Source organism: Podarcis raffonei, chromosome Z (genome assembly GCF_027172205.1).
Source record: "Podarcis raffonei isolate rPodRaf1 chromosome Z, rPodRaf1.pri, whole genome shotgun sequence".
Taxonomy (NCBI): Eukaryota; Metazoa; Chordata; class Lepidosauria; order Squamata; family Lacertidae; genus Podarcis; species Podarcis raffonei.
Window position 1 is genome coordinate 10,943,320 of NC_070621.1, and position 126,912 is coordinate 11,070,231.

The window sequence follows — 126,912 nt, forward strand, 5'->3', positions numbered from 1 at the left end:
AGCGTGACAAAGCTGCATCTGCCGAGCCAGTGCAGCACACAGAACGCCGTTTACCTTCCCGCTAGAAAGCGGTCCCTATTTATCTACTTGCACCCGGGGGTGCTTTCGAACTGCTAGGTTGGCAGGCACTGGGACCGAGCAACGGGAGCGCACCCCGCCGCGGGGATTCGAACCGCTGACCTTTCGATCGGCAAGCCCTAGGCGCTGAGGCTTTTACCCACAGCGCCACCCGTGTCCCCTTAAGGCAGAATAGAGTGGGACTATTAATTCCCTTGATCTGGACACGAGATCCGCACCCTTCTACTTGCTGAGTTCTACAAGAGCGACACTAAGATTGAATAGGAAGAAGAGGGAGGTGGTAGTCAGGGCCAACCTCTGTACATACTGGTGGTAAGTAAGAAGGGAAGGAGGTGGGGGCTGGCTGAGGACAGGCTGAGATTAGTGGGATAGTGCCCCATTGGTTCTAATGGAAGCCTTGGGTTAGGTCTATTAATTTAAATAAACCTACTCTGAGTCAAACTTACTTGGATGAAACACAGAATGTTTACGATATGATAATTGACACGATACGATAATCTTTATTGTCATTGTCCCATACAGAACAACGAAATTGAAAATCTACACCAGACATTCGGAAACAAGCAAGCCTGCTATCCCAGCTATCCCAGCCTGGTTAGCCCCCGAAAAACTCTGATACCCCATAATTAAATACAATATATTTCCATAGATGGGACATGGGTGGCGCTGTGGTCTAAACCACAGAGCCTAGGGCTTGCCGATCAGAAGGCCGTGGTTCGAATCCCCGCGACGGGGTGAGCTCCCGTTGCTTGGTCCCTGCTCCTGCCAACCTAGCAGTTTGAAAGCACAAAGTGCAAGTAGATAAATAGGTAAACGGTGTTTCCGTGCACTGCTCTGGTTCGCCAGAAGCGGCTTAGTCATGCTGGCCACATGACCCGGAAGCTGTACACTGGCTCCCTCGGCCAGTAAAGCGAGATGAGCGCCACAACCCCAGAGTCGTCCACGACTGGACCTACCAGTCGGAGGTACCTTTACCTTTATACTCCCATAGAAACTACCTTACACTGTGTTTAAAACCAAAATCGCATTTGAATAGAAACTGTTACTCAGGCAACTAGTCCTAGTCTTTATAACCCTGTACAGTGGTACCTCGGGTTACATACGCTTCAGGTTACATATGCTTCAGGTTACATACTTCGCTAACCCAGAAATAGTGCTTCAGGTTAAGAACTTTGCTTCAGGATGAGAACAGAAATTGTGCTCCGGCGGCATGGCGGCAGCAGGAGGCCCCATTAGCTAAAGTGATGCTTCAGGTTAAGAACGGTTTCAGGTTAAGTACAGACCTCCGGAACGAATTAAGTACTTAACCCGAGGTACACTGTACCTTCTTCCAGAAGGCAGAAGCTGAAAGAGATCATTTCTGGGCTGCGCACTATCCTGCACTAACTCTGCAGCTTTCTTATAGCACCTGAAAGCATAGATTTGACCCAAGGTGGGAAGAATGCTCCCAGTTATTCTCTCTGCAGTCTTTACAACCCTGGACAACATTGTTTTTTCCCTGACCGTGCAGCTCCTAAACCTGATGGTTTAATCACACAATAGATCTGGGGGTCCTTATTAAAGCACAGCTGCAGCTCAAAACTATTTTTAGCAACATTCTCTTTCTGGATAGGTAATCATGACAGGAAAGGAAGCTGCACGTTTTTTCTCCATGTGTTTGTATTTATATACTTAATGTACAGCAGAACATAATAAGGGCCTGGCTGCTGACCCATCTAAGTCCAGCATCCTGTTCTCACAGTGCCCATATAGATGCCCTGAAGGGCCTGAGTGTGACAGAGCTCTCCACAATTACAATTCCTAGCTACAGGTATTCAGAAGCATATCGCTGGGGCAGCACATCCCATTTCATCACTCGAGATAGGAAATGCTGTTTTGCCCTGCCATTTGGGAAGCTGCCCCCCCAATCAAGTAAAAAAATAAAAAATACTTAACTGAAAGTAGAAATTGTAGATAGATTCTGACAACTTTTTCTGAGCACTTGGGTACAAAAGAAAGTAATAAAAAACAACTGTTGTCGAGACATTTCATTCTGAATTTGCTAGACAGAGCTAGACAGAAGATGAGGACAGGTCGGTGCCTGCCCCCAACATCAATCCTGGCTACGCCCATGTGCCCTGTCACTGCTCCCATCACAATCTACCTGCTCCTGCTGCCACCTGCTCTGTCACTGCTGTGAGCCCTGAGCCATATTCTGCTGGCAAAGAAGTGCTACTGCCACCAGCATCGATTTTGGGCAAGATCGGTGCTTTTTTTCCTGGGGGAATGCAGAGGTACACATACCCCTAAACGTTTTGTGAATCTAAGTTTGGCCTCATTGAGGGGTAGTAATTCAATATGAGTAGGAAAATGAGAGTACCCCTAAACATATTTTTTTAAGGGGGGGAAGCACTGGGCAAGAGATCTTGCCCAAAATCACGTGAGATTTTGCGCGCTCTGCAAAATCTTGTGTGGCTTCAGGCAAAATTGGTGCTGTCGGCAGTGGCATTTCTCTGCTTCTGGCAGAGACAGCAGGCAGGTGGGGCACCCGTGGGCGTGCAACGTGGGAGGCTTCTGCTGCCTGAAGCAGTGACCTCATTCTGCCTAACGTCTGGGCTGGCTCTGCATACTGCCTCTAACAGTGGCAGTAAAACGTAATACGTGGATCAGACCAATGGCTCATCTAGTCTAGCATCGTTTTCTCATGCTGGCCAACCAGATGCGCATTAGAAGACAGAAGGCATGACCTGAGTACAATTGTCTGTGGGGAACACAGGCATCATCCCCACACCCCAAATGTCTAATTTCCAGAAACACAGAGGAAGAGCCTGGCAGCTCACAAGAGCAGTACAAATGGAACATTTTTTCCACAAGACAAAAAAGCGAAAGTATTGCTTTTTTGTTGTCTTTTTTTTACAGGGACACGTAACACAAACTCTGGCTCGTCGAGAGGGCCAGTTGGAGTGTTTGATAAGTTCCACACCATGCTCTGCTACCCACACAACCCTTTCCGTGATAAAAATAAAAAGGTTCTGCAAATATCCATCTGAGAGATTTGACGTATATTTGCCTGAGCACTCTCGCAGATAAGTTTGAAGATAAGTTTGCAATATGCTTTCTCTCCCAGTGAAATCTGTCAAGGTCAAAGATTTGCTTTAGAGATGCATTTTCAATTCCTCTTTTTGAGAGGTCACGAGTGTTGGAAAATGAGCAAGAAAAAAATTGTTACAGTCACCATCACCTTGAGCTTTGTCTTTTGCACAGGGAATGTGCACATTTGATTCCCTACAATGGTTTTCCGCGGCCACAACCCTCACTTCTATGGTGGATCTGTTTCTTCTTTTAGTCCTATTGGACGACGGCCAGCTCCCAGATTTTAAAAAAGGGGTGGCAGCTTAAAACCCTGGGCCTAATTTAATGTGGTCATCAACCTCATTTCAAAGGGCCCTCTCCAAGTGATCTGTACCTTGCTGCAGTCCACTAAGTAGGGAAGAAGGGGGAGAGATAGAGGAGGGAGTGCCTGAGGGAAAGTGGTTGCCTGAAAAAGAGAGAAAGAGTTATCTGAAAAAGAGAAAAAAGTGTCTGAAAGAGAGAGAAAGAAATGGGGTGAGAGGGTGAGAGAAAGGGGGAAGGGGAAGGGGTGTCTGAAAGACAGAAAGGAGTGCTTGAAAGAGAAAGAGAGTGTGTGAATGAGAGAGAGAGAGAGAAAGACAGAGAGAGAGAGAGAGAGAGAGAGAGAGAGAGAGAGAGAGAGAGAATGGGGTGGCAGAAAGAGAAAAGCTTTAGCTCTAATTCCATCTGCCACTTGCCCTGGCCCTGTGCACTGCTGTTATGTGGCTCACAAAAGATGACCCCTAAAGAAATGGGGTGTTTGTGTGTGACTGAGTTTTTCCACCCCTGCTCTAAACTCGATAGCTGTCAACTTTCCCCTTTTCTTGCAAGGAATCCTATTCGGAATAAGGGAATTTCCCTTAAAAAAAGGGAAACGTTGACAGCTATGCTGTCTAAACACAGAGAGAGTTCAATCATTTTTAATAGACTTTCAACACTTGACCATAAAACTACATTCCCTAAATGTAATCAACAGGCAGGCAAATACAGAGATTAAAAATGTGTGCTTGGGGCTGTGTGTATCGTGTGTGTGTGTGTGTGTGTGTAACCATCTTGCCTGACCTCGACTTGGCTCTTGTAAGGCTCTTGTAAGTCTCACTCACCAGAACATTCTGTATTGAGATTTAATGATTGTAGGGGGAAAGAACGTGCAGAACTCACAATGCAGTGGAAAGGTAAGAAATCCCCAAGCTAGTGCCTGGGCTATATCTCTCAAGAGTTGGGGATGAGATAATAACAGCAAAAAGTGATGTGATGACTTAGGCTGATCAAAGGCCAGTGGAGGCTGCCCAGTTAGACCAAATGGAGCACCACACTATGGACTTCAGTTTGTTCTTGGCCAGCTCCCACCTGCCAGCCTGTCAGCTTCCTCCCCCTTAGTCTTTATGTTGCCTTGCAGAACTAATGGGGAAGAGGTTGTAGACAACAGTAGCTCTGTCTCTCATTGCTTCCAGTTCTGCCTGCCCATAGGCTCAGGTTCCGCCTACTCTTGGCCTCCCTGCTTTCCACTCTGCTGCTCAGTTGGTAGAGCATGAGACTCTTAATTTCAGGGTTGTGGGTTCAAGCCCCATGTTGGGTGAAATATTCCTGCATTGCAGGGGGTTGGACTAGATGACCCTTACGGTCCCTTCCAACTCTGTGGTTCTAACCAACACATGTGGTGGGAATGTCCACAAATGGAACATAGCAGATAGTTCCAATGGGTACCACCCATCCTAGTCAAAGTCCCGGATATAGCAGAAGTATCCTCTGAAGGATGGTGGCCATTTATGTTAAGTGTGGAGAAAGGCCACCATTGCTGCAACCCATGGGAAAACGGGTTTCCTTTTGGCTTTGTTAAAATGGTTCAGAAACTGATGCTACTGCAGATTGCTGTTGCTGTAATACACCAGTGTATTAATGAGCACTTCAGAACGATGGTGTGTAATAATTGTCCTGAGATATCTGGACTGACTGGCTATATGTTGCTTGGCTCCATTTGCTGTGCTGACATTAACACTAAGGTTGCCAAGCCTTTTTTTGTTTGTTTTTTAATAGTAAATTTTATTAGCATTTTCCACACAACAACAACAACAAAATGAAAAATAACAATACACAAAACACAAAAACAAGCATATAAAAAACAAATCCAAATCTTACAAATTAATAATATAAACACTAAAAAGGAAAACAAACATTGAATCCCACAGCACCTCCTTTACCTCTCATTGTATCTTCCTGTTTTCCTTATCATCTCTAACCTAGCATCTAGATATAAATCTTCTTTCTTATCCTTTCACTTCACAAGGTTATTCCAGACTCTGCCAGATTTCTGTCCTCGAACCTTGGCTTTTAAGGTATTCATTTAGGCACTCCCATTCCTTTTTCACTTCACTTTTTGGTTTTTGTCTTATTATATCTGTCAATTTGGCTAATTCAAAACATTCTGAAACCTTACATAACCATTCTCCCCTGGTGGGTAACTGATTCCCTTTCCAATACTTAGCCAACAGGATTCTTGCTGCAGACGTCGCGTACAGTGGTACCTCGGGTTACATATGCTTCAGGTGACATGCGCTTCAGGTTACACACTCCGCTAACCCAGAAATAGTGCTTCAGGTTAAGAACTTTGCTACAGGATAAGAACAGAAATCGGGCTCTGGCGGCGCAGCAGCAGCAGGAGGCCCCATTAGCTAAAGTGGTGCTTCAGGTTAAGAACAGTTTCAGGTTAAGAATGGACCTCCGGAACGAATTAAGTACTTAACCTGAGGTACCACTGTACTTTCAAGGGAGCAAAAGTTAATCATCCTTGCCACCTCACGACCAGTGGAGCAGTGAGAAGTATGGGCTTTGAGGCTCAGGGGTGCTTGGACATAATTTGGAATCCCCAGACCAGCCAGCCTGAGTGCAGAGGTCAGCAAAGGGGCCCTGGCTGGTCAGAAGAGAAGCATTACTTGATGTGCACAGACCTGGAAGGGAGCCTTCCTGGTGCTGGTGGTGGTGGCACCCCCTAGTTGTGGGACTTCACCCCGCTGGAAGCCTAGATGGAATTTTGCCACATGGTGAATACCTATTTGATTTCTCAAGCCTCTGGAGGTTATTTATAAATGACAATGATGATGATGGTGGTGGTGCTGGTGGTTTTGCCTGAATCTCCATTTTGTGTTTGTTCTTTTGCTACTGTTTCATTAGGGATGCTCAAATTGCATTTTACGAATCTATATTGTTATGGCTTATGTTTAACGATTGTGGAAATGGCTTTGAGATTGCTCGTGCACAAAGTGGTATTCTACAGCTCCTGATAAAATAAAAATAAATAAACATCCTTAGTCTGAATCCAACTCCTGGAAATCAATAGCACTGTAAATTTTAATTTATACTGAACATTCTCTCATAATATTTTTTTTAATGCTAGTCTTGTTACCAATTAACTCCTGACCTAATTTACAGACTGCCTGCTACCTTCCCCATCAGCTTGTCAGGGAAATTACCTTCTGAGCACCCACTGTGAATTCTGCAGCTCCCTTCTGAGGGTGAATGCTCCATTCTCCCTCCCTTCCTGATCCTTAAAGGAGCACAACCATCCTTACTTTTTGACCAAGTGGTAGCATGCGAACGTGAAAGACTTTCTTGGTATGATCTGCTGTAGGTAGAAATGGGAGAAAAATTGGATCCAGTATGCATTTAAAGCCAAATCTATTGTATGTGGCCCTTTCTGAAACAATACGGGGAAAACAGCCATCCTAAAAGTCAGATCTAGTAAAAAGATCGATCCTTGAAGATTCGCACTTATCCATATTTTGCAGTGCAGTTCTCTAACCAAGCAATTTGTACAAAAATGCAGATGCTGGAGGAAAGTGTGCATAAAAATGCATATATTCATAAAAATACCAACAAATAACATTATAAAATAAAAGTGTACATTAGTCAAAACTGCATATGAAAACACTCACTTTCATGGAGTCATCTAGTCCAACCCCCTGCAAGGCAGGAATCTCAGTTAAAGCATCCATGACAGATGGCCACCCAGCCTCTGCGTAAAAACCTCCAATGAAGCAGAGTTGCTTGTCGTGGACCCCCAAGACACCCCCAAATAAAAACACGGTTCATACATCATTGTTTTGGTTTTTGGCATAATTTTGGCCACAACTTTGTTGAATTACAGTATGTGAGTGGTTGCTTAGGCATTGGTTAGCGACTGTCTGTTCCCACTTGGAGGTAGGAGCAGAACTGACAACTGCACCCCTGCAGAAGTCAGTAAGGGTAAACAATTTTGGGGAGAGAATAAAGCTGGGTGCCAGGCTCTCACCTCTCCCCAAATGCTCCCAGGGGCTCTTGCGTGGCCCTGGCCCTTTGCCAGGGATTCGGACAAAAGCATGGTGAGCCCCTGGATTCCTTTAATGGAATACCCTTGCAGCAGCAGCATTGGAGGGGCAGGCACAGCCAACCACATCCTCTCCACCAACCAAAAATTAACCAATGCCTGACCGCAACCTTACAATTTGTGACAATTTGCTACGAAGTAGGCAAAACCCAAATGGCACCAGCCAATCAGCCAAATGGTAAAATTCCTACCAGGCCCCTGCCCCAAAGCAGACGACCCCATGGCAGGCATAGCAAGGTCAGCGAGAACGAACCCTAAATAAAGGGAGGGTGGGCGGGTAATCCGATGTGCTCAGCAAAAAAAGGAAACTCAACGCTACGCACAGGGAACATATATAGCACCCCCATCAATCAAATAAAATTGCAACAATAAATTTTCCCTTGCAACAATTGAAGGTGTCCAATCAAATTATTGGCCATCCAAACTAACCCGCCCAGTAACAGGGGATGTCATGGTTGCTCCCACCGCAACACGTGCTCTCCATGAAGGGGAACCCGCTTTGTTGAACAGCTCTTACTGTCAGAAAGTTCTTCCTGATATTTAGCTGGAACCTCCTTTCTTGTAATTTGAAACCATTATATCAAGTCCTACCCTCCAGAGCAGGAGAAAACAAGCTTGCTCCATCTCCCATGTGACAGTTCTTGAGATATTTAAAGATGGCTATCATATCTCCTCTCAGTCTCTCAGTTTCATTTAACAGAAGACATTTAGAAGGTCACCTGCACATTTTGTTCCATAACTTTCTTTCTACGAGGAGGAGATACTTGCTTCAAAAAATAAGAAAGAAAGAAAGCTCAGAGTCTGGGGCACCTGCCCAGGGGCACCAGTGAAAGTCTTTGCAGGTCCTACGGCTTCTGTGTTGACCTCTGTTGTAAGCAGAGCAAATGCTCGCTGTCATCAAAGCGCCATGTAAACAAATCAGAACAGCACCTTGTTCTCACACTGGCCAAACAGATGCCCATGCAAAGCCTGCAAGCAGAACCTCAGCACAACAGTGCTTTCCCCACCTATATTCACAGCAGCTGGTAACTAGCAGCACTTTAATCCACTTTAATATTTCTGGTATGCATTTGAATCCCTCCTGCAAAGTGCAATCTAGAGGCAACCTAAGACCCAGCCAACCAGGCCAGGGGCCTGGGTAAGCTTCACTACATCTGTGGCCCCCAGGGAGCCTGGCATCTTCTCAGGAATGCCAAGTGCAGACACCAGGCCTGTCTCTACAGAGTGGGGAGCAGGGAGAGAAAATCCAAACTGTAAACAGCAGGACCAAAATACCATGAAATGGAAGAGGCAGCTGTTAGTCTGTGACATTTCTAAGCAGAGACAAAATGTATACAAATCCAAACACTTCATGAAATGTAGTTCAGTGGCTGAGCGCATGCTTTGCATGCAGAAGTTCCCCTCCCTGGTTGAATCCCTGACATCTCCTGAGTCTGAAAACTTCTGTCTGAAGTCCAAGACAGCCATCACCAGGCAGTTTGTAGAGTCTACATTGTGTAACAGGGCTCATCAGCCTTCATGTGCAGCAACCAGCAATGCTGGATGCAGCGGAGTATTTCTTTCAAACTTAATTTTGGCAGAGACCCTGTGGAAGGCACCTGTGGGGACGTCTGTGCCCATGGGCACCAAGCTGGCAAGACCTGCTGTAGAAAATAAGAGATCTAGCTGGACCGACCAATGGTCTGATTGGGTTTAAAGCAGCTTATCAGAAGAGTCCCGCTTGATCAGGCCAAAAGCCCATCTAGTCCAGCGTCTTGTTCTGACACAGTACAGTGGTAGCTCGGGTTACATACGCTTCAAGGTTACAGGCTCCACTAACCCAGAAATATTACCTCGGGTTAAGAACTTTGCTTCAGGATGAGAACAGAAATCGTGTGGTGGCAGCGCAGTGGGAGGCCCCATTAGCTAAAGTGGTGCTTCAGGTTAAGAACAGTTTCAGGTTAAGAACAGTTTCAGTTTAAGAACAGACCTCCAGAACGAATTCAGTTCTTAATCCGAGGTACCACTGTAATGATAATAATTCCTCCCTATGAAACGTCCTCCCTTCAAATGTCAAAGAGATAAAGAATTACATAACTTTTAGAAGACATCTGAAATCGGGAAGTTTTTAATGTTTGATATTTTACTATGTTTTAAATATGCTGTAAGCCACCCAGAGTGGTTGGGGAAACCCAGCCAGATGGGTAGGATTTGTATAATAAAATTGTTGTTGTTGTTAGTGGCCAACCAGATTTCCTAGTGGGAAGCCCAGTAGTAGACCTTGAGTGTAAAAATGTTCTCCCCATTTGTGATTCCCAGCAATTGATATTGAGGCATCCAGCCTCCCGCAGTGAAGGGAGAACAGAGCCATGAGGGCTTCCAGTCACAGACAGAATTACCCTCCATCAATTGCTCTAATCCATGGGTAGGCAAACTAAGGCCCGGGGGCCGGATCCGGCCCAATCGCCTTCTAAATCCGACCTGTGGATGGGCCAGGAATCAGCGTGTTTTTACATGAGTAGAATGTGTGCTTTTATTTAAAATGCATCTCTGGGTTATTTGTGGGGAATAGGAATTGGTTCTTAAAAAAAAACAAAGTTTGCCCCCCCACAAGGTCTGAGGGACAGTGGATCGGCCCCCTGCTGAAAAAGTTTGCTGGCCCTGCTCTAATCCTCTGTTAAAGGTCAACCAAGTTACCAAATTCCTGCCACAGTTCATACTTTTAATTATAACAAGTTAATTCTCACACACAACATCTTGCCTGACATACTTTAGACACAGGCCCTAAAGCCACGATTTAAAAGCACAGTGCGTCTGGACATATGCAGAGCGCCTGTCCTTCCCCCCGCACCCCTTCGCTTCCGAAGGACCTGAGATGGGGAAGAGCTTGCAGGCGCTCCCGAAATGAAAGACTGGATTTGCGCCAGGTGAGGCATCGGCGCCGAGGGCGGCGTAGTTTTTCGGCCGTTCTCCTCTGCCTCCCCCTCCTCCACTTCTTCCGTGCGCCCCTCGCCAAAACTGGGCGGACCCAGCCGCTCGCAGGGAGGAGAAAGGGAAAGAAAGAGAAAGCGGGGAGACCGGCCAGCTCTCTCCGGTTGCTCCAGCAGCCAGGACCAACGCAGGATCCAGGGGCTTTCGAGGCGGGGCGGTATGGACGATGGCGTTGGAAGCGGCTCCGTTGACTAAGCTGAGGAGCCGGCGTGCCGCGTTGCTGCGGAAAGGAGTCAGCTTTGAATGCGAGAGCGACGGCGACAAGTAAGCGAGCAATGTTGCTATTATGGGGTGTTCGCTTTGGGAACATCGGGCTGGATCTCTTGGCGGGAGGGGGTGTCTCTCAGTAAGCCATCTGGGAGGGACGGTCCATCCGCTCCCCATCCCCACACACCTGCATTGAGTGGTTGTTGCCGTAGCTTTGCCACGTTGGGATCTAGGAGTCACAGCGCCTGCTGCAGTAGAAGATCTTAAAAAGGGGTCCGGTGGGTTGGGGTGTTGTCTCCCCCCGCCGCCGAGTCCACCCCAGCTCTCTCCTCTTCACAGAACCCAACCAGGCCCAGGAGGTAGACAGCATTAAGGAGACACCCCACCCCCCAGAAAAACCTACCCACCTGGCTTTCTTGATCCCGGATTCAGTTCCCTTCAAAGCTCTGCTTATGTTGTGTTGCATTCCAACTAAGTTCTACTCCAAGTAGACCCGTTGAAACGAACGAACCTAAGTTAGGCACGCACGTTGATTTGAATGATTCTGTTCTGAGTAGGACTAACATTGGCTTTTTGTCTGTTGTGCTGCCCATTTGAAGCTGCTGTTATGTACTGTAGTTAATTATACGGTGCAAAGTATATCTATATCGTTTGTGCATATTGGAAACAGCAGGGTCTGAGTTTGGAGAGGATCTGCCTAGAAGGAAAAAGGGACTGAGGCCAGTGTTGCGAAAGAAGTGCCTCAGTTTTGAGTCTGGGAGAGAAGGGGATCTCAGAAAGTGTGCTTCTGAGTTCATGCAGAGTGCACTTTTCTTTCCTGACTGGTGCTTGTTGGGACTGGTGGGGCAGAAGGCAAAGAGACCAACAGGAGGTGGAACCAGAGCCAGTGATGGGCAGATACAGACCCCATAACAGGTGGAATCACAGCCAGTGAAAAGCAGAGACAACTAATTCTGGTTGTGCCCTAATTCTCCTCCTTGCTGAGCCCTACAAGAGCAACACTGAGAGTGAGGAGGAGGAGATTGACAGCCAGGGCCACCCTTGGATTGAATATAACAAGGCAGGGGTGGTGTTTCCTCCCCACCCTCCAAGATGTTGTGGGACCACAATTCCCATCATCCTGAACCATTGACTATGCTGGTAAGGCAGTGTGTTTTCTCCCCTAACTTATTTGCCTGCACCACAAGAATGCTGTAAGGGCACCTTGTAAGCATGGGTGTATCCAGGATTTATGTTAGGGGGCAGGCTTATGTGGGGGAGGGGGCAGAACCGAGCTATCTTTGACGAGATTGGTTAGTTAAGTATTTTTATTTATTTACTTGATGGGGGGGGGAGGCAGTTGCCCCCCTGTCCTCCCTGGCTACACCCATGCATGTACCGTATTTTTCGCTCTATAAGACGCACCAGACCACAAGACGCACCTAGTTTTTGGAGGAGGAAAACAAGAAAAAAAATATTCTGAATCTCAGAAGCCAGAACAGCAAGAGGGATCGCTGCGCAGTGAAAGCAGCAATCCCTCTTGCTGTTCTGGCTTCTGGGATAGCTGTGCAGTCTGCATTCGCTCCATAAGACGCACACACATTTCCCCTTACTTTTTAGGAGGGAAAAAGTGAGTCTTATAGAGCAAAAAATACGGTAAGTAAGCTCACTAGAACTACTGGCCCTTCTCATTTCTGTGCTAGGCAAGGAGGAGGAAACTTCCACCCTCTGGCCGCCCACATGGTTTCTGTAGCAGTTGTGGAGCAGGGATCGTCAAGATCTGGTCCAATACCAGATCTGTAAGGCTGGCCAGGGGTTGCAGGATCACAGAGAGCACTGAGTGAGCAACTTGCTCCAGATGGGGACCTTTAAAACCTTTAACTGCAGAGTCCCTCTTCAGGCTCGTCCCCCTTGTAGAGAACTTCAGAGTTTTAAAGGGCCAACCTTCTGCCCTGGAGATGGGCACTCGTCCTCCATCCCATAACCTCTTGCTTGGTATGTGCCATGTGTTGTTGGACAGGTGAGGTACAGTGGGAGGCATTGCATTTTGCTCGGGCTTAGGAGATGGCATCTGTGAGGGTCTTGCCTCTGACCCAACAGGCCCTGTGTGGTATGGGACGTCCTCCCAAGGGGTGGTCTTCCGATCTACAGCAGCCAGCTCAGAGCCCTGAGCTTGGTCCAGCTCCCTAGTTGGTGCCTCTGAGTCTAGATTGCTGCTAGGTTCTGGGACCATAGCAGTGATGGAGCCCTACATTTATTCCTCTAGTCCATTCACTTGGCTGCTCGCAGTTCCTCCTTCTCTGTGTCTACCAGACTAGTAAGAGAAGTAGCTGCTCTTATACCTACTCAGATTATTGGTCCAGGTCCGTCTATCTCAGTGTTGTCTACACTAACCGGCAACAGCTCTCCGGGGTATAGAGGCAGGGGCTTCTCCCAGTCCTATCTGAAGATGCCAGGGAGTGAACTTGAGACCTTCTGCATGCAAAGTATGTGCTCTGCCGCTGAACTATGACTCTTCTCATAAACATACAATAAGATTCTAGTCCTCATGGTTCTGAATAAAGTGTTAATCTGCGCAGCAGTCTGCCTTACACTGAGTCAGACCATAAGGCATCTTGATTCCTATGAGATGTGCACCTTAGAACATGCTCCAGAATCCTGTAACTCAGAACAGCTCCATGGCAGAGGTTTTGATTTGTTGTTTTTGGAGGCTTGCCAATACAGAAAGTGTTCCCTGAGGGTAGAATGTTTTAATCCATTGAGAGATTAACTCCCTGCCCTAAATAAATATTAAACCTCCTCCCAATGATATGTGGTAAAATCATGCCCAGGGTGCACTTTTCATTAGAGAATTTACACATGAGTAGACCTACAACCTAGGGACACAGGTGGCGCTGTGGTCTAAACTACTGAGCCTAGGGCTTGCTGATCAGAAGGTCGGCGGTTCGAATCCCTGCTATGGGGTGAGCTCCCGTTGCTCGGTCCCTGCTCCTGCCAACCTAGCAGTTCGAAAGCACAAAGTGCAAGTAGATAAATAGGTACTGCGCTAGCGGGAAGGTAAACGGAGTTTCCGTGCGCTGCTCTGGTTCGCCAGAAGCGGCTTAGTCATGCTGGCCACATGACCTGGAAGCTGTACACCGGCTCCCTCGGCCTATAGAGCGAGATGAGCGCCACAACCCCAGAGTCATCCACGACTGGACCTAACGGTCAGGGCTACCTTTACCTTTTGAGACCTACAACCTAGATATTCTACATCAAGCATCTGAGGCTTTACCATATGTTGTGGGACTCCAATTCCCATCAGCCCCAGCCACCATGGTCTTTAATCAAGGATGATGATAGATGTAGTCCAATAACATCTAGATGACCACAGGGTCCCCATCTCTCTTATAGGAAATCACAATAGGTGATAGCAAACATTAGTAATCCTCGCAGGAGATCCAATGAAGTCAATGGACTTGAGTAAGTTATGTCCATTCATTTTAATGGGTCTACTCTTGCATATGATGGTTGGCTCTTCTTCAGTGTAATGTGTTTGAGGTGGTGGTGGGGGAAATGTTCCCATAAAATTGGATCCAGAAGAAAAGACTTGAGTCCCTTTCCTCTAACATCACACTTAATTGTTTTATTCTAGGACATTCTACTACCCCCAAAAAGACATTTGAATATGACTTGGGGGCCTAAAAATGTCCCTCCCAAATTATTTGTCTATTGTAGTTTAATTGGCTTTAACCCAAGCCAATTGTTCCAGAAGGATGTCTTAAAACTGGGCTTGGAGAAACCTGGTAAATTAAGTTGAAATTAAGGAAGCACTTCTCCAGGTGACCTGCATTCATCCTGATTTGCTTGCACAAAGCTTGTGTGGTGGTTAGAGTTTGTCTGATCTTTATCACACACTTGTTCTGTTCCGTTTACGGAGTGGTTCTTCTGCTTTGAGCATTAATCCTGCATCTTTCCTGATTTGCTTGCAGGGTGTGTACGCATCTTCCTGTTTGTCATTTGTTCACCCTACAATGGGGGGGGCACTCCAAGTGTTGGGGTTCAAAGTGATGCACTCTGGGGCAGAATGGCCCTTATTTGACATATCTTCCTAAATACAGTGGTACCTCGAGTTACAAACACTTCAGGTTACAAACTCCACTAACCTGGAAGAGTTACCTCGAGTTGAGAACTTTGCCCCAGGATGAGAACAGAAATCGTGTGCCGGTGGCACAGCAGCAGCAAGAGGCCCCATTAGCGAAAGTGTGCCTCTGGTTAAGAACAGTTTCAGGTTAAGAACGGACCTCCGGAATGAATTAAGTTTGTAACTAGAGGTACCACCGTACATAAAAATGTAATGCTGTCGTCATATTGGAATTTGTGTTGTGACCAATAGGGGGCCACCCCAACTCCAGCATGATAAATGGCGGGCAAGTGAGCCAGCGAGCAACTATGGTGGCAGGTGGCCCATGCGAGCAGTTTAATGGAGAGGAGGAAATCAATCCACAGAGAGGGTTAGCAAGCCACTCTGTGAAGCACCCCCTCCTTTAAATGTGGCAGCAGCAGCAGCAGCAGCAGCAGGGTTTACAGAGCGGGGAGAGGTGCTTCACCAAGTGATTTAGCAAGCCACTCTGTGAAATGTCTCATCCTTTAAAATGGGTTGGGATGAGCTGTGGGGGTGAGCTGTATGGGGAGCGGTGAAAGGGTGGGTGAAGTGTAAAGGAAGGGGGGTTTGTCTGGTGTGTGGGAAACACAGTTGACGAATGGGCTGGTGGGGTGACAGGGTTGGCAAGCCGAGAAAGCAGGGGTGCATCCCCTAGTAAATTGGTATAAATATAAATCGAAAGGATGCAAACTGGTGGGGGCTAAACAATAAAGTGTTTTTTGGGTTGCGGCAGTTAGCTCAATGAAGCTGTCAATTCAGCATTCAGTGTTGGTGAAAAAAGCAAATCTCATGCTGGGGATTATTGGAACTGGGGATGAATATAAGACAGTTCAGTGTCTGTCATGCCGTTATATAAATCCAGAATGCAGCTGCACTCGGAATACTGTATACAACAGCTAGTTCTCTCTCTCTCTCTCTCTCTCTCTCTCTCTCTCTCTTCAGAAAAATAAGAATAACATAGTTTTTAAACCAAAGTACAAAATAGAAGATTTGAGATGCATTTTAGACTAATAGGGAATGGTAAATATGGCCTCACACATCATCAACTTTCTCATTCCAGTAAGAAATTAAAAAACACCCACCTATCAACAGATTTGTTGCATTTGGGACTGCTTTATATAGCAAAAAAGAAGAATGCAACTTTATAGAATTCTGCACAGCGTGGAGAATGTTTGCACAGCTGTATCTGTATCTATCAATCTATAGCCATACATATATCAAATCTCTATCAGAGTCATGCAATGAAATTGATCGGTTGGCAGTGGGCTGAAGCCAGACAAATGAAAGTATTTCTTCATACTATACATAATTAATGTATGAATTCGCTGCCACAAGATGCTGTGAAGGCCACTCTGTTAGATGGCTTTAAAAAGGGAATTAGATGAATTCCTGGAGGAGGAGGAGGAAGAGAGGCTATCAATGGCTATTAGCTGTGTTGGCTGAATGGAACATCCACCATGAGGCTCTAAACCCCTGAATATCTAGTTGCTGGAGAATATGAATGTCTGCTTGCATTCACTGTGAGCTTCCTAAGCGCATCTGATTGGCCACTGTAAGATATGGAACACTGGATCAAGATGGACCATTTGATCTGATCAAGGAGAGCTCTTCTTACAATATTTAGCCTATCTATGTTTCTCTTAAATTCTCCAAGACAGGAGGTTGATGCAGCAGCCTTGTTACAGTTTAGGAGAGTTTGCAATCTAGCCCTCCCACCTGTCATTAAAAACCATTACTAAGCTCCCTCCACCCACCCACCAGGAGTTGTATGCAATGTTAGACCTAATCAGAGCAGGCCCATTGAAAGTAATGACCCTAAGAGAGCTATTCATTTCAATGGGTCTACCCTGAATAGGACTATTAGTGGCTACACCCCCTGGGTATTAAAGCACAGATCACTTATCAGCCCAGTATGCACATAGTGGCAAACCATAGCTTATTTGGGTTTACTGTGAACGAACACAGAACATTCCCTACTCCCTTCTCTTCCCTGGCAGGGACAAAACAAATCAGATGGGTTGACTTAGCATTATGTGAGAACAGACATTCTTGGAGGGTGCAGTGAACAAACCTTGGTTTCCCCACTTCATCTGATCTCTATAGTCAAACAAATTGGGATGGATACTCAATAAACAAGCTTTCTGGAAGCAACCTGTGAAAAGTGAGAGATAGACCACAGTCTATCAGGAGGTCTATAGAAAATTCCCTGTGGAGCCTTGCATTATTGAATTAGTCCCCCCCCCACTCCAAACTGTTCTTTCATATGGTTTGGCACACAGTTTGGGTGTTGTTGCTCAAACTGTTATACCGTACATCTGTGCCTATTTGTTATTCCTTTCCAGGTGCCTCCCCTTTTCCTCCCCCCATTTCTTGAAGGTCTTTAACAGAAAGAAATTCAGCAAGGGCACCTTTGTCCAGCATGGAGATGAGAAAGCTTTCACCTGTTGGGTTTCTGTCTGCTTGGCAACTAATAAAGATTCAAGGATCGTGTCAAGAGATGGAGGATAGCAGGCTTATCTATTCTATTTAACATGGTATTTATGTTCAGTACTACAGCCTAATGTAATTGTGATGTTTCTTTGGCTAGATTTCCCCCTCTTCCCTTGATTCTTCTAGGATTTGTTTTTCATAGGACTAGACAGAAATACCCTTCCTTTTTGGTTCCTCGTGGTTTTGGCATGTGCCTGTATGAATTTCTTGGAAATTACAGCCTTAGCCGTGACGGTGACAATGTTGGATTCCTTTGCTGCAATATTGCTTTGAGGTCTTAAAAGCTGGCGACTGATGAGAGTGGATTTTAACATTTCCCCCAGCGCTGTGAACAGAGTGCGCCAGGTCTCTTGATGGCTTTGCTATTATCATCCTTGCCCCATTAAAAAATAAATAAATAAATGTTGTGACAACTCTTTCAATTGATTTCTAGGCCACATTTTTATCTGAATTGGTTTGCATATGTAAATATTTGATTTCCGTCAATGTGATGCGAGGCAGGTTGGAGGAAACATCACAGTAGCAATTCATCCTCGATCCCTTTAATTAAAATTGGATGCCTACTGTTACTCTTTTTCTCCTGAAAAGGTTTCACTTTTTGAACACATAGGAGCAAGAATTGCCCTCAAAGGAGGCCTCTGTTTCTGCATGAAATACTATTTCCTGATTAGAAAGGGGCCTAGCCGAGAAAGGAGAGATTGTCTCTCACTGGCAGAGGACACGTTTTTGCATGCAGAAGGTTCCTATGTTAATTGGACTTCATAAATGGGCTCCCTGCCTTTCTAAGTGGCAAAGTACAGGGTCACTTGCCTCAAAACGTGCTGCATTTGGGGGCCTCTTCTTGCTGAGTAGAGCCCTGGACCTCTGCCCTAAACTCCAGCTCTGACAGCACTGCTGAGCAGAGGATGGGGGGAATCTCTGCCTGAGATTCTGGAGAACTTCTGCCAGTCAGAGTAGACAATGCTGGACTGAATAGAGTCAGGCCGGTGTCTCCAGCGGCGATGACGCGGTGGGCTGGAGGGTGGGGGAGCGCGTGCCCATACGAGTGCGCACACGCTATTTCCAGCACACTTCCGGGCAAGAGAAGCAGAGGAAATAGCTAGTGCGCATGTGCACGGGCCTCCTCCTCCGACCCGGACGTGCACCGGAATTAATGCCTGTGCATGCACAAATAACGGGACGCTGGTGGCACTGTGGGTTAAACTACAGAGCCTAGGACTTGCTGATCAGAAGGTTGACGGTTCAAATCCCCGCGACGGGTGAGCTCCAGTTGCTCACTCCCAGCTCCTGCCAACCTAGCAGTTTGAAAGCACGTCAAAGTGCAAGTAGATAAATAGGTACCACTCCAGCAGGAAGGTAAATGGCGTTTCTGTGCGCTGCTCTGGTTCACCAGAAGCGGCTTAGTCATGCTGGCCACATGACCCGGAAGCTGTACGCCAGCTTCCTCGGCCAGTAAAGCGAGATGAGCGCCACAACCCCAGAGTCGGTCACGACTGGACCTAATGGTCAGGGGTCCCTTTACCTTCACCTTTATGCACAAATAACACTTGCACATGCGCACAAGCTATTTCCGGTGCTCCTCCGACCCGGAAGCGGGCAGCCGTGCAGCGCAGCGCCGGTAAGAGCGGGTGGTAGGGGTCGCCGTGGGCTGGATAAACGAGTCCCTTGGACCTTATCCAGCCCACGGGCCTTAGTTTGGGGACCCCTGAAATAGACCAATAGTTTGAGTCCACCGAAGTAGCTTCCTGTGTTCCTGAACATCAGGCAGAGATGCAACTGCAAGCTGCTCTGGGGATTGGCAATTTGACTGTATCTTTGCACTGGAATGACTGCATGATCCTCTCACAGCTGCTGCACAGATGTAGCAGAATCAGTGGAGACTGAGAAGTGTTCTGTTCAGAGGAGTTTGTCATGTAGAAATCACCACCCGTGACTTAACTTTAAAGTCCACTATCAGATGCATGATTTGTTATCCCAAGATGGGTGTGAGTGAGTGTGTGTGTGTGTGTACACATGTGTATGTGTGTGTTGATATCTGTCTCTGTCTATCTAATGTTAGCAGTGAGGTTAGAAAGAGATGCAATGCAATAAATGCAAACTGTGTGATTACTGCATTAGAGCTTTATTGTATAGTGGTACCTCGGGTTAAGTACTCAATTCGTTCCGGAGGTCCGTTCTTAACCTGAAACTGTTCTTAACCTGAAGCACCACTTTAGCTAATGGGGCCTCCTGCTGCTGCTGCTGCCACGCCGCCGGAGCATGATTTCTGTTCTCATCCTGAAGCAAAGTTCTTAACCCGAGGTACTACCCGAGGAAGCGTATGTAACCCGAGGTACCACTGTATATAAAAATAATTACATGACATTTTGCAAAGCAGTTAAACATGGCAGTTGTAACCTGCTTAACAACTGTAGTGGAATTAAAAGCCCACTTGGTTGTATCCAGTACTAGGCCTACTCAGTGTAGAACCATTGAAAATAATAGACATTACTAATTCAGGACTTTTAATTTCAATGGTCTGCTCTTAACCCGTTATTTATATTTGGGCCACAGGGTGGAACTGAGCTACTTGACAAGAAATTAGACAGGATGAGATCTGGGCATTATCAAAGGTTCCTCAGTCAGAAGGTCAGGAATGCAGAAGCAGACCAACTTCCCCCAAAGACTGCATCATCTGCTTCCACCCTTCTGTGGAGACAGCAACCCATGGCTGCACTTTTGGTTCAGTGTGGGAGGCATTGACAGGCTTAGATGATGCTCCACATGAACTGAGGGTGCACCCTAGAACATTTCCCCTGAATCCTCTTGTGACACACACACAAAATAGCCTACTAAACAGTGGTAAAATTCACATCCCTTGCTGCGGTCATTTTTGCTTCTGGCCCTTCCCATCCCTGGAATGCGGCCCTTGTGCTGAAAAAGATCTACCACCCTTGCTGTGAGTTAATGCTTAGAAATCGCCCTGATGGAGTTTTCAAATATAGAGCTCAAGGTGGACAGGTTATAGAGCTGGAGTACAAACAACTGGGATGGTATCCCCCATAAAGCCCCCTTAGAGTGAACAGGAATAGCAAGAGATTTATTTTAATTAGAAAGTCCCTGATTAATGTTGCTCTTTGGCTCCTGTCTCAGTTTTCACCCCTTTTTCTCACATCCAGGAAGGGAACACCCATTTCTGAGATGACTCTGGTGATCATTTTACTAGAGGGCTCAATTATATTTTGAATTGCAGAGCCACTTGCAAAATTCCTAAATGTAGCCATTTCATAATCCACAATCTGTGGTTGCTTTTTGAATTCTCCCCACCCTGTTTTTTTAATGAACTTCAGTATTTTATAAACAAATTTTATTCTTTTTTGTGCTTAACAGCTTGCCTGGTACAAGTAGGTGATCAGGAATTTCCTGCAGGCAAGTGTCCAAGCCCCATCCCTCTTCCACCAACCTTCTTGGTTTCTGTGCCAGCAAAAAGGAAGGAAATCCTTTTGCTCTACTAACAGCCTGGAAATGCAACAGGCAGACAGAGAAGAGATAGATCAATGTCTTCCTCTTCCACCAGTCCATTTGGCCTTTTTGTTTTACTAGCTTTCTAAGAGGCTAGTACCCTATGGGCTCCTCCAGATGACATTTTTATTGAGCATCCATCATGATTTTCTTACACAAAGCTTCCACAGTGGTTAGATTATATCCAATCTTCATTGAGCATTCATTCCGATTTGCTTGTTTGGTGCTTAATAAATCTTCTCTTTAATTATTTTTTCATCCCACACATTTCAGTGCATTTTCCTGTCACTTTCCTAACTGCAAACAGTCTGGTTTATTTTTTAAAAAAAGTTGGATTTGTGCTAGCAACAGAAGGTTTTAATCCACCTTAATTGTGCAAGTCTAAATTTTCCTTGGGGGCTTGAATCCCTCTTGCAAAATATTGACAGTCTAGAGTTTACCAATGTATGCTCATTGGCAAGATGGTTACCACCACCACCCCATTCAGGCTCGTAACTTTGTAGGCTTATCTGCAAGGTTGATTAAAAACAAATTATGCATATTTCTTCAAAACTCCTTTTTGTATCCTGGTGCCACAGTAATTGGCTAAAAACCGTATGAGCTTACTAGGATGAAGTGAGGGGCCTCATTTATTTGCTTCTTATTTTTCTAACCTTAAATTCAGTTCTCCATATTTCCACATCAGTTTTCAGTTATTATTGTTGTCATTTTTAAAGGTCCTCATGAAAAATTCATCAGCATTTTAGTGCACATGTCTTGCAATATGCCCATTTGTACACAATTTGCCTGAGATACATGCTTTTGCAAAGCAAATTTCCTGTGGTGTGATGCATTTTTGTATGCTATTTTCACAAAGTGTGCCCTTTTATGCACACATTATGCATATTTGCACATATTACTTGGCTGGAGACCCTTACTGCAACATTTAGGAGAAGCGCGGAATTTGAAAGCTGTTTGTGTTTCAGTTCTTGGATAGTTTCAGAAAGTGTGAATTAGACAGGTTCGCCTTTAAATGCAAACTGAACTGAATTTTTCTCTCTCCCCCCCCCCCGCCTTCTTTACCAGTGTGTTCTTGGTGTGCAGCCAGGATTTTCAGAGCCGGGCTATGCTTCTGAGCTTTGCTACCATTCCTTTGAGATGTGGTTTTCTTCACGGCTGCATTGTGGATTGCCCTGACTTGGGCTAAGGAGAAGGCAGGGAGAACTCTCTCTGGTTCTTGGAAAAATTGGGACCTCAGATTTTTAAACTTGGTAGCATCTAAGCTGAAGAATGTGCGTCATTCAGGCTTAACTCTTCCCCATTTCTTATAGCCTTCCTTCTCATTTTTGAAAAATTAGCCTCTCTCTCCCCTGCCCACCCTCTTGTTCATGCTAAATGGGCAAGAAATGCTGACAGCATGAGGTAAGGAAGGAAGCCTTTAGCAAGATATCCCCCCCCCCAAAAAAAAACAACCATATTGCATTTCAGGCTGTGATTTTCTTTCTTTCTTTCTTTTTTTTTTGCTTCTTCTGCAGTCTTGCCAAGGGTGACTTCCTTGATAGATGAATGTTTTTGGTGCTCCTTTCCCCCCTTCTAATAACACAGGGGTTGATAGTGTATTGTTTTTGAGCTTGCAATGTGCTGCAAGCCAAGCTCCAAAGATGAGACCCTTTTCCTAGAACCCCTTTCCAAGGGACTTCCACTATTTCTGGGAAGTGCGGGGGGGTAGGGAATTTTGGTACAAGCTTCTATTGATGCTGCACATGTATGGTATTGGCATATATTTAAAACCCATAGCTTGGGGAAGAACCCTATCAACTGCTAGTCAAGGCTTTGGGTGTGCCAGAGTCTGCATTTCCATTGCGGGGCCACAAGAGGGCACTACAGAGTGGTTGATCTTACTTGGCTATAAGAGTTTTGTGTTTATTTTTTTATTCCTGGTTGTGGAGGGGAGGGGGAAGAAGACAACAAAGACACAGAAGATGAGGAGGAAGAAATAATTTTGCTGTGGCTGGAAATAGAAACTTCCTGAGACAGAGAGTGAGATTTATGAGCTGCGGTTTGCTTCGTTTCTTTAAAAGCATGTGCGCCCCCTCACTTTTTTTCTGGGAAATGAGCAACAATGGTTGAAATCTCTCTCTCTCTCTCTCTCTCTCTCTCTCTCTCTCTCTCTCCCTCTCTCTCCCTCTCCCTCTCCCTCTCCCTCTCTCTTTATTTTGGTGGTAATAGATGTGTCAATGGAGCTAAATATTTGGAGTTAAGCAAAGCTGTAGTCCCAGAACAGCAGGCTGAATTCTGTGACTAATTGGCAGATTGAACTGGCAAAGTCCCTGGCCGTTATTCAGAATGTTGTTCAGACCACATTTTCAAGAAAGCCAACCTAATCCACAGTTCCAATACTTGCGTTCAAACCAGAGCTCAATTATCCATCGGAATACTGTATATACTTCTCTGAATTCTGTTTTGGTTCAAAAGATGCTCTCGGAAAGGTATATTTTGCAGCGAAATTGTTTTCAGAGATGCATATCTTAGGGGGAAATTCATATAAAACTAGTAAAAAAACATTATTTGTGGGCGTGGATGCATATACAATGTGTGTTTTTAGTGAAATGGACATGCAGAAAGTGTGTATAGTTGAAATGTGGATTTTTAGTGTGCTTTAAAAACCCCACATAAAACAGGAGGAAAAGGACTGACTTGAAACAGAAATAGGCTGATCTACCTGTCCCTAGTTTGTAGCAGGGGTGCAGCGCACCTCTGCACAGAGACGCATTGTGTCCCCTGTCAAAATACTCGTCAGCAAAGGACTTGGCACCAAAAGTCAAATGAGCCAATTCAGAACTTGCCACAGCAATATGGCTGACTGCTCATTCTTCCAAATAAGTGAGCCGTTCCTATGCATAATATCTAGTGGGGCTGGCCTTTCCATTAGGCCACGTGCGGGGAATGCTTGGCGCCCCAGCTCCCATTATCTTTGGCCATGGGCCATGCTGGCTGAGGCTGATGGGAATAGCATTTCAGCAGCAACTGGAGGGCCAAATATCCCCCATACCTGCATTATGACAGAATGAGGGGGTCCCCTCAGTGCTGGGATATATATTGGGGGAGAGTGAATGGGCCCAAGTTAATCATGTCTGTTACTCTCAATGGGGCTGTGTGTTGTGGCCTGTGGAGAGGGGGCAGCGCCAGATTTAGGATGCTGCAGGCAGTTCCCCTGCACGATCTGGGGGCTGGGGTGGGGCAGAACTGATAAGATCCATAAATGAGAAGATTCATTGAGGAGCGCCAAATTTTGGGCTTGCTCAGGGCGTTGTTGTTGTTGTTTAGTTGTCTAGTCGTGTCCGAATCTTTGTGACCCCATGGACCAGAGCACGCCAGGCACTCCTGTTTTCCACTGCCTCCCACAGTTTGGTCAAACTCATGCTGGTAGCTTCGAGAACACTATCCAGCCATATTGTCCTCTGCTGTCCCCTTCTCCTTGTGCCCTCCATCTTTCCCAACATCAGGGTCTTTTCCAGGGAGTCTTCTCTTCTCATCAGGTGGCCAAAGTACTGGAGCCTCAGCTTTAGGATCTGTCCTTCCAGTGAGCACTCAGGGCTGATTTCCTTAAGGATGGATAGGTTTGATCTTCTTGCAGTCCATGGGACTCTCAAGAGTCTCCTCCAGCACCATAATTCAAAAGCATCAATTCTTCGTCGATCAGCCTTGTTTATGGTCCAGCTCTCACTTCCATTAATCACTACTGGGAAAACCATAGCTTTAACTATACGGACCTTTGTTGGCAAGGTGATGTCTCTGCTTTTTACAATGCTGTCTAGGCTTGTCATTGCTTTCCTCCCATGAAGCAGGCGTCTTTTAATTTTGTGACTGCTGTCACCATCTGCAGTGATCATGGATCAGGGCATCGTACAAACAAAAATTACTAAAGTCTGTCCCTGGAGGGAGTGTGGCTGAGGTGGGGAAGTAGCCTAGAGCAGTGTTTCCCAACTGAGGGCCATATGGCCCCCTGGGAGCCCCAGGATATTCCGGGGGGGGGGTCACAGATGAAAATTGCATAAATGGGAGGCCATAGCACAAGGATAGGGGGCCACAGAGGGAAGTGATAAGGGAAGGGGGGGATCCTGATTGGCTGACTATCCGCTTGGCCAATCACAAGTGGGTAAGGGGGCAGCTCACCAGGGCCTACTGCTCCTTTTTCGCCACGTGCATTTTCTTGGAGCAGTCCTGGTTTGCTTCTGGAGGGATAGGGCGATCATTGAGGCTCCCATTTTGAACAGTAGAGCCTGCGAGCCAGAACCCCCAGGTCAGCTAAGTGCAGTGGTGGGGTGGCAATGGGTAGGGCTGGGTGAGCTGGCGCTGTTTGTTGCTGCTGCCAGTGCTGGGCGCGGTGGCAGTCTGGGCCTGACTCTGCAAGGTGCAGGGTGCAATCACGGCCTTTGGATGTTGCTGAGGGGTGCAGAGCCTGTCAGCAGCGTCGCCCGGCTCTGCAAGTTGCAAGGTGAAATGCACCCCAGTGCCTAGCCAAGCTCACTTGCATCTAGTAAATAACTGTCTACTCAGAAGAAGGCTGCACTGAGTTCAGTGGGCCTTACTCCCAGGTAAGGGTATGGGGGGCTATAGTATTTTATCTAGGCAGCCAGGGCTCCTCCCGGATGACAAGATCTTTTTGCGCCAAGTCAGTGAGGACCAATTGCTTTTTAAAATTCTCCCATATGTACAGAACTGCCTGTGCGCCTTTTGAACTGCGTCTGTAGGTTTCCCCCTCTGTGTCAAATAACTGGGGTCAAATAAGTGTTGTTTGCTTTTTATAATACATGGAAGATGGATCTCTCTCGGGAGGTTCTGGACTCTCCTTCCTTGTAGGTTTTTAAGCAGAGGTTGGATGGTCACTTGCCATGGATGCTTTAGCTGAGATTCCTACATTGCAGGGGGTTGGACTAGATGACCCTTGGGGTCCCTTCCAGCTCTATAATTCTGTGTTTTTTTCTGCTTCAACAATATTTCATCATGTTCCTATGATTTTGTATAACTGTATTTTGTATAAATTATAAATAAAACATGTACTATTTATAAACAAAGCATTTACATATCTACCTTTCTACTGGTAGGACAGCAGGGCATGGGTGTATCCAGGATTTTTGTTGGCATTGATTTTTTCTTATTGGGGGGCAACTGCCCCCGTCTCCCCCTTGGCTAAGTCCATGGGGGGCACATGAAGGAAACAAGGTCAGAAGGGGAGCACAGTAAGAAAAAGGTTGAGAAACACTGGTCTAGAAAGCATTTCAACAGCTATATTGAAATGCCAGTGGGCCACATCTGGGACTGAGGCTATCCATCCCTGAGATACTTGGTTCCACATCCAGTCCACCATTTGTCGAAGGGAAATATTTGTTGCTCGAAACCATAGGAGGGTATGGTGCTTCTGTGTTTGGGTACTGCTTTGGGGCTTCCCACAGGCACCTGATGGGCTGTTGTTAAGCCCTCTGTGGGTGGCCCACCTGTGGGTGGCCCCCTTCTAGGGTCTCCTACACTGGCATCCTAATCATGCTTAAGATCCCAGTCATATATCTGCACCATGAAATAATCATTTTACCACTTTAACAGTCATGGCGTCCCACAAAGAATCCTGGGAACTGCAGTTTGTTCAGGGTGTTGTGAGTTGTTAGTTGTTGTTTAGTCGTTTAGTCGTGTCCGACTCTTCGTGACCCCATGGACCAGAGCACACCAGGCACTCCTGTCTTTCACTGCCTCCCACAGTTTGGTCAAACTCATGTTGGTAGCTTCGAGAGCACTGTCCAACCATCTCGTCCTCTGTTGTCCCCTTCTCCTTGTGCCCTCCATCTTTCCCAGCATCAGGGTCTTTTCCAGGGAGTCTTCTCTTCTCATCAGGTGGCCAAAGTACTGGAGCCTCAGCTTCAGTCTTTCCCGTGAGCACTCAGGGCTGATTTCCTTCAGAATGGATAGGTTTGATCTTCTTGCAGTCCATGGGACTCTCAAGAGTCTCCTCCAGCACCATAACTCAAAAGCATCAGTTCTTCAGGGTTCAACCTTTTTTATGGTCCAGCTCTCACTTCCATCCATCACTACCGGGAAAACCATAGCTTTAACTATTCGGATCTTTGTTGACAAGGTGATGTCTCTACTTTTTAAGATGCTGTCTAGGTTTGCCATCACCTTTCTCCCAAGGAGCAGGCGTCTTTTAATTTCGTGACTGCTGTCACCATCTGCAGTGATCATGGAGCCCAAGAAAGTAAGATCTCTTTTGAGTTGTTAGAAGACTCCCTATTTCCCTCACAAAACTATAGTTCGCTGAGAAGAGAGATTGATCTCTGGAGGGCAAGAAGGGTCTCCTAACAACTCTCAGCACCCTTAGCCAATTAGTCCCCAGGATCCTTTGCGGGGAACCACAGTTATTTAAAGTGGCCTGAGTGTGTTTTAGATGTATGGTGCAGATGCAAGTGGGTTTTATACTTCTAAACAAGGCATGGTTTGTATCAGGCTGAAGTTCTCACCAGCCTTTCCAGATTGCTGGCTTCACACAGGAGGGGAGACAGCCAGAACACACAGACTGGGCTGCCCACGTTTCCGGCAGACACCCCCCCCCCGCATCACCCTTGACTGTGAGCCAGCTTGGGCCTTTTGCCCTCAGCCAGCTATGAGGCTGTTGGCAACAGCAAGCCAGAGAAAGGTAGCTGAATTGGAGCAGAGCTCTGATCAGAATTCTGATTATGTATTGAAGTGGTTTATGACACTGTGTGTGTGTGTTTATTTTTATTAAAGATTTTCTTGGTTTACAAAAGTACATAGCTTGTCTCTTTTTCCAGGTTGTACAGTCTTTCTTACAAATCAGTTACAGTACAGTCATGCCTCGTGTTGTGTTTGCTTCAGGTTGAGCATTTTCAGGTTGCGTCCCGCGGTGACACGGAAGTACCGGAAAGGGTTACTTCCGGGTTTCGCCGCTCGTGCATGCGCAGACGCTCAAAAGGATGTCATGCAAAGAAGCGGCGAATCGCGATGCGCAGATGTGGGTTGCATTCTGCTAATGTTGCGAACAGGGCTCCGGAACGGATCCCGTTCGCAACCAGCGGTGCCACTGTATATTTGTTGTGGGACATTAGTGTTGAGTACAGTATAAGGTTGGGGAAGAAGAGTGGGGAGAGGAGGGGTGGGTGTGGTGAGGCTTGTATTTTATATAGTGTACTTGTGGGGTTTTGTGTCAGCGTCAGCTGGCTATGTTCTCTTTCTATTCATTTACCTTGGTAGCGAGAGGTATTGGGGGGCAGGGTGTGGTTGGTCGCCTGTAGTAGGATTTGTTTGCATTTGTGAGGGGGGGTAGGGCTTGTTGGGTCAGGTAAGCCAGATTGATTCGTATACTGTTGGAAGATTCTTACTGTTGTCTTATTGGGCTGCTTATGTGATAAAGGGGAGTTATACTGGGGTGAAGGCGTCCACTTCTATTGTCCCCGTGTCAGTTTCAGTTTATTGGTTAGGTTTTCTAGTAAGGCTGTTTCCCATACTATTTGATACCATTGGCCCATGTTTACTCCTGACAGGTCTCTCCAGTGTATTGCTATGAGGCCAGTTCTGGGGTGAGTTCTAATACCTGTTTGATTATTTTGCATATCTCTTGTAGGGTTGGATTTTAGGGCATTCCCACCACGTGGAGGTATGTGCCTGTGGAAGTGCATCCTCTCCAGCATTTTGGTGAGATTCCTGGGTGTATCAGTGCTAGTTTCCGTGGTGTTAAGTACCACCTGTAGGTGAGTTTCAGAGTGAGTTCCCTTCTTTTGGCTGATATGGACTTAAAGGGAGGTTTAGACCACATTCTAGTCCATTGGGTAGGGTTAATTTCATAGCCTATGTTGTTCTCCCATTGTTCTTTGATCGTTCCTGCAGCCATTCGGAAGCCGTGCTTTGGTTTCCGAACTTTTTAAAGTCGAACGGACTTCCGGAATGGATTCCGTTCGACTTCTGAGGTACTACTGTATTGTGGATACCATCCCTTTGCCGTGTTCCTCTGCTGCCAGGAGAAGGTTTTCGAAGGGGGTCAAGGGCCTAGTGGCTGCTGATTTTACTGCTAGATTGTTTAAGAAGGCATGTAGTTGTTGGTGTGTTAGCCAAGGTATTTGGGTGTCCCCTAGTTTGTCTTGCATTTCTTGTGTTGGTATGGGTTTGTTGTTTTTAGACAGTGTACATCTTTGGCTTGCCAGGTTTCTATCTTTTCATTTTCTGTTCGGCTCCGGAGGCCTGCGAGCCTTGGAAGTCTGCTGCGCCGTTGGTGTGGTGCTCCCAGTCCCTGTGGGGTTGTCATGTTGGGCACCCCTGGTTCCCCCCTCCCCCGATCACGGCAGTAGCAGTGTTGGTGGCACGGGGACCAGTTGGTGCTGGCTGTCCTCAGGAGCGGCCGTTGTGCTCGCCATCTTGCCTCACTGTCTCAGGCTTTTGTCTTTATAACTCTGTATGTGTGTTTAAGGGGAATCTGACTGCAGTCTATTTGTTTTCTTCTGGTTGAATTTCCTGTATCACTGCAGAGTTTAAACTTCTCTGCCACTTGGGGGTTTGGCGGGGGGGGGGGAGACGACTCATTTGAACAAGGACCTTGCCTTTTTGAGGTTTCTACTGAAACTGCTTTCATCTAGGAAAGCTGCTAAGCTGCCTTTCCCAGGAATTTTAAAATGCTATTTTCCTCTCTCCCCACCCCCAAATTGTAACCTTTTATCTATATTGAAAAAATTGAATTTTTTGAGGGGGGAGGGGAATCCCTCAGATTTAAGCGACTGAGATGTGTTTTAATTAACATCTCTTTCTTCCTTGAATCACGCTCCCCGTCACTTTCCTTTCTTACCCCGTCCTCTTCTTGAAAGTCTCACATATGGAAACACTTTTGTGCCTCTTAGGAATTTCCACTGTGTGCATGGGGGCCCTCTTCTCGTTTCCCTCTCCAGTGAAGAGAAATGCAACGTACTATTTTGGGAGAGAGAAACTCATAGATTATTGGATGGTGACATTCTTAGTATTGTTTTTTAAATTTAATTTGCTAACTTAACTGTGTTGATGATAAAGAGCCATTGCTGAATCAGGGCCAGCCATCCTCCGAATCAGGCATCCTGTTTCCCACTGGGGTCAACTAGATGCTTATGGGAAACACCTAAGTAAGAGACAAGGGCAATAGCTTTCCCCTGTTGTGTTGCTTCCCCAGTTTCTTATGTTTTCAGGTGCACAGCTTTGGACATAGAAGTTTTGTTACTAATGGCCACTGATGGATTTGTCCTCCATGAATGGTCTAACCCAGTGGTTTTCCACCAGTGTGCCATGGAATCCTGGGGTGCCTTGAATGATGGTCAGGGGTGGCGTGGGCACCACTGGCCTCTGTCTCTCTTTCCTTCCCTCCCTCTTCTAATGCCCTCTCGTGTCTCTGCCTCCCAAAGGCTTGCACAGCTGTTTGTTGCATCAGCCCTGGCTACATGCTTCCCAGGTGAATGGTGCCTCTGGGCCTGGCCAGGGGGTGCTTCCCAGGCCACAAAGGGGCAGTGTGAGGACAGGGGGCACAGGGGCAACTCATAGACCAGGGGCAGCAGCTGTGGCTGCCCGGAAGACTCCCAAGGAGAGGAGTGGAGAGAGGAGGCTGAGGGAATGCTCCACAAGGGAGGGTGTTCGAAAAGAGGTGAGCGGCTGCCATAAATGGGGGTGACATATCCGGGCTCCTTAGTCCCTCAGGTGTGCTGCAGAAAGAATGTAGTTGGTCAAGGGAGCCATGGACCCAGAAAGGTTGAAAACCTCTGGTCTAACCCAAGGATGGAGACCAGTGGTCCTCCAGATGCTGCTGGACTACAAATCCCATAATCCCTGACTATTGGCCATGCTGGACAGTGTCTTCTTATCCAAACATATCCATAGCTCATTAGTGAAGCATCTGCCTTGCAAGCAGAAAGTCCCTGCTTTAATCCTTGGCAGGGAAAAAATCCTCTGAAACCTTGGGAAGTCTCTGCTAGTCAGTCAGTTAGTGTAGACCAGAGGTATTCAACCTTTTTAGAACAACAAACAGCTTGCAACAAACAGTTTTGCAAGCCTTTGGAAGGCAGAGAGGCAAGAGGGCATCAGTGGAGGGACGGAAGGAAAGAGGGCCAGGGGCCAGTGTTGCCTGTGGCACCCCTGACCATTATTCAAGAAACCCCAGGGTGTCACGGCACACGGCAGCGCGGCGGCAGCAGGAGGCCCTATTAGCTAAAGTGGTGCTTCAGGTTAAGAACAGTTTCAGGTTAAGAACGGACCTCCGGAACAAATTAAGTCATTAACCCGAGGTACCACTGTGCTGAGCTAGATTGATTAATGATTTGACTCAGGAGTTTACTTGCTGCATTAACTTCAGGACTGTGGAGCCGGTGTCCTCTAGATGTTGGGACTCCTATCAAAGCCCCAGGCAGTAGGGTTAATGGTTAGCGATGATGGGAGCTCTGATAGGAATTAGGAGCCCGATAACATCTGGAGTGCCATGGGCTCCCCACACCCCAGCATCTGTATCGTATCAATTAATTTACAGGAACAATCGTGGAGGAGCAGGACAAATGTGTCCAATCTGTGGTGTTTGTATATTGCAATTTGTTTGATTTCATGCGCGCGCGCACTGGCAGCTATAAGCAAGTTAACATGCTCGCGAAATGTACCTAAATATTTGGGAGGTCGGGCGCGAAGGAGCTGCCTCTTTTACGCGCGTAAAAGAAAGCAAGAAACTCAGCCCCGCTGCGGACTACAAATCCCAGGGTGCGCTGCGTCCTTCAGAGGGTGTTGATTGGCTTCCGAGTCTGGCGGAGGCGGGATTTTGGGGGGAGTTCCACCCCCAATCTTCAGAGGTGCTTCTTGAATGGTTGACTGTCTTGGCTTGCGGGTTGAGTAGGCAGGAGCCGGCCTTGCGAGGTGCCCCGGTATGCCGCGAGGACGGCTTTCTGATTGGTCAGTGTACTTACGTGAGGGCGTGGCGCAGGCGAGCAGCCGAGGCGCGATTTGCCGGCGTGGGAAATGTGGGCGGGCGCCCGGGTGCTTCAGCGAGGGGTTGTTGGCCGGCGAGCCTAGTCGACCAGCCGAGCCGAGCCGGAGTGCCGGTCGGTCCCAGAGCGGGAGGGATGATACGCGGGAGGCGCCGCAGGCATGGAGCCTAGCAGCGCCGAGGCAGCCTACCCGCAGCTTTTCGCGCAACGGTAATCAACCGTCGAACTCTCGGGTGGGCGTGGCTTGCGGTTCGAACCACAAGCCTCGCCTAGTAGGCGTGGCCTATTTGAAAGGGCGGGGCTTGGAGTGGGCGGGGACAAAGACGAGGCTGCTTTCCAAAGAGCTAGCATGACAGGCAGAAGTAAAAAGGGTGCAACTATCTCCTTCTCCCAACAGTAGGGCAGGCTGCACCTGCTAAAGTTCTTATCAGTCTTATACCCTGCAGGGTTGTTGTGAAGATGGGGCAGGTGAGGAGATCTAGCATGCTGCGTTTTGCTCACCAAGACCATTTAAGATACATTGTTTAGATTTTAATTGATTTTGTAGTCTGGTCTTGTATTGCGCACACACACACACACACACACACACACACATCTTCACACCTTTTTAAACAGTTTCATCTCTTTTGCTCTTTTCTGATTATAAACTGCCTCAGAATAATTTGATCTAGGAGCACAGGAAGTTACTTTATACCAAGTCAGATCACTGGTCTGTCTAGTTCCCTTATTATCAACATTCAACTGGGAGTGGCTCTCTAGGGTTTCTTTTAAAAAGAACCCAATAATAATATTTCTCAGTTTCATTTTACAATTTAAAAAGTAGATAGTAATCCAAATACAAATTTAATTTTTACTTTCCCCCACCCTTTCCATGGTTCACTTCCTTATTATCTTTTCCACTACAGTGGAACCTCTGGATGCGAATGGGATCCGTTTCAGAGCCCCGTTCGCATCATGAGCAGAACGCAACCCGCGTCTGCGTGGGTCGCGATTCGCCGCGTCTGCGCATGTGCATGACATCATTCTGAGCGTCTGCGCATGCGGTGAAACCCGGAAGTAACCCGTTCCTTTACTTCTGGGTCACTGCGGGACGCAACCTGAAAAAATTTAACCCAAAGCGTCTCTAACATGAGATATGACTGTACATAGTCTAATTAATCACTATCTTTTTATTTTCTCAGTTTTATTTCTCAGTGATTGCTACTGCTGAATTTACTGAATACTATTGGATTTACAATAATTTTCCAAATAATGTACAAAGCATTTCCAGTTTTCTTTAAATAGGCTCTCTAGAGTTTCAGGCAGGGATTTTTGGTTTGAACCAGGCAATGTCTGTTTGCACAGTACTTGCTCTGTCACAGAGTTTTGACCCTAGTGGTATGTAAAATTTAAAAAATACAATAAAAATAAATAGAGTCTCTTTCCCCATTAATCATAAATAACAATAACAGTTCCTTAGAGATCTATGAGCCTTGCCAGGGGTAGTGGAAAAATGACGGTACCAGTATCCAGTGCTTTTTTTTCTTTTTTTAAAAAAAGTTTAGGGGTACTCTCATTTTCCTACTCATCTTGAAATATTGCCTCTCAATGAGGCCAAACTTAGATTCACAAAACGTTTAGGAGTATTCTGTCCCCCCAGAAAAAAAGCACTGCCATTATCAGCCTATCAGCTACTGTGCTGGAGTTATCTTTTTCTTTTCCACTGGCAGGTCTATTGCAGCTTTCAAAAGCTGCATGGCAGGCTGAAATTCAAGAGGTGCAGCTTTCCCCCAGCAGTGGCTATGCAGTGAAATGATGGGTAGGGCTGCACTTCATGGAGCTCAGGTTTCTAAAATGGAGGTGACTAAGCTGTGGGCCTCCAGATGTAATTGCTGAACTGCAACATTCACCACCTTGACCATTGGCCATGCTAGATAGGAGTTGCTGTCAGTGTTTAGAAGGCCACAGGTTAGCCTTCCGAGGCCCCAAAGCATTGGTAGAGGGAGAGGTGGCAACAGTGCCTGTAGCCCTACCACCTTGAGTTCTCAGGGGCGAGCAAAAGGAGGGGATTGTAGACCCACCACCCAAGCAGATGTGATGGGTATTTGGAGGAGCTGGGGTCATCTCTTCTGTTTTCACTCCTTTGGGGAGGGGATGGCTCTTGTTCTCCTCACAATGTACAGAAATTTAGTGAGCAAATCTATCTCCTGGCATGGAGGTAGAGTCACATGTGGGGTGGGGGAGCTTCAGGCTCCTGTTAAAAATACAGGAGCTGAGCCAATGCGAAAAAATGAAAACCTCAGTGGTGGGAAGGTTTCCTTCCCCCATCTTCCTGTGGGCATGGTGGCTAAGCTAATTGCCAGTGGAATTGATGGGTAATTATTTCCATCTTGGGGTCTGAGGTTCCTTTAAGAAGTGTGTATAGGACTTCTGTACTTCCAGGGCACATTAAATGGGGATGATTCAGCAGCTGTTAAATCTCACGCGAGTTTGTGAGGCTTGTGGAATCAACTTTCAGCAACAGAACCCACCTTGGAGTTTGTGGTTGCCCTTTAATGGGGAGAGCATTAAGGGGTAGCCACTGAAGTGCTCTCCCATCTGCCGTCTAGCAACTGCCTTTCCATCAGGTTATCTGAACTGCTTCCATCCCAGCTTTAAGAACTGGTGCTTTTTCTCTCCTCCCTCCTCATCCCCTTTTTCTTTTGTATCGTGTATTTTAGACTATAATCCTGAGGTCAGGGACTAATGATATTTAGTAAGCTTCTCCGGAAGCCTTTTCAACTGAAGAGCAAGATTAAAATGCTCTAATTAAATAAAGCATATATATGCATGTTTTGTTTAAAGCAGGTTTGCTCTGCTCTTCAGCTGAAAAGTCTCCCAGGGTGGCTTCCAGAAGCCGTCAACTGCTTGCCTTCTTACTTACAGCCAGAAAATATTGGAATGAGTTGGCTCTGCCTGTCATTTGCTCTTGCTCCACTTACCATTGGTATTCCTCCCTTCTGCCCTGCCATTCTCACTGAGCACCATCCGCAACAGAGAGTGACACCCACCTTTTCTCCACTTGCCCATTTTATCCTTGCAGCAGCTCTAAGGCTTAAGTTAGGCTGAGGGATTTTGACTGGCCTAAGACTACCCTGGCAATTTCTGTGGCTGCGTGAGGAATTTGAATTCGGCACTCTCCTGTCATAGTGTGATGCTCTAACCACTACACCACCCTGCCTCTTGGTTACATTCTATTCTGTTGTCTGTGCCCTGCCATGGTTTTGGCTCACCCACTGCTGTTTAGGCATAATTTTAGTTGTTGTTTTTTTCAAAGGCAGCTAGTTTTCATTTCAAAACCCATCTTCCCAAAGTTTCAGGGTGTTGACTGCCCAATTTATGGGTTTTTCAGAATCTGCTGTTTGTTTTTAGGTCTGAGCAATGCTTTTAAGCCTCACTGGGGCAAGGGGCTTGCTTTATCATATTGTCAGTATGGAGTCCTGCCTGGGTGCCCAAGTCTAATTCAGGTGCTTTTGTAACAACTGTGATTATAAGATGTATTTTGGGCTCGTATTGACTTGAGAAAGCCTCTGAGTTGGAGGGAGGGAAGGTCTTGTTTTTCTTTTGGTGCAAATCAGCAAGTGTTTCTTGAAATCCACTAGTAAATCCTCAAGGGGAGAATCCATAAAGGCCTCAGAATCTCTCCTCCTCTTCTCAAAAAAGTTATTTAAAAATGCCTGGCATTTGGATTTGTGCAGCTATCTTGAAATCACAATAAACAATCTTGATCCAATTTTGTTCCTTTGAACTGCCTTATTGAAATAAATGTTCCAGTTGTTTTTATTTCCAGAGACACTGAAATTAATTGGACCAAGCAAGTTAGATTGAAACCGGGTTTGAATTTGAAACTCCTTCTGTCTTGTCTTCTGTGTACTTGTGTACATCATTGTTGAGCTGGGCAAATCAACAAGTGTACATGGCTGGTACCTGTGTTGTGTGAAATGTGCTAACTAACTTCTTGTAGAGTTGGAGACAGAAGCTTGACAGTCTAGGTCAAGGACTCTTCTTTAAAAGAGAGCACAATGGCAGATGTCTTGGAGGAGAAGAGGACCATGGCTCATTGGGCAGAGCACCAGCTTGGCATATGTAATGTAACAGGGCCAAGAAAGACTTCTCTTTGTCTCTAAGACTTTGGAGAGCTGCTATTGGCTGACATCACACAGATAGATGGACAGATGCTCTGACTCTGTGTATGAAGTAGCTTTATATGTCAGCTGAAAGTAAAAGGGAGGTGTTCCTGTTTGTTCCTTCTGCTTGTCAACAAGAGACAAGTGAAGGAAAAAGCAAGGAAGAGAGAGATGTGGGTGAGGGTTAGTGGCACTGGTTAACAGACCAACTGTAGGCCAGATTGAGCCTGTGCTCCTCTAGTTCGCACTATATAAGAAGAGCCCTGCTGGACCAGGCTAGAGGCTCATCCAAACCAGTGCTCTGTTCTCACAATGACCAGTCTCTTGCCCATGAGAAGTCCACAAGCAGGACCTTGAGTGCAGCTGTTCTGTTCCCCAGCAACTGCTATTTTGAGGCATACTGCCTCCGACAGTGGAGGAAAACATGGCCTTTGGTAGCTGCCTGCTCCATGAATTTATCTGATTCTCTTTCAAAGCCATCCAGGTTGGTGGCCATCACTGCCTCTTGTGGGAGTGCATACCATATTTTATCTGTGTGTTATATGAAGGAGGACTTTCTTTGGTCTGTCTTGAATCTACCAAAGCTCAGCTTCATTGGATGTCCCTGAGTTCCAGTATTGTGAGGGTTGGACAAAGGAGTCAGATTAAATAAATCCACTCCTGCAGCTAGCAGTATAGGATCCAGCCAGAGCTAGGTCCTTCCCGGAAGACTTAGCAAAATACATTTACCAGGTGCAGTTGTATTTCTTCCTTTTTAATTGCGTATTTTGTCGCTGAAGCTGGTAAACACATCTCATAGTTTGCTTGCTCTTCTGATGCTAGGCAAGAAAAGAACACCCCACCATACCCATTCTCTGTGCAGCCAGCTTGACTGTTGTGTTTTTGTTGAAAAAAGTATTGGATGAAGAAAGGATCTTTCTTTGTACTTCTTCCAAAATCTCCCATTTGCACCAACCCATCTCTTTTTAACCCAGTGCCTCTTTGGGGAACTCCCCCCCCCCAAAAAAGAGAGCTAAAGTGTGCATTTGATCCAGCTGGCTTTTCACTGATTCCTGCAAGACAGAATGATCTCAAACAGGATTTTTATGAGGGTCCTGAATATGAGTAGATCATGGGGCAGGGCAGGGGGACAGGGAGAGAATGTGCATCCGGATCTACTAATTAAATCATGATGGATAGTATGAATTTTCAATTTTGTCATCAGGATGAGAGATCAACGCTTTGAGAAAGAGAACTGCTGAAACCAACTGGGTATGTAATCATAATCACTCCTTCAAATAGCAAACCCAGTGCTCCAGTGCCGGCAGGACTACAGCCAAAACTAAGAAATGAGAGGGCTCAGCTTGCTTGAGTAAATCCCAACAAATGCAGAAGTACAAAAATCTAAAGGAGTTGCATCCAGCCAAGTTCTACTCAGAGCAGAACCATTAAACTTAAAGAACTGCCATATATGGTGGTCATGTGCCAAGGCGGCAGGATTCTGGGATACTGTTTTAGTGAAACGAGCAAAATAACAGGCAAAGATATTGTTAAAACCCCACAAACCGGCACTGCTAAACCATTTTAAGGAAGAAAATGAGTACAAAGCAGAGAAAATGCAATATAATAGCAAAAGGGCTATATGTGTTGTAATGCTATGACTTCTCATTATCCGTCTTACACAACTGGGTATTTTAAGAATCTTTATTATCTTCTTTATTGTACATATTTTGGAAATAAATAAATAATAAACAAAACGAGGGGCAATTAAAGAGCGAAAATTAGCCATCTCCATCAGTTTCAATAAGTCTACTCTAAGTAGGACTAACATGGACTACAACCACAACCTCCTCTCTCAAAGCCCAAGCACAAAAACACACAACAGCACAGCAAACACTGAGCATACTTGGTGACCTCTAGTAACTTTGTAATGTTCGTTAGGGAGTGTCAAGTCATTTTATTACGGTCAATGATCAGTATCAGGATAAAATCACCAATTACAAAGTTTAAAATCTCAGAACAAACTAAAATAAAAACAAAATTACATATACAGTACATTAAAAAGCAGTTCTAGTTGATCATTTATCTGTCAGAAGGGAACCCTTCTGATCTAAGGGTGATCATTTAGTGCTCAGTTACCAGAAAACTAACATTATGGCATTTGTCAAAAAAACCTAGGGGACACTGCTGGACTATAGATGGACATAAAGTAGAACAGGTCTCCTGCAGTTATGGAATGAGGATACACTGCAACAATTTTGTTGCCCGCCTTACTTGCACATTTTTAAATCTTAAGCAGCAGTCTGAGGTTCTGCTGCTCCTTGTTTGCGTTTTCCAGGTTCAATTTAGGCTGCATTCTAAGAGGAAGCACAAGGCAGCTGGAGGAGGAGTGTCTTTGCAGACTCAGTTTACCTCTGTGAGACCTAGAACGTACTCAAAGCCAGTGTTATTTTCCTAGAAAAAGAGGTGCCAGAACTCCCTTATTCTTCTAGAGTGGCAATGGTGCCGGCTTGAGAGGGGCCAGAACTGAGTTCTGGCTGAAAAAAAGCCCTGTCCAATGTTGAAGGAGAATGATAAGTAGAGAGAGCAAGCAAGCTGTCACTGGGTGGTTGTCTGCTGTTAATGGCTGAAGCTCCTTATTATTATTATTAATGCTCTTCAACTGAGGATCACAGGGCAGTTTACAGTGTAAAAACACATAAGTACATATCAAAATAGCAATGCCACCCTCCACAAACACATGCAAAATGTTAACAAAATGAATGTCACTGAATAGCTGCCCAAAGATGTTCTTGGTTTGGGATCTCTCCCTTTAACTCTTTGAAACAGCCGCTACACCTGCAAATTTCAGTATCCTCTGTGTGATGATGACACAACTTTCTTTTTGATTTGGGCAGCTGCAGAAAAGCGCCCCTCCCCCGGTATCGCCGACTGTTTTGCTTAAAAAAACATCCACAACCTTGTCAATAGTAGAAGTCCACCCAACCAGAATTATTTCAATGCTAGTTTCTGTGGCAACCAGCATATCCAGCCACAGAATTAGATTACGGGGAGAATGAGTTTTAAAAAAAATATGGAGGGGCTTTTTCTTTACTTTTACAGGATTTACTTAAAAAAAATAATTAAAAAATCCTGATTCTCCTTTCTTTTTTCAGTTTCATACAAACTGTTTGCATATCCAGGAACTTTGGATAGTTTTTCAAACACATTTTTAATGGTGCACAGTTATTGTTACATCCTGTTCCAATTCTTCCACATGGGTTCCCAAGTGATATAGTTATTGGCTCCTGATAGTTACTAGATGAAACTGGTGTTCCTTGCATAAGCTCTGCTCCTCTGTAAAGTCTTTTTAGGTTGTGGGACAAAAGAGCTTCATGCAGTTTTTTGCTCCAATGCAGTGTGTCTTTAAAAAGGAGAATTTGTCATCTGAATTTCTCCCTTGGATTTGGAGTTCTGAATGACCTCACCCTTGTTTCCAGTTGAAGTGAAATGGCAAGGAATGCTTTGCTATTTCATTATTCCCACTATTTCTTATGTTCAGGATGTGAGTGCTGCTGCTTATTTAGCCCAAACAAGCACCTAACATGCTCAAAAAAAGAGAGAACTCTGGTTCAGGAGAACTCTAAAGCTTGGAAAAGTTCAAAAAAAGCATTAGGCAAATAACCGTCAGAGAGGGAACCCCTCTTCCTGCCTTCAGAGGTGTAGGAAGGTCAGGAGGATCCCGGTGCGGAAAATTTCTTGTCACCCACCCCATTGGGTTTTGGGTTTGTTTGCCTGAAAAAAATGATTTTATGTTATTTCATATTTTCTGAAAAAGAATGTCCTCTGATAACAAGTAGGTGACTGTAGACAGATACTTAAATCTACAGGATGGATTGTGTTTTGGCTTGTCTTATTTTATTTATATTTACTATTTATTTAATAAAATTTATTTTCTGCAAAGTGGTTTACCGAAACAAAAAAAAACACCACAGCAGTAAAATCAAGAAAAATTAACAATCCTACTTTAAAACATACAAAAGCTAAAATATTAAGATTAAAATTACTTCAACTTCCTAAGCATCTAGGTATGCTTGCCTAAAGAAGAATGCTTTTAGCAGGTGCCCAAAAAGAGTCTAGCAAAGGCACATGCTTTGTTGCAATAGGTGGGGAGTTCCAAAGTGCAGGTGCTGTCACAGTAAACAATGCAGTACAGATATTATGTGGAACCTGTAGTAGTGCTATAATGCAGTACAGATATTATGTGGAACTTGTAGTAGTGTTTTATTATTGTGATTTCACCATGCTCTGTATTATCTGAAAAGGAAAACATTTATTTAAAAAACAGGACTGCACAGCAGCAATCTAGTCTCATCATGATCAGTGGGACTTATTCCTGAGCCGACGGTGCATAAAATGGGCTGCAATCCTATACACCCCTTGCATCCAACTTGTACCTAAAACTCTGCACAAGCCTGCACCAGAGAATTGTAGAGTTGGAAGTGACCCCTAAGGGTCATCTAGCCAAACCCCTGGGGTAATGCAGGAATCTCAACTAGACCATCCCTGACTGATGGCCATCTATCTTCTGTTTTTCCCCTCAACCCAGGACACACAATAACAGAGACTGGAGGTGGGGGAAAAGATAAATTTTGACAATGGGGCAGATTTGTCAGGCATGCACAGGAACAGCCTGAAGACTTTACACAGAGAGGAACCCCACACGGGTTCCCCCACACGTAATGTGACAGGCAGGGAGCCAGCTCAGATAGAGAGAAAGACATTGGGGGAGGGGAGGACAAAAGAGTACCAAAGTCCACCCATTTTATCCTCTTTGGGATGGTGGCGCTAGGGCTCTGGGACCACCCTCCCTAAAATATTAATTTTTCTTCAATGTATTGTTACCACTGTTATTCTATAGTACAGATCCTTTTTAAATTAACCACTTTCTCTAAAATTAAAACAATAGAAGTAATCAGTAGCATAGATATCAAAGGAAGGCAAGAGAATAGTCCCTAATAGATACAGTGGTACCTCTGGTTGCATACGGGATCCATTCCGGAGGCCCGTTCGCAACCCGAAAAAAACGCAACCCAAGTCTGCGTGTGTCGTGATTCGCCGCTTCTGCGCATGATGTCATTTTGCGCGTCTACGCATGCGTCGAAACCTGGAAGTAACCCTTTCCGGTACTTCCAGGTTGCCACGGGACGCAACCTGAAAAAATGTAACATGAAGCAAATGTAACATGAGGTATGACACAGATACACAAGGACACAGAAGTAAATAATCCAACCTTGGGGAGAGGCGTGGGAATGTACAGTTTGCTGTACTTAGCCTCAAGATGGGAGAAGAAGAAGAAGAAGAGTTTGGATTTGATATCCCTCCTTTCACTCCCCTTCAGGAGTCTCAAAGCGGCTAACAATCTCCTTTCCCTTCCTCCCCCACAACAAACACTCTGTGAGGTGAGTGGGGCTGAGAGACTTCTGAGAAGTGTGACTGGCCCAAGGTCACCCAGCAGCTGCATGTGGAGGAGCGGAGACGCGAACCCGGTTCCCCAGATTACGTGACTACCGCTCTTAACCACTACACCACACTGGGAGACTGAAAGGGCTTAAGAAATAAAAAATAAAAGTCTTGTGTCTAGGAGTATTTTTCTGCAAAAGCGTCAGGCTAGTTGTCAAAAGTGTGAACTTCATTAATAGACCCTATTTAAAGGAATTGGTCAATTAGCCACAGAATTGCTTTGCTGATTTTTTCTCAACTTCTTTTAATTACACAACTGCTTTTGGGGGGTCCTAGCTTCATGCAGGGGAGACTAGTGGGGGGTGGCGGAGGGAAGGGGATCTTCATGCAGGGAAGACTGGGGCAAAGGGGAGGCTGGCCTGCCGAATGCCCAGGGCAGCACTGAGCAGCTCCTCCCAGTGCCACGTGTGGGCAAAACAGGGTGGCAGCGCTGCCATTGTTCCGCGCGCTCCACTTTCAGGGGCAGCAGAGGCTTTTCGGAGGGAGAATGGGGCCTGAAGCGGGTGCACAGGACAGGCAGCGGCCTTGGCAGGCCTCCTCAACAGCCTGGAAAGTCAGCCCATGTGAATAAAATGAGACTAGGCCGAGTAGATTCAGCCTTGCCTTTGCCCCGCCCCCAACCTAGCTTGCCAATCGGCTGTGGGCAGGGGGCGGGCCAAAGGCAAGGCAAGGCCTAGTCTACTCGGCCTAGTCTCATTTTATTCACATAGGCTGACTTTCCAGGACCCGGGAAGCCAAGCGGAGGGTAGGGCAGTAGGGCTTTTTTTTTTTTAATGCCTGCTCCAAAGGTCTTACCTTACTATGGTAGGGATTATATAGCTATATCTGAAATTTCATGCATATTAGTTAATATCTTGACCCTGCTCTACTGAATTGAAATTTCAGCCTTCACGACATAGGAAAATGGCCAAGTAAACAGCTATTTTGGTGGAGGAGGGTCAAGATATTAACAAATATGCATGAAATTTCATATATAGCTATATAATCCCTAGTGTAGTAAGATAAGACCTTTAGAGAAGGCATTAAAAAAAAAATAATGTTTTTATGAACCGCCCTAGTAGGGCAGTAATTGTTCCTTGATAATTTGTCAACCCCCTCCATGATGGAACCCAGGGTAGCCCGCCCCCCTCTTCCTGCACCCCTGTCTACCTTCCCCCCAAACAGCCCAAAGAACACTGAGCATGCTCAATAGCCACATGATGCTGGCTGACTACTAGGGGTGGGGAACGGACTGGAGTGGTTGCAATCCTGAGTAGCGGCACTCCAGGCTCTTAACATCTCATTGCTGTTTTTTTATTTCCATATTTTGTACAGATCTTTCAGCTCTTTGGCCTCCTTTCCTCCTGCTGCATTATCAGTGCACCTGGTGTGCATTGGTAAATCATACAAAAAAGGGAATATTGATATTACTGTGTCCATGATTGCATCAGGACACTTTGTACGGCTTTTTGATGCACAGGTATGCTTGTTTTCATCAAGCCAAAATGAACAAGTGGCTGGAACATCTCCACCATGAGGAAATGTTGCAGTGTTTGGAAATATATAGAGAAAAAGAGAGCAAGCGGTGACAGGACTGAAGTTTATGAAATTATGCATGGTGTGGGGAAAGTAGATAGAGGAAAGTTTTTCTCACTCTCTCATAACACAAGAATTTATGGCCATCCAATGAAGTTGAATGTTGGAGGGTTCAGGACAGACAAAAGAGAGCACTTATTCATGCAATGTACAGTTTACTCACTTCCACAAGAGGCAGTGATGGCCACCAACTTGGATGGCTTTACAAGAGAATTGCACTAATTCATGGAGGCAGCTCTTGAGGAGCTGGTCAAATGCTTGCTAGCATGGGGCTAGTTGCAACAGCAGCTATGTTCTGAGATCTCATTTAGTGTGATGAGCACAGCTTGTCTTGTCCTCATGTTTCCCTTTCCTCTGTTTTGGCTTTAACTTCTGATTTTCGTCAATCACCGTTTCCTGTGCCACCCAAACTCAGTTCATGTGAATTATAGTTTGTTTAAAGTTTAAACAATGTGTCTTCATAATCCATGGTTTGAAGTTGACTTGTATCAGACAAACCATAGTTAAGATGAACCACTTTTTTTTAGTTCAGACTACAGGACTGTTAGGAAATGAATGCTTTTGAACTCCTTGTGGCCATGCTGCAGGGGAAAGAAAAGCTCACTAGTTATCATTGTGCTAACCTGTGGGACATAAATGGTGAATATTAAACTGTGGTTTAGCACGATAGCCAAAACAACTCAGCTGTGTACCTAGATCCTTGGAAGTTTTGTCAAACCCAGGTTATGATCATTCCCTGACAAAGGGAGGGAAAGAAGCCCTGGCCCATCTCCAGCCATTAGGCACTCTTTGTCGTTGTTGTTTAGTCGTTTAGTCGTGTCCGACTCTTCGTGACCCCCTGGACCAGAGCACGCCAGGCACTTCTGTCTTCCACTGCCTCCTGCAGTTTGGACAAACTCATGCTGGTAGCTTTGAGAACACTATCCAACCATCTCGTCCTCTGCCGTCCCCTTCTCCTTGTGCCCTCCATCTTTCCCAACATCAGGGTCTTTTCCAGGGAGTCTTCTCTTCTCATGAGGTGGCCAAAGTATTGGAGCCTCAGCTTCACGATCTGTCCTTCCAGTGAGCACTCAGGGCTGATTTCCTTCAGAATGGATGGGTTTGTTCTTCTTGCAGTCCATGGGACTCTCAAGAGTCTCCTCCAGCACCATAATTCAAAAGCATCAATACTTCGGCGATCAGCCTTCTTTATGGTCCAGCTCTCACTTCCATACATTACTACTGGGAAAACCATAGATTTTACTATACGGACCTTTGTTGGCAAGGTGATGTCTCTGCTTTTTAAGATGCTGTCTAGGTTTGTCATTGCTTTTCTCCCACTCTTTACAGAGGGACAAAGGGGGCTTTTCCTGAGATGGAGCTCTGCTTAGGGCAGATAAAATGCTTTATGTGGTGCATTTGAGGAATCTCAAGTTTGAACAACCAGTGTGAGTGGACACGCACTTGTAAACACACATGTGAATTAACTGGCTGTGACACTGTGATCAGTGTGTTTTCAGTGTGCAAAACCCAGCTGTAATGTTTGCAATGCTCCTTAGCTGCCATAACCATCTGCCCGTAGGGTTGCTATGGGAGGGGGCCATAGCTCAGTGGCAGAGCACGTGCAGGATCTCAAGTTCTGTCCCCAGCACCTCCAGTTTAGGAAAGGTTCAGGTAACTGGTGGCAGAAAATATTTCTGCATGGTTGCCTGAAGCATTACTATCCGTCACTTCAGGAAAAATATACTGAGCTAGATGGACCATTGGTCTTGCTCACTATAACACATATTTGTACATTAATAGGAGATGGGAAAGGGGTGGGAGAGTGAACTGTGTGTTCCCTCTGCTTAGCCACCCTCCAAAACCCATCCCCATTATTACTTGGGACCATAAAGCAGGAAGCTTGAGGAAGGATATTCTCCCTTTCATCACTCCCTTCCATCTTGGAGCTAGAGCAGATTAAAAGGCACATAGGAAGTTGTCTTATACCAAGTCAGAACAACAGTTCATCGAGCTCAGCATTGTCTATGCTGACTGGTAGCAGCTCTCTAGGGTTTCAGGCAGTGGACAGATAGGAAGTCTTGTATTCCACTAAGATGTCTGGGGTTGGATCTGGGATGTTCTGCATGCAAAGCAGATGCTCTGCTTCTGGGCTATGGCTCTTCCTAGGCTAGTACTGTAGTTAAGAGTGTCAGCTCATGTTCACATCGCCATACAGTAGCAGCATTGACTGAGTGATTTTGGGTTGGATAATCTCAGCTTAACCTACCCCGGAGGCTTAAAATGGGTCTATTCAGTGAAGTATTGTCTACACTGACTGGCAGCGGCTCTCCAGGGTTTCAGACGGGACATTCCCAGCCCAACCTGGAGAAGCCAAGGTTGATCCTGGGACCTTCTTGCACACAAGGCAGGTTCTCTACCCTTGAGCTACAATGCTAGTAGCAATATCCTTGGAGGTATTCATCTTAGTGCTTCCCAGGATACTCCAGCAGTGCTGCATCAGTTTCAGCTCTTCCAGCTGGCTCTGGAGTGGCCTGCCGAAAGCCAGCCAACGGCCACTAGGTCTGGAATCGAGGCCAGGTTTAATGTTTAGCCAAGTGGGGCAGACGAGGGGGTGGAGGTGGGGGTGATCCTGAGTGCTTCTAAGTCGAGAAGTCTTATCTGACTGGAGAACAATGAAAAAGAAGTGTGATAGCTAAAACCAATGGCCAAGGTAACGTTGGAAGTGGCGGGGACAGTTAGCACTGAGCAGACTCTGGATCAGTGTTCCAAAATGTCTGAAAGGTCAGGTATGCATCCCAAACACTCTACATTTTGGAGCATGAAAGAGAAAGCCCATCCACTGTGTTTCTGCATGAACCCTTGTTCTTCGTGATTGAAGGGAAACTCATGCGGAGTGGCGACAACCAATCTCCTCTGAAGGCAAGTAAACACTGTGTGTCTACACTGGCAGTGACCAGAGAGTAGCATGAATAAAAAAATTATAACAAAAACAACCACCATGTATCTTAATCTTAAGTAGAGGTTGGTGGGGTTCCTGTATTAGGGCTTGGCCACAAAGAGAAAAGTTCTTGCAAAAGAAGGGACATTTTTATATATTTCTGTGTAGAAGTATGTGTGTAAAAAAACCTTTTCCTTCCATTTTTCTTCTGAAAGATGTAGGCAAGCATGCTAAAAAGAAAGTTAAAATTGCACTGTGGTTTTTGAGTGGAGAACTCGCTTTGCAAAGGGAGGTGGACAGGCTGCTTGCTCTCCACCCCCCACCCAGCATTTAAGCGCTGCAGGATTTTCTTTTCCCTTTTTGGTCAGATGGAGAGAGAGAGAGAGAGAGAGAGAGAGAGAGAGAGAGAGAGAGAGAGACTTTCACAAACGCAATTACAAGCTACTGTCTGCCTTGGCCCTCCTCTATTGATCATCATGTCATGACTAAATTTTTAATTGAATCTTAGCTTTTTCTTCGTCTTCTTTTTGCCTTCCAATTAGGGGGCGTTTCGCTTCTGTGACTCCCTCCACTCCATCCACCCTTTCTCCCCCCCCCACACACACCCTGCCACCCTTTATTCAGAAAGCCAGGCTCTGCAATGGCTGCGTGAAGTTGTCTATGTTTCAAGGAGGGTCTCCTGCAGTGATGAAGCTAAACGCAGTAGCAGCAGCAGCAGCAGCAGCAGCAACAACCCTCCATCAGCTGAACTGAGAAGGAAAGCAAAATCTATCTTTTCCCCCTCATCTTCCCCCCCCCCCCGATAGCTTAGAGGGGTCAGTTAGCTATGTCTACTGATGAAGCACTTTTATTCCAGCTCTGTCTCCGAGGACCTGGGCTGTAGACGTGGAGAATTCAGCCGAAAGCATTATGGATCGGTAGAGCTGGTAAGTTGTTGTTTTTTTTAAATTCCCTCCTTATTTTATTTTTAAACAGAATTTTAAGCACAGCCTGTTTCATCCACCCGAATGGCTTTTTGTATAAAGCATCTTGGTGCCTCCTAGCCACAGCTTATCGATTCTTGGCTTATCCTCTCTCCCACCCCCACCCCCCCACCCCGGTTTTTGAGTTACAGCAGGCAAGCTTTGGAAATCGGTGGGTGTGAAAAGCTTGGTGTCTCTTGTTGAGTTGGATTTTAATTGCTCTTCATTGCTGTTTATCTTTCAAATCGAATGCAATATGTACAAATCCCCCTCTCTCTCTCCTGGGGTTTTTGTAGTCTGGTGGGAAAGCTTGTCTTTGCAGCCCAAGGGCAGTAAATAGACCCTGGTTTGTTCCCATGTAAGAGACGCTGGAGGCTGGCATGAAGTACCATAAACTGGTAATTGATTTGGGGGAGCCTTTTCAATTTTTATTTATTAATTTTTTTGTACAGGAGGTTTTGGAAACATGACAAGAATTTTAAGATGTGGCAACAGGAAGTACGGAAAAGGGTTCTCCTTCCTAAACATCTTGTCTGCCTTTTTTTTTTTAAACCCATTTGCCATCCATTTCCTCCATTCTTCCCCCACCACTTTGATTTTTGAATGGAGGTTGGAGAAAATGCTCTGGCACACACTGTGCAGCAATCACCTGAATCAGGGTGCCGTTTTTGGACTCTGATTATTTTAGAATGGAATTGTACAAGTTGGCCACAGAGGAAGGAAGGAAGACTGGAGGCAGAGGAACCCTTCCTCTTACTGCCACACAATTGCAGGGGTATAGCTAATGGTCAAATATGTGTGCATCCAGGTATTGGCGCCTGATAGATTATTGTTGGGCAATGCTGTGCCAAGGAGACTGAATCCGTGTGTGTATTTGGGAACCGTAGGGCTAGCAATTTCAGTAAGAATTCACCAAAATATGTTCTCACCAAGGAGGCCACTGTTTGGTTGCTTGTTTCAAAAGAAACATGCATAAATTGAGGGGCAGGGATTGTTGGTTTTGTTTTTGCTTTTGCTTTTTTGATGTGAATAAGATTAAAGTTAATAAGGATAGCCCTGGCTGAGTGGTAGAGCATCTGTTTTGCATGCAGAAGGTCCCATGATTGATCTCCAGCATCTCCAGGTAAGGCTAGGAGAGATCCCTGTTTGAAACCTTGGAGAGCCTCTGCCAATCAGTGTAAACAGTACTGAGCTGCATGGACCCATGGTCTGACTCAGTATAAGAAGTTTCTTGAATGCCCGTGATATATCTGCAGGGAGGGCAGTAACTAGTAGCAGTGCATCTTTTTTGTGTGCAGAAGCTCCCAGGTTCAATCCCAGGCATCTCCAGGTGGGACTGTGAATGACCCCTGCCCGAAACCCTGTAGAGCTACTTCCAGTTAGTGTAGGTCAGGGATGATGAATCTGTGGCCGCACGGATGTCCCTGTACTCTAGCTCCCATCAGCCTTACCTGGCATGGCTAACGGACAGGGATGCAGGGAGTTGTAGTTTGCTTGCTCATCCACACCAGTGGAAATTATATGGGTGCCCATCTGCACCGAGAAAACCCAAGGGACCATTGTCATCAGTTTTATTTTGAAAAGTGCCCCCTCCTGCTTTCCCTTTCTGGAAAGGAGCTGTGCAAAGCAGCTTACAAATAGAAAAGCAAAAAAGGAAAAGGAAAGGAAAAAGCACCAGTGATCCAGCCATTAAAACACAAATGATTCAATTAAAAACAGCAGGAAAAAGCAATGTGCAAGCAGTATCTCCCTCGTCTCATCTGAGGAGTAAAGGGCTGCTGGATTAGGCCAGCACCCCATCAAGTCTCAGCACAGCCAACCAGATGCCCTCATGTGAAGTGCTCAGGCAGGACCCAAGCACAACCTCAAGTCTCCCCACTTGCAGTTCCCATTAGCTGGTACTTAGATCAGAGAAGTAGAATAGAGCCATCCAGCTTAGCAGTCAGGGTCAGTGTAAGCCTGAAAGAGTCCCAGAGAGGTGCAAGTTTATCCATTCTCTCTCTCTCTCTCTTTCTCCGGGTGTGTGCGCGCACACACATACAGTCTTTCTTGGAAGAGTGCTGGATTGCTGCTGCATTTCAGATTCAACCTACTTTCATGAAACTTGAACCTGCTACTTGCCCTGCCATCAGTGGCGAAGGGTGAACACTCAGCTCTCTTCTCTCCCCACTTCCCCTTCTGCGGTCCTTGTAGATACTTGAAAAATTACCGTATTTTTTGCTCTATAAGACTCACCTTTTCCCTCCTAAAAAGTAAGGGAAAATGTGTGTGCGTCTCATGGAGCGAATGCAGGCTGCGCAGCTATCCCAGAAGCCAGAACAGCAAGAGGGATTGCTGCTTTCGCTGCGCAGCGATCCCTCTTGCTGTTCTGGCTTCTGAGATTCAGAATATTTTCTTTCTTGTTTTCCTCCTCCAAAAACTAGGTGCGTCTTATGGTCTGGTGCGTCTAATAGAGCGAAAAATACGGTAGTTTTCCTTCCTTTGGAAGGGCTGGCACATCCAAAGGAAGTGTTCGCATCAACCTTGCAAGGTAAACTAGTCTGAGGCAGAGTAATTCACCAAAGGTCACTCAGTGAGCTTCATGGTTTGATTAGGGATTCGAGCCCAGGTCTCTTCGGTCCGAATATAACATGGTGATCACCACCCCACACTGGCTGCCTGGCTTTCCCTTTTCCTCATATGTTTTTGAGTTATAACTCAGCTGTCCTCAGCTGTTGTAGGCCTTTAACCTCAACATGTTGCATGAGACCCAGTTTTAATTATATATCAGCTTTTCTACTTCTCTCTGTCTTTGTCAAGCCACATCAACCCTGCAGGCATGCTGGTTTAACAAAGTCATTCCTTCTTCTTGGGCAACACTGATACAAATCAGTAGCATATATCAAGGGTGCTTCACTCTGAGGGACACATTCCTTTCTTGGCAACCTTTTTTTATTATTTGTTGGGAACGGGGGTTGCACATGCCAGCGATGGGTGGGATAAGAGGCAGAAGGGGGCAGATCAACTGATGTACCTTTTGGTGCAACTTTTACCTTTGGTGAAAAAAGCTAGTTTCTAGAGACTTCAATTCACTAGGGTCTGCCCAGGAATAACTAAGGATGGTGCCCCACAGTGGGTGAGGCACTAGGGAATGTGTTGCTGTGACAACTGTTGACCTAGATCACTTGAAAGGGCTGTTAGACGAATGGAGGGCAGGTATACCAAAGCGGGGTTAGCCTGGCTGGTGAAATGGACCCTCCAGGTTCAGGAGCAGTCTATCTGTCTGAATGCTAGTTGCTAGTGGGGTGGGTGGGGCAAAGCTATTGTCTTCATGCCCTGCTTTTAAACTTCCCAGTACCACCAGACTCACTGCCATTGGAGTCAGAGTCCTTGACTAAGTGGACCTTTGTCAGATCCAGCAAGGCTCTTCTTATGTCCCATGAGCTCAGTGGCAGAGAATCTGCTTCTTGTGCAGAAGGTCCCAGGTTCAATCCTCAGCTTCTTCAGGTAGTGTTCAGACAAAGACTCTTTGTCTGAAACCCTGGAGAGCTGCTGCCAGTCAGTGTATACAATACTGAGCTAGATGGACGAATGGTCTGACTTGCTATGAGACAGATTCCTATATTATGAGCACCCAGAACCTCCAGCCTGAAGCACTGGCCTCATCTCCCCTCTGCTTGCCTTCTCGTAAGGCTGCTTTTTGCAAGCACACCCTGGCTTCCTTTGCTCAGCAAGACAGTGCCTGGGTTTCTCTTCAGCCACTGCCTTGCAAGATTGGATCTGGCATACATCTTCTGTTCATCTCCCCCCTTGTGAATCCGAGAACCTGGCTCTGGACGAAGAAGCACCAGTGAATAACGAAGAAAGGAGTAACCAGCACCACATGCTGTGATCTTATTAAATCACTAATCCTCCTTCCTCAGTGATGTCATGCTTGCAGGATGATTCTGCTGGCAGGGAAGGAGGTCTCCTTGGTGTCTTTGGATGTAGGCAAGAAAAATTAATCTGCCAAGAGGGTGTCCCTTCCTCTTTCTTAGACTTGAATGCAGTCCGAGAGCATCTGTTCATTTTCCAGCAGATATATAAAAAGTTGGAGAAGGCTGAGCCTTTCTATATCTTGCACCCTCAACTCTGTCCCTAACTCAGGGATAGGGAGCTGGATACTATCAATGAGCAAAATCCTTATCTCCCAGCAGGGCTTGTTTGACAGGTGAGTGGGGGCCGTGGGATTGACCTCTTGCCAATCACATGGCATTGCAAAAATGTCTGTTGGCCTCGTTTTGACCCACAATGATAATCAGTTGATCCTTGAAGCTTGCAAAATGTCACAACTAAGTCACTAAGCCCCGCCATAGTGACTAGCCTGCAAAAGAAAAGGAAAATATACAAATTCTAGCCTATTGCAATACTAGAAATCTTTGTTTCTCTGTGCTGGCCACAGAACAGGACAAGCCCTATATATGGAAATGCAGGCAGTACGCCCACTTGTCAATCTGCTGGTGTCATTCCAGTGGGTGACAGCAGGGTTCAGTTCTGGGGTGGCTGCACCCATCAGTTCCCCATAGAAAACTATCGCTGAGCTAAAGCAGCGGGATTCTTCAGCTGACAGCAGCTGCCTGCTGGAGTGACACTAGCTGATAGACAGGTGGGTGTGCAGTTAAATCCTCCTCATATCCCTGCAGAGAGCCAAACTGAGCTGGGGAATGTGCTGGTGAAGCAGACTTCTGCAGAGAGTAGTATTGAAGTCTTTGCTCATCATCTGAAACGCAGAGACTTGAGTTCTGCTCAGTGCTGCTCCCTGTTTGCTATCTCCTCCCACCCCATCTCTGCAGGTCAACGCTGAGAGATCAATCTCCTGACATCACTGTGATGTCAGATGACTGATAGGTGGGTAGCCCAATCCACCTGTCAAAGTCAACATGCAGAGGTGCTGGGAGATAAAAACCTGGCCCTTCGGGCTAAAAAAGGTTCCCTTACCCTAGTAGTAAAAGGAAAAGACTTCAACTATCGCAGAGACCAAGCAGACTGTCAGAGGAGGAACTGAGAAATCCGCTCCTTCTACCATACCCCTCCCAGGCATTCCTAGTTGCTTATAGCAAATTGTAAAGTGCAAGACTCTCTCGCTGTGTAAGGTACTTGCTAGCATCCATTTCTAAGGCTTAACAGATATGTCCTCTCTGCACTTTGGGGGAAGAGTGTGACATAACTGAAGCATCCCTTCCCTTGCACTCCTGGGTACTATCTGTCATTGACCATGGTCAAGAGTCCATCCACTGGTCAATAGATATGTCCATGTGTGAGCAAGAGATTTCCAGAAGATCAGCAGGAGTCCTATGTAAGAGCAGGGTCTGAGAGAAATAAATATTTATTTAGAAATTCTTGACCATTCTCATTTTATTACATATATAGCACTACCTATGTACATGGTTCTTTACAAAGAATAGCTGGGAGGGTGTCTAGTGGAATAAGAAGCAACAAAAGAGGTGCATAGCACTATTATACATGTCTGTGGTGCAATTGCACTTGGAATACTATGTATGGTTCTGGCTGCCTCACCTGAAAAAGGATATTGTAGAACTGAAGAAGGTTCAGAAAAGGGCAACCAAAATGATCGAGGGAGTGTAGAAACTCACCCTATGAAGCAAGGCTACAACATTTGGGGCTTTATGGTTTTGAGAAAAGACAAGTAATAACAGGAAGACAAGATCAAGGTGTATAGCAGGATGCATGGTGTGAAGAAAGTGGGGAGGGAGAAGTTTCTCTCTTCTCTTTAAACACTAGAACTTGAGGTCATCCAATGAAGCTGGACATTGGAAAATTTAGGACAAAAAATATGCTTCTTCACATGGCACATAGTTAATCTATAGAATGCACTCCCAGAAGTTGTTATGGGCACCGACATGTATGAGTTTAATAATAATAATAAAAATAAAATATTTATACCCCGCCCTCCCCGGGCAGAGCCGGGCTAAGGGTGGCTAATATCAGTAAAATTACAATAAAAACATAATAGGGGGGAAAAGCAATTTAAAATACAGGTTAAAAATACAATTTAAAATGCAGCCTCATTTTAATAATAGCCCATAGATCAAAACCATAAGGGGAGGGAAACATAAGGGTCAGACTGAGTCCAAGCCAAAGGCCAGGCAGAACAACTCTGTCTTGCAGGCCCTGCGGAAAGATGTCAAGTCCCGCAGGGCCCTAGTCTCTTGTGACAGAGCGTTCCACCAAGTCGGGGCCAGTACTGAAAAGGCCCTGGCCCTAGTTGAGACCAATCTAACCACCTTGCGACTTGGGGCCTCGAAAATGTTGTCATTTGTGAACCTTAAGGTCCTCCGTGGGGCATACCAGGAGAGGCGGTCCCGTAGGTACGTGGGTCCTAGGCCGCATATGGCTTTAAAGGTCAAAACCAGCAACTTAAACCTGACCCTGTACTCCACTGGGAGCCAGTGCAGTTGGTAAAGCACTGAATGTGATCCCGCGGCAAGGACTCCGTAAGGAGCCTCGCCGCAGCATTCTGCACCTGCTGGAATTTCTGGGTCAGCTTCAAGGGCAGCCCCGCGTAGAACGAGTTGCAAAAATAAAGTCTGGAGGTGACCGTTGCATGGATCACTGTGGCCAGATCAGGGCGAGAAAGGTAAGGGACCAACTGCTTAATATGGCGGAGATGGAAAAATGCCACCTTTGGTGTGGCTGCAACCTGCGCCTCCATGGAAAGGGAGGTGTCGAAGGTTACACCCAAGCTTTTTAAAGGAGAGGATTGAACAAATTCATGGAGGATAAGGTGACTAGCCACAATGGCTATGCTGTACCTCCATTGTTGGAGTTACTAGGCCTCTTAATATCACTTGCTGGGTATCACAAGTGGGAAGAGCTCTGTTGCACTCAGGGCCTGCTTGCGGGCTTCTTGTGGAACATCTGTTTGGCCACTGAGAACAGGATGCTGGACTAGGTGGGCTCCCTTTGGAATGATCCAGCAGGGCTCGTCTTACATTCTTAAGTGGGAAAATGGAGACATGATTAAGCAGGTGAAAGAAAGACTATGTGATTATTCCCACTGGATTGTTACAATAAGGACTAGGGTGAGGAACCAAAGGCTTCCTGGAAAATAATGGTTTGCGGGGGGAGGGAGTGCAGCTTAAGGGAGGTGATTGCACAAAGGCATATTGGAAGGCTTTTCTAGCAAGGCATAAGGCACAGCAAGGGGAAAGGGGCTGAGTTTTCCCAGAAAACAGGAGACCATTGGACAGTAATATGGTGAAGCAAGATGAGTGAAAGTCTCATGGATGAATCAGGAATTAAACACAGAAAGATTAGGAGGGACAAAACCATGGGTTTGAAGGTGCAGACAAGGTACACATAATCCATCCCTGCTTGTGTCCGTCCCCTCCTGTGTCCTCTTAAAAAGGAAGCTCAAAAGTGTCAGTGATGTGAGTTTCCTCTGTTTTTGGGTCCTGTTAAGAGTTCACACAAGTCTTATTTATTTCTCAACCCCCCTCCCCTCCGTATGCGGCTTCAGGACACAGAACTTGGTCCTGTGCAATTGCCTACTTGTGAGATCAACACAGAACTGTTTGTGAGGAACAGAGTTATAAACCTCCAATTATAAACCTCCACCCTGACACTTTGAAATGTCAGATTTTGCCCTCCCCACCCACCTTGCTAAATTCACAAAGAGGGGGTGGTTGTAGTCCTGTGACAGAAAGCAAATGTATATGTATTTCTCCCCCCCCCCAAATGAGCATATAATGATAAAGAATGGGCAGAACTTTTTAAGAGTCTTTTCATCAGATTGATGCTGAAATGCATTCTGCGTATTCGACTCCATTATGATTTGCTCAGCTTCCCAATTTGGCTGCTGTGAAGTGGAGAAGTGTGTGTGTGTGTGTGTGTGTGTGTGTGTGTGTGCATCTATATATATATAGAGAGAGAGAGAGAGAGAGAGAGATGCAGATGTAATTGCTCCAGATGAAATAACTTTTTATTTTGTTGGTATCTAATGTGTCTTTCAGCAAAATGGGTAAGCTACATCAAAATTCATTACCTTTAAGGGAATTCAGAAATAATTCTCTTTCTGCTTTTACATTTTAGCGCCAGAGCAGTTTGATTACATTTTCTGAATGGTTTTCTTTTCCAAATGGCATCTGCATTCATCAAGAGGAGAGCCAGATTAATTCTGTGGGGTTTCAGGTGCTGCTTTGCTTGCAGACAAGTGGAATTTCGAGTTATTCACCTAATTGTTGAAATCAAACAACGCAGGGTGATCACCTGATCTTCGATGCATTTTGCCCACAGTTTGATTTCAGTGATTAGGTAGATCTGGGAAGGGTACTGTGAAAGGCAACTGAAATGATCGAGGGTTTGAAGCATCTTCTCTACCAAGGGAGTCTTAAGCAGTGGTGGGAAACTGATGGTCCAAGAGCCACATGCCACTCTCAACTCAATTTCATGTGTACGGGAAAATGGGGTGAAAGATGAAATAGACTGAGCAATGGAAAGAAGGAAGGAGGCCATTTACCAACCTGACGGGCTGATGAGAGCTGGGAGTCTACCATTGCAGTCATACCTTGGTTCTTGAATGCCTTGTGACTCGAATGTTTTGGTTCCCGAACGCCACAAACCAGGAAGTGAGTGTTCCGGTTTGCGAAAGATTTTTGGAAGCCAGATGTCTAACGGGGCTTCTGCAGCTTCCGATTAAGTGCATGCCTTAGTTTTCGAACGTTTTCAGAAGTCAAACGGACTTCGGTAATGGATTCTGTTCGAGAACCAAGTCACAATTGTATCTAAAATGCACCAGGTTTGGGAAGGCTGAGCTAGATTGTTGGACCACAAAGCTCTCTAGAGATCCTTCAGCCAGTTGCTATCTCTTGGCCTTTACTCACCTCAGGACTGTTGTATTAAGAGGAACAAGTGTGAGGGCAGTCATCTCTCTTACTCTGAGTTCCCTGCAGGCAAGAGCAGATCAGAAATAAAACAAGTACCCACTTTTTAGTTGTGGAGAAGAAGGCAACCTGATAAGGCAGCATAATGGCTATTTTTCAGATTAGAAAGATGGGGTGAATAAACATTTTTTCCTCTTTACATGGTCATCTTATTTAGGCTGAACTGATGGAGATGATTTGTTGGCAGTCAGTTTAGGAATGATAAAAGGAAGCACTTCCTTGACTGTGTCTCTGTGCCAGTGCATCCCACTGTGGTCAAAGTGGCTTAGTGGGGGCTGGGGTGGAGGGGAACATTGTATTTTTTGGATCCTGGCCCAGTAGTTGGAACACTCCAGTAGCTTCTCAGATTGCTAAACCAGTGGTGGCTGGTGCCCAGTAGGACTAGTAGGGTGGAAGGCAGGGAGCCCAGCAGTAGGTGGAGCCAGACAGATGGAGGCAACTAGTTCTAGTTTTGTCCCCATCCTCTTCCGTGCTGACTTATTCTGAAGGTGGTGGGGCAGTTTCCCGTTTGACCGAACAGACCAGGCTCTACTGCAAACAGTTGACCGTATCTAGCCATAAAGAGGCCACATCTATGAAGCATTCATTTCTCAGTGGTACAAAGGCATCATCTTTGGGGAAGGGGTGAGAATAGCAGAATGACCTTGTTTCCTGAAACAATAAGATGTTCCCATACAGTTTAGAAAGTTGGTGGTGAGCCTAGAAAGGGGTCTTATACTGTACTGAATCAGGCCACTGGTCCATCTAGTTTAGTATAGTCTACATTGACTGGCAGCAGCTCTTTGGGGTTTCAGGCAGGAATTCCTCCCAACCCTTCCTGGAAATGCCATCAATTGAACCAGGGTCATTCTGCCTTTAAAGCAGATGCCCTGTTGTTTAGCTAGTGCCCTTCCCTTAAAGTCTTTCAGGTGGTCTTTTGCCCCTCTGAAATCCACACATGGGAGCAATATTTATGTAGTGTATGTGAAATGAGACCCACTGTTGCCTTTCTCACAGGGAATGAACATTTTCTCACTCACAAAACAGGAATTTTTGGCCAGAGCCAGAAAAGAGGCTTCAGAGGGCTAGATTTGGCCCAGAGACATCCATTTGGCCTCCCCTCTTCTAGAACAAAAGACAGCGTCTTTGAAATATGGAGTGTCCCTTAAATTGCAGGACATCAGGCACCCTCTGAAAGTGCACAGCTTTAAAATGCACATCTTGTTGACCGAACTGTGCTGTGAGCTAACGTCTGAATTCAATAGCCTACAATTTGATTGTATTTATTATCCATCTTCATTCTGGAGGCTTGCAGGCTCCAGTTGGGTCGTGCAAAGCTGAATTCTACACAACACAGCCACACCAGGGTCCTCAGTGGCCAGTGGTATAATATTATGCACCGGATGTTCTTTCTTGACATGACATTGCTTAGAAGAGTGAAAGAGGATGGTGTGGTGACATTGCCAGGCTGCCAGGGGCTAGGGGTGGCAGGGAATGGGAATGGGAATGTGTCAACCTTGCTAATTGTCCTGAAGTTATTGATATATTTGTTGGACTTTTGAGGGCAAAAAAAGGAGAAACTTGGATTTATGATCCTAAAGTGGAGTAGGGATGCAACAGTGTTTTGGAGAATGAACACTGCATTATTTGCAGCTGTGAATAAAGGTCCTGCATACAGCAACAAGTTTCCAAGAGGCTACTGCAGATCCACCCTGCCAACCTAGCAGTTTGTTTTTTTTTTTTAAATAATTTTTATTACAGATTTTTATAACAGTACAAACATATAACAAATACATATAACAAATACATAACCAAACAAAAAAAACAAAAACAAAAACAGAACAAAAAACATGTACCATTTCGTATCTTAGTTTCTTATACCTTACTTCCCCGACTTCCTCATGCCTCCCTTTTCTGTATTCCAAGTTCTTATCAATTACTCAGCAAATCTTCCCTTATTTTAATTAAAATTTGAACTAATTTTCCTTATTCTCCTTGTCTTAACCATTGCTAATAGTAACCATTTGCTTTCCAATCCAACATCATTCTAACTTTCATTAATTTTATAATATTTCTTTAAATAGTCCTTGAACTTTTTCCATTCTTCTTGCGCTGCTTCTCTTCCCTGGTTTCGGATTCTGCTCGTCATTTCTGCCAAGCCCATGTAGTCTATCACCTTCATCTGCCATTCTTCCAGTGTGGGTAAATCTTGCGTCTTCCAGTACTTCGCAATGAGTATTCTAGCTGCTGTTGTGGCGTACATAAAGAAAGTTGTATCTATCTTTGACACCCCCTGGCCGACAATACCCAAGAGAAAGGCCTCTGGTTTCTTGGGAAAAGTATATTTAAATACCTTTTTCAGTTCATTATAGATCATTTCCCAGAATGCCTTAATCTTCGGGCACGTCCACCAGAGGTGAAAAAATGTACCTTCCTTTTCCTTACATTTCCAACATTTGTTGTCAGGCAAATGGTAAATCTTTGCAAGCTTGACTGGGGTTATGTACCACCTATAGATCATTTTCATAATATTCTCTCTTAAGGCATTACATGCCGTAAACTTCATCCCGGTGGTCCACAACTTTTCCCAATCAGCAAACAAAATATTATGACCAATGTCCTGAGCCCATTTAATCATAGCTGATTTAACCGTTTCATCCTGTGTATTCCATTTCAGCAGGAGATTATACATTTTTGACAAATTCTTAGTACTGGGTTCTAACAATTCAGTCTCCAATTTTGATTTTTCCACCTGGAAGCCAATTTTACTGTCCAATTTAAACACTTCATTTATTTGATGATAGTGCAACCAGTCTCTCACCTTGTCTTTTAGTTTCTCAAAACTCTGCAGTCTCAGTTTATCCCCTTCCTTTTCCAAAATTTCCCAATATCTTGGCCACTTCGGCTCCATATTTAACTTTTTAACTGCCTTAGCTTCCATTGGCGACAACCACCTTGGGGTTTTATTTTCCAGCAAATCTTTATATCTGACCCAGACATTTAATAGTGCTTTTCTGACAATATGGTTTTTAAAACTTTTATGTGCTTTAACCTTGTCATACCACAAATATGCATGCCACCCAAAAATATTGTTGAAACCTTCCAAATCCAAAATGTCTGTGTTTTCAAGAAGCAGCCAATCTTTTAGCCAGCAGAACGCTGCCGCTTCATAGTACAGTTTAAAGTCTGGCAGGGCAAACCCCCCTCTTTCCTTTGAATCCGTTAAAATCTTAAATTTAATTCTGGGCTTTTTGCCCTGCCAGACAAATTTAGATATATCTTTCTGCCACTTCTTGAAACAGTCCATTTTATCCATTATTTGTAACGCTTGAAACAAAAACAACATTCTTGGCAATACATTCATCTTTATAACTGCAATTCGGCCTAACAAGGAAAGCTTCAAATTTGACCAAATCTCTAAATCTTTTTTCACTTCTGACCAAGTTTTTTCATAATTATCTTTAAATAAGTTCACATTCTTAGCTGTCATATTTATACCCAAATATTTCACTTTTTTAACCACAGTCAACCCTGTCTCATTCTGAAACCTTTCTTTTTCAACCTGTGTTAAGTTTTTCTCCAATACCTTTGTCTTTAACTTATTCAATTTGAATCCTGCCAGTTGACCAAACTCTTGGATTATTTCCAAAACTCTTTTCGTACTAGCTTCTGGCTCTTGCAATGTAAGTACTAGGTCATCTGCAAATGCTCTCAATTTGTATTGTTTAGCTCCGACCTGAATCCCTTTAACCAACTGGTCCCTCCTAATCATATTAAGCAAAACCTCCAGGACCGATATAAAAAGTAATGGGGAAATAGGGCACCCCTGTCGTGTCCCTTTTTCGATCTTGAACTCTTCTGTAACTACATTATTTACAATTAATTTTGCTTTCTGTTCAGAATATATTGCACCTATACCATTCTCAAACCCTTGGCCTACCCCCATCCCCCGGAGGTTCTTCAACATAAAACTCCAAGAAATGTTGTCAAAGGCTTTCTCGGCGTCCACAAATATCAAAACAGCCTTAGTGTTTATGTTCACTTCCAACTTTTCCAAAATGTCAATTATATTCCTTACATTATCCGACAAATGCCTTTTCGGGAGAAAGCCTGCTTGGTCCCCATGAATCTCCTCCATCAAAACTCTTTTCAGTCTCTTTGCTAAAATGTCAGCAAAGATTTTATAGTCCACATTCAATAGCGAGATGGGTCGGTAGTTTTTAAGTTGGGTCTTTTCAGTCTCTGTCTTTGGTATAAGCGTAATATAAACCTCTCTCCACGTGTCGGGTGCCCTTTTCCCCTCCATAATCTCGTTACAGACTTCCTTCAAAGGTTGTATCAACCCTTCCTTCAGAACCTTGTAGTATTTGGAAGTCAGTCCATCCGGTCCTGGGGATTTGCCCAACTCCATACCTTGAATGGCATCTTCTATTTCTTGTGCTGATATCTCCTGGTTCAAAATCATCTTACTTTCCTGCGAGACCTTTGTCAGCCCATTTTCCTCGAGGAATTGTTGTATATCCATTTCCTTCTGCGGCCCTTGTGTGTAGAGTTGTCTAAAGTAGTTCTGAAAGCAGTTCCTAATTTCCGCTGGGTTACTTATATTCTTTCCTTCCACTTCTATATTTGTTACCGTGTTGAGTTTTTGTCTCTTCTTTATTTGCCAAGCCAATAACTTACCACATTTGTCAGCAGATTCAAAAGTCTTTTGTCTCATTTGCTTAATTTTCCACTCTAATTCTTGATTCGTCAGTTCCATATATTGTGTTTGATAAAGTTTAATTTCTCTTAAGATCTCTTGTGATTTTGGCTTCAATCTTAGTTTCTTTTCCCCTTCTTTTATCTTTTCCAGAATTTTTTCCTTCCTCTCATTTTCTTTTCTTTTCTTTAATGTATTTTGTTGTATCAGAAACCCTCTCATCACGGCTTTACTTGCGTCCCAAACCTAGCAGTTTGAAAGCATGTCAAAGTGCAAGTAGATAAATAGGTACCGCTCCAGCGGGAAGGTAAACAGCGTTTCCGTGCGCTGCTCTGGTTTGCCAGAAGCGGCTTAGTCATGCTGGCTACATGACCCGGAAGCTGTACATCGGCTCCCTCGGCCAATAAAGCGAGATGAGCACCGCAACCCCAGAGTCGGCCACGACTGGACCTAATAGTCAGGGGTCCCTTTATCTTACCTTTACTGCAGATCCACAGGGAAGAAAAGATAAGAAAGTCTTAACTACAGTCATACCTTGGATTACAGATGCTTCGGGTTGCGGGATTTCGGGTTGCGCACCACGCCGAACCCGGAAGTACCGGAACGGGTTACTTCCGGATTTTGGTGCTTGCGCATGCGCAGATACACTATATCACGCTTTGTGCATGTGCAGAAGCGCCGAATCGCAACCCGAGCGTCCACTGTAGTGGTAACTGGGGCCCATTGGAACTCGTAGGGTGGAAGGCAGGGAGCCCAGCACTAGGTGGAGACAGAGTCAACCACAGGCAGAGGCAACTGTCCCATCCCTCCTCTGTGCTGGGTTCTGCAAGAGCAGTACTGGTACTAATGAACAGGAAGCTGAAAGCCTGGTCCATCCCTTTAACCGGTTGTAAGTAAGAAGGAAACCAGGTGAAGGCTGGTTAAAGGCAGTCTGAGTTTGGTGGGGTTGGTGCCTAATTTGTCCACAGTCTTAATCAATGACTTGTGCAATATATTGTGTATTCAGTGCAGCAGGAAGCTGGCCAGCACTTTAAAATGAGGAATGAAGATGAGTGATAGGTTTGACTTGTATTTTCTTTCTTTCCAGAAGTGCAGTTTTCTCATAAGCTCATAGGATGTTCCTCTGAGTTGATCTTCAGGTGATGGGGCAGTCTCCACAAGTAGTGCACACACAGTAACGTTTATTTATTTATTAGATTTATATACTGCCCTTCATCAAATGATCTCAGGGCAGTTCACAAAATAAAAACACAAGACAAAAAGTTAAAACAGTTAAAACAGAAAGAACAAAACAACAACCTTCACTTTCTTTTTTAGAGATGAAGATAAAACAAAGGGGGGGAAGTAGACAGGAGGTACGTTCAGGGAGGTTGATCAGATGTGAAAGTGGGGTCCTACATGGCTCTGAGGTTCGGTAGGTCTTTACCAAGGGCCAAGCCCTTAATGTGGTAAGTCCTGCCCTGTAGAACACCTTGCCAGTACAGTGGTACCTCGGGTTACAGACGCTTCAGGTTACAGACTCCGCTAACCCAGAAATAGCACCTTGGGTTAAGAACTTTGCTTCAGGATGAGAACAGAAATTGTGCTCCGGCGGCCCAGTGGCCCCATTAGCTAAAATGGTGCTTCAGGTTAAGAACAGTTTCAGGTTAAGAACGGACCTCCAGAACGAATCAACTTCTTAACCCAAGATACTACTGTAAAACTTATTATTCAGACAAACCTTTCAAACCTGAGATTCTTTGCCAACCAGCCTTTACTCATCTGTTTGACATTTTAAATTGCTTTTACTGTAACTAATGTTTGTGTTTGTGTACTGCCTTCTGATATATTTATATGTGTATTTTTATATGAAGGTCAGATTCTAAATATTTAAGTAATAATAAATAAGGGTGACAAAGCAGAAAGTGGGCAGGACCAAAGTAGGAAGTAAGTGTAGTGCCCTCTTCTCGCTTCTTAATCCATCATCCATCCATTCATCCACCTCTAATGTATAGGAATGCAGCCTCAATTTGCACCCCTCCCTACTGTAATAAGATAAAAATAAACTGACTGTGATTTCCCAAAGAGATACATTTATAGTTCTTGCATATATTCCTCATTAGTTCTTTTGGGTTTCGCAGCCGTTTTAAAGATATTTGTAATTCACTTTAAGTCATTTGGAGATTTTTAAAAGATAAATTCACGCAAGCAAGGGTAGCCGGATAACATCACTCCGCCAAGCTTTGTCCTTTAAAAAAAAATTTATTAAAGATTTCTTAGTGTACAAAAATACGTGCAATGTCTCTTTTTTCAAGTTTTGTTTTCTACAGATCAGTTTCATTTGTTGTGAGACATTAGTGTTGTGTACAGTGTTAGGTTGTCCTTTGTGAGTAACTTTGCAGCAATTGAAATTCAGGCATTGCTCTCCCCCCCCCCCTTTTTGGTACATTATGTTCTTTCCATGTGCATTATTATTACTATATTTTTTTTAGGATTTAAATTTTATTACCCTTCAGGTTTTTAAGGCGCTAATTTATTCATTGACATGGCACTTAATTGTTCAGGAGGAAGAGTGGAGATTTTTAACTCAACATTCGGATGTTTAAATTTAAACGTGAAATGAAGGAGAAAAAGCCTTCTCCCCTGACAGCTTTTCAATGACAACTAGCCAAGGTGACTATTCTCTGCCTCCACTGGTTTCCCACAAGCATCTGGGGGCCCCCACTGTGAAAACAGAATGCTGGACTAGATGGGCCATTGGCCTGACGCAGTAGGATTCTTCTTATGTTCTTATGAAACAGAACTTCAACATGGTTCTGGTGCACCATTGGAAGGACTTGCTCTTGAGCAGATCTGGGGAAATATGAGGCTCTCTAGATGTTATTGGATTTCGACTCCCACCAGCCCCAGCAAAACCAGTGTATTATTATCTGGAAGGCCATAGATTCCCCATTCCATGTTCTCAGAGATGGATGGTTTGCCCCTAACGTTGATGACCCATTCAGTGGTGTGGGTTTTCTAGAAAACTTTCTACTCCCTAAATTGATCAAGATTTGATTTAGCATGTTTTGGGGACTTAGTTAAAAATTTAAAACAGTGTTTGTTTGTCGATTTGTAAACTACGCTACTTCAGAAACACCCCGGGGCAATCTACATCAGACAGGAAGACAAATTGCAGTACACACAGAGTGAAACACACACACATATAAATACAAAAAAATTAGTAGCACATTCTTAACAAATAGCCCATGCTTAATTTGTAACTAGTATGTGAATACCTCAAAAGTGTGGTTTAAACATTATATTCAAAGGAATTCCATTTGGAACACTTGTATTTTAAGTCAGGCTTTCTCAGCCTGGTGCTCGCCGCCAGCAGCATCACACGCCGAGTTGCTGCACCAGCCAATTGCCAGCAGACCTTGCCTCAGCCACCAATCACATGCCCAAATGCCGCTGACAATCTCCTGCTCGTGGCAGCCACCAATCATCCGCCCCACCTCTGCACTATCCGTGTATATGACAACCCCCAATTTCTAGCATTTTTTTAATAAAAAAACCTCATCTTATACACGGAAAAATACAGTACATTGAATTTTCCATAAGGCTCCGCATCACCATCTAGTGTCACATTACATATTGCACATAAAACACACTTAAAACATTTTATTTGCAGCTGTATAGCTGAGTCGTATTTCAGACCTTGGGGGCTTGCTGCCGCTCAAGAGTTGATAATGCTAGACTCAATGAACCACTGGACTGACTCAGTTTAACACATGTATGTTTTGAGAGTCTGTAAGCACTGGTAGGTGCCCATATCATGTGTTCATAGGAACATAGGAAGCTGTCTTACACGGAGTCATAGCCATCAGTCCATGTAAGTCAATATCGTCTATATTGACTGACAGTAACTCTCCAGGGTTTCAGGCAGGGGTCATTCACAGTTTTGCCTGGAGATGCCCATGATGCTACCATTGAGCTACAGCCCTTCCCTGGGCGGGCGTAGTGTGGAACGTGCAAAGGTTGAGGATTTAAAAGTTAAAGAGAGCAATTGTTGTGGGACTTTGAGAGCCAGTATGGTCTGGTGGTTAGTGTGCTAGGCTGGGAAGCCCCAAGTTCTGGTGGCCCCTTACTCATGAAGCTTACTTGGTGACCTTACTTGGTGACCTTATTACTAGGTGACCTTATGCACTCTCAGACTAACCTATCTCACAGGGTTATTGTAGTGATAAAAGGAAGGATGGGGCAGAGAATGAGGCATACCAACTTTTACTTCCTTGAAGGAACAGCAGGATCCAAATGCACCATAAGAAACAAAATGCACATCAACATAATTTGCACATTTTTACAAAGCAGTAGAGTTCATGTGACTGCCTTGGCATCAAATGCGTCTTTTGAGTGGCCAAAGCTGGAAAAAAGCCAATCTGTTTTGGGGCATAATTATCACTTTTTACAGGCTTAAAAATATCCCTGGTGTTGGAGAACTTCTGATTTGGGTGAATGGGGTGGTAGCTAGTGAAATTTCAATGTGTTTTTTTTTTAAAAAAAACAACAACTGGATTTGTGAAAGGTGGTCTCTATATATAGACTCATTTAAAATGCTTCCTGTTTTATTTCTGAGTCCCTTCTTGCTTGGCTAATACTTCAGTTGAAGCCAGTATGTGGCTTCCAAGACAAAAAAGAAAAATAATGATTTCAAATTTAGCTTCTTTTAAAAAAGTGTGGCAATTTAAAAGGCGTTTTTTTTTTTTCAGTGACAGCAAAGGGAGGGGAGAACTATTTAGAAGAGGAAGTTTTTAACACTCACGGCAAGCCTTATGCAGTGGGAAAGGTGGTGTGTTTATTTATATATATTTATAGTGAGTTGATGCCTATTTCATATGTAGATCTATCTTGTTCCCTTTGACAGATGACCAGCAGGCAGGTGATTCACTGTAGGCAGAAAGCAGCCCCAGTAACAAACAAACCCAATAACAGCAACAAATGCATATGAATGAAATTGCTTTTAGTTTTCATCTGGTAAGAGATTAAATATCTCCTACCCACCTGAATTTTCCTAAGAAGAAATATCTTAAAGAGTTTTATATCCTTGTAATCAAACATAATTCTTTTTTTCTTTTTTAAATGCGGCTTCTAACTTGGTTCCTTGTGCATTCTGCCTGCCTCTCCAAAAATGCAGTTTCAAGCTGCAACTGTCTGGTAAAGGCCATTAGATGTGGCTAGAGTTTGTGTTTAGGATATCCCAAGCTGTTTTTTAATGTGGTAATAGCAGTCACGGGATAGAGAAGAGTTGGACAAGGGGTGCACTACTGGAAGAGGGAGATTTAACCTTGTTCCCTTTCACTGTTCCCCTTGATTAAAAGCTGACATTGGTACTTGCATGTCTTGCACCCACATTAAAAAAAACCATGTAGAAAGCTAGGGTGAAGCAGTTAGGCTGGTTCTGAAAGCGGTGAGATTTATCAAAAAATGCTAACAGATTGAGGTTGAATCCTGACAAGATAGAAGTACTGTTTTTGGGGGACAGGAGGCGGGCAGGTGTGGAGGATTCCCTGGTCCTGAATGGGGTAACTGTGCCCCTGAAGGACCAGGTGCGCAGCCTGGGAGTCATTTTGGACTCACAGCTGTCCATGGAGGCACAGGTCAAATCTGTGTCCAGGGCAGCTGTTTACCAGCTCCATCTGGTACGTAGGCTGAGACCCTATCTGCCTGCGGACTGTCTCGCCAGAGTGGTGCATGCTCTGGTTATCTCCCGCTTGGACTACTGCAATGCGCTCTATGTGGGGCTACCTTTGAAGGTGACTCGGAAACTACAACTAATCCAGAATGCGGCAGCTAGACTGGTGACTGGGGGCGGCCGCCGAGACCATATAACACCGGTCTTGAAAGACCTACATTGGCTCCCAGTACGTTTCCGAGCACAATTCAAAGTGTTGGTGCTGACCTTTAAAGCCCTAAACGGCCTCGGTCCAGTATACCTGAAGGAGCGTCTCCACCCCCATCGTTCTGCCCGGACGCTGAGGTCCAGCGCCGAGGGCCTTCTGGTGGTTCCCTCATTGCAAGAAGCAAAGCTACAGGGAACCAGGCAGAGGGCCTTCTCGGTAGTGGCGCCCGCCCTGGGGAACGCCCTACCAGCAGATGTCAAAGCGATAAACAACTACCTGACATTCAGAAGACATCTTAAGGCAGCCCTGTTCAGGGAAGTTTTTAACGTGTGATATTTTAGTGTATTTTTGGTTTCTATGGAAGCCGCCCAGAGTGGCTGGGGAGGCCCAGCCAGATGGGCGGGGTATAAATAATAAATAAATAAATTATTATTATTATTATTATTATTATAGAAAATGTGCAATGAGTTTCCCACCAGGGAAAGCCACTAGGTTTTTGGAATCGTCATCCGCACCCCAGTGAGCATCAAAAATGAGCATCACATTATTCTGTGAAATAGCTTAAATGGTGGACATTGCAAAAGTTCATCTGTAGAAATAAGGAGGGGAAGGAAGTCAAGAGAATCTACTTTAGAGAATACCAGGTTTCAAGCATACCTTATTGAGACAGTGCAGGTCAGCAAGTTCTAAGGTTTTGAATTAAGAGCATGTAGGTGTTTGCAAGACCAGATCTAATGGGTGAGGACTGTAGCTCAGTGGCAGAACATCTGCTTTGTATTATTATTATTACCCCGGTTTGATCCCTGGAATTTTCTGATAGGGCCAGAAATGTCCTCTGTCTAAAATCCTGGAGTCTCTGCCAGTCAATGTAGACAGATTGAACTAGATGTACCAATGTGTGTGTCTCAGTATAAGGAAGCTTCTCCTGTTTCTAATCTTGTGAATCTGCTTTGGTACCTCTGAAGGTTTCAGGAGACCAGATCCTGTGACAGATTAGGGACCACAAATACACACCACTTTGCTCCTGTTTCTAGGTAATACAGACTAACCAGATTATGGCATGATTTGGAAGTGGCTTCCTTAAACCATAACTACATGGGCCATGCCTGCAAGCTGGACACAAGGAAGCCTTCTAAATGAAGCAAACAGTGTTAAGCTCAGCAACACTTGCACAAAGCATTCAGTAGAGAAAGAGAGAAGAGGGTGGCAGAGAGAGAGATAAAGTATAGTTGGCTCTGCCTACTAACCAGTCTCCAATTACCTTTTCTGATAGGTCAGCAGCCCTGCATAGAAAGAAATGTTCCCCATCTCTGCTGTACATTTTAAACTCCCAATATCCTTAAAGGGGCTCTGTCTGGTGCTGCTGCTCTTGAAATATCACGTTCCTTTCTGTGGTTGGATGTTATCCTCTGCAGCATTCATAAGGATGATCCTCTTCATTTTTTTAATCAAACATGCTGCTGAAACCTGCTTTGGGAGCGGGGCTGGGGAATAATGCTGAGAGAGAATGCAATGTCGGTGCTTGCATTCTCTTTCTGACAGGCTCTGTGCTGTTGGCATCTGCCTGAGTGGCGCAGAGGGGATTCATCTCCAGATCTCCAGGGGCATGAGCCGCATTTAGAGAGGGGCATCATGCTTCTGAAGCACCTTTGGAGAGATTTTGATCTTCCTTCATTATTTATTTTTTCCCTTCTATGTGTAGATGTATTGTTTCATTGACCAAAATTAACCTTCCAGTTTCATCAATCAGACAAGTTAGAAGCCCCCACTCCCCTTTAAATATGGGAGCAAAATTGGCTACCCCTCATAGGAATGTAGGACCAAAGCCTTGCACCAAATCAGACCATTGGTCCGTCTAGCTCAGTATTGTCTGCACTGATTAGTAGTGACCCTCCAGAGTTTCAGACTGGGGTTCCTTCTCAGCCCTACCTGGTGATGTTGGGGATTAACCTTCTACATGCCACCAAGCTCTGGTGCTTTCCCTTTCATCTTGCAGCCTTGGCTGTAATGAGATTACCCAGATTTCATGTCTGCTCTTTCTAAAAAACCACTTCACTAAATTCTCCAGAAATCTTCTGATTTATGCCACCTGTCCCTGTGGCTCTGTACTAGTCAATTTTGCCATTTGCTCCAAGCGACAGCATTCTTTTATTCTGCTAATAACAGTCATTTCCTGGCACAGCAGAGAGAGAGAGAGAGAGAGAGAGAGAGAGAGAGAGAGAGAGAGAGAGAGAGAGAGAATATCAAATTGGAGCCAAAGATTCACCGTAAAAAAAATCTGTATAAGTAAAACCAGACAAGTTCTGTTTACATCCAGCCTTCTCTGGCAGCTTTCAAAGGCTGTGTGCATCTCTGAGCTTGGAAATGTTGAAATATAACGCAATTTCCAGTTCAGAGAAAGACATGGGTGATATAAGCCAGACGCTGGATGATCTTTTTACAGTGGAGGTTCTGCAAACAAGTGACGTCTCTCAGCACTCAGATCCGGCATAGGCTGTTGTGACAAAGAGGATCTGATTCTGTTAATACCAATATGTTTCATAGTATCTCCAGGCGATATGTAAGGGTTCACAAGGGCTAGGGACCTCAAAGAAAAGGGGAGTGTTCAAATGCAGAACCTCTCTTCTTTGTTTTATCGGCTTAATCGGCTCCAGGGCACGGAGCCTGATTGATTTTATATTGAAGGTTCATACCCCACCTTTCAGTCAAATGATTCTCAAGGCAAGTTCCATGTAGGTATAGGCAAAATTGTTAATTTCAGTTTCTCATCTCTCTAATCTTTAGTTCAGTTCTTCATAATACCGCATCATGTTGGATATATATGTTTTAAAGATTCTCATGAGAATTCATCAGCATTTTAGTGCAATATTCTCGTCACATGATGGTTCTGAATGTAATTTTGACCAATATACACATTTTTGCAAAGCAGTTTTCTCTAATTTAAGACATTTTTAAATGTTATTTTTAGGGACACTTCCCAATGGTATATTCTTGTGCACATTGCTTAGCCAGAGAGCTACATTGCAAAATTCAGAGAAGCATGAATTTTGAAGGATGGCAGTGTTTCAGTTTGCACATATTGTTTCAGAAAGTGCAAATAACGTAGGACTCAGTCTGTGCTTGAGTTGAATTTCTCTCCCATCTCTAGTTACAAGCATATGTTAACAACACATACAGAAAACATGGCTTTTTTCAGCTGGAACTTGGTGGAACGCAGTTTTAGCACCTCTCAGGTGGGTGCCATTGCCATTATAAGAGAACAAGAGAGGTGTTCATGGTGAGTTCTGGCATCTCTTTTCCTTGAAAAATAGCATGGCAGAAAACCAAAACTCCCACTTCATATACCCAGCAAATCGTAGGCTGATGGTTCTTCAGTCCCAAGTGACCTCACATTAGGATCCAAGTGTGCTTACTATGAAGGAGGAAGATGCAATCTCCCTGCAGCTGAGCCTCCTCTGGTCAATGGATGTGGCCAGACTGGTCTCCTCCTTGCCATTATTTTATTTCTTGGGTCCTGGGAGGGCAGCTCCCCAGTGGCCTTTAGTCCTCTGGCTAATGGGGGGGTTCTGGATACGCAGCCCCAGTGCAACAAGCAAGTTGGAGTAGAGTGGTATTTTTTTGGAGGGTGGGCAGAAGTGTTGAGACAGCAAACTCCCTGCAGCTGCTGCTTCTGTAGCCAATGGATGGAGCCAGGCTGGTGGAGACCTTGCCGTTACGTTTTTCCTGGGAAGCAAGGGGTGCAGTCTCAGAAAGTTCTTGAGAGCACAGAATAGAGAACGGCAGAAGGAAGGTTCCTTCTGGTGTGTTTGTGGTTCAATCTAACAGAGCTACATAAAAATGCTTATGGCAAAGGTGAGAACTAGTGCAATGTGAAGGGTAATCAGTATATAGCAGAGGTAGCCAATGTGCCCTCCACAAGATGCTGGTCTACAGCTTACAACATTGCTAGCCATTGGCTACGGTGTCTGGAGCTGATGTGAGTTACAGTCTAACATATGGTTGGCACCACGTTGCCTACCCCTAGTATCGAGGGTACTAGGGGAAAAACGGGCTGGCAGTTAATCTGCTAAAGTCACCTAGTCTGCTGCTTTTAAAACACAGCAGTTGATGAGGTTTTGTTCCGATCTGGTTAATTCGTGCTAAGGTATAGGAATGGGTAAGAGAATAGGAGATGGCACTTACCCAGGCCTATCCAAACAAACAAACAAAACCCAACAGCAAGCAAAAACCTGACTCTACAGGGGTAGGATATAAGCCAAGTGGACAGGATATGAATTGGGGGGGGGGCTGAAATAAAACCAGTAAAACTACGTAGAGGGTGACCCAGGTTAGTGTGAGGACTGCTTTTCAACCTGCTGATTTGAACTAAATTGCCAAATCTTTTGACTCTGCCAGCCTGTTGGATGAAGCACTGAATAGCACAGACTATTTCTACAAAAAGAGACCAGGGCCACAGCTCAGTAGTAGAACATCTCCTTTGCACACAGACGGTCCCAGGTATCTCCAGGTATAACTGGGAACAAATCCCTGTATAAATCCCCGGAGAGTCACTGCCAGACATTGTAGGCAACACTAACCTAGATAGACCAGTGTTCTGACTCTGTATAAGGCTGCTTCCTTTGTTGATAAACCTTGGATGGTAGTTATATACTCCCTGCGACCTTAACATTTATGGCTGGCCAACTTGGCCAAAAGCAGCCCAGGAGTGAAGTTCATTGAATTCTTTAATTGCAAACTGCTGGCTGCTTTAAGTGAAATGCTAAGAATAAAAAGCCTTATAATCTCTCTGAGCACGTCAGGAACGTGGGAACATAAATCTGGCGGAGCAGCATTTGGGTCAATCCAAGTAGCATTGACGGGGGAGACAGCTCAGAGACCAGCCAGCTGAAACATGCTGTGAATTTGCCTCCAAACATTAGCAGAGTTTATTGGCAAGAGCTCAGTATCTTTTCCCAGCAAACAAAGGCGTCTATTGGCAGGAGACCACAGGGGGAGGAGGGGTATGGCTTCAGTCACAGAAATGGGGTTGTTCCCACTTGGACAACTGTTAAGTCCTCTGCAAAGTCCATCAGTCATCGTAAGGCTGAGTCAGTGGTGTCTGTTACCAAGTCTAGACTGGCAGAGTATTACCCAGCACAGGGTCTCCAGGGTCAGTTCTTGGATCTGGACTACGGGAGGCAGGAGGGGCTTATCCCTTGAGAATATGAGCCTTGCTGGATCGAGTCAAAAGCCCATCTATTTCACCATCCTGTTTTCACAGTGACCTACCAGATGCCTATGCTAAACCCCCAACGAACAGCACTCTTTCCCACCTGATTCCCAGCAACTGGTATTCAGAAGTATACTGCCTTCGACAGTGGAGGTAGAATATAGCCACCATAGCTAGTAGCCACCAAGAAACTGTTGGATTTTTTTCCTCCCTCCTGGACTAATTGGGCAAGAGGTTCCCTTCAATTTCTTTGCCCACAGATACGGTTGAGAATTTTGAGAGGCCTTCCTTTTGCACATACCACTCTAGTGTTAAGATTCTAAAAACGGCTTTAAAACATAGAAGGAGTTTTAAAAACTGTCACATTCTCTCACCCAGTGATTTCCAGATTGCCAGGACCAGTGACTTTCAGCCAACAAATACGTGGATAAACAGGAATGTTTATAAGTTCCTCTTGAAAGTCTATAAAGAGGGAGACAGATGCACATCAGCAGGGAGGGCATTCCATAAATGGGGAAACACCACTAGGAAGGTCCTGTCACAGGTCAATGTCAACTGGGCAGCCCTCAGTGGGCAACTGCTAACAAGGCCACACTTGCTGATGGTAGGGTCTGAAATGGTTGATATTAGGTAAGGTGCTCTTTTAGGTACTTAGGTCTCAAGCCATATAGCACTACTAACACCTTTAATTGGTGCAGTAGCTCCGGTGTATATATGTGCACATTGCCATAACTTGTTCAGGCAGAAGGTCAGGCAGCTAATATTTTTATTAGGTGGCTCACTCAATCCAGACCCTTCAAAATATCTGCCTCCCAGGCACAGAAGCCAATGTGGCACACCTTTCTCCCATTTGGAGGCTCTGAGGGTTGAGCGCCCATGGTCCACAGTAGCTCACTGGTTTCTTCTTGTCACCCTTGACCACAAGTATCTGTGGCACAATTTCCCACAATTCTTTGCCTGGCCCCAGAAGGAACTTTTATTTCTGACAGGAAATGTGGACCAAGCTCTCCTGCCTGTTTCCCCTGATAAATAATCAGATGTTGAACAAGGTGATATCCCTGAAACCACATTTGATTTTGTATACCTCATTAAGCTTTTATTGGCATCATTAGTCACTGTCCGTCTGCGGAGAAACTAGTCTGTTTGTCTTTCCTCTTTTGTTTATCCAACTCCTTCTGATATACACTAGATTATGTTTCCTTTCTCCTTTTTTTCTCATTCACATTCATTCATTCACTTCCCACAGTTATTTTTCAAAGTTAGACACTGGTCTTTCTTGTTGGTGGTGGTGCATTGCGGGGAATGCTTTCAGTGGTTCCGTTTTGGCCTCTGTGGTTAAAAATCACTGGTGGTTTCTGTCTGCAGCAAACCACAAAACAACTTTACAGGGGCGGTTAAATGTTTTAAATTGCAGAGTGTTGTTACTGCAAACCACCGCTCAACACTGGTGCACACCCACCCAGGAATGGTTCAGAGAAAGGGTTAGGTTTCCCTGGGGGTAATACTAATAATCTTCTATACTATAAATAAAGCCTTAGTGTATGAGATGCCTGTTAATGTTGCTTCTCTTCTTTCTGTCCTATAATTAGAACATTTTCCTAGTCTGGGAAACATGGCAGGTTCCTGAGCTCTAAATTAGTTCTACAGTGGTACCTTGGTTTGAGTACGTCTTGGTTTGCATACATTTTGGATTACAAACACGTCAAACCCTGAAGTGTGTGTCCCGGTTTGCAACCTTTTACAACCCATTTTTTTGGGATTACGAACAAAAATTTTTGGGACGCCTTGTTGGCAAAAGTGCGCCTTGGGTTACAACCTGTTTTGGTTTACAAACAGACCTCCGGAACGGATTATGGTTGTAAACCAAGGTACCGCTGGATGGTGGCTAACAGATTGAGGTTGAATCCTGACAAGACAGAAGTACTGTTTTTGGGGGACAGGAGGCGGGCAGGTGTGGAGGATTCCCTGGTCCTGAATGGGGTAACTGTGCCCCTGAAGGACCAGGTGCACAGCCTGGGAGTCATTTTGGACTCACAGCTGTCCATGGAGGCACAGGTCAAATCTGTATCCAGGGCAGCTGTTTACCAGCTCCATCTGGTACGTAGGCTGAGACCCTATCTGCCTGCAGACTGTCTCGCCAGAGTGGTACATGCTCTGGTTATCTCCCGCTTGGACTACTGCAATGCGCTCTACGTGGGGCTACCTTTGAAGGTGACCCGGAAACTACAACTAATCCAGAATGCAGCAGCTAGACTGGTGACTGGGAGCGGCCGCCGAGACCATATAACACTGGTCTTGAAAGACCTACATTGGCTCCCAGTACATTTCCGAGCACAATTCAAAGTGTTGGTGCTGACCTTTAAATCCCTAAACGGCCTCGGTCCAGTATATCTGAAGGAGCGTCTCCTCCCCCATCGTTCTGCCCGGACACTGAGGTCCAGCTCCGAGGGCCTTCTGGCGGTTCCCTCACTGCGAGAGGCCAAGTTACAGGGAACCAGGCAGAGGGCCTTCTCGGTAGTGGCGCCCGCCCTGTGGAACACCCTCCCATCAGATGTCAAAGCGATAAACATCTACCTGACATTCAGAAGACATCTGAAGGCAGCCCTGTTCAGGGAAGTTTTTAATGTGTGACATTTTAGTGTATCTTTCATCTTTGTTGGAAGCCGCTCAGAGTGGCTGGGGAAACCCAGCCAGATGGGCGGGGTACAAATAATAAATTATTATTATTATTATTATTATTATTATTATTATTATTATTATTATTGGTGCTTGTCTGGTTTTTGATGATTGGGTAGGACAAGCCTTGTGACAAAGCCTGGCCCTTACCAAGGCTGCCACGCCCACTTTGGCCACACCCATGTTTGCTTTGGCCATTCCCTCTGCAGGCATGTGGCTCCCTTGAAAGGTTGGCCAACAGGGAACGTGGTCTTTGGCCCAAATCAAGGTTAGCTGCTCCTGCCCTAAATCCATTGACACTTTCCATGTTTTTCTATCACAAACTTGAGCATGCAACAAAGTGTTTATTGCATTTATGCCGCCGAATTCAGAGTGGCATCATCACCATCACCATATCCTTTCCGTTTTGGGGCCACAGTTCAAGAATGATGCTTAAGTATTCACAATGGCTATTTGCCCTTGTATAAAATCAAGGTGGTTTTGGAAGAAAAAAGTCTTGTCTTCCTTCCCCTGTTCCTGTGCCGGGCATTAATTGCTGTTTGGACAGCAGCCAGGTAAGCAAATAAAACCAGTGTTCCCCATGTCCATGGGTAGGCAAATTAAGGCCCGTGGGCTGGATCCAGCCCAATCACCTGCTAAATCTGGCCCGCAGACGTTCCGGGAATCAGCGTGTTTTTACATGAGTAGAATGTGTGCTTTTATTTAAAATGCATCTCGGGGTTATTTGTGGGGCATAGAAATTCGTTCATTTTTTTCTTCTTCAAAATACAGTCCGGCCCCCCACAAAGTCTGAGGGACAGTGGACCGGCTCCCTGCTGAAAAAGTTTGCTGACCCCTGCTCATGTCCATGTTTCCTTGAGTAGTTAAGAAATGTGGGCAAGCAAGTTGCTTTGATTGGAGGGGGAACTAATGTAATGCATCCCAGACAAGCTTAGTTTCAGTACAACCCTGAGGCTCCAACTTTTGGCCCTATGGAAGGCAGTTGTTTTTAATTGAAAATGTTGGCTTTTTACCAACAAAAAACTTTGCTCCACATTGTTGGGAAGATTCAGAAGAACAACTGGTTTAGTTCCTAGCAGTGAGCATGATCCTCATACTCACTGTAACACAGACCAGCCTCAGAGGATATCCTAAGGAAAAAACTTTGGCTCAGGAGAAGGGCTTCACACACAACAGGCCCCTGGTCCAGTCCTTGGTGTTTTCAGATAGGGCTGGGGAAACCCATCCAAAACTATGACATGCTTCTGCCCATCAGTGCAGAGTAGCCATGATGGGGAATATGTAGTCTTCCAGCTGCTGTTGAACTTCCATCTCCCATTATCCCTGACCATTGGCCATCCTGAATGGGGCCAATGAAGTCTGGAAGGCCACAGGTCTCTCTAGCCCCCAGGTATAGACAGTACTGATCCCAACAATCTGACTTTGTACAAGGCAGCTTCCTACGGACACTAGACTTTTTATAAATGAGGTTGGAATCAAACCTCTGCTGCCCTAGGAGGAAGAAATCTTACTGCCCTTCTATCATCTTTACCTCCATATTCCTTGGTTTAGCTTGTTTAAAGGTTTTTTTTTATTCCCAGTCCAGAAAAAAAACTCCCCAGATTAGCTTACCATGGGGTGCCATACCTCCAGTTTCTCCTGGACAGGTCTTCTTTTGGGGGAGTAACATTTCAGTCCTGGTGGATTTTTTGAATTTGCCAAAATGTACGAAGTTTGGCAAACAAAGCCAGGAAGCGTGTGCGCAAGTATCGCTCTTTACTTTTTCCTATCTCTATGGATGTTCCTGCTCTCTGTACAAATACTTGCTTTGCAAGCAGAGCCAGGAAGTGTGCATGTGTGGATCACTGTTAACCTTTTATTATCTCTATGATGCCCCCACATTGTGGATGTTGAGATTGGGCTCATCATTGAATGGCCGATCCAAAGCTGCTACCTAGACCTCTCTGAGCTGTTGGCCATGCCAGATGCTGCTCAGTAAGCCGCCCGTGAGCAGGTGAGAAAGGCTTCCTTAGCAGGCCTATCTCTCTGTCTCCCCTTCCCCTTCCCCCCATAAGGGTCTCCCATATACTCCCATATACTCAATGCCAGGATCCCAACCACTGTGTATTATCCATTGGTTGCAATTAAGCTGACTCTATTTTGCAATTAGAAAGTTCTAAGAAAAGCGAGAGCTTGCTTGTAAAGAGAACCCCCCAAGCTCTCTCAGTCCTAATTAAAAGTTCTTTGTCTAAGGCCAATGGGCATTTGGATAGCTATTGTGGAGATGAACCAAATTACCTTGGATACCTCTAAACACAATTCTTGAATGGAAGTTAAAATACACAGCTCTCATGTAAGCCCCCCTCCCCACTTTGTGTGTGGTGTGTGTGTGTGTGTGTGTGTGTGTGTATCCTGTTTAATAAATCTTGAAAACTTAGCTGACTGAAGAACCTAGCAAAGAAAGTGTTGGGGGTTGGGGTGGGGGGAAAGAGTGGAAGAAATGGCTGAAGCACTTGGCACTGCATCTTTCCCCTAAAAGCTTTGCTCCTTTCCTTTGATCACCATACAGCTTGGATCTTCATACTCCATTTCTTTTTGCCATTATGTCTTTGGAAGACATCTGAAGGCAGCCCTCTATATAGGGAAGCTTTTTAAATGTTTAATGTTTTATTATTTTTTTATATGTGTTGGAAGCCACCCAGAGTGGCTGGGTCAACTCAGTCAGATGGACGGGGTATAAATAATAAAATAATTGTTGTTGTAGTTGTTGTTGAATAGGATGTCCCAATTTTCATCGGAGAAAAGTTGGAGGGTATGGTGTGCGTGTCTGCAGTGTGTTCACGCAGTGGAAGGCAAGGAGGCTCCTCATCCCCTTTTTTGCTCTTCAAAACCCTAGCTTACAATCTAAAAAGGCATGTCACAAAAGGAAAATTGATTGGAAGGGAAGAAGAAACTAGCAAACTTGGGGCCATGTTCCTACTGAAGTTAGAAGCCTTTGACTAGGCTGTGCTGTTTCAGAAGGCAACTAAAGTCCCGTGTTATTGAACGCTCCAGCATCCAAGAAGATGAGCCAGGAGGAAGAGGAGATGGTTATTAAAAAACCAAAACATATAATGGAGAAGGCTGTTCTTGAACCCTTCTTGTTCCCATCTAGCTTTGTAAGCGGAAATAATCTTTTATGGAGGAGCATTTTTAGCCTGCAGTCTCAACTCTCAGAAACAGGTTTACTTTGGGGAATAAGCTGCTTATGAATGCTCAGCTTACAGACTCTGCTCATCCTTCCTGCTCTCGCCTGTCATGTGCCTGACCTTCTTTCACTAGATCATGACATTGTCCCGCTTCTTGGCTGGAGATTTCCATTTCATGCAGGGAGTGGCCCACTAGATATTCTTGAACATTGATTTCTGTCTTAGCTATTGGCCAAGCTGGCTGGGGCTGATGGGAGTTGTAATTCAGCAATGTCTAGACTGCGACAGGTTAGCCAACCATGCTCTAAGACATCTCAACTCACTTCCTTTTGCACATGGCATCCATGGAGTTACTATTTAATCCTCATTCATGTGTTCCAGCACCCCCTTTCCCATTATTTCCCCTATCAGCCTTCTCTTGTGGACATCTTTTCTCTTTCATATATTCCAACTATTATCCCTAGTACAAACACACCTGTTGGCACTGCTGTAACATAACATAGTGACTAAGAGAATGAGCTGTGGTCCAAAAGGCCACTGGTTCCAGTCTCAGCTTAGCCACAAACTCATCGTGTGGCCTTAGATATTAGTCTTTTTTTAAAATGGTGTGTTTTTTGTTTTGTTTTTGCATTGTCTTTTATAGTTTAAAGATAGTTTTGCACATGGGGCCATATTCTATGGTGATGTGCCCCACCTGTATTATGAGGTGGTATGGTCCTTTCTGCCACCTTATTTTGTTGTGGGTGTGGACCAAACCTTTGTGGTGTCTCCTAAGAAATCTTACTGTTCCTTTTCTATGCCTATTTTACCCCTTAAGTGATAGTAGTTGTTGTTGTTGTTGTTGTCATCGTTGTTGTCATCATTGTTGCTGCTGATGTTGTTGTTGTAATTTGCTTTGGAAAACTGGCTTGAAAAAGCTGGATGTAAATAAATAGCCCACACTTTGAAACTCCCTGCCTATGAACAACAGGCAGGTACTTCAACTATAGTCTTTTTGGTGCCTGATTAAAACCTTTTTGTTTAGGCAAGCCTTGCCAGACATGTAGAAGCTGTCATGTGATTCAATCTTATCATTGATTTTAATTATTTTCTAAATGTTTTAAATAATTATTTTTTTAGCTGATCATTTTTTTGTCTTACTCTTTTGGTGAACCACTTTGAGGTTTTATTGCCATCAAGAGGTTGTGGGAAATGTTGTGGGAATTAATTAATAAAATAGACAAGACACATCCCGCTCACACCCTTCCCCCTCTCAGACATTATTTGCTGTATGGGAAATAATTCTGACCCAGTTTACAGAACTGTTGTAAAGTTGATTATGACCATAATGTACTGTCTGCTATAAAAATGTCAATCTGTTGGCTTGGGAGCTGGAGGGAGGTAAATTAGGCCAGGGGGTATAAGTGGAAGGTTAGAAGCTGATAGAGAGAAAAGCTGGAGGTAATTCACTGTGTTCTAGAGCCTGACTGGATAGAAAGGATCAGCTTATCAGTTTAAGAGGGAGGGGAAGTTTGCTGGAGGGCAGAAAGGCTCTATCGGCATTTATCTTTTAAAAAGCAGTTAGTGGGTCTGATAAATCAGTGCAGATGGGATTCTTAGATCCCTTAGATGAAGGTTTCTGTATTAAAATTAATTCTTACTGTAAATATGCAGAGGGTTGTGGTTATATATAATTGTTGCAAACCATTTTGATTTTTTTAAATGAAATTGTGGTATACACTTATTTTTTATTTAAAAAGATGTGTAACAGCGCCCTTACTAACAAACATACCTTTATACTTATTTGCTTTTCCATTCTGTTATGAATAAAACCTGTTACGTTGTTAATCTCGATCTGCCTCTTCATAGAATTCCTGTTTTAATAGTTTGAACATCCACTCCAAAACAATGTATATATTCGTAGTGGGACCATGGCACTAGGAATCACGGGTCAGATCTATACATGTAGCAGAATGAATGGCAAAATAGGCTGAACGGCTTCAGTCTGCAAGTTGTATATGAGAGAGAGAGAGAGAGAGAGAGAGAGAGAGAGAGTGAGTATGCATATGTGTGTACGTGTGCACAGGTGTGTGAGCATGCAACATTATCCAATGTTTTACAGCAGACCTTTCTTCCCAATCTGCTAGTTGTATATTTGCAGGAGCATTCCACTGTGACTCTCCCGCCTGTTGTAGGAAGTGGTACAGTCCCTTCTGGCACTTCATTCTGCTGCTGTGTGTATAGATGAACCCTTCGTGGTCCCTCCAAGAAACATAACCACCCCCTTTCCGAGTTTGGTTCACCTTTCTATGAAAGAGCTTGCCTTTGGGTTTGGTGCTCCTATCTCTTGGGAAATCCATGTGCCTTGTGGTAGGGAGAGAGGCTGCCCCTGCTGCCTGGAGGTGGGTCACTCCTAGACTGAGTGATGATGACAAGCCTCTCTTTCACTCCAAATGCTCTTTTCTCAGCAGTGAGATAAATATGATGCCTCCATTAGATGGCATCCAAACAATACAGATGTTTAAAGCACCTGCTACCAATGAGTTGCATCCCGAAGAATGCTTAGAAGATGAAGAATCAAGGCTTGCTGTTCTAATGTTTACCTTTCCCCCCTCATGGCACAGCTCATTTCCAGTGACGCTGATGGAGCTATCCAAAGAGCTGGGCGATTCCGGGTGGAAAATGGCTCTGTTGATGAGGTAGGAGGAGGCCTTCGCCTTAAGGCTTGTTTTCCTCAGATTGGTTAGGCATTGGCATCATAACAGTGGGCAGATCTACACTCCTGGTTTTTAATGCTAAAAAAGAGTTAAGGAATGATTCTGATAACCATATAGCCACTTGACATTCTTTTTTAATGTTCATAATGCGCTGCAGAGCAACCAGAAAACAGGGAAACAGTGGGGAGAAAGAGAAAGCAAAACAGAATGTTTCCTGCTTTGATGTTTTAGAACAATATTTCTAATATTGTTCTAATAATGTTTAAAAGGATCCAGCCAATGTATCAGAGTGAAAAATAATTGTTTTTATTCTGCTCTTCTGCCAAACCAGGCCCCCTGAACAGCTTACGAATAGCAGTGAGAAGACTGTTCCTGCTGTCAGGCTCATAATCTAAGAGATACGGCATAAGAGGAAAGGGGACTGGGAAGGAGGAGGGGAAAAAGCAAATTCAGGCACTAATTCTTAGTTATGGAGATCTTGTAGTAAATAGCAGGAGGTAGCCATCAAATTGGAGCCTGGAGCAAGAATCAAGGGGTCCAGCTGATTGTTATAACACACCCAAGAGTCAGGAAAGATTTTCAGTCTAGACCTAAGCAGGAAGTCATTTTCAAAGCCTTTCCTGTTCATGAGAGCCAATCACCAGCTCTGGTGGGTGGACTCACTACAATGCCCTGGTATCCCTACTACAGGTTTCTCTGATTTACACCTTTTTGCAAGCTGGTTGCCCTAATATAATACATTTTGTATTCTGTGTTCACTAACACGTTCTTTTTATTATACACACTTTTACCCTAACATAGTACATTTCTTGGAGAATACCAATGCTGTTGGGGCCTCTTGTATTTCAGCAAGGAAGGCATTCCACAGCACTGGTGCCACCAGTGAAAAGCCCACCTCTGCATTATCACAAGCCAATAATCATCAGAGTGTGGCAAAGCTAGCCAGGTTCCATTTGTTGATCTTAGTGCCCTTAACAGGCAATGATGGGGAAGACAGTATTTCAGGTAACCTGGTATAGAGTTGTTTAGGGTTTTACATCTAAGTAGCAGGACCTTAAAATGGGTTCCGTAGTTAACAGGCGTCAGGCGCAGATCCTCTAGCATATGGACACCTAATAAGGGGCTGGGCTGCCAGCTGCTTCAAATGCCTACTTCTCCCTCTCCCCTCCTCCATTCCACATCCTGTTTGCTATTTCTGTGTGGGGAGCCTTGAATTAAATGACTTCCTGGTTTCTCTTTTCTTTCCAGAACACAGATTATGCCCCTGGTACATGGCGCAGAACAGATGTGCATTTGGAGAACCCGGAGTACCACACCAGATGGTACTTCAAGTATTTTCTAGGAAAAGGTAGTTACACTTTTTTATTTGTGTGCACATGCCTGCATCAGTTACAACATTCTTGAATAATCAAAATGTGCTTTGATCATTAGCAGTGTCTTCTCTTGCCTTGATCAGAGTGAGTTTCTCTCTGAGAGTTCCTTTTTAAAATGAGACCATTTTAACTTTAGCCATGTGACCATATCTATGCAACCACCTTTTTGACTGATAGGCCTGAGTGCCCAGCCTTTAGAGTGTATGTTATGGCAGGTCTCCACCATCTTGTCCCACTTGGCCAAAAGAGGCTAAAAGTGTGGATGGCCCCTGTTCAAACCTCACCTCCGTAATAGCAAAGTAGGCCATCTGTGTTCAGAGGCAGTGGCATTAAATTTGGTACCAGTCTTCGCACAGGGAATTTTGCATGCGGCACTGAGGTGCTTACTCTATGAGCAATGGGATTCCCCTGTGTGTACAGTTTGGGTTCCTTTGCAGGTTGGTTTTGCATTTTGTAACAAGCACTGTTTTTGCTCCCCAGTTCATCAGAACTATGTAGGAACAGACATTGAGAAGAACCCCTTTTTTCTGTCTGTCGTACTCTCTGACCAAAACAATCAGCGTGTTCCTCAATACCGTGCAATCCTCTGGAGAAAAACAGTAAGGGACAAACATTTTGCCTGCTCTTTTATATTGGTTCTAATTGTTTAGCTTAGTTTCTGACAATCCATGGTAGTCAGTGGAGCATGCCAAGCTAGAAAGGCTATGATAGAAAATCAGGCACTCCTTCCATTATAAATAGTTTCTTTCACCCCAACTTGCAGCTTACTTATTTGCTACATTCCACAAAGGCCTTTTGAATCTTTCACATTGTTCGGATGCACATTTAAACCATGGTTTATTGTGAACCAACCCCATCTGACAAACTATGGCATAAGTTATGGTTCAAGCTACAGTTAGCACAAACCATGTTTGAGGGTTACATCTGAATCAACCCTCACCCATTAGTGTTCTGAATATTTTTGTAATTGATTGAATTAACTGAGTATTTTCATTTGTATAAAACAAACAAACCCAAAGTCATCTGAGAAAGAGCATCTGTCTTAATGCAATTCTCTTCTAGGGTACTCTGAAAATATGCCTCCCTTACAGTCCTACCAAAACTTTGTCTGTGAAATCTATTTTAAGGTAAGCAGCTAAAAACAATTCAGCAGAGCTTATGTTTAAAATATCATTGCAGTAGATATTACTCATTGTTGCGCCACATGAACAGACAACACTGAAATTTACAATTTCACCTACATTTCAGTGCCATGAATCTTGACAAATTTGAGAAAGGCCCTAGAGAAATTCTTCACCCTGAAATTCAAAAGGTGAGCTTTGCAAAGCTTTTTCAGTATTTCTTTTCTCCCTCCTATTTTAAGAGTGTTTATTTTGTGGAGCCGGTTGGGGGTATCTTTTGGAAACAATTGCTTCAAATACAGACTTCAAGAAATGTGTTTTATGAATGTGGTGAGTTGCTTTGAAGACTCCAACCAAAAGCCACAGATCTAATAAATGGAATTTAATGTTTAGCAGAGAGTTTTAAGCTGGTGGAGCTTAAGAACATAAGAAGAGCCTTGCTGGATCAGGCCAAAGACCCACCTAGTCCAGCATTCTATTCTCACAGTGGCCAACCAGATGCCCCAGTGGGAAGCCTGCAAGCCAGACCTGAGCACCAATAGCTCTCCCTCCCTACTTGTGATGCCCAGCAGCTGGTATTCAAAGGCATACTGCCTCCCACGGTGGAGGTAGAACTTAGCCATTGATAGTCTTCTCCTCCTTGAATTTGTCTAATCCTCTCTTGCTCCATTCACTTAATCACTTTGGTTTCCCTTTTTTGAATCTTTTCCATCTCTACAATATCCTTTTTTGAGGCGTCCACAACTATACAGAGTATTCCAAGTGTGGTTCCACCATAGATTTGTATAACAGCATTATGCCATTGGCAGTTTTATTTTCAGTCCTTGGTGTGTTCAGTGACAAGCCCATAAGCTGGAATCCAGCATCTGGGTGGTGTTCTCATCCTCTTGTGGAGGATAAATGATCTATCAGAGTGTGTGCTGTGATATCTAAGAAGGAAACCTCAGTGCGAGGCGTGATGGAAGAGAAACAAAGGCTGTAAGAAAAGGCTGAAGCCTAGGAGGTAGAGAATGGAAGGTCAAAGCAAGAGCTGTGGCTCAAAGGCAAAGCATTTGCTTTGCATGGAAAAGATCCCAACTTCATTCCTTGGCATCAATGGGTAGGACTGGGAGAGACCCCTGCTTGAAATCTTAGTGAATCACTGCCAGTCAGTTTAGACATATTGAGCTAGATGGGCTAATGTTCTGACTCAAACTAAGGCAGCTCCTTGTGTTGTTGTATCTTAATAGAAGGGCTGTAGTGCAGGGGTAGAACATTTGCCTTGCATTGAGAAGGTCCCAGGTTCAATCCCCAACATCTCCAGGTCTGAAACTGTGGAGAGCCACTGCCAAACAGTGTACGCATTGCTAAACTAGATGGGCTAATGGGTTAACTCAGTATAAGGCAGATTCCTATGGCTGTTGTTTGCTAGGGAGTGGGGGTTGAATGTCTGAGAAGAAGGGGCAGAAGTTTGAATGTTCATGGAGCAGAAAGGAAAAATATAGCCCCTTGGTAGCACTTCAAGTTGTGCGTAGAGACAAATTGGAAAGAGTTCCGAGGAGACAGCAGTCAGCAGTCTGGAAAACAAGCCCTGTAAAGAAAAATGGAAGGAAGTGGGTATGTTTAGCCTAAAGAAGAGAAGACCGAGGCAAGGGGAAGACAGGGGTTCTCCATCTCTGTCCTGGAAGAAAAGCTGCATGAACTGTAGCCTGCCGAACAGGATAAAGAGATCATGAGCAGATGGCCAGCATATCTATGACTAGACTTAAGGGGTAGTGGTTGGGCACTATGCCAAAGCAGCAGGTGGCTTGTAACACCTTGTCCTGGACTCACTTTTAATTACATTTCCCTATTTGCAGTTTGGACATTTCCTGGACCTTTCTGTTCAAAGGTTGAATGGGATTTTTTATCCATGTGGTTGTTGTTGTTTCTGGTTACCCACCCTTCACCCTAAGGTCCTAAGGCAGGTTACAAGACATTAAAGTACAACAATTTAAACAATTTAAAAACTTGCAAGTACTTGACTAGGGCGAGATGTCACTTTTTCCAATCCTAACCAAGAGACCAATATTGAAAAACAGTGTGGTTGCCGCTGCTTTTGTCTGAAAGCCCTGACCAGTTACGTTTAGGGTGCAAACAAATGACAAATTAGATTGCTGGGTTCTGAATGAATATAAAAGCTGAATATATTTGTTCTTTTCCCTCCCCAGGATTTATTGGTTCTGGAAGAGCAAGAGGTAATTCACAATCTGATTCCTTTAAGTTCCCAGGAGCCTATCTAACAAACATTGGTTTCCATTTTGAAAAGTGCCATGTTCTATTCTGTGGGCTATGCTACTGGGTTTGATTTGGGGGGTGGGGTGGTGTTGTACCCACAAATACTCCTGTGTGCCCCTCCTGAGGTCAACATAAGTGCAAAATCATGATTGAGAAGGCCAATTAGAGTTGGGAGCTATTGGTGAACCAGTTTCAGACCACGCACTTCTACAAATCTGTTGGGGACCCTGTTACCTGAATTCAGGAGGGGAAAAACATACTTGCTCAGATTGCTGCTGCTGCATATGTCTCACAAAATGTGCTGCTGAAAACACCAATTCCATCTCATGGGCTCCCCTTCTCACCCACATTGGGCAGGAATACTTATCCCATGATGTGACAGTCCTATCTTAATCTTGACCTGCAAGCAACAACCCATGGTCCAGAAAGGGGCGGGGGGGGAGGCATCTTGAGATAAGTATTGCACAGGTTCTGAAAGTGAGCAAAGGAACTCAACATGGCGTGTTGTTTTCAGTGCCCCTGTCCCAGTTACATAATGTGTGATTTTGGCCCGAGAAGTGCTTATGAAACAATACTCTTTCCTTCTACAATGTTTTGGACTCTTGTGTTCCTCTTTTGTCATCACTGCTTGCCGCACCTTATTCCAAAGTACCGATTGCGAGAGAGGTCCATATATCACTTCAGTTTGATTGTGGACCCTTGAAGGTTCATGGGCCCATGGGCCTCACTTGAATCTGCCACTAGCTCAGTCTGAGCCACTCATGTGGTAGGGTCAGGGTGTAAATCACAGCAAATGAGCTTGTGCTGATGCTGTATTGACTCATGGGAGCGATCCATGTCTTTGAAACAGAATGGGAAGTGTGAGTGCTGAGTGCCATAATTGAGTGTCTGCAGTCTCCCCTAACAATAACAATGATTGGTTTTCCTTTCAATGGAATGCCTAAAACTGATGATATTCCTATTAGTGGTATAGGGATCAACATATTTTAAATCTCCAAATTGGAGGAAGCTGGTGCCCAGATCTGTCCCATTCCAAACTTGTGTTTGTGCGGAGGGGGAGGGGGATGACATGCTTAGCTCTGTTAGGGAAGTTTTTAGTGTTTGATGTTTTATTCTGTTTTAATAGTCTGTTGGGAGCCACCCTGAGTGGCTCGGGAAACCCAGCCAAATGGGCAGGGTATAAATTAATAATAATAATAATAATAATAATAATAATAATTTATATCCTGCCCTCCCCAGCCAAAGACGGGCTCAGAGAGGCTAACAACAGTAAAAATAGCACAGTTTAAAATTAGGGAATTTTAAGATAGCAAGCTTGCACGAGCAGTGTTACTGAGTGTGAGAGATAGGGATTTTGCATGTTTATTTTTGAAGATGTTTGTTGCTGGTGTTAGACACCTACAAAGTAGGGATATGGGTAAAAGAACCTAACAAGAAAATCAGAAAATCAAGTCAGTGTTCCCTTGAATATCATAAACTCCCACTGCAACAAAATCTTGCATTGTGGGCAACTGCTGTTCACTTTCCCAGTCACCTCTTCAAGAATACTCCATTCCAGCCCCTTCCAACTAGGTTTTCTGTTCCACTTGCAAATAATCAGCTAGCACTCTGTACCCACTGAGGGCTATTTTCTGGGTTTCCCCTCCTGTGTATTTATTTATTTATTTAATGAAATGTATATCTTGATTGTAAGAAAACCTCTGTGTTTTACTAAAATATAAAATAAACGTTAAAATTCTCCTTAAAAAACCCCAGGTGTTTGAAAATAATTCAAAAGATTATTAAAATCTGCAGTAGCTAAAAAGAAATAAAATACATGTAACCTATATGTCTCTGGATAGCCTTGCCTAAACAAAACTGTTTTAAGCAGGCACTGAAAAGAGTTCAGCAAATGTGTCAATAGGCAGGGAGTTCCAAGGTGTAGGTGCTGCCATGCTGCTGCTACAAACCATGCATTCCACAAAGCCTGCTGATTACCTTCCTTTTTGTGCATGGACGGTGCTGTCTTGGTTGTATAAATGACAGCACTCGTACCTGGAGATCAGAAATACAGACAATGCTGAGAAATCCAGTTATAAGAAGAAATAAAGACTTGTGAGTCCTTTAACGGTCTGCTTGCAAGGCAATCCCTTTAATGGCTTCCAATTCAGGCTCATCCGCAGACAGCAGGTTCATGTTAACATTTTATTTATTTTGTTACAAATAAAAATAGACCTGACTTCAAATTCATGAGCAGGGCAGTTGCCCAAAAAGGCAGGTTGGGGATAATATAGTGTGCAAGTGAATCAGAACCTGAGCATATGAATGATAAACTGAAAAGAAAAATGAAAAACCCTGAGTAGAGTAAGATAAGGCTACCAGACATCCCCATTTCCTGGGGACAGCCCCCGTATTTACAAATCAGTCCCCATACAAAATCCATTGAAGTTGAAAAGTGTCCCCAGATTCATTGGGGGGGGGGAATCTGGTAACCTTAGCGTAAGAATATGGTTTGTCTTCCCAAACTGGTTTCCCACATCTTGCTGGAGCAGTGTGCATGCGCTTGCATTTCTCAATGAGTATTCAACTTCATGAAGTCTCCATTGCACATCCTGGTCCTCCACCCCGCCCCCCAATTCACATGTATTTCTCTGGGATGCAGCTCAATATGATTGGAAGAGTTAGAGCCCTACTCTAGCACCCTCTAGCTGTTAAGGGTTTAGAAGACGTACCCTGCTCATTGGCAAGTTAGGATGCAGGATTATTGTGGAACTGCCAGATTTAACTGCCAAGTTAAAAGCAGCACTTTCACTTTTCCAATATAAAGCTGTTTCATTTTTTGAAGAATGCCAGTCTGGTTCCGTCTTATTAATATACTGTTCCTGTTTCATAGGGCTCTGTCAATTTTAAGTTTGGAGTACTTTATGCCAAAGATGGACAGCTAACAGATGACGAGATGTTCAGCAACGGTGAGTCTGAAGATTGATTTCTATCTGAACTGAAGTGGGTGGGGAAATGTCTGTGTTTATGCCATTGTGCTGATCTTGGTTTAGATCTAGACCAGTGATGGCCAGCTTTGTTGGTCTGGAGCATTGGATTCTACCTGGCTGAACTGCTTAGAGATGCTATGCCATCTCCCTCCAAACAGGAGGGGAAATCTGATTCCCTAAAAAACAAAAAACAAAACAGGTTGGCGAGTACCCTTCCTGAAGCAAAAGAAGAGGATTTCCCCAGGCACCATCTGAAACACCCGTGCTTGTTATTTCACAATCACTGCAATAGCCTATGCAATAGCCAATGTGGTGTCTTCCAGATGATGTTTGACTCCATTTCCCATCAGCCCCAGCCAGCATGGGCAAAGGTAGGGAAGATGGGAGTTGTAGTCTCCTGGTGTGCATTTTGTATTACGTGATAGCATAAGCAGAAAGAGAGTCCTTTGCCTTGAAAAGTTTACGCTCTTAACTTTTATCAGTTAGAGAATATGTTGTGGAGTGTAAATTGCATGCATAGCAACCATACATATTTACCTTCCCTTTTTTTAAGGTACTTCCATACCCAGTGATTCTTTAAGCCAGCCAGGGACATATCTCAGTAGTAGAGCATCTGCTTTGCATGTGTAAGGTCCCTGGTTGCCTTAAATCCTGAAGAGCCACGGCCAATCATTGTAGACAATATTGAACTAGATTGACAAATAATCAAGGCAGCTTCCTACATTCCTGTGAATGTTCAGATTTAAGTGAAATCCAGGGCTGATTTCTTTTTGTTACCATATTTCTCTGTTCATCAACATTATGTTGGCTTATAGAACAAAGAGTACCATGTTAAAGATGCAACACAATAAATATGCAATAATTAAAAGCAGCCTTAGAACCTTCCCTTTCTAGCAACTCAGATTAAATGATGCTTTAAAGGCCTGGGTGCCTTCACCTGACACCAAAAAGACCATTAAAAATGGCAAAATGAAACTGTGTTCCCTAGCCAGGGTGACACCACTATGAAGGCCCTTTCACTAGCAGCTACTTTTCTTATGCAGTTGTAGCACCACTGTTCAATTGTGGGAGGCTTAAATGAAAGAGGTAGTGGAGGCTGATCCATTAAGGCAAATGGGGCACTGCCCTACCATCCTCAGTCTGCCGTCAGCCAGCTCCCCCCTGCCTGCCTTCTTACTTGCAACCAGCTCCGGGAGTGGCCCTGCCTACCAGCTTCTACCTCCTTAATCTCAGTGTTTCCCTTGTAGAAGTAAGCAGGGAGGACGATGGCAGGGGACTAGACCAGAATTAGTTGGCGCTGCCTCTCATTGGCTCTGGTGCCACCACCACCTGTGGGTGGTCTCTTTGCTTTGTGCTCTACCAGTCCCAATGGGTACCAGGCACCACTGGAAAGAGGTATACAAATACCCATAATTGCAGTTTTCAGTTCTCTAACTCTGCCATCCACAGCTGCTCCAGGGTCCCTGGATCGTTTAAACCAGTGTCCTTCAACCTTGAGACCACAGATGGTTTTTTCTAGACTACAGCTCCTATCAACCCCAGTTAGCTAAGCCTGTGGTCAGGGATGATGGAATTTGTAGTCAAGTTTTGAAAAGCCCTGTTTTAAAGGATTCTTCCTATTCCACATATACATTTATAATTCCCATCTACAGTTCCTTTAATCCCTTTTCCCATGGAATGCTGGGAACAGTAGATCTGTGAGGGGAACAGGGTTGTTTCCTAACAACTCTCAGCACCCTTGAGAAGCTTCAGTTTCCAGGATTCTTTGAGGGAAATATTGCTTTAAATGTGCGGTGCGGATGCAGCCACTCTTGCTTATAATACTCTATCAAGTACCATGTACACACTGGTGGCGCCACATTCATAATAATCATAAATCTGCCCCTCTGGCTGGACTTTCCCACAGAAAAAACAAGTTTCACTTCCAGCGTAAACACACGCCCTTCTCTCCAGCTTCTTCTTAAGCTACTCTCCCTAGCAGCAGATAAAATAAAAGGGATAGCCAGTTTCTTGGGAACTCTTGCTATCCCCCACCCGCAACCACCCTTGGCATGGATCCGCTCTGCCTCCTCCTCCTTCCCAGAGCATCTCCCTCCATGTGACCTGGAGTTTGTTTTCACCTCCTGTCTCTGAACAACGGCTACAAAATATTTCAATGTCGGGCCGAGAACATTTTGTGTTTGTATGACTAAAAGCTCTGGCAGGCTCTTAATGCCTTGGTTATATTTGCAAAGCCAGCTTGACATATTTGTATTCTCAACAGCCAAAGGGGGGGCGGGAGAGAAAATACCAAAAGCTTTACATCTTCCTTGCCCTTGTCTCCTTCCCCGCCGCCACCAAAATTGCCTTAGTCTCATTCCTCATGACTGTTTTGTCTGGGTCTCAAGGTGGACTTCTCCAACCTTTTTAAGATACAGTGGTACCTTGGGTTACAGACACTTCAGGTTACAGGCTCTGCTAACCCAGAAATAGTACCTTGGGTTAAGAACTTTGCTTCAGGATGAGAACAGAAATCGTTCAGCAGCGGCGTGGTGGCAGCAGGAGGCCCAACAAGCTAAAGTGGTACCTCAGGTTAAGAACAGTTTCAGGTTTAGAACGGACCTCCAGAACAAATTAAGTTCTTAACCCGAGGTACCACTGTACTTGAAATATGGGATCCGCATGAACTACATTTAGCATGTACATCTGACTTTTTCTTTCTTTGCTGTTTCGTACACACAGGTTTAGAAGTGTTATGGTTCTCGGGGTCAAATGAAGCATGATGTTAAATGTGTCCATGCATTTAATGCCCAGATTTTATTTAAATCTCTCACCTCTTTCTCATTCCATTGTCTCTTCTGACTATCTTATTTGACCCCCCCAATCTGCAGAAGCTGGCAGTGAAAGCTTTCAGAGGTTATTGAGTCTCTTGGGGGACACCATTACTTTGAAGGGCTGGACCGGCTACAGAGGAGGACTGGACACCAAAAGTAAGGTTTCATTGGAGGCAATTAGAATCATACCCAGATTCCAAGATATGTTGGCAGATCCAGAACATATCTTGTAGTGCATGAAAACGCACCCATGTTATTCTCTAGTTACTTGTTTTGTGTTCTCCTATTGGCCTTTGCAACTCAAATGTCTTGGCTCCGCTTCTGTTTCAGCCCAGCATGTTGGCCAGGCACATGCACTGCTGCTTTTTAAAGTCCCAATTAAAACATTTTTATGTGCTCAACATTTTGGTGGCATTGAATCTCAGATGGTTTTTACCCACCAGTTGTTTGCTCTTCTCTTCGCTGCTGTTTTCTGTTCCATTGTTTATTTTTATTGCAATCCGTTTGTTGTAAGTGGCTTCAGGCGTATTAGCAGGAGGAGAGTGATAAAGGCTCCTCCAGTCAACCTATGTAGTGAACATCCTGATTTGTTTGCACAAAGCTAACCCAGAGGTCGGATTATATCCTACTTTTCTTCTGATTTGCTTATGGGGAGGTTATACAACGATGAGCATTTTGTCCTTCGTTCATACTGATCCTCTTGTAGAGTGACTAAACTCCTTCCCAGTAAGCGTTCATTTGTTCCACACTTTTTAATGCATTTCCTCATCACTTTCCTAACCACAAAAGGTCAGTTTCCTTTTTAAAAATGGATGTATTATGCTAGAATGACAGAGCACTGTAATCCACTTTAACTGGGCAAACCTAAATTTCCTGGTATACGCTTGTATCCCTTCCTCAAAATATGGGTGGTCTAGAGGTACCCTGAATGTAGCAATGGTCCAGTGGGAAAGGATGGAGTGTAGGAGTCCCTAAACTCCATATCACCCCACTGAAAGCCAGTGCTCCTTCCCTTTCTTTTGCAGATGACACCACAGGCATTTTTTCCATCTACACTGTCTACCAAGGGCACGAGATAATGTTCCACGTCTCAACCATGCTTCCATATTCGAAAGAGAACAAACAGCAAGTATGTGGTTTCCCTATTGATTTTTCTTGGTTAGACCACAAGCCACCATCAAAGGAAGGAAAACACAGCAGCACTTCCAGGATGCACATTTTGGAAAAGTTTATGTGGAAGGCCAGTTCTGGATACTCTGTTTTAAGTGAGGACATTGAGGAGTTGGAGTCTGTTCAAGAGGAGGGTAGCCAGGATGGCAAAGGGTTTGGTGACCCAAAAGAACTGGGTGTGCTTAAGCAATGGAAGAGGAGGTTAAGGGGAGACACAGGCCACAGCATACACATGAAAGCACTTTGAACAGCCACTAACTGAAGTTAGTTAAGTGTACTGAGAGTTGAAAGGAGACCCCTATTTCCCTCCCAGAGCTACAATTCCCAGAGTGGTTCAACAATAAATCCCTTTCCACAGAAAAGTCTGGAAATCTTAGCTGCGTAGAAGCAATAGGCGTTTTGTAACAATTCTCAGCACCCTTAAGCAAGTTTCAGCTCCCGGAGTTCTTGGGGGGCTCCCAGAATTCCATGGCTGTTTAAAGTGGTATCCTAGTTCTCTAAATATGTGGTGTGGATGTAGCCCCTTCAAATATCTGAAGGAGCATCCTTGTTCTCTGGTAGCTCCGGATAGGAAGAGTAGGGCCAACAGGTGGAAGCTTCCAAGAATACTGGTGGCTGTTGCCCATTGGGACTGGCAGGGCAGAAGGCAGGGAGGCCAACCGTAGGCAGAGCCAGGGCTAATGGCAGGCAGAGCCAACTAATTCTAGTTTGTCCCCATCCACCTCCTCCCTGCTGAGTTCTATGAGGAGCAGCACTGAAACTGAGGAGGAGGTTAATTAGTGCCATTCCCCTGGACTGGTTGTAAATAGGAAGGGAGGGGCTGGCTGGCTGGCTGGGAGAAGACTATTGTTGGTGGAGCAGGGCTCCATTCGCCTTAGTGGGCCTCTGCCAGAAAAGCAGGTTTTGGTTAAACGTTAGAAGAAGCCTCCTTATGGCAAGAGCTGTCTGACAGTGGGGGAGGCTGGTCCAGGCGGGGTTGGCTTCTCCTTCTCTGGAAGTATTTAAATCAGAGGCTGGAACTTCATCCTGCAGTGCAGCCCTCCCTGGAGGGTTGGACTGGATTACATCCAAGGCTCTTTCCAGGCCTGTGGCCCAAATCTTAAGATAAGTTGACTATTTCCCCATCTCTTCATCCCTTCAGCATTTCCCACCCCCAAACTCCAAACATACCCAGTTCTCTTCAACCATTCCTCAGAGCCAACTAACCAAGTTCCAACAGCCGCCAAGGCTATGTTTTCTTCCCCATTGCCCTTCTGGATTCTATAAATGAGGAGGGCCTTCCTTCTGAAAGACAGTTCCTGGGGCCAATCTCCTGAGCCTCCCAGATCATGTTGTTACAAGTTAGAATTTTGCACCCCGATTGTTCAGATTTCATTTCACTCACTGTTCAAAGGCGTAGAAAACATGAACTGTCAGAGCTGGCAAGTTGAACCAAAAGATTCCCTTCTTTTGGTCCATTTCAAATTGAACATGAGACTCATGTGAATATTTTACAGAGGACTTAGTGGGGGTTGTTTTACACAGGTTTCATGAAGCCATGAACAGCTCTTTTTTTTGTTGTTGTTTACAGGTGGAAAGGAAACGGCATATCGGGAATGACATTGTCACCATTGTGTTCCAAGAAGGAGAAGAATCCTCTCCAGCCTTTAAGCCATCCATGATCCGCTCCCACTTTACACGTATCTTTCACCACTCCCTTTCCACTTCCTTAATTTTGTAAAATCAACTTGTTTTCCCTTTTTTCAGATTTAACTAAGGAGCTCAGCTCCACTAATGGGTCAGGGCTTCTGAGCATGTTGGAATATATTTTCCAAGCTTAAATATTCACAGACCTGAGTTTCTTAGGGTCTCGATGCACACATGATATTTGACTATGTTTTGTATTACATATCCAAACTAGAAGTGTGCAGATTTCAGGGTCTTTTCTCCTAGAAATTGAAGGCTGCTGCAAAATTAGAATTAAAGAATTCTGAGCCCAGTAATTTGTTTGGGCTTGTACGCAATTAAGTTATACGCAGAACAGACTCACTGAAATTATTGGAGCTAAGTTGGTCATGTACATGAATTTCAATAGGCCTAACTTTGGATACATAAGAAAAGTCCTGCTGGATCAGGCCATCCTGTTTTCCCAGTGACCAACCAGATGCCTGTAGGAAGCTTGCAAGCCCTATGTGCTCCTGCAGTTTCCAGCAACTGATATTTAGAGACATACTGCCTCCAACTATGGAGGCAGAACATGCAACCCTTTGACTACCAGAAATGGATGGAGCCCATGGTTTTTCCACGCATAAATCCACTTCCGGTTGTCACCAAGCCTAATCAGGGTTAAGGCAACAAACCACAGTTAAGCATTGACTACATTTGCATCACACAATGAACCAGAACTGCTGATTTATCACAGTTTAGTATGAAGGAACAATGTGCTGGGGCATGCTTCCTGATCATTTCTGCTTCACCCCTCCCTTCCCCTAGCCTTGACTCTCCATCATCTCCAATAATTTGCTGCTCCTTCACAAGCTACAAAAGTAAACCAGCAACAAACAATTGTTTAAGGTTGTCTAGCAATCGTGACTTGGGAGAAAGGAACCACAAACCCTGGTTTCGATATAACAGGAAGCCGTGGCACCATGGATTATTTATTCTGCCTGTGCCTGGGAAGGAGTGAAGTGGGAATGGTCAGCAGTATGTATCAGCATACTACTCATTCATGGTGTACTATGATGAGCCAAAAACCCTGGCTGCGCATGTGTGAACATTCTCTCTGCATTGGGTATTGCTGCTTTTCCAACAGTATGAACTGCCCTGTGGTTCCAGTGACGAAAAGATATTCCAATATGTTCCGTGCTTGATCTTTTACTTCCCCCCGCTTTCCCTCCCCTCCTTGTTATTTATTTCAACACAAATGGGGGGGGGAGCATTATCAAAAAACAAGTGGCTTCCATTGGCGTGGGAGTAATGGATTGAGCTCCTTAACTGATGCTGCAGATATTTTTGCCTTAGTGAGATATAATACGCAAAGTGATAGTTACAGGTGGGTGTCAACTGCAGGCGAACCGTTCATTTCGTTAATTTGATATGACATGTTATGACTTTAGCTTTATGTAATATTGGTGAAAATTCACAGGGAGAGGGGACTTAGTCTGAGACTAAAAAGCACAAGCGTAATTTTATTGAAGAGAAAAGAAGGAAGAAACCTCAATGTGCTCATGTTTCAGGCTTACAGACTCTCCCAGGGGTGTGTGGACATGGGGTCCCTTTTCAGACCTATTTTGAATGTCAGGAACATGTAAAGTAGGAAGAGAAGTTGTTTCTGAGAATGTACAGAGTGCCTTTTGGTTGTGACCAGCTAACAGCAGCCTGCATTATCTATGGGCTCCTTTGTGAGGAAGGACATGATATAAACTGAATTCAAGAGGGCCCCCTCTGCTGATCTTAACACCCAAGAGAGTCTGTAGGGAAAATTGGATGAATGAAAGGTAAGCCCTAAGATGTAGAATTACCCCCCCCCCCAGAGGTGCATCAGGGACATTTAATTGCATAGCTTTTGTTGTATGTTGAAAGTGTTTCTTTCCCCTGGCCTTCAACAACTGAGGTGTATGCCTTTAGAACATGGGTAGGTTAACTAAGGCCCGGGGGGGGGGCAGATCTGGCCCAATCGCCTTCTGATTCCGGCCCCCGGACGGTCCGGGAATCAGCGTGTTTTTACATGAGTAGAATGTGTGCTTTTATTTAAAATGCATCTCTGGGTTATTTGTGGGGCCTGCCTGGTGTTTTTACATGAGTAGAATGTGTGCTTTTTATTTAAATGCATCTCTGGGTTATTTGTGGGGCATAGGAATTCGTTCTTTCTTTTTCAAAATATAGTCCAGCCCCCCCCCCACAAGGTCTGAGGGACAGTGGACCAGCCCCCTGCTGAAAAAGTGTGCTGACCCCTGCTTTAGAACCTACCATATTTATCTGAATAAAATCAGTTTAAATAAATTGCAGGCCTGTTTTTTATATTGTTGTAACCTGTCCTGGGACCTTATGTTGAAAGGCAAGCAAGAAATCCAATTAGTAATGATGATGATGAAAATAATAATAATAATGAAGCCTATAGTTTTAGTGCTTTAGTGCTGCAATAACTTGGGAAAGAACCCCATTGAACTTCTGAGTAGATGTGCCTAGGATTGCACAGTAAATCTCCTCCCCAAGTATAACAAAGCTGCCCCCCCACCCCAAGTATGTATGTACTGTATGTATGTAATTGCATTATTTCCCATTCATCTCTTTGTCTTATACGTCCCCTTCTCTCTTTTGGCTTCCTTGCTGTTGAAGTTAGACTGTAAGCTCCTTGTGGGTAGAGACTTCTTACTTTGCTTCTGTGCCAGAAGTATCCACATAGCACTGTAATCTGATTACTATTACATCACACCCAAAGTGTCTCTACGTCTTGCTAAAAGTGCTTGGAGAGGGGATGGGTTGAATTTTACGAATTTTTGGTTAGAGGCATGTAACATTTGGAATAAAACCATGTCCTGCCCCAAATATCTGATGTGCCCTTTTCCCTAGGCTGAAAATCTTTTCGGAAGAAAGCGTACCTCTCTTTGGGCCTCCTCTTCCATCCCCACCAGTGTTTACGGACCACCAAGAATTCAGGGACTTCTTGCTGGTGAAATGTAAGCTGGATACGCCATTTTCAGATCAAAGAGGTCCTTGTATTAAGGCATTTAGACTGCCATCCTGGACACATTTAGGAACATAGGAAGCTGCCTTACACCACATCAGACCACATCTATCTCAGTCTGACTTGCAGTGGCTCCCTGCAGTTTCAGGCAGTTTCCCAGCTTTCCCTGGAGATGCCAGGGATTGAAGCTGGTACCCTTTGCACTGCACTGCACTGTATTGCACTGCACTGCTGAGCTGCAGCCCTTCCCACGTAGAATCATAGAATTGTAGAGTTGGAAGGACCCCACGGGTCATCTAGTCCAACCCCCTGCAGTGCAGGAATCCCAACACTCAGTTCCCTATCCAGTTTGAAAGGACTCTGCTTAGCTTTGCAAATGCGCTAGAATAAACCCCCTTTGACACAGTGGAGCATAATTATCAGGGCCAAACTGAATATGACTTTTCATAAGAACAATTTTTTAAAAAACAATAATCTTTAATACAGTGGACGCTCGGGTTGCGAACGTGATCTGTGCGGGATGCACGTTCGCAACCCCCAGCGTTCGCAACCCACGTCTGCACATGCACCGGTTGCGATTCGGCGCTTCTGCACACCCGCAAAGTGCGATTTAGCACTTCTGTGCATGCGCAACCACCAAAACCCGGAAGTAACCCGTTCTGGTACTTCTGGGTTTCGGCGGTCCGCAACCTGAAAAAATGCAACCTGAAGCGGCTGTAACCCAAGGTAAGACTGTAGTTACAAAATGCCCAAAATGTTCTAAGTGCCCAGCCTCTGTGTCATAGTACATAACATGGTCTGCATGGTATGTGACATGTCTTCTTTCTGTTTCCGTTGCCTTACAGTAATCAATGGGGAGAAAGCCACCTTGGAAACTCCGACATTTGCTCAGAAGCGGCAGCGTACTTTGGACATGCTGATCCGCTCTTTATACCAGGACCTCATGCCTGACATGCACAAGGTAAGCTCCGCCTCTTCTGTGAAACCTCAAAAAAAGATTCTTGTGAAAGATGGTGGGGGCTGATCCAATGCTTCTTATGCCTGGGATGTATGCGGTGCCAGCTCCCTCTCTCCCTATGCTTTCAAGAGCACATGTCCATCATGATTTCTTTATTTTGGTCATTCTGGCATACGACAAAACTTTGGGAGCCAGCATTTAAATTCAAGGTTGAAATTCATAACTTGCATAGGAATTTCACTTGAGGTTTTTTGTCTGTGGAGTGCATAAGAAGAGCCTGTTCTGATATTGGACGACGGGACCAGGGCTGTCTTTAGCAGATGTAGGTGCAAATATCCGCCCAGCACCCCCAAATTACCATGGATAGTGTTGGGGTGGCCGTAGCTGTGCACTGCCAGCTATGGGGGGGTGCAACTCTCCCCCATGCCACTGTGGGAGAGCGATCCTCGCAGAGGCTTGGGAGTGACGTGGAAGGAGATGTCAGGAGTTCAGCCTACACTCGAGTAGGACCCTGGCAGAGACACATGCCTGCCTGGCATGTTCCATCCCTCCTGGAGTTTGCACAGTTGCTGCTGTCTGTTACACAACTGCGCAAACTCTGCAGATCGCTAAGTGTGCCGGTGTCTGTTGGCATCAGTCACTGTGATGTTTGGGCTGAAGAAAGCTTGTGAAGCTCCCGAACGATCGACTAGAAGGGAGGGAACACGCCAGTTGGGCATGTGTCTCTGCCAGAGTCCTACTCAAGTGTAGGCTGAACTCCTGACAGGAGAGCGCAGCTTCCCTTCCAAGCCGCCTCAGGAGGAGAGCGATCCCCGCAGAGGCTTGGGAGGGAAGCTGTGTGCCTGCCAGCCTTATGGTTGTCGGGGCGCAGCTGGCGGGCGTGCAGGGAAAGGGGTGGCCGCCGGCAAAGCTGCACAGCTCCCACACTTGCTGGGGCACCCCTGAGAGGCCGGTGCCCTGGTGCGACGCACCACTAAGCCCTATGGAAAAGACGGCTCTGGAAGGGACATAAGAAGCTGCCTTAAAATGAGTCAGACCCATTGGTCTATCTGCCTTAGTATCGTCTACACTGATTGGCAGCAGCTCTCCAGAGTTCCAGGCCTACTAGGAGATGGCAGGGAAGGGCTGTAGCTTAGCAGTGGAGCTTCTTGTCTGCATGAAGAAGGTCCTGGGTTCAGTCCCCAATATCTTGGCTTAAAAGGATCACATAGCAAGTAGTAGGAAAGACTCTATGCCATAAACCCTGGAAAGCAGCTGCCAGTCAGAGCAAGTGGATAGACAAAAATATATAACATCTCCTGGTGTTCTTAATGTTCAGAAAACTCATGTGGTACCGTCTTCCTTGGAACACACTGTTGGAAGACAGTATAGTCTTCCTCAGACTATACGGCTGTGGAACGCAGGAGAGAGATTCATGTGTTTGAACGCCTCCCTATGTCAAGAAAGCCCTTCCAAATGGAAAACTATCATGTTGCACAGAATTAAATTAAAAAACGCCCCCAGGATGACAGACAATTCAGTAAAACTCTGTTGTTGTTTTTGTTTTGTATTTGTTTAGAACATGCTGAACAGGAGATCCTTCAGTGATGTCTTACCTGAGTCCCCAAAATCAGCCCGGAAGAAAGAGGAGGCGCGACAAGCTGAATTTGTCCGTCTTGGCCAGGTGTGGTTGCTGAGTATTTGGGATTTGTGTTTCACTGTGGCTACTTGAGGTCTTTGAGCAGCTAAACAGGCTGGGCAGTGCAATATGCACCAGTGAACTGCCTCTGACTCTCACACATCCAGGCTATGAACACAACACACACTGCTTCACAGAGTTACAGTTACCAACACCCTTAACAAACTACAATTCCCAGGATTCTTTGGGGGGAGAAATGTGCTTCAAAGGTATGGTGTGTGGACACAGCCTCCCTCCCTTTCTCTCTTTCTGTTCATCTCTTTCTCATAGGATGCCTATACAGTGGTGCCTCGCAAGACGAAATTAATTCGTTCCGCAAGTTTTTTCTTCTTGCGAGTTTTTTGTCTTGCGAAGCACGGTTTCCCATAGGAATGCATTGAAAATCAATCAATGCGTTCCTATGGAAAAAGCCTTCAGACCAGGTCCGGGGACAGTCTGTCCCCCGACCTCTTCTGAAGGCTGGGGGGGCGGACAAGGGCTTTTCTTCCCACTGCCAGCCTTCAGAAGGCTGTTCTGAAGGCTGGCGGTGGGAAGAAAAGCCCTTCTCCCCACCTCCCACCCCGCAAGCTCCGAGGACAGGAGGGCTTTCCTCCCGACTGCCAGCATTTTAAAAGCCCCCGGGACAGCGGAGACGTCTTTGCTCCCCCCCCCCGCCTGCCTTCAAAAGCCGTCGGGATAGCGGAGAAACGCGCTGCGCTTCTCCGCTATCCCGGGAAGGCAGGCGGTGGGGGGGAGCAAAGACTTTTGCCCCCCGCCGGCCTTCAGAAGAGGTCCAGGACCTCTTGTGAAGGCCGGCGGTGGGCGAAAGTCTTTGCTCTCGATGGCCAGCATTTAAAAGAGGTCCCCGGAGATTTCCCTATGGGCTTTCTTCTTGCGAAGCAAGCCCATAGGGAAATTCGTCTTGCGGAACGACTCAAAAACGGAAAACTCTTTCGTCTTGCGAGTTTTTCGTTTTGCGAGGCGTTCGTCTTGCGAGGCACCACTGTAGAATTCATTTTGTATTTTAAAAAAATATTTTTTGTTAAAAGATTTTCAAATATACATTTCCACATTAAAATCTTTCATTATATCAATACAATCAGTGACTTTCCTCCTTCCCCTTCCAAGACTCCTTTAATTTAGCCACAACTCCTGCATATTCTTGTATAGCCATTTAGTTTAATTTCTTCCCCTTTTTATATCCCTTTTAGATATGTTGTACTCAGTCCATTTGTGGGCTAACAAGATCCACACTGCTGTTGTCGCATACATAAATAGATTTTTCTGACACCTGGGTACCTCCGTCTAAACCATGCCTAACAGGAATGTCTCTGGGTTTTGGGGGAATGCTATTTTAAAATAGAATTTATTTTGTAAGGCAGCACATAAGTATAATAAACCAGGAGTGGTTTTTAAGCCTGGGGGCCCCATTCCCTTCTGAACAACCTTCCAAGTACCACATGACAGTGGTGGGAGGAGCCAGAGGCTAAAATAGGTGGAATAACCACTGTAACTTTTACCTTTGCACAGTTCTATAGCTTCTCCACACACCCCGTTGCATCTCCCATCCTGACAAGTAAGAGACATACTTATCGGAATTCAGTGACACTTTATAGCCAGGGAAAAGCATGCTAGGCGCATTTAGCTCCTGGGGCTGAGGTTCTCCTGTAGTAAATAAGCAAATAACAACTTTCAAAAGCACCCCACAGCCCTGAATAAGTTGCCAACTCTCAATAAGCTGTAGGAAATAGAATGGGACCCTTGACAAGACAATTCTTCAGGGTGATTGAGAGCTTTTGTTGATCATACTCAAAGAAGAGACATTGAAATCAATATACTTGATGCCATTAATTTAACTGGATATCCCTTGAAAGACCCCAGTCCAGAGCAGTTTGTAAATATAGGCGTGCCCTGCAGGGGGGAGATTTCCCTCTAAAAGCTGATGCCACAGCAAAAGCTGCTTTTGAAATGTGTTGTTTCTTTGTGTTCTTTGTTTACGAGACGCTTTACAAAATAAATTCTCTAGACACCGTACAAATAAAAGGGGATAGAACAGAACAATAAAACTGCTACAATGAAAAGGCAATAAGCTCTAGGGGCAGGTACAAAGCCAGGACAGTAAAATACCATGTGCAGCACAGAACTTAAACAGCCATTAGATACAGAGAAAGAAAAGGAAAAAGCCAGCCAGCCATGTCACAGGGACTTAAATGGCCTGGGAGAGCAGCAAATGATCACATGATACTTCTGGAGATGAGGGTAGTTTACACCAAATTGGAGAGTGAAGTGGTAGAGACATTGAAAGGGGATTAGACCCGATTCATGGAAGGCAAGGCTACCAATGGCTGCTATGCTTGATGGCTATGTTCTGCCTCCGCAGTTGCTCTGCAGTTGCACATCAGAGCTCCTTTGCAAAGGCATCTGGTTGGGCAGTGTGAGAACAGGATGTTAGTGTAGGTGGGCCACTGGCCTAATCCAGCAGGCTCTTCTTATGTTCATAATAATTAAAACTGGCTTTAGGTTTGAGGGGGTCTTTGACAAAGTTCACATTAGTGCCCCTCATCCCCAGGTTGGAAGTTTTCCTGACATAGCATCACTCCAGAACACCCGGGGGGGGGGCCTTTATGTGGTGGTTTTCAGCTGCCTGGCATGGTGGGCCCAAGGCAGGTGTTGAGTACCTTTGGGTCCTGTCAGGGTACAGTGGTACCTCGGGTTACAGACACTCCAGGTTACAGACTCTGCTAACCCAGAAATAGTACCTCAGATTAAGAACTTTGCTTCAGGGTGAAAACAGAAATTGTGCTCCTGCGGTGCAGCGGCAGCGGGAGGCCCCATTAGCCAAAGTGGTGCTTCAGGTTAAGAACAGCTTCAGGTTAAGAACGGACCTCCAGAACGAATTAAGTTCTTAACCCGAGGTACCACTGTACTAGGACCCCTGCAGCTGTCCAAGGGTGCTGGGTGCTGTTCTCCATCAACAAAGGTGGTGATGCATCTGAACATCTGTTGCAGGAAACAGCGGGAGGGTTGTGCTTGTGGGCTTCCTGGGGGGAGGTGATCTCATTGCCCATTATGAGAACAGGATCCTGGACTAGAGAGGCCATTGGCCTAATCCAGCAGGTCTCTTGTGTTAATATGACACCAGACCTGCTCCCAGGCTCTTGACTACAATTATATTTGCATCAGCCCTCTTTGGTGCTATGCATCTTTATTTTCACAGCTTTAAAGAAAACCCTGAAAAACGCACAACACATTCTATCAACGCCAAATTAATTTCCTCTCACCCTTGGAAAAAAAACCCCAACAAATTAGCACAGCAAATGTTCGAGAGAGGGAGAATATTACGTCAGGTGTACCAATAGAAATGAGAGCAAAATCCTGTTCAACAAAGGCAGCAGCATCAAGTCCAAATTGCAAGCAAGGGCAATTAACAGGGGATCAGTTGTAAAGAAAACCAGGTTGAAACAGGAAGGAATTAGCAGGCTCTGAGAGCTCACTGGCTTCTCCTTTGCAGAGGGAAGGAGAAAACACAGCGTCTGGGGATCAAATGGAAAGTGGGTCAAAAAAAGATCTGGATTTGGGTAGCCCTTTGTGGCCACAGTTTGGTAGCCCTCTTTACAGCACGAAAGGAAACAGCTTGCAAGTTCACAGTATCAGGAGAGGCCCTCCAACAGATAATAAGGCCCTGACTTTGATAAGAAAGATTATAGTGTTTCTTGTGAAGCAGTCAAGTACCCTCTTAGCAGATTTGCCAAATATGTCATTTCGTGAAGTGTATCATTGTGTTCTTCCCAGAACCGCTGTACCTTTTACATGCTGAGGTGGTTGCCATGGTGGTCTGGTGGGACTTTGTGCCCAGGACAGCATGAGATGTATTTGTCACAATAAGTATAATTAATTCATGGGATTTGCCTCCATGGGGTGTGCTGGTGGCCACTGGCTTTGATAGCTTTAAGCAAATTGTGGATAATTTTGATGATGGCTGTTAGCCATGATGGCAAGATGGAGCAGCTGTGGTCAGAGGCAGGTTGTCTTTGAATACCAGAAACTAGGGATATGCAGAAAGGGAGAGCTGTTGTCTTCATACTTGTAGAAGGCATCAAAACAAAACATCCAAAAATGGAGATGTCCCCAACGCACCATGGAAACAGGTAAATTGTCAGGCCCAGTCCACTTTGATCAAAGACTCTGATCAATATCAGAGTATTGATTGGGAAGGGGGGGACATACTGCTTTGTTTTCAGTCAGTGCATGTCCTATAGCTTTCTGCTGAAATCATACAACTTTTAATACCACAAATATTTTGGTTTATTTTTTGTCCTCCTTTCATTGTGCCATAGGGCAGGAGTGCCCCTCTAGATAGCAATAATGTGGTAACATTGGGGAACCTTTGCACTACAGGCAATAAAGCAGAATGCCGTGTGGATGGTCCAGTGTAAACCCGTGATTAATGTATTATCATTACGTAATTGACATGTTGAATACACCTGTCGGGGGGGGCAGCCTAGATGTTCCTTACGGCCATCTTTGTGCAGTGGGAGAGTGTTTCTTCACTGTACTATGCAGATAACACATGTGAAACAGGCACTCCATATGGAGGCTGGCATGTAAGTAAATCAGTCTTTACAGTCTCACGCCCTCTCACCACCACAAACTTTATAAAGGAAGGGGTCATAGCTCACTTGGTGAAGGCAAAATAAGTCTCTGGCATTCTAGTTAATGGGATCTGCAGTAGAGAGGCAGTAAAGACAGGGAATCACCTGAGACCCATGGAGTCAAGACCGACTCCATATAAGGCAGATTTATATGTTCATATTCTCTCTCTCTCTCTCTCTCTCTCTCTCTCTCTCTCTCTCTCTCTCTTTCTCTCTTGTGTGTCTTTTTTTTTAAGGCACTCAAACTCAAAACCATTGTGAGAGGCGATGCCCCAGCTATTCTGGCTTCCACGAGCCTCTGTAAAAAGGAGGTGAGTGAATGGTTAACAGGTAAATCTTCAGGGGAGGATAGGAGGTGAGTTAGCTCAAGAGCCTGGAATGGTTTCTGATTGCTGTGGATAATAGGTTTGTGCTTAGAAGCAAACCACAGTGTAGAATAGAGCTTTTTAAAATATGTAAATATGCATGATTTAGACAGGTCACATAAGTTACATTTTATTTTCATTTTTATTATTCTTAGCATGGGGTACACCCAGCCTTGGCGTTTCTTTTTTTATCCTCAGCTAACTGAGGGATTTCTGCTTCCCCAAGGGATGCAAAGCAACCTCTTGAACTCACCGCTGTAGATCAGTATGTTGTGACTCTAGTGCTTAGCACCCTTCCCTGTTATGCTCACCAGTTCACGGTTCTCTTGTTCCACAGCCCTGGGAGTCCCAGTGCTTCTGCAGCAATTTCCCTCATGATGTTTTCTGCGCAGATTCCTGGGGCCAGTCACTGCTCGTCTCTACAGATGTTGGTGTCCTCCTCTTAGATGGTTGGTGGATGACCCTGTGATTGTTAGCATGTGCTGACCTGGTTGCCTTACATTCCCCTACCCCCAGTTGATTTCTGTAATGTAGCTTACGTGGGGCTTCCTTCATACCTGGTCTGAAAGCTGCTAGTGAGGCCAGACTCCTCACAGGAGCAGGCTGCTGGTTATATGTTACCACTCTGCTGAGAGGGTTGCACTGGTTGTCAATTTTGCCACCAAGCCAGGTTCTAGGTACTTGGGTTAATTCACAGAGCCCTAAATCACTTTGGCCCAAAGTATTAATGACCGTCTGATCCCTTATGCTCCACCTCCATCACTAAGATCTTGTGAGGAGGCACTTCTGGTGGTTCTCCACGCCCCTGACACTCAGTTTGCCCTTGCTGAGCATTGAGCCTTTAGGTTTGGCAGGCCCTGCCCTGTGGAGCAGCCTGCCAGTAGAAGTTTAGCAGGAATAATCTCTGCCTCCTTTTAGATGGCACATACAATGGTGCTATCTAGAAAGGCCTTTGAAATCTGAATATTATTGTAACCAGCCAATATATATGGATTTCCCCCTTGATGTTTTGATCTGAGCCTTGACACAGAGTCTCTTGAATTTTTCCTTCCAGATGGGCAGCCTCCCATCCCAGTGTTTGATAAAACTTTACAGATCAAACAGATGCATGTATTGGAAACTCTGGACCTTCTCATTACTAGAGCGGACAAAGGTAAGGCACGTAAGTCTGTCTGGGAGGAAATGTCATTTCCCTGGGCAAGCTTGTGGTAGAAGCATAACTGCTTCGCTGGAGGTATTTTATCTTAGGCTGGATCTTCCAGGATCCTGCATTTATTTTAGATGATATTGTATCTACTGTTTTAACCTTCTGTAAGCCCTTTGAATGCAAAACTACATCTTGTGTCCAGTCTCTGGATGCTGGGATTTGTTGAAGAAAGACGGCTGGATGGAATATCCTGGATTGCCTGGGACTGTGGCCCTGCAGTAGACAACAAAACAAACCATGACTGCCTTTGGTGCATGACACTTCAGAAACAACCCACAGCCTCCCTCCTTTTAGCTGTCCCTGTAACATGTCTATTTGTGTGTCTCCCACCTGACAGGGAAGGACGCTCGCCTCCTGGTCTTCCGGCTGAGTGCCGTACGGAAAGGCATGGAAACCAAGCAAGCCAGAAGCAAGTGTGACTGCCGAGAGAACAAACTGGAGAAAACAAAAGGTGCTTATGGCAGGGGGTGGGGGAGCTTTTTCACCCTGGGGGCTGCCTTCCCTTCGGGTAACCTCCTGGGCAAAAGGAGATGGGGCAACAAATATGCACTTTGCCTTTGCACAGTAGGCTAGTTTCTTCATGCACACACCCACACACCCACACCCCATTCTATTCTCCACGCAGCCGAGGAGTTCGAGTTCAGGACACATTCCAACCTGATAAAAACATTCATTGAGGCTATGAAGCAGTGCTGGAGAGGGGTGTGACCTGGGGAGAGTATGACGGTAGTGCTGAGATCAGGCAGTGGGTCTCAGCCAACCAACCAACCAGCTGAACGATGCTTTAAGGGATCACAAGGTTGTGAACATGTGAAACTGCCGTATCTTGGAGTCATCTGGCCTACTATTGTTGGGGACTCTCTAGTGTTGGTGACTTCCCCATCCTTGACGTCCTCTTTATATGGGGAATCTGGGGTTTTGAACCTGGGAGTCTGTTGTTTGTAGGCGGAGTATATGCTCTTATCATTGACCTAGGTGCCTGTCCTTGCATTATAGAGTTTTCCTGTAAGAACACCCCTGCATTAAAGCAGGTTGATTTCAGGTGTCAGGGGACAGCAGCACAGCTTAAGCCAATAGTTTTGGGTAGGTGAATGAATGGAAACTACAAACTGAATTTCTTCCCCCTCCTCAGTCTCTAGTCAAGCTCAAGTTCCACACGGACCACAGCATAGCACTGAGTCTCTGGGGAAGGGTCATAGGTCAGTGGTGCAGAGTTTGTTCTGTATGAAGAATGTCCCAGGTTCAATCCCTGGCAACTCCAGTAGGGCTGGGAGAGGCCCTTTTCTGAAATTCTGGACCACAGCTGCTTTCAGCAAAGACAGTGCTTGTCTAAATTGTCCAATAGTCTGACTCAGTATAAGGCAGGTTCCTATGTCAATGCAGCTGGGCAGCAATGCCTTCTGTTCCTTTGCAAGAAACAGCTAGATGTGGTGGTGCTAAAACATTTCTCCTGTGACCCAGAGCATGATCCGCTGTGGTCAGTTTGCAGCTCTCCTCTCCCATCCCTCTGAGCCAGGCTTTCCTTTGGGACATTTCTCAGAGCTGTGCTTCACACACACACACATACACACCTTCAACTGAACCTTTGTTGCCCAGGCTGCCATCTGTACGCCATCAACACCCACCACAGCAACGAGCTACGGATCGTCGCATCCATCCGGAACAAGCTGCTTCTCATCACCAGGAAGTTCAAGCAGTGGGAGGGTCTGAATAGTGGCCTCTCGTTGTCGCCTCAGTCAGAGTCCCCAGTTGAAGAATTCCAGTACATCCGGGTAGGTTTGAGGTAAAGCACTGGCAAACTACCACCGTCCACACATGCCTTCTCCTCCTTGGGTGCCTGGAGGAAAACTATAAGCTGCCCTTTTAAGCCTAGGAGCTGATCCAGTCTTCCTGATCTTTAAAAATCCTTCAGAGAGGCCATGGGGCCCACGATCAAGAGGGGAAACTTTGGCCTTCCCAGTGTTATTGGGACTTCCAACTCCCCCCATCCCTGAGCACACTGGCAGCCCATCAGCACCTGGAGGGCCACAGATTTCCCCACCCTTGCCATAAAAGCAGCAACAGTTTAAAATTATAGGCCAGTGGGAGGAAGGTGTCACCAAGCCTTTTGAGCCAATGGATGCATTTGGAATGCTGAGGAAGTTCTTTGGGCGCCAGTCACTAAATGGCTTGCATAAGGGCTTCCATATCTTTACAAAAAATGCAGAAAAGGAGGACCATAAAATGGTGCAGGCACACACACACTATTCAGCCATCCCATCAATGGGAAAAGGCACCTACATCAGCCACCAGCATGCTCACTCACAGAGAGAGAAGTTTTTCACACCTCAGCTCAGGTTTTAGGGGGGTGTTCAGTGTAGGAGAGGCCAAGCCAATGCAAACAGGAACTGAGTAGGGAGAGCAAGCAGCCCTTCATCTATTGCAGATTTTTTAGGGAATATTTACCAAGATCTCTCACAGACACCAGAGAGGGTCCTGATGGGATGCGCAAACTGGCCTCCATTGGTGCTGCATTGGCAACCTGTGTTCTAGACCAAAAAACCTCCTTCAGTTCAGAGCAGCTTGGAATAGCCAAGTCTTCATTTGAACCTAACCAGAGAGGGCACTAGACACACATCCAGCAAGAGGGAGTTCCACATGGACAGGGCACACTGATAGGGCACAGAGGCCTCATTTCTAGGGCCTACCAGCCTGATGGATCTTCATAGCAGGTCTGTGGGCAAAGCCTCCATGGCTGATCTGTGCATGCATGCTCTTCTAAACCTTTTTATGAACTAAAATGTTAAAAATGCAAATGATTTATTGTGGGAGGTTCTGCAATCTCTGTTGTTGTATTGGTTACCCTTTTCTGTACCTGAGATCCTCAAGAAGTCTGAATTTGGTGTCATGCATCTCTATTCATGCACACACACAATACCTCTAATGCAGCATTGTTTGGGGATTGCAGGAGATCTGCTTGTCTGACCCCCCTGTTGTCATGACATTGGTGGACGGGCCCACGGGGGAAAATGACAACCTGATTTGCGTCGCCTACCGGCACCAGTTTGACTTGATCAATGAGAGCACGGGTGAATCCTACAGACTGCACCATGTCGACTCGAGCAGGGTAGGTTCATTGGGTGTCACAACAGTTTGCTGAAGCTGCTGTCCCTCGTTTCCTTCGAAAGGGTCTCAGCCTCCCCACCCCCAAGGCTGCCCGAGCAAAAATGCAGTTGATCTCAGGATCAGGGCCATCTCCTGCACTACACCTGATGTCTACTGTCAACCTGATTCAGTTGATTAAAAATGCAATCCTAGGTGATGAATCAGTCAAAATGAAATACTTTTGTCCTGTTACTTCCTGTGATTTTTTTTATCATCAAGATCACTGGGATTTCTAAACGTGCTTAATTTGGGCTGGGTCATGCCCCCTGTGCCAGAAAACCAAAATGTATAATAACAGAAGCAGCACTTCTGCAGTTGTTTACTTAGGCTTTGAATTAGAAGTGTATGTAAAACAATTAGATTAAATTACCGACTAGATGCAGGTGCCAGAATTTAGAAACGTTTGGTGGGAATGTGATGGGGCGGGGGACTTCTCCTTTTTCTCCTGATACGAAACCGCTGAATTATTCTCAAAGAGTTCGTAGGAAGCTCAGCCTCCAGCCTGCCCACTACCCTTGCCCGTTATCATTGCAGGTTAATTTTGTTGCAGCTATTGATGTGTATGAAGATGGAGAAGCTGGCTTGCTCTTGTGCTATAACTGTAAGTACTGTTAACTCGCTCTGTCCAGGGAAACGGTCTGGGGTCTGTCTATGGTTCCGTCTTGCATCAGTGCAGAACGGACATTTAAGGAGTAAGACTTTCTTCGCACAGGAGAGGCAGTGAGGTAGAATAGGGACTACTAGAGCTGAAGAGAAACACCCTCTGCTGGCAGTCAGGAAAGCAATGGTGGTTGGGGTGTTTACGTGCATGTGCTTGTGTGTGCACTTGAGAGCAGGGAGGCCTACCTGTGGAAATCAGACGGTGTTATTGAGATGATGTAACTTCAAGAATATGCTTACTTTCCTCCCATTCCTTTTTTCCTTTTGCATAATGTCTGTTGGATTATGATTCTCTCATCTTTGATGTAAAACATAAAACGGTTGGAAAATGTTAGGTGCTTTATAAATGATATTATCATATTTTATTTTATATACCGTATTTTTCGCACCATAGGGCGCACTGGACCATAGGGCGCACCCAGTTTTTAGGGGGGGAAATCAAGAAAAAAATCTTTAAAAGGGCTGCACGGCTTCTTCTGGCTTACCTGGGAGGTGGGGGGATTCCCTCACCTCTCGCAAAAGCCCGCAGAAGCCGCGCAAACCCTTTAAAGAGATCGCGGCTTCTCCTGGCTTTTCTGGGAGGTGGGAGAAGGGACTGATGCGGCCAGTCAGTCCCTTCTCCCTCCTGTGGAAAAGCCCGCAAGAGCGCACGGAGCTTGTGTGCGGCTCTTGGGGGCTTTTCCTGCCTGCCTCCCCCTGTATTCGCTCCATAGGACGCACACACATTTTCCCTTGCTTTTTAGGAGGGAAAAAGTGCGTCCTATGGTGCGAAAAATACGGTAAATGATTATTAATGTTACTGTCATTTATAAAGTAGTAATAATAGTTCTACTAAGAGTACCTTAATTATGTCCTTGGATATAGCCCAATCATCATCATCATCATCATCATCATCATATTTCATAGAATTACAGAATCATAAAGTTGGAGGGGACCCTGAGGGTCATCTAGTCCAACCCAATGCAATGCAGGAATCTCAACTAATGCATCCATGACAGGTGGTCATCTTGCCATAGGACTGCCCCCATAGGCATGAAAAGCATTTCTTCTCTTGCACATATGCCCTACAATATATGTCCACTGCACATTAAAAGGTAAAGCGACCCCTGACCATTAGATCCAGTTGTGACCAACTCTGGGGTTTCAGCAATCATCTCGCTTTATTGGCCGAGGGAGCGTACAGCTTCTGGATCATATGGCCAGCATGACTAAGCCGCTTCTGGCGAACCAGAGCAGCGCATGGAAACGCCGTTTACCTTCCCGCTGGAGCAGTACCTATTTATCTACTTGAACTTTGACGTGCTTTTGAACTGCTAGGTTGGCAGGACCACTGCACATTAATGATTGATAAATAATATAATAGTATAGTATAGTATAGTATAGTATAGTATAGTATAGTATAGTATAGTATAGTATAGTATAAGATAATAAAACAGTTATACAATTTTAATAGAACAAGGACAACAGTAAACAGTTTGTTTGGAAAGGGGCAGAAGTAAGAGAAGAGAAAGACTTACCGTATTTTTCGCTCTATAACACGAACCCGACCATAACACGCACGTAGTTTTTAGAGGAGGAAAATCCGTAGGCATGCCACCCGTAGGCATTTCCTCCATAACACGCACAGACATTTCTCCTTACTTTCTAGGAGGAAAAAAGTGAGTGCTATGGTGCAAAAAATACGGTACTTGCTTTCCTGCTGGTTGCACATGTTCTTTGCATAAGCAGCACATGGTGGTGGGTGGGCAGCTGACAGGTGCATCAAAACAGCTGCCAGAAGCCAAAGTGAGTCTGGATTGATGCACTGGGCAGCCGCTAAGCCTTCTCTTCTCCATTATCCTTATCCAAAACAAGGAGGGGCTCAAGTGGGTTGATGGTAGAATGCAGTAGATGGCCAACCCCCAAGTCTTGCCCTCCCTTTCCCACTAGAATAGGGAAATGAGCCCACACATAGTGGTAGTGGTGAAAATAGCTGGACTTGAAGGCAGGAAGACGAGGAATCTGGAAAGGTTTCTGCCTTCTGGCCACTTTGGCCATCACCCCACTTGCCAGTCCTCTGATTCTGGGTGAAGCTGACTTGAGCAACAATCTCAGTTTCTTGTCAGTATATCTTACTGGCAAAGCAAAGCTAGGAACCTGGATGAGCAAAAGCCCTCGCACATGTGGACAAAGCAGAAGAGCAGGGAGAAAGCAAGCGCCAAACTTCCATTTCATAGAACTGTAGAGTCGAAAGGGAGCCTCCTGGCATGTTACGGGCTGTGCAATGCAGGGTGCAACAGCAGCATCTCTGACAGACGGGCCATCCAGCCTCTGCTTAAAATACCACCTCCTGGGGCAGACTGTTCCACAGTGAAACAGCTGTTACCTTTAGGAAGATTCTCCTCACATTTAGCCAAAATCTGCTTTCCTGCCATTTCTGTCTTCTATGCAGTGCTTTTTTTTCTGGGAGTACGCAGGGGTACGCATAGCCCTAAACATTTTAAGAATCTAAGTTTGGCCTCATTGAGGGGCAGTATTTCAATATGAGTAGGAAAATGAGAGTATCCCTAAACATTTTTTTTAGGAAAAACAAGCACTGCTTCTATGTATTTGAAAACAGCTCTCCTCTCTCCCATGTTGAAGGTTGCCAATTCCACTGGTGACTACCTGTGGCTTTGGCATTGACCAGATGCTTGAGCATACAGTAGCTGAGACCTTTCCCAGGGAAATGGTGAGGCTGCAACAGGAGAAAGCTTCACTCCTTCTAATTTTTGTGTTCCTGGCTGTTGTCACGGGAGCAGGGCCAGTGACATTGCTTGGCTGCCTTGTTTTTCTACATTTAGTGTCAAGGTCCATCTTTCTTTATTTGCTTGAAGTTAACAGGGGTCTCTTGTTACAGATGTCTGCTATTACCGCAAAGTGTGTCCCTTCAATGGGGGCTCGCCTTTGGTCCAGCCATCAGCATCTGACTTTCACTTCAGCTGGAACCAGGTTCCTTATGCCATTGGTAAGAAGAACCAGTTGCCTCCCCCTTTCCAATAAGTCTCTCCTGCTGTGTGAAGCCATTGTAATGTGGAGGGACAGCCTCTATGGGCAGGCAGAGGGAGGGAGGAAGACAATGCGGTGGCAGGAAGAGAGAAAAGGGGGTGGTAGTCAGCAGGGAATGCGGCCCTCAACAGAAAAAGATTGTCCATCCTTAAAAGGTAAAGGGACCCCTGACCATTAGATCCAGTCGTGGACGACTCTGGGGTTGCAGCGCTCATCTCGCTTTATTGGCCGAGGGAGTCAGCGTACAGCTTCCAGGTCATGTGGCCAGCATGACTAAGCCGCTTCTGGCGAACCAGAGCAGTGCAGGGAAACATCGTTTACCTTCCCGCTGGAGCGGTACCTATTTATCTACTTGCACTTTGACGTGCTTTTGAACTGCTAGGTGGGCAGGAGCTGGGACTGAGCAATGGGAGCTCGCTCTGTTGCGGGGATTCGAACCATCAACCTTCTGATCGGCAAGTCCTAGGCTCTGTGGTTTAACCCACAGCACCACCCGCGCCCATCCTTAGCCTGCCTTAATTGTTTTGATCACATTATGCCCCTATGTAACACAGAGACACCCATCAGTTTCCTGTCTGCTCCTGGATCCAGTGCACAAATGCCTCCTCTGACTTCAGAGCCTGCCATTGCCCTGTCCCGTCTCTCCTCCCTTATATCCCTGCCCTTTGCTCCACTACCCTCAACTGTCCAAAGCTCTCCTGCTCCACCTTTTCCTCTCTTTCTGCTACTTCTTCTGCCTGAAGGACCTGCACAATACCTTCCTCTCTCCCTTCAAATCTCTCTGTCCTCAAAACCCAAATTTTCTGGGAAGTTTTTGGCACAACCCCATCAGCTTCAACCCCTCCTAAAAACAGAGCTTTAGTATGTGCAACTGAGCAGACCTGAAGAGCCTTCTTCCCCTCTCCATTGCCTCTGTCTTCCTCCCCTTAGTTAAATTTTAGGGGTGGGAATCTGTTTTTGTTGTTGTTGGACTTTGATGGTGCTATGTAAGTCAGTAATAACATGGTAAAGGCTTATTGTAGGTCAGGAAAACTTCAGAGCTTCATGATGCTTAGGACTGACAACGTGGGCCCATCATATACCATGTTGCATTTATTTCTTCATTAAATGCTTTTGTCTCCTCCTGCAGTTTGCGCTTTCCCCTATATTTTGGCCTTCACCACCGATTCCATTGAGATCCGATTAGTGGTGAATGGGAACCTCGTCCACACAGCTGTGGTCCCTGCACTTCAGCTGGTGGCATCAAGGGTAAGGCAGTGAGATAAGAAATCTTGTATCCTGTGCAAAATTCCCCTTCTTCTAGACATGCCTCTTCTAGCACTACAAAGGCAGAATCATAGAATTGTAGAGTTGGAAGGGACCTTGTGTTTCATATTAAGACTGCATCATTTAACCCATAAGCCCACTAAACAAGTGGGACATGCAGCAAAACTTTACTGTGTGATTTTCCTGTTCAGGCTGCCGGCCAGCTGGCCATGCTCTTTTCCATGATACACCATTCCATTCCCTTCCCACTCCCACTCACTTTTCTGGGTTTTCTCCCTAACTGCCAGACAGCATTCTGTGCTCACTGAGTATCCTCTGTCCCCACTGACCTATTTTGCCCTCATTGCTGCCCAAGGTATCCCTCCCTGGACAAACATTTTGGTACTTATACAAACCTTGGGGTTTCCTTTTTGTGGGTACCATTGGAGATGTTTGTGGGCACACGGGTACCACAGTGACAACCCATTGCTTCAGATAAGTCCATTTTGCTAACACAGCCTCTTTCTCCTTCCAGTCAGATATCTACTTCAGAGCCGTAACGGCAGTGAGCGAACCATCCAACGGCAGTTCCAAGGAGACTAATTCACCTACTACCCCTCAGACACCATCAGTCAATGAAATCCCTGTTTTCTCTCCTTCCGCAGCAGAAGGTAAGGAAGGGGCTGAGGCCAACTGAGAATTTGTTGCTTCTGTAGTATTGTTCAGCTAAAGCAGCGGTTCTCAACCTGTGGGTCCCCAGATGTTGTTGCACTACAACTCCCATCATCCCTGAGCTCTGGCCTTGCTAGCTAGGGGTGATGGGAGTTGTAGTTCAGCAACATCTGGGGACCCACAGGTTGAGAAAGGCTGAGCTAAAGCATTAGTCTTCAAACTTTTGGGGCTTGAAACTGTCCTTTTATCCCAAATCTGCACAATGTCGGACTTAGGGAGATAGGAAGACATATTTTTCCATTCTGTGTTCATTGCATGCAGTGCTACTTCTGTTCCACTGCAGTCATCTTCCACCTAAACTGGAGTTATTTGCCTTGCTATCATCTGTGGTGAAATTAACTGATTTGTGTGATTCACCAATTAAATGTGTAAAATGTTGTGGTTTTTTAGCTAAGCCAATTCAGATGCATAGATGTTACATGTTTTATTTCTTTTGTTTTATTTTTTGTTTATCTACTGCTGTTTTTAACCATGTTGTAAATACCTGTTTTTTAAACTAGTTTTTAAATGGATAATCTTAATGTTTTATTTTAAATTTTTGTAAACTGCTTGGAGGTTTTGCTTTGTTTTACATTCAAGTGTTATATACATTTTGTTAAATAAATAAATAAATCTGGCAGAAGAGTGCTAACTTCATATAAAATCGGTTGGTCTTTTTAAGGGAGTATAGGATCAATTGAAGAAGGATTAGGTGAATTAAGAAAAATGAAATATGGGTCTAATAGGTTATAGAATGTTTTCTATGAACACTATAAAGGAAAAAATAGTGTTAGATATTATAGTAGATCAAATGTTATGTTGCATAGAAGATTCTTATTCCTTTTTGTAGAATACTTTCAGAAATGTAATTTGAAATACTGTTCAAGGAATGTAATTTGAGATATTGTTCAAGGGGGGAAGGGTTTAATTTATATTTATGCTTCAGTCAATATTTTGTAATATAGTGTGGTATGGGAAAAAATAACAAATTAGAAAAATAATAAAAATAATAAATCAATAAGGCACACCTGGAGGATGTGTACTATTTAAACCCCTTCCAGTCGGATTTTAGGCTCCACCATGCGACTGAAACTGCCTTGGACATGCTGGTTGATGATCTCTGGTGGGCTAGGGACAGAGATGAAAGCTGTTTCCTGCTTCTGCTGGATCTCTCAGCAGCTTTTGATACTGTCAAGCACAGTATCCTCCAGGACCATCTAGGAGGGCTGGGGACAGTGGTTTCGCTCCCTCCTCCTAGGTTGTGTCTAGAAAGTAGTGGTGGGGGATTAATGTTCAAACCCCATGACGCTCACTTGTGGGGTGCCCCAGGACTCCAAACTCTTCCCCATTCTTTTTAACATCTATATGAAACCGCTGGGTTTGGGCTGGGTGTTCACCAGTAAGCGAATTATACCCAGCTCTACCTTTCTTTTAATTCAGAACCAGTGAAGGCGGTGAACATCCTGTGTGGGTGTCTGTAGGTGGTTCGGGGGGAGGGGTAGATGGCAGTCAACAGATTGAGGTTGAATCCCGAGAAAACAGAAGTACTGTTTCTGGGGGACAGGGGGCGGGCAGGTGGGGGAGACTCCCTGGTCCTGAATGGAGTAACTGTGCCCCTAAAGGACTCACAGCTGTCCATGGAGGCACAAGCCAATGGCACCAGGGCAGCTGTCTACCAGCTCCATCTAGTACACCAGCTTGGACCCTACCTGCCCGCACACTGTCTTGCCAGATTGGTACATACTCTGGTTATCTCCCGCTTGGACTACTGCAATGTGCTGTATGTGGAGCTACCTTTGAAGGTGATTCAGAAACTACAATTAATTCAGAATGCGGCTGCCAGACTGGTTACTGGGAGCTGCCACCGGGACCATATAACACTGGTCCTAAAAGATCTACATTGGCTCCCAGTACATTTCCTAGCATAAATCAAAGTTTTGGTGCTGACCTTTAAATCCCTAAATAGCTTTGGTCCTGTATACTTGAAGGAGCGTCTCCGCCCCCATCGTTCAGTCCGGACACTGAGATCCTTCTCCGAGGTCCTTCTGGGGCTTCCCTCATTGTGAGAAGTGAGGTTACAGGGAACCAGGGCCTTCTCGGTAGTTGCACCCTCTCTTGGAACACCCTCCCACTAGATGGCAAGGAAACAAACAATTATCTGACTTTTGGAAGACATCTGAAGGTAGCCCAAATAGGGAAGTTTTTAATGTGCAATGTTTTACTGTGGTTTTATAATTTGCTGGAAGCCACCCAGAGTGGCTGGGGCAACAATAAATGATTGTTATTATTATAAGGAGGGTAAGAGTTTTTTTGTGGACCGCCAACTCACCCGCAAGCCTGCTTATAGTCAACTCCTGCTCCACGACCCTCCTCCTCCTTGTCACTTCAGGTGAAGCTCTGTGCAAAAACATCTACAAGATCCCCCTGAGCAACCTGGTCGGCAGGAGCATCGAACGCCCACTCAAGTCCCCCCTGGTCCCCAAAGTCATCACCACCCCGACGTCGGCCAGCAGCACCTCCATCCCTGTCGCTCCTTCCCTCTCTTTGTCGCGCATAGAGATCAAAGAAATCGCAACCCGGACACGCAAAGAATTACTTGGTAAAGTAATAGGGCCATCCAGGGGCATAGGCAGCAAGGGATCCTGGTGGCAGCACTGCCAAGCACACTGAGATATTTGGATGTAGCCATGATCTATGTTGGGTGAAAATGCAACACCCTGGTGCTGGAGTTCATTGTATTAGGAATATTGCTCGCCCCCTTTCCTCCTGCTTTCTTACTCTTTAAGCATGAAGTCAAGATGCTGTTGACTGACACTGCAGGTACTGATCTCTCACTCAGGCTTGCTTGAATCTCTTGACTATGGCATGGGCTAGTCTGCTTGTCTGTTCAGGGGCTTGCAGATTTCAGCAGAATATGGTAGCCAAGCCCTCCCCAAGCCCTGTGGGAATCTGTCAGGAATCTGACCTCAAACTGTGTGCCCCTGCATTGTGAGATCAAGGGCAATCTCCTCCTTTTTGGTGGGGATTGTTGCTCTGCCACCCTTCCAGCTCCAAATTTGGAGCTTGTGATTTGTAACTAAGTTGCCAAGGCACTGACAGAGCCTTAGACCCCTTGGCACCCCAAATGGCGAATCCCAGCCTCTCTGACCAGCTTGGATCTGGAGAGGAGGGCAGTGATCTCCCCTGTCATTGACCAGCAAAGCTCAGCACTATGGCAGTGGTCCAAGCTGGAGAGGAAAGCCAAGAGACTTCTCATCACCCTTTGCCAAAGGCAGCAAAAGGCTCACTACAGTGATGACAGCAAGACGATTTATAGATTCCCCCGTCTGTTGTTGTAGTACACTTACCAGTGATCACCTCGGAGGCCCCTTTGGGGAACAGCCAGGTGGAATTAGTCATTGACAAATGAAACAATTCCATTGCCTTTACTCTGAGAATTCAGAAGCATTCCTTTCTTCTTCATCCAGGTCTCCTAGACGGCCAAGGTCCCAAGTCGGAGGGAGGACAAAAGCAGAAGAAAACCCCCCAGAAACAGTCAGACCCCAAGCCAGGAACAGTACGGTCAACAAGTAGTGACAGGTAACATATAGAAAGGTGCAATTCTTGGAGGGGCAGAAGCAGCACTCTGAACAAGAGTCCATATTCTCATTGCATCTGCAGCCCTTAAACTGCCTATTAGGTCAGAATCATGTTCCATACTCCCAATTGAAAGCCTTCCTTTAATTATTTGTAAAACCTGCCAGCAGCAAGGGGTGGGAGCCTTCTAACCACCACCGCTCCCATCCAAGGTCTTGATCCAAATCACACATAGCCAGAGCTGCATAAAGGAGAACTCTCCAGCTGCAGTATGCTTTTGGACACGAGTTGCTGGGAATTGTAATTGGTGGAGAGTGCTGTTCTGCTTCTGGTCCCACTTGAGGGCTTCTCATTAGGGCATCTGGTTGGCCATTGTGAGAACAGGATGCTAGACCAAGTGGTCCTTTGGCCTGATTCAGCAGGGCTCTTCTTACCTTACACGGCCTCAAAATGTAGTTAAGACCACCAAGTAAAGGTAAAGGGACCCCTGACCACTAGGTCGTGTCGCGGACGACTCTGGGGTTGCGGCACTCATCTCACTTTATTGGCCGAGGGAGCCGGCGTACAGCTTCCGGGTCATGTGGCCAGCGTGACTAAGCCGTTTACCTTGCCGCCGGAGTGGTACCTATTTATCTACTTGCAGTTTGATGTGCTTTCAAACTGCTAGGTTGGCAGGAGCTGGGACCGAGCAACGGGAGCTCACCCCGGCGCAGGGATTCGAACCGCCGACCTTCTGATCAGCAAGTCCTAGGCTCAGTGGTTTAACCCACAGCACCACCCGCGTCCCACCCACCAAGAGGATTAGGCAAATTCATGGAGGATAAGCCTATCAATGCCTACTAGCCGCAATGGCTATGTTAGCCCGCCTCTGTCTGAAGCCATCACAAAGTGGCTTCTGTGGGCAGCAAAAAAAAAAGGTGTCTGTATTCAGTGCCAGTAAGTACTGTCACACATACAAAGATCCCTGGTTGAGTGTTTACTTATTTATTTAAAGCATTCTCCCCCAGTTCTTCAGAGATCAGCTTCCTCTTCCTTAGGCTTAAAATACATGACACAAAAGGGAAAACGGATGGGGAAGGAAGAGGGGGGGAAAAGCAATTCACCTCCCGTACTTAGCTGCAGGTTGATTTGACCCTTTGTCAGACCTCCCAATTTTTTTTAAATCTCAAATCCTTGCTGCACTAATCTCACATGGCATCACTTCTCCAAGTTGTTATATGTCTGGCACAGGGTGGCCCAACTTTTCATAGCAAGTAGACCACGAGTACTTTAATATGGAACCCACAGGCCACACACTGCCTTGTCATGGGGGTGGGGTGGGGTGGGGTGAGCAAGGCCAAAATCTGACACACACCGAGCTGGGAAGGTGCTGATTAGGCTTTGGGATGGAGGTGAGAGCGCTCTAGGGTCCTGTCAGAGCCCTCCTCCTTCCCTGGCTTTGGGAGCACAACATAAGGGCTGTGGGAGGTGTCAAATGTTGAATTGCCCTGGTCTAGCAAATGGGAGGAGCTGTACATGGTAAGAGAGAATAAACATTTGATCTGCTGTGATCACAGGTTATGGGTCTTTTTTGTGGCGGAGGTGAGGGGTGGTTGAATGTTCCTTGCTTGATTTCTGCCTTCCTCTCCACAGGCTCGTTGCATGCTCTTTCGAAAGCACTTCTGAAGAGCGCCACTTCTCCACCAGTTCAGACCCCGACACCACTACACGGGACGAGAGCCCCCAGTCCAGCAGCCTCTTTCAGCTTGGGGCTTCCTTTGACGAAGACATCATTGACTTGAAGTGAAGACAATCTGGACACAGCACTTGCACACCTTCCCTGACCCCACCCCCCATTTGTTATGACTCTCTAAACAGTATAGAAACATCACACTACATTTTCTGATAATTCTGGAATACAGAATATATACATAGGCAGAGATCTAGAATGCCCAGTATTTCCAGCTTATTCAGATGGAAAGGACAGGTGGGATGTAGCATATTTTATTCTCCTTGGTTGAATATTAGGGCACTCATCCCATTACAGGAATCTCAGCTGGTGGAGCAGATGAGTTTTAATCAGTTAATTGATTAAAGCGTATATGACTTAAACATTAGTTTTCAGTTTAAAAAGGCTGTCCACATTTGGGGGAATCGGACAACTTGCTATAAACTCCACAGTGACACAAAGCTGGGAGATCCTCCTAAGCGCCCCCCCCCCCACATTTTGTAGGAACATAGGGAGCCGCTGTATACCAGTCAAACCATTGGTCCATCTAACTCAGTATCGTCTGCACTGAATAGCAGCAACTCTCCAGGGTTTCAGACTATGGTCATCCCAAATCCTACCTGGAGATGCCAGGGATTAGACCTGGAGCCTTCTGCAGGCAAAGCAGATTCTCCACCACTGAGCTAGGGCCCTTCCCTAAGCCAGCAGGCTGTGCTGCAATAGGAACTTTGGCTGGGGGCACAAGTGGCCTCGGAGGAGGACCTATATCTCCTGCAAGAGGAGAGAGGGTGACATTTCCCCTGTTCGGTTTGTTGCAACAACTTTATAAGTGGGAGGGAGATGGCCGAGGGTGGAAAAGCTCCACTCTCTCTCTCTTACATTGCTAAAGGGCTAGGAATGAGGAAGAGGGAAAGTTGGGTGCTGTACATCCCACTAACCCAAAGCAGGATTTAGCTTCCAGGCTCCCCATCTTCCCAAGCTCCTCTTTTTGCCAAAGAGAAGCTCTGCGCCCTTCCTCTTCTTTCATCATGCTGCCCACAAACAGCATCATTCTTCCATTTCTGAATGGTGCATCCATATGTCACAGGACGCACCATTTCAGAATAGGCCTTCCCACCCACCCATGTGAAGGGGGTGATCCTTCTATGACCATCTGCAATTTTTAAGACGTACTTAAATTAAAAATTATTAATTTAACAAAAAATAAAATCTATGTTACCTGATTAGAAAGACTTTTTAATCAGTTTAATCTACTGTGATTAAACAGCGGTCCTTATCTCTTCAGACTAGCATAGCAGGTAGCCAGGGAAGATTGTAGTGTTTTAAATAACATCTTAAACCATTAATTTGCCCCAGTTCCCTCCCTGCACCCACTTGGCAATTTGGATACTTTATTTGGAGTCGCTGGTGCAGACGTGAATGGCGAAACTCTTCCTCACATTCACAGCAAAGAAAAGGTTGGGATGATCAGATTGGAAATAAATTTTGTGCCCTCCAAAAGTATAAATGTTTTGAGTGAGCAGGCAGCCTTCATCCTGGTCACAGGACTATTGGCACATTTGCTGATTAGCTAATAGAATTATCCACAGACACCAGGTAAGAGCTGCATTCCTGGGGTGTGGGGGATGCATAGAAGAGGAAACACTGCTCCAGGGCATTTACACTCCTCCTGCTTCTGCTGAACAGACTTTGGGGGGCATTTGTATTTCCAAAACCTGCCAAACCTCTTTAACAGGGAAGAGATTTACCGGTATGTGCTTGCTGCATGGGAAGGGAAATCTCTCTCTCTTTCTTGCTCTCTCACTCTCTCTACCCTCCCCCCTCCCCCCCTTTCAGAAATCTCAGAGACAACGACCTGTCTTCCCTTAGCTGTCCACATACTGCTGTTTTCTGAGAAGAAAATGGAAGTTGGATATGGAAAGCTGGTGCAGCATGGAAAAGACCATTTGATGATAGTTCTCCGTCTGCAGAATAGATGCTCCTGCCACATGGGAGGTTTTGAACCCCAAAGGCCTTTGCCCCCCACTTACCTGCTCTTGATTCATTTCCTCCTTCTTCTTTTTATAAAGTTGCAGGCACTGATTTATACAACTTTACACAGATCAACTTAAACTACCTGTCCTGTAAGGGATCCCATCTTGCTTCCAAGAGGGGTGGGGGAGTGGAGTCTTTCTTATGTATGTATGTATTTATTTATTTTCCTGCTCTTAAAGCAACTGATCAATAAACGAAGCAATACTTTTAATTAATGATGTGCTTAGAGAAAGGACAGAATGGCTTGCCTTTGCCACAAAGCAGGGCTTTTATGGCATGACAATAGGTGAGAGAGATTTCAGCTTGCCGTGTGGTAGAATGGTTAACTTTTCATTTCTAAAGAAAAACAGGTTTCTTGCAGGGTATTATTTTTTTTAATGGCAAAGGCATGTGTCTGCTTTGGGACTGGAAGTGGGTGGGTCTAGAAAGGGATCCTAGCAGGGCAGAGGTGTGAAATTCAGCTTGGTTCCTGCTTGCAGATTTCAAAGCTGCACCTTCCCTTCTCCTACCTCCTTTGCCCACCAATATTCCATGAGTCCAGTCCCTCTGTCCCCTCTATTACACAATTGCCTTATATTTGCCAGTAGAACAGAGCACTTAATCCATCCTTGGTGAGTTGCTTGTAGCAATTAAAACAGTTCAACATTGTGCCCATTAGATACAGGAGCCATGGCATCTACTAAAGGTGACAACATAGCTGTACAGGTTAGCTTGTTGCATGTAGCCTGCTCAAGCATGTGCAGAAGCTACATGGCTTAACTTTCCAACTTGATGCAAGTGGACTGAACCCTTAGCAAGGGAAAAGCTTGCAGTTGCTGTTCAGGTGAGATGGGGTGGGCGGGATCTCAAGTCTGACAAACTCAGGCCTCCTGTTTGCATAGGGAAAAGGAACGCAATGTCATGTGTGTACACCCTACCCCCAAGCATCATAGTGCTTTGTGATGTTGCCATCTTGACAGCCAGTTGGCATTGCCAGTAGCAAGTGAGATTGGTCACCTGTCTGAGCCTGATTAACAGGCCTACTGAGTCCCAGATTCAGCACGATCACTTGATCACTCGCAGCTCACTCACAGTAGGAAACTAATGATGGCTTAAGAACTGTGTGAGTGAAGAAGCCACACCTTTTACTCTCTTACCTAGAAGCTCTTAACTTGAGCTGACATGTGGATGACTCCTCCCTCCACACATACATGGGAGGAGAGTTAGGCAGAGCCTTTTCCAGATTTGTGGAATCCCTACCAACAGAAGTACTGCACATCTGAGTAGTTAGAGCACATAACTTTGCATGCGAAAGCACCCAGCTTTTCTTAAATAAAAACAAAAAGCACCGGGAAGTTTTAGGTGTTGGGGAACCTTTGGCCCTCTAGATGTCTTTGAACTACAGCTCTCATCAGCCCCAGCCAGTGTGGCCAGTGGTCAGGGATGATGGGAGTTACAGTCCGTCAACAGCCGGAGGGCCAGAAATTCCCACCACCTACCTTAGACCTTGTTGGGCCCTTGATGGAGGAACTGAGACTCTGGCTTGATGCCTCAGCTTAAATGAAATCATTTTTCCCTATTTCCCTCCTTTGCCATTGTAGGCCACATCCTTGTCTCATTTCCAATGAGACATTTTTGTTTGTTTTTTGCTCCTGCACAAGAAATTCTAACTTGGGAGTTACACCACATCAAGTAGGTTCATGTCAACATCAAAGCGGCATCATCCCTTTCCAGCACCCTCATTCATCTTCCCACTGGCAATTCTGATCTCTCTAGTACAAGGCCTGCTTGAAAACGCGCCACAGGGAATGTCCTCACTGCAGAGTGGATTTTATCCCAGCAGCAGCATTTGTTACAGATCAGAGCAGGGTAGGAAGGTACTACATCAGGTACGTGTTCCCCTAGGAGGTGGAAGCTCCTTGTGAGAAAACTGCTTGGGTGAGGTCAGTGTGTAAGATGTAGGCCAGTCCTATGGGCAGCTGCAACGGCTTGGCACCTTGAAGGCTGTCTTATACAGAACTAGTCCATCGTTCCCTCTAGTTCAGTATTATCTACACTGACTAACAGCAGTCTATGAGAGTTGCAGGCAATGACATTCCCAGCTGCAGACATTCTCGAGATGCTAGGGTTTGAACTGTGAACATTGTGCATACAAAGTGTGTGTTCTAACAACAGTGCTCCAGCCCGTTAAAAGCAAAGTAAGATTCTAGTCCTCATCATTTTGAACAAAGGGCTGAATTAAATAAGAACATCGGAAGCTGCCTTATCCCCAGTCAGCCCATTGGTCTATCTAGCCCACTGTTGTCTACACTGACTGGCAGTGGCTTTCAGGAAGGTGTCCTTACCAGGCCTGCCTGTAGATACCTTTGGGGATTCAACCTGTGTGTCAAGCAGATTCTGTACCACTGAGTGATTATGGCCCTTTGGGGCTTGGCTTGAAATAGTTTGGCTCGGGGGAGGGGGGTTGAAGTTCCTCCTGCACACCCCACTCCTTGGAGATATTCCATAGCTGAACATCTGGCACTTCCTTCTTTGTCTTGATGTAGCTATTTGTTTAGCATCTATTGCTTTTTCATTTGTTTGGTAACTAGGGAGCGCTAATGCTAGAACGTTGCTGATGAATCCTCTTTTTGGCTTTCTGGACCTGTTGATGATACCTTGCATTTTCTCTTTCCGTGACAATAACTATATAGTTATCTATATGGTACCTGGAGATGGAGACATTTTGGGGGGCACAGCAGCTTTTAATTGGAAGGTCACAAGTCTCCTCTAAACACTGTGGCCTCAATACAATCTGTGCTTCTCTTCCCACTGCTCCCCCCCCCCAAAAGTCAGTTCTCACAAGGACCTCTCTCTCTCTCTCTCTGGTTGCAGCCACTGACTCACAAGGTAACCTTAGGTGAGTGACTGTGCCTCTTAAATGAGTGTTCTGCTATAGGGATGAGGTTGTAAGAAAATGTACAAGCTTGGAAATTGTGGTTTAGTTCTATTTGGGCAGCCTAATGGTAATAATAACATTGTCCCCTGTCTACAGCTTACTTTTGAATAGTAAGCTCATTCCCCTTGCCCTTCCTATCAGTTGGGAACATTTGAAAATTGGATTTGTCTCTTTGTTTATCCATTTGTGCTTGAAGTGTTCGATCATGCTTATAGGGCTGAGGGGAGAAGATTGGTCCGCTTGCTGCTGTCACAACAGCCCCTACTTCCAGCTTGCAAGAAGCTGCAGCTATTCCTAAGGGGGTGTTATATGTGCAGGTCTCCTACATTTGCTCTGTCACCAGCCAGTCCAATAGATCCAATACATCTCATTTTTTTCTGACTATATCTTTGTGTTTGCAAAGGCAGCTCTGGAGGACAAAGCCAGCACTCAGGCTTGTTCTCAAACATTACTAGTGCAGATAATCTATACTTTTCTATCCGGTCTTCCTCCGAAAGAGCTGTCTCAAAAAAAAAAAAAAGCTGATTACAGTAGGTGCCCAGGTGATGCAACAGCATTCGCTGCCCCCAGACCATCCACTGTTGCCAAATAAAAAAAGAAGTCTGTGATCTAATAGATCTCAAAGCAAGGAACATCATTTGCCAGAATAGTTGGCAAAGTTTGCCTCTTACAACCCAGTCCTTGTGGCACTAAAGGTCCTTGCCGTGATTGTAGCATCTCTCTCTCTCTCTCTCTCTCTCTCTCTCTCTCTCTCTCTCTCTCACACACACACACACACACACCCCTACCTTTGCATGTCTGTCCTGTATGTGCCATTTGACACTTGATGAACCCGAAGGTCCACATTTCCTTCCCCCACCACAACCCAGTGGCATTCTTGTGTGTCCAAGTGAGCAGGATTTTATCTTTCTTTTTTTTTAAAAAAAGGGGGGGTGGGGTGTTACTATTTTCTGCAGGTTTGGACTTCCTAATATTTATTATGTATTTCTCTTGCCAGATGGAAAGCACTCACAAATGCTAACGTTTGTATAAAACAAATTTGTTGTCTACCCTGGTTGCTTGTCCCCCCCACCCTTCCTTATAAAAAGCCCTCAAGCAGAATCCAGCACAACTCATGGTTGGCGACAAAACAGCCTTCTTTGGCAAGGGAACTGACTTCCGAGTAAAGCTGCAGTCATGGGACCCCTCTATCAAGTTATTGGGGGGATTCCTTTTTATGATGGGTTTCCTTAACCCCTGCTGTTAGGAGACACTCTTGTATGTAGGAGGGGTGATTTGCCTGAAATTGGGGAAGTTCAGTGGAGCTTGAGGATTTCATTAGGCTCCCTACTCCTCTATTCTAGCAATGACTGGGCTTTACTACCGAGTCAACATGTGTAGCCACAATTAAGTCCGTCTGAATTCAGTGAAATTGGGCAGATCTGAGGCCTATGCAAGTTTCCTCAGAACTAAAAGTCTCAGGGGAATCAGGCCTTGTTTCCTGGAAAGTGTGTTTCATGAATCCAGCCTTGCAGTAGTCATAGGAAGCTGCCGCGTGCTGGGTCAGACCATTAGGTCTACCTGGCTCAGTAGTGTCTGCATTTACGGCAGCAGCAGCCCAAGATTCTGGACAGGTTGCCTTCCAAGCACTACCTGGAGATTCCAGGGCTTGAGCCTAGCTCTGACCCTGAGCTACAGCCCTTTCCCATACTCTGCATGTTTACTTGGAAACAGGTGCAAATGTGTCCCATCGAGCTTAGTCCTTAGGTCATCATCCATAAGGCTGCTGCTTTCGTCGCACCAAACTTTTGCTGGATCCTGTCCCTTGACTGTTATCTAGTGGGGTTTTGTACTTTTCACCGATTATGTACTGTTGGGCTGTGGCTTCCCCTCTTGTGAGTCTCAAAGTTTAAATTACCACCAAGTGTCTTAAACTCGATTGTATTGCCATTGTTTTTAAATGCTAAAGTAATAATGTATTATTATTATTATTGTTTTCCCTCTTTTGTGTTTTCAAATGTAGCCTGTAAAGAAAGAGAATCACAATACGAATATAATGGCAGAAATCTGTTCTAAAAGTTCCATAGACCACAGCTGTAAAATGAACTGTAGGGTTTTTCTTTTCTTTACTTCCTTGATATGTAATAAATATTTATGACATTTGGTCTCTTCTTCTGCCCCCTTGGGGTGCACATTTGTAACAAATGAGACAAACATAAGATAGACAACATCACAGATTGTTATCACTCATGTTGGACACACTCCTTGACCCTGATATTTGGGGGGCGGGGGCGGAGAAAGCAATCTTGCACACACCTGCAAGTCTCATTGAATTGTGTGGGACTTGCTTTTTGAGTAGACATTCACAGGATCAGGCAGAAAGACTTAAAACATGCACCAGGCATGTGTCTGCTAGGTGTTACTCATTAACAATTCAAGTTGTGGTTCAGCAGCATCTGAAAGGTCAAAGGTTCTCCACATTTGACAAAAGAAATAAATAAAGGCTTCTTCTGGTATATATTTTTGGGGGAAACTCTTTGCCACCAACGATTTCTTACTCAGTAGAAACATCTAAACCTTAAAACCATTTTCTAAAGTGCACCTTAAAAATAAAACCCCAAGCCCTC

General features: G+C 45.2%; 1 protein-coding gene across 10 annotated transcripts; it reads left to right on the plus strand.

Moving 5' to 3' along the window:
- Positions 1-10,525: 10,525 nt before the first annotated feature.
- On the plus strand, positions 10,526-119,858 carry GARNL3 (GTPase activating Rap/RanGAP domain like 3). 10 transcript variants are annotated; one of them, XM_053373924.1, is made up of 30 exons: positions 31,823-31,996; positions 33,496-33,625; positions 46,764-46,833; positions 79,985-80,059; positions 81,326-81,425; positions 81,931-82,049; positions 82,513-82,577; positions 82,699-82,762; positions 84,761-84,787; positions 87,700-87,775; positions 90,667-90,765; positions 91,635-91,738; positions 93,350-93,458; positions 94,765-94,810; positions 96,331-96,437; positions 97,291-97,406; positions 98,962-99,066; positions 103,949-104,023; positions 104,415-104,526; positions 105,132-105,230; positions 105,622-105,735; positions 106,881-107,056; positions 108,232-108,390; positions 108,963-109,029; positions 111,967-112,074; positions 113,245-113,363; positions 113,896-114,031; positions 116,461-116,670; positions 117,539-117,650; positions 119,280-119,858. In XM_053373924.1, the coding sequence occupies exons 2-30, from the start codon at positions 33,600-33,602 to the stop codon at positions 119,431-119,433; spliced, it is 2,949 nt and encodes a 982-aa protein (XP_053229899.1). In that variant the 5' UTR covers positions 31,823-31,996; positions 33,496-33,599; the 3' UTR covers positions 119,434-119,858. The 10 variants fall into 10 exon arrangements, with proteins under 10 accessions (XP_053229906.1, XP_053229901.1, XP_053229897.1 ...); XM_053373922.1 differs by lacking the exons at positions 31,823-31,996; positions 33,496-33,625 and adding an exon at positions 10,539-10,765; XM_053373925.1 differs by lacking the exons at positions 31,823-31,996; positions 33,496-33,625 and adding an exon at positions 31,711-31,751.
- The last annotated feature ends 7,054 nt before the right edge of the window (positions 119,859-126,912 follow it).

What these genes read in the sequence shown, in the direction of transcription:
- GARNL3 (XM_053373922.1), top strand. Translation starts at nt 10,668, where the DNA reads ATGGCGTTGGAAGCGGCTCCGTTGACTAAGCTGAGGAGCCGGCGTGCC. An exon ending in ATTATGGATCGGTAGAGCTG is followed by an intron (nt 46,834 to 79,984) that starts GTAAGTTGTTGT and finishes CTCATGGCACAG; the next exon opens with CTCATTTCCAGTGACGCTGA. An exon ending in TGGTGTCCTCCTCTTAGATG is followed by an intron (nt 104,527 to 105,131) that starts GTTGGTGGATGA and finishes TTTTCCTTCCAG; the next exon opens with ATGGGCAGCCTCCCATCCCA.